The sequence below is a fragment of the Protomyctophum parallelum genome (genome assembly GCF_964188405.1).
Source record: "Protomyctophum parallelum genome assembly, chromosome: 5".
In the NCBI taxonomy this organism is placed as follows: domain Eukaryota; kingdom Metazoa; phylum Chordata; class Actinopteri; order Myctophiformes; family Myctophidae; genus Protomyctophum; species Protomyctophum parallelum.
The window spans coordinates 50,701,752-50,845,930 of record NC_139702.1 but is presented as its reverse complement, the minus strand read 5'-3'; the positions used below and the strand labels follow the sequence as shown (position 1 = coordinate 50,845,930).

The window sequence follows — 144,179 nt, the reverse complement described above, 5'->3', positions numbered from 1 at the left end:
AACATGGGTTATAGCCAATCGTTTTTTGAAATTTTGATTTTTTTTTTAACCTCGTTTTTCATCATTTTTGATCATGGGCTATAGCCCATACCGTACGGCATACTATAGCACGCCGTTTTTCATCATTTTTGAGTATTAAAAAAAAAAAAAAACATGGGTTATAGCCCACCGTTTTTTGAAATTTTGAAAAAAAAAAATTACCTCGTTTTTCATCATTTCTGAACATGGGCTATAGCCCATACCGTACGGCATACTATATAGCACGCCGTTTTTCATCATTTTTGAGGATTTGAAAAAAATGGAAAAAAAAATGAAAAACATGGGTTATAGCCAATCGTTTTTTGAAATTTTGATTTTTTTTTTAACCTCGTTTTTCATCATTTTTGATCATGGGCTATAGCCCATACCGTACGGCATACTATAGCACGCCGTTTTTCATCATTTTTGAGTATTTAAAAAAAAAAAAAAACATGGGTTATAGCCCATCGTTTTTTGAATTTTTTTATTGTATAGCAGTGGCTCACAGCCTCAGCCTGATGACCTCAAAAGTCTCATATCTCCCCTGAGCCATAGGCAGTTGCTTTGGCTTAGTGGTTAAGATGTTGGCCTTCAGTGCAGGTGACCTGTGTTCGATTCCTGCGTGTTACACTCTGATGAACGTGATTCTATGTTCAACTCTTGATTCTTTCAACTTTACTATCTGAAGGCTAACATACAAAAGATCGCTTCAACAGTACAAAGAGGCAGATGTTACTGAGTGATGGTGTAGTAGGGGTTATTCCGCACAGAGAGTTCATTTTCAAATCCCACTCTTCCTAAAGTTTAATGCTAGTTATTGAGCTTCATTTACTGCTATTCTAGCAGTGGCTCACAGCCTCAGCATGATTACCTCAAAACTCTAATTGTCGTAGTGGTTAAGATGTTGGCTTTCCACGTGGGAGACCAGGGTTCGATTCCCGGCTGTTACACTATCATATAAAAGAAGACCTCAACAGCGCTAAGAAACATCTGATTAATATGATTCTGTGTTATTTAAACTTTACTAACTGAAGGCTAACGAACAAAAGATCACTTCAAAATTACCAGGAGACTTTGCCTGAGAGTGTCTGACTGATGGTGCAATGGTCTAATCATCAGGCTTTCAGTACAGACATTCCATGTTCAAGTCCTGTTCCTCCTACAGCTCAATGCTGCAGTAATTTGAACTTTTCAAGGCTTGAATAAAAAATAAAAACTCAAAAGCACCAGGAGACATCTGCTGTATGCCCAAAGGTGCCTTGGCGTAATGGTGTGGAGCGCTTGACCCGTTGCCTCTGCTACAGGCAGTTGGCAGGTTCAAGTCCCATGTCATGACATCAAGGTGCTGGAGGACCATCGGGAGACGGTGCTCTCTCCCCCTGTTTCCTGAGATGTAACGGTTGGGGCTTATGTCTGAAAGAACCCTGTCCAGCTAACCTTTTACCATGAAAATGTCCAATTTAACATAAATGGTGAATGGTGCATGCACAATCTCTGTAAAGCGCCTTGGATAAAGGCGCTACGCGCCTTTATCCAAGGTGCTTTACAGAGATTGTGCATTACATTCACCCACCGATGGCAGCGGAAACCATGCAAGGCACCAACTAGCACATCGGGAGCAATTAGGGGTTCAGTGTCTTGCTCAAGGACACTTCGACAGTAACTCTGGGTGAGCCCGGGTTTGAACTGGCAACCTTACGGTTACCATCCAGGCACTCTACCCCTGAGCCACTGCCGCCCCACAAGGCACCTTGGGGCATTCAGCAGATGTCCCCTGGTGCTTTTGAGTTTTTATTTTCTATTCTAGCCTTGAAAAATTCAAATTACTGCAGCTTTGGTTGAGTATTAGTTTTGTTTGAGATTTGAACCAGTAACCTGTGGATTACAAACCTCAGATTTATCTTTTGAGCCACACTGGCATGTAAGGTACAATCGGGAACTTATATTTAACCAGCCGTTTAGAATTTAGATGGACAGTGAAAATGTTCTTCAGGAGAATTGAACCCGGAATGTTCTGCTTATAAACCCCAGGTTTATCTACCGTGCCACACTGGCATGTGAGGTACAATCGGGAACTCATATTTAACCATCCGTTTAGAATTTAGATGGACAGTGAAAATGTTCTAGAACCCTGAATGTTCTGTTTATAAACGTCTAAAACAACTCTAAAAATAGACGTGTTTTAGACGTCTATTTTTAGACGTTTTTTAGACGTCTATTTGTAGACGTTTTTTAGACGTCTATTTTTAGACGTTTTTTATCCCATTTTTAGACGCACGTCTAATAGCCGGCTATTGCTCAGTGGGATGGTCAAAAATGATGAAAAACGAGGATAATGTTTTTTCATCATTTTTGACCATGGGCTATAGCCCATACCGTACGGCATACTATACACGCCGTTTTTCATCATTTTTGAGGATTTGAAAAAAATGAAAAAAATAAAAACATGGGTTATAGCCCATCGTTTTTTGAAATTTTGATTTTTTTTTTAACCTCGTTTTTCATCATTTTTGATCATGGGCTATAGCCCATACCGTACGGCATACTATAGCACGCCGTTTTTCATCATTTTTGAGTATTTAAAAAAAAAAAAAAACATGGGTTTTTTGAAATTTTGAAAAAAACAATTACCTCGTTTTTCATCATTTTTGAACATGGGCTATAGCCCATACCGTACGGCATACTATAGCACGCCGTTTTTCATCATTTTTGAGGATTTGATTATTATTTTTTTTAAACAAAAAACATGGGTTATAGCCCATCGTTTTTTGAAATTTTGAAAAAAAAAGATGAACCTCGTTTTTCATCATTTTTGAACATGGGCTATAGCCCATACCGTACGGCATACTATAGCACGCCGTTTTTCATCATTTTTGAGTATTTGAAAAAAAAAAAAAACATGGGTTATAGCCCACCGTTTTTTGAAATTTTGAAAAAAAAAAAATTACCTCGTTTTTCATCATTTTTGAACATGGGCTATAGCCCATACCGTACGGCATACTATAGCACGCCGTTTTTCATCATTTTTGAGGATTTGAAAAAAAAAAAAAACATGGGTTATAGCCCACCGTTTTTTGAAATTTTGAAAAAAAAAATTACCTCGTTTTTCATCATTTTTGAACATGGGCTATAGCCCATACCGTACGGCATACTATAGCACGCCGTTTTTCATCATTTTTGAGGATTTGAAAAAAATGAAAAAAAAAACAAAAAACATGGGTTATAGCCCATCGTTTTTTGAAATTTTGATTTTTTTTTTAACCTCGTTTTTGATCATGGGCTATAGCCCATACCGTACGGCATACTATAGCACGCCGTTTTTCATCATTTTTGAGTATTTGAAAAAAAAAAAAAACATGGGTTATAGCCCATCGTTTTTTGAAATTTTGAAAAAAACAATTACCTCGTTTTTCATCATTTTTGAACATGGGCTATAGCCCATACCGTACGGCATACTATAGCACGCCGTTTTTCATCATTTTTGAGGATTTGATTATTATTTTTTTTTAAACAAAAAACATGGGTTATAGCCCATCGTTTTTTGAAATTTTGAAAAAAAAAGATGAACCTCGTTTTTCATCATTTTTGAACATGGGCTATAGCCCATACCGTACGGCATACTATAGCACGCCGTTTTTCATCATTTTTGAGTATTTGAAAAAAAAAAAAAAACATGGGTTATAGCCCACCGTTTTTTGAAATTTTGAAAAAAAAAAATTACCTCGTTTTTCATCATTTTTGAACATGGGCTATAGCCCATACCGTACGGCATACTATATAGCACGCCGTTTTTCATCATTTTTGAGGATTTGAAAAAAATGAAAAAAAAAAAAAAAAACATGGGTTATAGCCAATCGTTTTTTGAAATTTTGATTTTTTTTTTAACCTCGTTTTTCATCATTTTTGATCATGGGCTATAGCCCATACCGTACGGCATACTATAGCACGCCGTTTTTCATCATTTTTGAGTATTAAAAAAAAAAAAAAACATGGGTTATAGCCCACCGTTTTTTGAAATTTTGAAAAAAAAAACTTACCTCGTTTTTCATCATTTCTGAACATGGGCTATAGCCCATACCGTACGGCATACTATATAGCACGCCGTTTTTCATCATTTTTGAGGATTTGAAAAAAATGGAAAAAAAAATGAAAAACATGGGTTATAGCCAATCGTTTTTTGAAATTTTGATTTTTTTTTTAACCTCGTTTTTCATCATTTTTGATCATGGGCTATAGCCCATACCGTACGGCATACTATAGCACGCCGTTTTTCATCATTTTTGAGTATTTAAAAAAAAAAAAAACATGGGTTATAGCCCATCGTTTTTTTAATTTTTTTATTGTATAGCAGTGGCTCACAGCCTCAGCCTGATGACCTCAAAAGTCTCATATCTCCCCTGAGCCATAGGCAGTTGCTTTGGCTTAGTGGTTAAGATGTTGGCCTTCAGTGCAGGTGACCTGTGTTCGATTCCTGCGTGTTACACTCTGATGAACGTGATTCTATGTTCAACTCTTGATTCTTTCAACTTTACTATCTGAAGGCTAACATACAAAAGATCGCTTCAACAGTACAAAGAGGCAGATGTTACTGAGTGATGGTGTAGTAGGGGTTATTCCGCACAGAGAGTTCATTTTCAAATCCCACTCTTCCTAAAGTTTAATGCTAGTTATTGAGCTTCATTTACTGCTATTCTAGCAGTGGCTCACAGCCTCAGCCTGATTACCTCAAAACTCTAATTGTCGTAGTGGTTAAGATGTTGGCTTTCCACGTGGGAGACCAGGGTTCGATTCCCGGCTGTTACACTATCATATAAAAGAAGACCTCAACAGCGCTAAGAAACATCTGATTAATATGATTCTGTGTTATTTAAACTTTACTAACTGAAGGCTAACGAACAAAAGATCACTTCAAAATTACCAGGAGACTTTGCCTGAGAGTGTCTGACTGATGGTGCAATGGTCTAATCATCAGGCTTTCAGTACAGACATTCCATGTTCAAGTCCTGTTCCTCCTACAGCTCAATGCTGCAGTAATTTGAACTTTTCAAGGCTTGAATAAAAAATAAAAACTCAAAAGCACCAGGAGACATCTGCTGTATGCCCAAAGGTGCCTTGGCGTAATGGTGTGGAGCGCTTGACCCGTTGCCTCTGCTACAGGCAGTTGGCAGGTTCAAGTCCCATGTCATGACATCAAGGTGCTGGAGGACCATCGGGAGACGGTGCTCTCTCCCCCTGTTTCCTGAGATGTAACGGTTGGGGCTTATGTCTGAAAGAACCCTGTCCAGCTAACCTTTTACCATGAAAATGTCCAATTTAACATAAATGGTGAATGGTGCATGCACAATCTCTGTAAAGCGCCTTGGATAAAGGCGCTACGCGCCTTTATCCAAGGTGCTTTACAGAGATTGTGCATTACATTCACCCACCGATGGCAGCGGAAACCATGCAAGGCACCAACTAGCACATCGGGAGCAATTAGGGGTTCAGTGTCTTGCTCAAGGACACTTCGACAGTAACTCTGGGTGAGCCCGGGTTTGAACTGGCAACCTTACGGTTACCATCCAGGCACTCTACCCCTGAGCCACTGCCGCCCCACAAGGCACCTTGGGGCATTCAGCAGATGTCCCCTGGTGCTTTTGAGTTTTTATTTTCTATTCTAGCCTTGAAAAATTCAAATTACTGCAGCTTTGGTTGAGTATTAGTTTTGTTTGAGATTTGAACCAGTAACCTGTGGATTACAAACCTCAGATTTATCTTTTGAGCCACACTGGCATGTAACGTACAATCGGGAACTTATATTTAACCAGCCGTTTAGAATTTAGATGGACAGTGAAAATGTTCTTCAGGAGAATTGAACCCGGAATGTTCTGCTTATAAACCCCAGGTTTATCTACCGTGCCACACTGGCATGTGAGGTACAATCGGGAACTCATATTTAACCATCCGTTTAGAATTTAGATGGACAGTGAAAATGTTCTAGAACCCTGAATGTTCTGTTTATAAACGTCTAAAACAACTCTAAAAATAGACGTGTTTTAGACGTCTATTTTTAGACGTTTTTTAGACGTCTATTTGTAGACGTTTTTTAGACGTCTATTTTTAGACGTTTTTTATCCCATTTTTAGACGCACGTCTAATAGCCGGCTATTGCTCAGTGGGATGGTCAAAAATGATGAAAAACGAGGATAATGTTTTTTCATCATTTTTGACCATGGGCTATAGCCCATACCGTACGGCATACTATACACGCCGTTTTTCATCATTTTTGAGGATTTGAAAAAAATGAAAAAAATAAAAACATGGGTTATAGCCCATCGTTTTTTGAAATTTTGATTTTTTTTTTAACCTCGTTTTTCATCATTTTTGATCATGGGCTATAGCCCATACCGTACGGCATACTATAGCACGCCGTTTTTCATCATTTTTGAGTATTTAAAAAAAAAAAAAAACATGGGTTTTTTGAAATTTTGAAAAAAACAATTACCTCGTTTTTCATCATTTTTGAACATGGGCTATAGCCCATACCGTACGGCATACTATAGCACGCCGTTTTTCATCATTTTTGAGGATTTGATTTTTTTTTTTTTTAAACAAAAAACATGGGTTATAGCCCATCGTTTTTTGAAATTTTGAAAAAAAAAGATGAACCTCGTTTTTCATCATTTTTGAACATGGGCTATAGCCCATACCGTACGGCATACTATAGCACGCCGTTTTTCATCATTTTTGAGTATTTGAAAAAAAAAAAAAACATGGGTTATAGCCCACCGTTTTTTGAAATTTTGAAGAAAAAAAAAATTACCTCGTTTTTCATCATTTTTGAACATGGGCTATAGCCCATACCGTACGGCATACTATAGCACGCCGTTTTTCATCATTTTTGAGGATTTGAAAAAAAAAAAAAACATGGGTTATAGCCCACCGTTTTTTGAAATTTTGAAAAAAAAACAATTACCTCGTTTTTCATCATTTTTGAACATGGGCTATAGCCCATACCGTACGGCATACTATAGCACGCCGTTTTTCATCATTTTTGAGGATTTGAAAAAAATGAAAAAAATGAAAAAAAACATGGGTTATAGCCCATCGTTTTTTGAAATTTTGATTTTTTTTTAACCTCGTTTTTCATCATTTTTGATCATGGGCTATAGCCCATACCGTACGGCATACTATAGCACGCCGTTTTTCATCATTTTTGAGTATTAAAAAAAAAAAAAAACATGGGTTATAGCCCATCGTTTTTTGATTTTTTTTATTGTATAGCAGTGGCTCACAGTCTCAGCCTGATGACCTCAAAAGTCTCATATCTCCCCTGAGCCATAGGCAGTTGCTTTGGCTTAGTGGTTAAGATGTTGGCCTTCAGTGCAGGTGACCTGTGTTCGATTTCTGCGTGTTACACTCTGATGAACGTGATTCTATGTTCAACTCTTGATTCTTTCAACTTTACTATCTGAAGGCTAACATACAAAAGATCGCTTCAACAGTACAAAGAGGCAGATGTTACTGAGTGATGGTGTAGTAGGGGTTATTCCGCACAGAGAGTTCATTTTCAAATCCCACTCTTCCTAAAGTTTAATGCTAGTTATTGAGCTTCATTTACTGCTATTCTAGCAGTGGCTCACAGCCTCAGCCTGATTACCTCAAAACTCTAATTGTCGTAGTGGTTAAGATGTTGGCTTTCCACGTGGGAGACCAGGGTTCGATTCCCGGCTGTTACACTATCATATAAAAGAAGACCTCAACAGCGCTAAGAAACATCTGATTAATATGATTATGTGTTATTTAAACTTTACTAACTGAAGGCTAACGAACAAAAGATCACTTCAAAATGACCAGGAGACTTTGCCTGAGAGTGTCTGACTGATGGTGCAATGGTCTAATCATCAGGCTTTCAGTACAGACATTCCATGTTCAAGTCCTGTTCCTCCTACAGCTCAATGCTGCAGTAATTTGAACTTTTCAAGGCTTGAATAAAAAATAAAAACTCAAAAGCACCAGGAGACATCTGCTGTAAGCCCAAAGGTGCCTTGGCGTAATGGTGTGGAGCGCTTGACCCGTTGCCTCTGCTACAGGCAGTTGGCAGGTTCAAGTCCCATGTCATGACATCAAGGTGCTGGAGGACCATCGGGAGACGGTGCTCTCTCCCCCTGTTTCCTGAGATGTAACGGTTGGGGCGTATGTCTGAAAGAACCCTGTCCAGCTAACCTTTTACCATGAAAATGTCCAATTTAACATAAATGGTGAATGGTGCATGCACAATCTCTGTAAAGCTCCTTGGATAAAGGCGCTACGCGCCTTTATCCAAGGAGCTTTACAGAGATTGTGCATTACATTCACCCACCGATGGCAGCGGAAACCATGCAAGGCACCAACTAGCACATCGGGAGCAATTAGGGGTTCAGTGTCTTGCTCAAGGACACTTCGACAGTAACTCTGGGGGAGCCCGGGTTTGAACTGGCAACCTTACGGTTACCATCCAGGCACTCTACCCCTGAGCCACTGCCGCCCCACAAGGCACCTTGGGGCATTCAGCAGATGTCCCCTGGTGCTTTTGAGTTTTTATTTTCTATTCTAGCCTTGAAAAATTCAAATTACTGCAGCTTTGGTTGAGTATTAGTTTTGTTTGAGTTTTGAACCAGTAACCTGTGGATTACGAACCTCAGATTTATCTTTTGAGCCACACTGGCATGTAAGGTACAATCGGGAACATATATTTAACCAGCCGTTTAGAATTTAGATGGACAGTGAAAATGTTCTTCAGGAGAATTGAACCCGGAATGTTCTGCTTATAAACCCCAGGTTTATCTACCGTGGCACACTGGCATGTGAGGTACAATCGGGAACTCATATTTAACCATCCGTTTAGAATTTAGATGGACAGTGAAAATGTTCTAGAACCCTGAATGTTCTGTTTATAAACGTCTAAAACAACTCTAAAAATAGACGTGTTTTAGACGTCTATTTTTAGACGTTTTTTAGACGTCTATTTTTAGACGTTTTTGAGGATTTAAAAAAAAAATCAAAATTTCAAAAAACATGGGTTATAGCCCATCGTTTTTTGAAATTTTGAAAAAAAAATTAACCTCGTTTTTCATCATTTTTGAACATGGGCTATAGCCCCTACCGTAGGGCATACTATAGCACGCTGTTTTTCATCATTTTTGAGGATTTGAAAAAAATTCTAAATTTCAAAAAACATGGGTTATAGCCCATCGTTTTTTGAAATTTTGAATTTTTTTTTTAACCTCGTTTTTCATTATTTTTGAACATGGGCTATAGCCCCTACCGTTCGGCATACTATAGCACGCCGTTTTTCATCATTTTTGAGGATTTGAAAAATTTCAAAATTTCAAAAAACATGGGTTATAGCCCATAGTTTTTTTAAATTTTGATTTTTTTTTTAACCTCGTTTTTCATCATTTTTGAACATGGGCTATAGCCCCTACCGTTCGGCATACTATAGCACGCCGTTTTTCATCATTTTTGAGGATTTGAAAAAAATCAAAATTTCAAAAAACATGGGTTATAGCCCATAGTTTTTTGAAATTTTGATTTTTTTTTTAACCTCGTTTTTCATCATTTTTGAACATGGGCTATAGCCCCTACCGTTCGGCATACTATAGCACGCCGTTTTTCATCATTTTTGAGGATTTGAAAAAAAACCAAAATTTCAAAAAACATGGGTTATAGCCCATCGTTTTTTGAAATTTTGAAAAAAAAAAATTGCCTCGTTTTTCATCATTTTTGAACATGGGCTATAGCCCCTACCGTTCGGCATACTATAGCACGCCGTTTTTCATCATTTTTGAGGATTTGAAAAAATTCAAAATTTCAAAAAACATGGGTTATAGCCCATAGTTTTTTGAAATTTTGATTTTTTTCTTAACCTCGTTTTTCATCATTTTTGAACATGGGCTATAGCCCCTACCGTTCGGCATACTATAGCACGCCGTTTTTCATCATTTTTAAGGATTTGAAAAAAATAAAAAAATAAAAAAACGATGGGCTATAACCCACTGTTATATATATATATACTGTACGGCATACTATAGCAAGCCGTTTTTCATCATTTTTGAGGATTTGAAAAAAATAAAAAAATAAAAAAACGATGGGCTATAACCCATCGTTTTTTTCTTTTTTCATTTTTTTCAAATCCTCAAAAATGATGAAAAACGGCGTACAGTATGGGCTATTAGACGAGCGTATAAAAATGGGATAAAAATGTCTAAAAATAGACGTCTAAAACACATCTAAAAATAGACGTGTTTTAGACATCTATTTTTAGACGTTTTTTATCCCATTTTTGACCATGGGCTATAGCCCATACTGTACGGCATACTATAGCAAGCCGTTTTTCTTCATTTTTGAGGATTTGATAAAAATGAAAAAAAAAAAAAACGATGGGTTATAGCCCATCTTTATTTATTTATTTACTTTTTTTTCAAATCTTCAAAAATGATGAAAAACGGCGTGCTATAGTATGCCGTACAGTATGGGCTATTAGACGAGCGTCTAAAAATGGGATAAAAATGTCTAAAAATAGACGTCTAAAACACGTCTAAAAATAGACGTGTTTTAGACGTCTATTTTTAGACGTTTTTTATCCCATTATTGACCATGGGCCATAGCCCATACTGTACGGCATACTATAGCAAGCCGTTTTTCATCATTTTTGAGGATTTGAAAAAAAAAAAAAAAAAAAAGGATGGGCTATAACCCATCGTTTTTTTTTTTTTTTTCATTTTTTTCAAATCCTCAAAAATGATGAAAAACGGCGTGCTATAGTATGCCGTACAGTATGGGCTATTAGACGAGCGTCTAAAAATGGGATAAAAATGTCTAAAAATAGACGTCTAAAACACGTCTAAAAATAGACGTGTTTTAGACGTCTATTTTTAGACGTTTTTTATCCCATTTTTGACCATGGGCTATAGCCCATACTGTACAGCATACTATAGCAAGCCGTTTTTCATCATTTTTGAGGATTAAAAAAAAAACAAAAAAAAACAAAACGATGGGCTATAACCCATCGGTTTTTTTTTCTTCTTTTTTTTCAAATCCTCAAAAATGATGAAAAACGGCGTGCTATAGTATGCCGTACAGTATGGGCTATGGCCCATGGTCAATAATGGGATAAAAAACGTCTAAAAATAGACGTCTAAAACACGTCTATTTTTAGACGTGTTTTAGACGTCTATTTTTAGACATTTTTATCCCATTTTTAGACGCTCGTCTAATAGCCCATACTGTACGGCATACTATAGCACGCCGTTTTTCATCATTTTTGAAGATTTGAAAAAAAAGTAAATAAATAAATAAAGATGGGCTATAACCCATCGTTTTTTTTTTTTTTTCATTTTTATCAAATCCTCAAAAATGAAGAAAAACGGCTTGCTATAGTATGCCGTACAGTATGGGCTATAGCCCATGGTCAAAAATGGGATAAAAAACGTCTAAAAATAGATGTCTAAAACACGTCTATTTTTAGATGTGTTTTAGACGTCTATTTTTAGACATTTTTATCCCATTTTTATACGCTCGTCTAATAGCCCATACTGTACGGCATACTATAGCACGCCGTTTTTCATCATTTTTGAGGATTTGAAAAAAATGAAAAAAGAAAAAAACGATGGGTTATAGCCCATCGTTTTTTTATTTTTTTTATTTTTTTCAAATCCTCAAAAATGATGAAAAACGGCTTGCTATAGTATGCCGTACAGTATGGGCTATAGCCCATGGTCAAAAATGGGATAAAAAACGTCTAAAAATAGACGTCTATTTTTAGACATTTTTATCCCATTTTTAGACGCTCGTCTAATAGCCCATACTGTACGGCATACTATAGCACGCCGTTTTTCATCATTTTTGAGGATTTGAAAAAAATGAAAAAAGAAAAAAACGATGGGTTATAGCCCATCGTTTTTTTATTTTTTTATTTTTTTCAAATCCTTAAAAATGATGAAAAACGGCGTGCTATAGTATGCCGAACGGTAGGGGCTATAGCCCATGTTCAAAAATGATGAAAAACGAGGTTAAGAAAAAAATCAAAATTTCAAAAAACGATGGGCTATAACCCATGTTTTTTTTTTTTTTCATTTTTTTCAAATGCTCAAAAATGATGAAAAACGGCGTGCTATAGTAGGCTATGCCGTACGGTATGGGCTATATAGCCCATGTTCAAAAATGATGAAAAACGAGTTTTTAAAAAAAAACAAAATTTCAAAAAACGATGGGCTATAACCCATGTTTTTTTTTTTTTTCATTTTTGTCAAATCCTCAAAAATGATGAAAAACAGCGTGCTATAGTATGCCGTACGATATGGGCTATTAGACAAGTGTCTAAAAATGGGATAAAAAACGTCATTTCTAGACGCATGTCTAATAGCCGGCTTTTGCTCAGTGGGATGGTCAAAAATGATGAAAAATGAGGATTCAAAAAAATATAAAAAAATCAAACAACGATGGGCTATAACCCATCGTTTAAAGAAAAGAAAATTCAAATCCTCAAAAATGATGAAAAACGGCGTGCTACAGTATGCCGTATGATATGGGCTATTAGACAAGTGTCTAAAAATGGGATAAAAAACGTCTAAAAACAGAAGTCTAAAACACGTCTAAAATTTTTTAGACGTTTTTTATCCCATTTTTAGACGCACGTCTAATAGCCGGCTATTGCTCAGTGGGATGGTCAAAAAATCAAAAAACGAGGATTAAAAAAAAAGTCAAAAAATCAAAGAACGCCCTCATCAAGTCACCTTTCGCGCAATGTGGCCCTTGCCCCAAAATGAGTTTGACACCCCTGCTATAGACCCTCTACAACAGTGGTTCCCAACCCTTTTCTTGTCAAGGACCCCCGAATTTACACTTTATTAGCCCGTGGAACCTAACCCTAAACCGGCTATAATCCATGGTCAAAAACGATGAAAAACGAGGATTTGAAAATCACTTCCAGACCATGGGCTACAGTCCATGGTGTCGGAGTAATTTTCGTCCTCAAAAATGATGAAAAACAGCATGCTACAGTGCCCTAACCCTAACCCTTGATCGTAGGAGATAGTAATGTAGGACTCTACAGATCGAGTGCTATCCAGTCATAAAGTTTGAACACTTGAAGAAACTACTACAGAAAACTGGAAACACCGACAATGTGGCGCACTGCATCCTATCCGTAGGAATGAACAATCGACAGCAGGTGACAACAGAAACAGGACGGAAGACAATGAGGGCGGACACAAGTGTGGCCTACATGGGTCACATATAATTCGCCCAGCTGGTACCCACTTAAGGCCCAATCAGATCCCAGTTCAAACCCATATAGGCAAACACAGGTGGCGCACACACATGGTTCTGAAATAAAATGGCCCATTTGGATACCACCTAAGATCCAGTTAGAAACCCACGTAAGCCCATATGGGCTAATACGGGTGGGCCCTTTGTGAAAACTGGGTGCACGGCCCACTTGGAACCCATGCCCATAGCCCATGTCAAAACCCAATTGGGCCCAGATGGACATGTTAGCTGGGATATGGACATAAACATATGGACATAAACAAAACATAATGGACATTAACATATCAACAAATCAGACAACTTTAAAACCCATAGAATCACTTTACAAACAGACATTAAAAACACTGGATCAAAAGCCCAACCGTTACCACCATTGCCATATAGTTCAAAAGTACAACTTATTTAATTTTGACGGCTTTAAACACTTTGCCGATGCCTGCCTCATTTTTAAGATCTTAAATGGACTTGCACCTCCACCACTGAAACAGTTCATAGATCGAAGGGACAGTGGTGACAGAACAACAAGGGCAACTACCAGAGGAGACTGTAAAGTGCCAATCAGACGTAGTGTGTTTGGTAAAACAGTCTTCTCTGTTAGAGCCTCCCATCACTGGAACAGTCTCCCTACAGAATTAAGAGAGACCTCCAACTATCTGACCTTCAAATTCAACCTGAAAAGGTGGCTAAAAACAACTCAAATTTGTAATCACGAGTAACTAACTATCAGCACTATTTAGTATTTATCACCGGTGTCATTTCTCACTTCACTTGCCATTGTTCTGTCCCCTGTACCATGTCGATCTGTTCCCGTACTGTATTGTGTTTTTGTATGGACGTAGTGTTGGGTGCTTGCACATATGCACACATGGCATCAACGCATGGTGTTGTGTGCAGGCACACTACACTTAGTCTTTCTTTTATCTGTATTGTATTGTGTTTTTGTATGGACGTAGTGTTGGGTGCTTGCACATATGCACACATGGCATCAAAGCATGGTGTTGTGTGCAGGCACACTACACTTTGTCTTTCTTTTATCTGTATTGTATTGTGTTTTTGTATGGACGTAGTGTTGGGTGCTTGCACATATGCACACATGGCATCAACGCATGGTGTTGTGTGCAGGCACACTACACTTTGTCCTTCTTTTTATCATTCATTCATTTTTTAAGAGCCTGCCCAGGGACTACAGATGAAATTTAGCTTCGGCTAACTCTGGCCCATTTACATTGATGTGAAAACTGACATGTTGATTAATGAGCTTTGTCCCTGTCAAATAAATAAATAAATAAATATGGACATAAACCAAACATATGGACATATGGACATAAACATATGGACATAAACATATGGACATAAACATATGGACATAAACATCAAACCAAAACTCTTTGCTGTTGGTCGCTGCGTGAGCCCTGACTTCCTGATCTCCAATAGAAAGCTTGGGGACCAAGACCAACGCAGCCTGCCTTCTATCGTCCACAACCTATTGGTGACTTAGCTCAAAGCTCAAAGCAACTGTTGTCTATTTTGCTGTCGTTATCCTCCATCCATCCATTGCAGAAAACTTCAAAAATGCTTCAAATGCCAGTTTGTGCATGCCTGGGCTACACAGTTCCATCATTTCCCCTTCATAATGTTGCAGCTGTGTTCTTTCCAAACACACCACTTTCCTCCAGAATGCCCTACGCCTACAGCCATGAATTTGCAAGATGCTGACCAATAGAAGAAAGCCACCAAAGGGAATAACCATAATTGGCAAACTCTTGCTGGCGGTGCCACTGGAGCATCTTTGCTTTACATTTTGGCCCAATGTGGTCATTTTGATCTGGTCCTTTGATTCAGGACAGGTGTGACTGCACACAGAATCAGCCATACAGGTGTGACAATGAGTTGCTTTTGGTGGTTAAAGGATCCTAGGGAGCTTTCCCTAAAACTGGACCAAATTGTTTTGTTTACTGCCTGCGGCCTGCGGGCAGTAGTCTGAGCTCTTCAGAGAGAGAGCATTGCAGTCAGTCACTTTTCGGCTTTGTAGGGTCAGTATAGGTCATCACTGATGAGAGATAAAAACTGAATGTTGATGGTTTAGAAACTAATCCATCATCAAATCAAATCAAACTTTATTTGTATAGCACAGCCAAAGCTGACCAAAGTGCTGAACAGAGTAAAAACAAGACAGTAGAGCATAGCAATATAAAACAATGAAAAGAGACAATAAAATATAAAACAGAGCATAAATAGCACAGAGCAGGAAATCAAAATACAGGTAAATCAGGTGCAGTTAAAGACGAGGGAGAACAGATGAGTTTTGAGGAGGGATTTAAAAGCCCCGGTTGACTCGGCAGATCTAATATGGAGGGGCAGCATGTTCCAGAGTTTAATCCAGATCTAATATGGAGGGGCAGCATATTCCAGAGTTTAATCCAGATCTAATATGGAGGGGCAGCATGTTCCAGAGTTTAATCCAGATCTAATATGGAGGGGCAGCATGTTCCAGAGTTTAATCCAGATCTAATATGGAGGGGCAGCATGTTCCAGAGTTTAATCCAGATCTAATATGGAGGGGCAGCATGTTCCAGAGTTTAATCCAGATCTAATATGGAGGGGCAGCATGTTCCGGAGTTTAATCCAGATCTAATATGGAGGGGCAGCATGTTCCAGAGTTTAATCCAGATCTAATATGGAGGGGCAGCATGTTCCAGAGTTTAATCCAGATCTAATATGGAGGGGCAGCATGTTCCAGAGTTTAATCCAGATCTAATATGGAGGGGCAGCATGTTCCGGAGTTTAATCCAGATCTAATATGGAGGGGCAGCATGTTCCAGAGTTTAATCCAGATCTAATATGGAGGGGCAGCATGTTCCAGAGTTTAATCCAGATCTAATATGGAGGGGCAGCATGTTCCAGAGTTTAATCCAGATCTAATATGGAGGGGCAGCATGTTCCAGAGTTTAATCCAGATCTAATATGGAGCGGCAGCATGTTCCGGAGTTTAATCCAGATCTAATATGGAGGGGCAGCATGTTCCAGAGTTTAATCCAGATCTAATATGGAGCGGCAGCATGTTCCAGAGTTTGGGGCCCACAGCCGCAAAAGCACGATCATCCCTGCTCCTCTTACTGGCCTGGTGTTTCCTGTTTCCCGTCTTTGGCTGGGGACCCCCAGAAATGCTTTGGCCGTGTTAGTTAAAATAAAACCCCAAATTGATTTGGCGACGTCGCGACCCACGGGTTGAGAACGCCTGCATTAGAATATGGAACAATACTTCTGCTACAATGAATAAAACATGTTTGTAAGTATTTGCTCTTCATGTGTTGTCTTTAAAAATATATCTTTCTTTAATTTGGTATGTTGTATTTGGAATAAAAAAAAGATATATTGCTGAATCATTTTAATGTTGCTGTTCCTCTCTGCACCACATGGTGGCAACCTCACCCAAGAGGTTGTTACATAATAGACTATTAATAGTCATAGTTATCATACTTTGGAAATATTTCAATAGCAAGAATTGAATGCGTTCTGACACAGCTGTAGCATACATACATTTCTCATGGCAATTATATATTTACTGGTGAATCTCCCATTAACTATCTGTGCCAACCAGTCTGCCCAAGAACTGAGCTAACCTATGCCACCATTGACCACCCTTTCATTTCATTTCATTAAAAAAAAAAAAAATCTCTGTTGGACCTATATGAACACGAAATGTATCGAAAGAAACTTTAGAATGTCTGGATTCATGGAAAAAATTAACTGAATTGATAACATATTTTGTTATGTAGATATCAACAGATAAATAAATAAGCTTGTTCTCCATGTGTATTTTTTTGAGTGGTGCAACCACTCCTACAACCAGCTTGCAATGTCCTTGTACCTGTTTGTGTGTGTGTGTGTGTGTGTGTGTGTGTGTGTGTGTGTGTGTGTGTGTGTGTGTGTGTGTGTGTGTGTGTCTGTCTGTGAGAGCACGAGTATGTGACTTAATAATAGCAGTAGGGGGCGCCAGAAACAGTGAGAGGGGTAGTGTCTCTAATGAGAGAGAGTGAGAGAGAGAGAGAGAGAGAGAGAGAGAGAGGGGGGGGGGGGGGGGGTTCAAGGTTCTTTATTATTTGTCTCCCGAGGAAGAAATTTGTCTTAGACAAATGGCCCGCATAAGCGTAGCCCTTATGTCCATGTCGCCGCAGTGCAGCGCCAAATACATCTTTCTTGCATCATAGAAAAAGCGACCGCCCTCTTCAAGAGGCAAGCAGGGGAATTGCACCACTCAGTTCACACGTGTGTGATTTTTACAGTTGTGCAATACAAACTCAAGTTTATCTAACAATTGTATCACAACATTGGCTGAACTGGTACTGAGTCATAATTATTTTATGTTCCAGGATGCTTTCTTTGTACAATGCAAGGGTGTTGCCATGGGCTCCAATATGTCGTGCAATTTTGCAAGCCTATATGTTGGCTTTTTAGAGAAAATGAAAATCCTTAATGATGCAGTCAATCCTTTCTTTTCCAATTTATTGGTCTACAAACGATATGTCGATGATATTTTCTGCCTGTTTAGAGGTTCTGTTGACCTGTTAAATTCTTTTTGCCAATTTTTAAATTCCTCTTCCCAACATTTGAAGTTCACCATGCACTATGATCTCCATAGAGTCAGCTTTCTAGACACATGGATCATCCGTCAGGATGACTTCTTATACACAGATCTATACACAAAACCCACAGACCGCAACAGTCTGTTGAGAGCCGATAGCCACCATCCCCTTCCTCTTAAAAACAGTCTTCCTTACAGCCAGTTCTGCAGACTGAAACACATTTGCAAAAATTAGACTAATTTCAAGCAACATGTGAAAACTATGACCCACAAGTTCAAAGAGCGTGGGTATACTGAACGGCAATTGAATTGGGCTATTGACAAGATCAGTAATAGATCTATAGAGCTGACCTCTTCACAACTGCCCCTGAAAATAAAAATAATGCGATCCCCCTTTTTATTACAAAGTACTTCAGAACTGCCAAATCAATTAAGCCTATCCTTTACAGCATATATGTCAAACTCAAGGCCCGGGGGCCAAATCAGGCCCGTGAATGAATTATCTTTGGCCCGCGGGATGATATTTAATTAGTATTAGAACTGGCCCTCTGGTATATTGCACGGACCACCATAATACTACAAGTCCTGCTTTGTGAGGATCATAGAACAGGAAACTGAGCTTAATAATAATAATGCATTTTCAGTTTTAAATGCATTTACTTTTTTGCTATTTGCCTGGGACGTACGTCCTCCTGAGCGCGGTGCCCGTGTGTTGAAACACAGTCCGGCCCTTGACTTCTACCAATGTATTTATTTTGGCCCACCGTGTATTTGAGTTTGACATCCCTGCTTTACAGGCATTGGCACATCCTACAAACGGATCCACAGTTGTGTAATGTTTTCACTGACCCCCCTCGAGTGGTGTTCAAACGAGGCAAAAATCTGAGGGACTCACTTGTCCATGCAGATCTCCCTCCTCCTAAAGTAGTGTCTCAGCGCACTTTGATCCCCATCCCACAGGGAAACTACAAATGGTGCCTGTGCCCAGTGCATCCCACAGGGAAACTACAAATGGTGCCTGTGCCCAGTGCAGCCCACAGGGAAACTACAAATGGTGCCTGTGCCCAGTGCATCCCACAGGGAAACTACAAATGGTGCCTGTGCCCAGTGCATCCCACAGGGAAACTACAAATGGTGCCTGTGCCCAGTGCAACAGCACTGTAAAATGCACAAGTTTCAAGCACCCACATTCAGGTAAAAGCATTCCCGTTAAAAGTATTATCACATGTACTACACAAGGGGTGATATACATAATCTATTGTCCTTGTGGAAAATACTACTGTATGTGGGCAAAACCACACGTGCCCTTAAGACTCGTATTAGTGAGCACCGCAGTGCCATTAGATGTAAAAAACTCACTTCTCCTATTGCTACACACTTTTTAGAGGCTGGCCATCATATCTCTGCTCTCCGTTACATAGGCATGGAAAAGGTCCCTGCCAACAGAAGAGGGGGTGATCATGACAAAGCACTGCTGAAGAGAGAATCCTACTGGATATTGTTATGGCTGGCTCTGGGGCCATAACGAAAAAGGGGAAACGACACCGGAGGACAATCCAAAAATAAGTATTTTATTTGATACTTGTATAATAGAAATAGTAATTAAATAATTGAACTTAGAGCCAAACAAACAAATGAACTATCCTGCAGCTGCCCCTGCAGCCTGTGGAGAATAGCAGATCTGTAGTGCTGTGAGAGCAGGTGTCTTCAATAGTGTTTGGGGAGGACACTGGCCAGGTGTCTCCCCTTCCACTCATCATCTCTGGCTCCGCCCTCCAACACTGCAATTGAACACAGAACTCACACACAGAACTCCATATAGTAGACTAAAGGCCCAGGGGGCCGTCACAATATCAACCCTCAACACCCTTGCCCCTAACGGCCTTAACATTGATTTAGATTTAAGAGTTTTCCTGTGACAGCTGGTAGAGCTTAATATTTGCAAAAGAAATCAAACCCATTCCCCTACCTGTGTCCTCCAGTGTTTACTGCAAATGTAACCTTTGACTCTGTACAAAATATGGGTTCTATTTATGATATTGAAATGTATCTTTTTGCCACTTGAATTGTAATTAGTATGCCCTACCAATCCAGCCTTCTCTCTTTCATGAGTGTGACCTAAGAGCTGCCCTGTTCCATTTAATTTATTTACCTTTCATAGTGTTTTGAGTGTTTTCTCTGTATATCTAATATATTCTGTCTCCCTAGCCCTAGAACGGCTCTTGTTGTTACATACAGTATGTACAGTATTTCACATACAGAGCCATAGAACACAGCCATAGATTTGTGGTAGACCGTTACCATATGCGGCATGAATGTGATAAATGCTCCGTTTGTACTCACCCATTAAATTATTCCAAAGACGTGGAGTGAAAAATGGTCCTCTAGTTTTATATCCATGTGAAAGTTCTGGCACAAAACGCGTATTTAGTGAATTATCTCCACTTTTTCAAGAGATGCACACGGACGCCTTTCTCTCCGGCGAGGGGACGATTTTAGATATTTCCTGTTGTTTACCAAAGACGTCATCACAAATTGACCAAGGAAACACAAAAGTTTGGGTCACACAATTGGCAGGTGCTTTGCGATAGGTGCTGGGTAATTAATCACACCACCTGCCAATTGTGTGACCGCAAACTTTTGTGTTTCTCCGGTCAATTTGTGATGACAACAGGAAGTATCTAAAATCGGTTCATCGATATTCCAGTGCCCCCCCTCGCCGGAGAGAAAGGCGTCCGTGTGCATCTCTTGAAAAAGTGGAGATAATTCACTAAATACGCGTTTTGTGCCAGAACTTTCACATGGATATAAAACTAGAGGACCATTTTTCACTCCACGTCTTTGGAATAATTTAATGGGTGAGTACAAACGGAGCATTTATCACATTCATGCCGCATATGGTAACGGTCTACCACAAATCTATGGCTGTGTTCTATGGCTCTGTATGTGAAATACTGTACATACTGTATGTAACAACAAGAGCCGTTCTAGGGCTACTGTCTCCCCAGCTTTTTCTAGATGATTTATAATTTTCACTAAATGTATTTAAATTTCTTCAATAAATATAAAAATGCTATAGCAAATATTTAACCATTGACCTAAAATGTATTTATTATTGCACTTGACTAAATAGTAAACACTTCTTGTGCATTGAATGTCTATTCTGGTTGTATTTGGTATTTATGCATTGTTACTTGCCTCAAAATGGCTTCCCAAACACTTGATTGGTTTTTCCTGATGACGACCACACCCCCTATGGAGTCCACCTGTTGTTGCTCCCCTATAAGTGTGTGTTTGTCATTTGGCTTGTGTATTCCCTGAAGAAGGCCGAAACGTTGGTTTCTAATAAACATACAGCATCGTGGCTATGAGTGTGCAGCCTTTTCTCTTCTTTACTTGTTTATTGCCTTAGGCCAGCACCTCACCAACACTGGTGTGCGCCCTTTCCTGCTTTGTCTAACTGTTCTCCCTGTGTACCCTTGTCTGAAAACTAATTAGCGTGAGACACATTTGAATGTTTCAAACACCTCTAGTCTAGGTTCTACTATAGCGACATATTCATGCTATATAACAAATTAAACCTGAGGTTGTCGAGTGTAATTGTAAAGAAAAAGATTTAAAATAAAATTGCATTATCAAAATATGGGCCTCTACAATGCAGCATGCGTGTAAACATACTGCTGTACTTGGTGGCCTCAAACCGTCTTTAGCTGCTGAGAACTGCACATGGTAGAAGATTATTATGATGTTTGGCTGGAAGTGGACATTCTATGCTGTATTTGGATATACATTATGTTCACATAGCAATATCAGTACAATGTCTAGGGATGCACAAACCAATATTGTTGTTTTTGTTGTTGCATGTTTCTCAAAAATCTGTTTATGAGAGAAACAGATTTTTGAGAAACATGCAAAATCGTGGGATAAAAATTATAATATAAAGAAAATTAGTCACTTCACTCCTTTATTTTTCATCTTGAGCCTTAACAAAATGCATCTCAAAAGATCTGTCAGAGTTCGATAATAATGTACTGTAAAGTACTGTGTAAAGTACTGGGAAACTGTCCCCTAACCACATGCTTCAAAGACACGAAAAGAAGAACAAAAAAATGTATTCATTTCCAAACATAAAATATTCGCAATGTCACAGTTATCTGAATCACTGAATGTAGTACATGTTATTATATTTACTGGCTAATATATACTGTACTTTACATATTTACTGGTATCATATTTTTTTTAACATGAACTTGAGCTTGGAACGATGCAAGTTGGACATGTATGCCCCACCCAATTATTAGGCTATATGGGTCCCATGTATGCCCATATATGGAGTTCTTTGTCAGGCATGCCCATGCAGTCTATGCAGATGTGAGAACACAGAAAGCACAGGCCAGCTCCATATATGGAGTCTGGGTAGGGGCCCTGTCGCAGGGGCCCTACCCAGACTCCATATATGGAGTCTGGTCACTGTCCAGACTCCATATATGGGGTCTGGACAGGGGCGAACAAAGGCGCACGTATAAACGGACGTATGAACGGGTATTTCAGTTTTCTGAAATACAGTGTCAGTGGTTCTCAAACTATTTCACGTCAAGGACCCCCAAAAAATATATGTAATTGGCCGCCGACCCCCGTCTGAAAATATGTTGTTCCAGGGACCCCCCTGATATCTGGGAGTGCTTTTCTAAGTAGAACTCAAAGACGCTTTACATGTGTGGGGGCCGCGGGAGAGGACAAAAGAAAATACTATACTCTATTAGGAAAAAAACAGAAAAATAATAACAAAGATTAATTAATGGCAATAGCACAGTAAAAGTAACACGTTGAAATCAAAGTGAACTCAGGAAGGCTGTTCTGAACAGGTGGATTTTCAGGGCGCTGTTGAAGGTAGGGAGGGAGTGGCCGTCGCCTTTACCCCGTGAATCAAACCTATTCTGTTGAAGGTAGGGAGGGAGTGGCCGTCGGCTTTACCCCGAGAACAATATTATCGCTGCCTGACAACCTCTGGATACAGTGCTGGTCCCAATATGTATGACGCTGGAAGACAAATAATGTGTTAAGACACTTTTCAGTGCATTGTTGGCAGAATTAACACGTCTTAGGCCTAGTTCACAACACGTACCAAACACCAATCAAGCAAATGTTTGGTTGTTTTTTCAGACAGACAGACAGACAGTAGAAACGAGATATTTACCGCTTTCTGGTCTCTTATGCGAACACAGTCGATGAACGTTGGCTGTCTTCCAGCCCGCCCACACACACGACATGTAACCTCGAGCTGACAGACAGACAGACAGACAGACAGACAGACAGGACCGTATTAATGTAGAAGTGCTGACGTGAAAAGGAATACACAAGGACAATTCCACCCATTTTGTTGCATATAGTGAATGTAAAGTGACCAACCTGTTTGAATGTACATTCAGGGCGATGTTTGTGCTCGGTCTGTTTGTTGCATTTGGTGTTCTTTAAACGCACATCAATATTCACCCAGGACTTCGTCTGCAAGACAACAAGTCAACACAACTCCATTAAATGAAATTAATTGAAATTCAAGTAGATTCGTGCACATGTGTGCGTGCGTGCAGTCGTGCACATGTGTGCGTGCCGCGTGCGTGCACATGTGTTCAAATACATATAAGTGGAGTAACTAGAAATACAATATTTGCCTCTCGAAATTGGAAATACTCAAGTAAAGTACAAATACATCAAAGTTGTACAACTTTGATGTATTTGTTTTGTACTTGAGTAACTAAGTACTGTACATTGTACAGTACTTATAGTTACTTTAAATCACTGCCCTTCTATGGTCTGGCGTTTAGTTTTAGTTGACCTGCATGAGACTTTAGTCAAGGATTTAGTCGACTAAAATGTATCTTAGCAGGCGATGAAATATCTGATTTATTCTCAGCTGTGTGCCGAAAATAGCAGAGAGCAGTACACCAGCACACAGCCAGACATAACATTTGTCTTTTAGTTGTACTGGATCTCTACTAGTTTTAATTTTTTACCAAATTGTCATATTTATATTCATGATAGCGTTAGTTTTTAACCCATTTAGACCTGAGGACGATTCTACAAATGTCTTCTAAATCATGAGAGTTTAAAAAAAAAAAAAAAAAACTATGTTTATCTGACTCAGTGGTTCTCAAACTATTTCATGCCAAGGACCCCCAGAATTATATGTATTTATTTGGCCGCGGACCACAATCTCAAATGATGTTGTTCCAGGGACCGCCCAGAAGCAAAGATTTGAGTTGTCAAAATCGACACTCACCACTTTAGAACTAGAAGCATCACCCATCTTGTAGAAGTTAAGATGTCCTTTTGATGAGAGCTCTTGGTTAGCTCTAACCAGAGCAGCGTCCACGTAGATCTTCAGGCCAGCTGCTGACAGCTGATGGTAGCTGCTCTGTGCTGCCACCTGCAGGCAGGACGCCACGCTCAGGAATAACACCAGCATCATCTTCTACAGGAGAAGATAGTTATTATTATTATTATTATTCTGCAGCGTGGACGCTGAACAGGAGAAGATAACATCAAGGACCCCCAACTTGACACTTATCAGCCCCGCAGACCCCCGTTTGAAGAGATATGCCAAGGACCCCCTCCATTATCCATTAGAGAAGATTTTCACGGCTCTATAGCAGTGATTCTCGACCCGTTTAATTTCATGGACCCCCAGTTTGACATGCATTAATCTACGGATCCCCATTTAATGTAATTTCTATCTCTGGGACATATATTGTGAAATCAATATTAATTTAAGTCTGCATGAGCGTGTACAAATGGAACCCGTTAGGGTCCATTTGGAGTTACAGACGTAAGGGTCCACCTTATGGGTTACAGACCATAAGGGTCCATTTGGTTCCAAACTATCATTTAGCTGGGGACCCCCTGGAACTGCTGGACCCCTGGGGGTCCCATGGACCCCACTTTGGAAACCATTGGTTTAGGCGGTTAACTGAAATTACAAAACAAACAGAAATACTAAATACATTGTCCTTTAGTTTTGTCAGCAATGTATAATTTATTTCGTTTTTCTTTTAAAAATACAAACTAAATTAAAACTGGCAAACTCGCTGCAAAAACTGTCAAAACCAATGGAAAATAAAAAACAAATGAAAGATTACAAAAATTACCTTTAGCTTCAGAGGGAGGAGAAAGTGGTGCTGTCTGGTTGAGTTTGTAGAGAAAGTTCTGCTTCGCAAGACTGTCGGTCCTCGGTTATAACTGAACTGACCCTATAGACTGTCGGTCCTCGGTTATAACTGAACTGACGGGGAGTGGTCACAGCTACTGGGAGCTGTGACCACTCCCCGCACCCCCCCACACACCCACACACCCACCCACACACACACACACACACACACACACACACACACACACACACACACACACACACACACACACACACACACACACACACACACACACACGTCACGTGCTATGACTACATACAATGCAATTATAGTGCCGTCTATACATAACATGCTATAAGTCTGTATCAAATGCTCTAAGTCTACAGAAATGCTATCTAAGGGGGTATGGTAAGTGCTATGGGCCATGATGGAGTCTGAAAAGGTGGGTTTTCAGACTACGGCGGAAGATTGGGAGAGAGAGACAGATTGCAGACAAGAGAGATTCCTGGAATTTCTAAGATACAAGGCGTTTTTTAACTGTGTTTCGACTAGGTCTGGTCGTTAGACCTTTAACCCACGTCATCTCTCCTCTCCTGACCTCTCCAACGTCTCGGCCAAAGGTCACAGGTCACCCCTGTCTGAGAAGATCTTACTGGCATTTAGTGCCGCAATTATCCATTCCTTTAGATGTTAAATATCTACCATCGAGAAGTGTGTTTTTCTTTAAGTTTATTAAATGTAACTGCCGTTTTTATACTTTATTCGGGAAAACCTAAAGGAAAAAAGAAAACTAAAGCTCAAAAGTGTCACATCTTCAGCTTGTAGTTCTGCTATTTTCACTACCATCGTCTCCAACAGGCCCGAAGGTCTTTCAGATTTTTCAGACTCCATCCTGATTGGCTAAGATTGGCTTCCAATATTCACAGGAGTGCTCCGTTTTAAACAAAATGCTGCAAATCTTGAACACATCGCCCAGGCCGTAGCGTAACGGTCTGGGCACCGGACTGGTAATCCAGTCGCAGTGTGCCGCGGGTTCGACTCCCGGACCCGACACGGCCTTTACTGCATGTCATCCCCCCATCTCTCTCCCGTTTCCTGTCAGCCTACTGTCTGTCCCTTCAAAAATCAATAAAAGGCGTAAGCCGCAAAAAAATATCTTAAAAAAAAAAGAAAAAAAAAAAAAATCTTGAACACATTGTGTGATTTCCGTGAAATGTTGCACGGAATGCACGCACAATACCACTAGGTCGAGGAAGAAATGTCACTTGAAAATGTTCAACTCAGCCTCATGGTGGCGCTAAAACTGACCAATTAGTGTTTTTACCTATACTGTAACTTCACCGATCTGTGTAAAACCTTGTATGCACACTACCTTGAGGCCAAGGAAAACACTTTGCCTGGATCTTTCCCATCTGCTCTTTATAGCGCCACCAGGAGGCTGACATATAAACACATTTTCTTATATTACTCCCTTCAGATTTTATCAAAATTTCACGCAAATTGGTCCTAAAAAGTGATCTAAATAGTCATCAAGACGGGTTTGTTTGATTTCTCATATTCCATCCTGATTGGCTAACATTGGCTTCCAAAGTTTTCAGGAGTAGCCCGTTTTGTACAAAATGCCGCAACTCATCAACGCAGTGTCCGATTGCGGTGAGACCGTGTACACATATTCCCACTAGTCTGAGGGAGAAATGCCAATTTTGACAGTTTTCAAATCAGCCTCATGGTGGCGCTAGAACAGGCCAAGTCACATGTAGCCTATAACTGCACCGATCTGCACCCTCCCTACAGCCCAAGGAAAAATAATAATCAGGCCTGCATTTATAAAGTCTGCCTTTGAGCGCCCCCAGGAGGCCCATTTATGTGCAACACTTTTTTAATATTAGTCCTTCAGATTTGATCCAAATGTCAATCCTGGTCATTTTGATCAACGTTTGCCTGTTACCCCTTGACTTATGGTATCAACATCAATACAGCCTGTTACCCCTTGACTTATGGTATCAACATCAATACAGCCTGTTACCCCTTGACTTATGGTATCAACATCAATACAGCCTGTTACCCCTTGACTTATGGTATCAACATCAATACAGCCTGTTACCCCTTGACTTATGGTATCAACATCAATACAGCCTGTTACCCCTTGACTTATGGTATCAACATCAATACAGCCCGTTACCCCTTGACTTATGGTATCAACATCAATACAGCCTGTTACCCCTTGACTTATGGTATCAACATCAATACAGCCTGTTACCCCTTGACTTATGGTATCAACATCAATACAGCCTGTTACCCCTTGACTTATGGTATCAACATCAATACAGCCCGTTACCCCTTGACTTATGGTATCAACATCAATACAGCCTGTTACCCCTTGACTTATGGTATCAACATCAATACAGCCTGTTACCCCTTGACTTATGGTATCAACATCAATACAGCCTGTTACCCCTTGACTTATGGTATCAACATAAATACAGCCTGTTACCCCTTGACTTATGGTATCATCAATACAGCCTGTTACCCCTTGACTTATGGTATCAACATCAATACAGCCTGTTACCCCTTGACTTATGGTATCAACATCAATACAGCCTGTTACCCCTTGACTTATGGTATGTCTAGATAAGACAATATATCTGTCACGTGCAATGTGCTTTGACTAGAACGCTCACTTTGTCATTGACTTTATGCATGCGCATACTCTATTGAACATTTGTGTTGACGATTAATTGTCGCACAAATAATTGCGATTAACGATTTAATTGTGCTTTTGGCATTTTTATTTCCGTTCCGGTTTCTTTTGTAATCACGAATTGCGTAGGGCAGTTATGATAAATACCTTAAATATACAAATAATTGCTGACATTTAATAATTTATTAAAATAGTGTAAATGTTCATTAAAAAAAAAAACAACACAGCTCCCAACCAGAGTTAATGCTTGTGAATGTTATAATTTATTCATAACGGAAATCAATTTGGTCCCATCAACAACGTTTAGACTGTTACAGCGCCTTCTGTGTGGCAGAGGGGGGGGGGGGGGGAGTACATCAGTGAGAGAGAAAAACACATCTTGACTTTAGGTCAAAGGTCACTGAAAGAACTTCCATAAATACACACATTCTCCAGAACACAAACCACTCTAGAGCAGTTGAGACATGCAACTTAAACATCAAGGGACAAAAAGTAACCGCTGTGGAATTTTAACAATAGAAGAAGGGCAACGACGGAGAGTACCACTGTGAAATGTAACTATAAACGGATAAATGCAATTAAGATTTCACAGAACCATAATCCCCCCCCCCCGTTTTACAACCCAATTCACAGCAATTCTATTGAACCAAAACTATGCAAACGTGCATATTCTGAGCAGCGTGACCGACAGCTTTCTCACTGATGTAACCAAACGGAAAAGGAGAAAGCCGGATAGAGAAAAAATGAAAGAAAATACACGTTTTTAACCTTCTTGAGTTAGTCGTCACTGTAGCACTTTAGGGAGTTAGTTAGGGGGTTTTGCGCAAAATACAAAAAACACATTTGTTTTATTGCCAAAAATAAATCTCTTATGAGGTTTTCAGACAATTACTAAAAAGATTAAGGGGGGGGGGGGACCTATCAACACCCCCAATTAAAAGCATATCAAATGGCAATCTGGGCTAATGGGGGAGTGGCTATAGTGATCTGGGCTAATGGGGGAGTGGCTATAGTGATCTGGGCTAATGGGGGGAGTGGCTATAGTGATCTGAATAGGGCATGAGACTCGGCATGCTCTTCTCTTTCTCCTTCTTTAAAGGTCAAATCTAAATGTAGTCTTACAATGAGGAAAGTCATGATGAAAACGCCAACAAACTGGACAGAAAAAGGATAAAATGGGCACCTGCACCATTTCCACAAAACTCATTCTGTTTAACAAACAGTAGCTGCCCTCTTAACGTCAGCGGTGAATTCTTGGTCTTTTGCTGAACCCATTTGTGGGAAGCAGGCGGTTCTTTTTTGTGTGGGGGAATCAAAACAACCCGCACAACCCTCGTCAGCACTCAAGAGACAAGAAAACAAAAGGAAACGTACACTACGTAAAAGAACGACTCGGTGAGATTGAGATGGGAGTGGCAAGGCGTCCGTCCAAACAGCTTGTCCTTCAGCGCCGTGGCAGATACAAGCCATTGTAAGAGCCAGGCCGGTTCCAGAGAGCCGCAAGGGGGGTCCCTCTGTGTGTCACACTATATTATTTCAGGGGGATTTCCTGTTACGTACCCCGTAAAGCCTTCCACCGCCACACCTCACTAAAAACAAGACCCGTTCACCTTAAAGCAAAACTAAGGAGCGCTCGGCTCGCCTCCCAAGTCATCAACCTATAGCATGGACATCACCTCAGATGCAATGCTTTTTTTAGCAGCAACAGGGTTTACTCAAAACAACCTTGAGCATTTAAGTGACAAGTGCAAGGGTGATGTCAAGTCTATAATAAATGGCTAAAAACGTTGTGGAAATGATAAAGACTGAGTGGATCTTAAGGGCAAAAGGGTCTCCGTTCTCGCGCGCTCCCCTCGGTTTACACCATGCATAACGATTATTTATGCACACACACCATACATATTTCACGCCACCGTCTCGAGTGTAAACCACACACACACACACACACACACACCACTGCCCGAGTTACAGCTAAAACAACATAAATTTTGGCTGACACACACACACACACACACACACACACAGACACACACACACTGAACGTCTCTGCTAACGCCTTACCCTTACACAGACTAGTACAACCCTCAGTGTTCAATGTAACCAGGTCCATTTGGTTGGGTTTCACCGTTCCGGCTATATTCTCAACAACAACACAAAGACCTTCAGATCCCACGGCTGGAGCCGTCTGGAAGGCCATGAATGGGGGAAAAAAAACACAAAACAATAAATGGCATTTTAACAGTTCCCTGAATATTAATCTGTTCAGTCCCATCGCGGACCTTTCCACCAGATTACTCCATTAACTAACTTAGGCCCTACTTTTACAGACCACAAAATATTATACATAGTGTTAATACAAAAAAATGAACAATTCTGCTCCCATTTCATGACGGAAACAATTCACGTCCATTTCATGAAAGGGAGACAAGAGAATATCTGAAAGACAAATGACCTGGACCTCTCTCTACAAGAGGAGAAGCCTGAAACAATGAAGTGGGCAGTTCTATTATAGAATTCACTGGTTTCTGTGGCTGCCTGAAAAAGGTAAAAAACTGTGAAATGTGCTTCTGTACAAAGTCAGAAATGAAAGGTTTTCTGAGACACAGCCAGGCACCAACTAAACATCACGGTTCCTTACTTCAACAATACTTGTGAACATAAACAGTCTCAATAATTAAATTCTCTATAAACGGAGATTGTAGGTAGCTAAATATCTGGGATTTTAGCAAAGGGAACTTTGTTAATAGTCTTAGCAGCACTCCTAATGTTAATATTCAGCATACAGTGCCAACTAACTCATGTCTTTCCGGTCCTGTGTGAGCCACAAGGTGATCCATCACCCAGTATGGATCTCAACTTACCTGGACAGAAACGCCAACAGAAGTTGGAAAGTTCTGACCAATAAAACTAAAATGTTGCAGAAAATCTGCATGAGAACACGTTGTGACGAGAACAAGGCGAAGGAAAAGGAAGGGAAAATACAGACGTGATGAAGGCGGGACAGAAGAACGCAGCAGTCTGTTGGCACGTCACGGATACAAGAGGCAACATGTCCTTCAGGACCGTTTCTTACGTGGAACCAGATAACTCTTCTCTTTAAGAGTTGCATGTGTCACCTGCTATCTAGATGTGTTGCATCTCAGAGAGAGAGAGAGAGAGCGAGCGATCAGGGGCCGGCCGCAAACGAGAAATTAACAGCTAGCTTAATTTTGCTACGTGGGGCCTTTCTGCCGGGACTGCCAGTGGAGGCTGTGGCCTTGCTGGTTGGAAACTGTAGGGCGGCTGGGGCGACCGCGGGCTCTTCTGGGGCGACCGCGGGCTCTTCTGGGGCGACCGCGGGCTCTTCTGGGGCGCCAGGCTGCGTGTCCACTGGCACAGCGGAGGATTCTGGTGCATCGGACGTGGGATTGACCGTCGCGGGTTTCTCCAATTCTGAAAACGCAAGTACAAGATAAGCCGACAGCAAATAAAGAGTTCCCAGACAAAACGCCATGGCTTCCCTTTTCCATCTTTCTAAAGAGTTCCCAGACAAAACACCATGGCGTCCCTTTCCATCTTTCTAAAGAGTTCCCAGACAAAACACCATGGCTTCCCTTTCCATCTTTCTAAAGAGTTCCCAGACAAAACACCATGGCTTCCCTTTCCATCTTTCTTGGATCTCTCAGCCATGGGATAACAGAGTGGGTGGCATTTTGAATGCATGAATCCCATAAATGAACCAAAATGAACCAAATTGACCAATATATTGATGTATGGAGCTGACCTGTTCTGACATTCCATAGGTGTTCACACACACACACACACACACAATCAAAATTGTCCATAAAACACCAAAAGCTGGACATGGGCCACTAAAAAGAAAACGTTTGTATGTGGCTTACACACTAAAAAGCAAGCATGTGTGTGTGGCATAAAGCACCAACCTGTAGAGGGTGCTGCTGGTGTGTGTGTGTGTGTGTGGTGTGTGTGTGTGTGGTGTGTGTGTGTGTGTGTGGCATAGAGCACCAACCTGTAGAGGGTGCTGCTGGTGTGTGTGTGTGTGTGTGTGTGTGTGTGTGGTGTGTGTGTGTGGTGTGTGTGTGTGTGTGGCATAGAGCACCAACCTGTAGAGGGTGCTGCTGGTGTGTGTGTGTGTGTGTGTGTGTGTGTGTGGTGTGTGTGTGTGGTGTGTGTGTGTGTGTGGCATAGAGCACCAACCTGTAGAGGGTGCTATTGGGGTCCTCGGGGTCTTTCCCTCAAAGTGAATGAGGTCGTTGGGCGGGGGAACGGGGTCCGGGTGGAGCTCGGGGGAGGGCAGGCAGGAAGGAACAGGACCACACAGCAGATCTACTGGGGAATGTGTCCAAAATGAACATCCATTTGTATCTACTGGGGAATGTGTCCAAAATGAACATCCATTTGTATCTACTGGGGAATGTGTCCAAAATGAACATCCATTTGTATCTACTGGGGAATGTGTCCAAAATGAACATCCATTTGTATCTACTGGGGAATGTGTCCAAAATGAACATCCATTTGTATCTACTGGGGAATGTGTCCAAAATGAACATCCATTTGTATCTACTGGGGAATGTGTCCAAAATGAACATCCATTTGTATAATTAAATATTAACAATTAAACGGTTTGGGGGGGGGGGGGGGGGGGGGGATTTTATTTTTCTTTCTTTTTTTAAGATTCTTTATTTATTTTTTATGAACCCTACAAATTAAATATTCTCCCCCCCCCCAAGTGGTACCTAAGCCCCAAAAAAGGTTGTGAACCCCTGATGTAGATGATTACCGGTAACAATACTTTTAACCCTTCAGAGTTAACACAATCGATGCCAGTTCAAGGTTCAAGTTTATTTAGTGTCCCCGAAGGGCAAATTGGGTTGCAGCATAGACGGTACATTAAACATGAAACAGTACAAACAAACAGTTCACATAGCAGATACCAGAGTACAAAGGTGCACACAACCATTAAAGTGCAGGCGTTAAAGTGCTATGCGATAGGTCATAAAGGTGCGTGTGCATAGACATAGGCACGAGATAATACAGTAAAAAGTAAAAGTGCTCATCATGAGGTTATCTCCTAGACCTACCCACAGCAGCATTCAGTGTGCAAATAGAGACCGGGACAAAGGAATGTTTGTGCCTGTTTTTTGTGGCACAATAAGGGGCTCGCAAGCGAAGGCCGGATGGGAGAAGGATGTACTCTCCGTGTAGAGGCTGAGCAGCATCAGATCGGATACACAGGGCTTTGTTAAGCACCTGTTTCTTAAAGATCTGGTCTAGGCCGTTCATTTGTGAGCCAATCATTTTTGAGGGCACTTTTACAATTCTCCCTAGGGATTTTGGAGAAAGAAATGACGGACTCGATGTAGGCACTGTAAAACAGTTTCATCAGAGTCTTGTCGACATTGAACTTAGCCAATTTCCTTAGGCAGTACAGGCGTTTTTTATGCATCATATCAGTATTTAGGTCGAATTTCAGCTTGTCATCAATAATTATGCCTAGATACTTGTAGCTGGGTACAATATCTACAGTCTATCTATCCGTTGACAACACTCTTCTGGGGGGATTGTAGGGAACGTCTAAAATCTATGCATAGCTCTTTTGTTTTAGAGACATTAAGCTGCAAGAAGGCGTTGTCACACCAGGATAGAAAGTCGTCTACCACTTGCCCGTGACAGTTCTCATCATTGTCAAGCAGGCTGACGATGACCGAGTCGTCAGCGTATTTAATGATGAATCTGTTGTGGAAATGGCTAACACAATCGTTGGTATAAAGAATGTAAAGAAAGGCAGATAAAACACAACCCTGGGGCGAGCCAGTAGAAGATGTCAGGAAGCTAGACAGTATCTCATTAACCCTTACACAGAAGAACGCAGCAGTCTGTTGGCACGTCACGGATACAAGAGGCAACATGTCCTTCAGGACCGTTTCTTACGTGGAACCAGATAACTCTTCTCTTTAAGAGTTGCATGTGTCACCTGCTATCTAGATGTGTTGCATCTCAGAGAGAGAGAGAGAGCGAGCGATCAGGGGCCGGCCGCAAACGTTGAGATCTGTTGGTCAAGAATCCAGCCCACCAGACAAGGGTCTACACCAAAGGAGTTAACCAGTTTATCAACCAAGACATGGGGCTGTACACTACCACAGAAAAGCAGACCAGTTGCCAGCGTTTCTATTGTCATTTCTTTTACGCAAAATTCCGTCCTGGCACAGGGGGTTATAGTGCTTAAAACGTAACCTGTCGTTCCTTGGCTTGGATTGGGTTACTCATTCGCTTGCCAAGATCTAAACCCAGTTTCAGCTTTTTTAATTCATGAATACGTTTCAACAGAGAAACGATTATGACGATTATGACAACATAATTGAGATTATCTCAAATAATTGCGATTAGACAATTATGTAATAATTGTGACAGGCCTAAAAGATCTAAAGAATTAATACATATTATAGAACTTGACAATTGTTTCGTTTAAAACTTTCATTTGAAACTTTACAAATCCGTTTGCATTTCCTCAAGACTGAGTTCTGGAGGTGGTCTTATTTTACCTGGGCTGTGAGTTCTGGAGGTGGTCTTATTTTACCTGGGCTGTGAGTTCTGGAGGCGGTCTTATTTTACCTGGACTGTGAGTTCTGGAGGCGGTCTTATTTTACCTGGACTGTGAGTTCTGGAGGCGGTCTTATTTTACCTGGACTGTGAGTTCTGGAGGTGGTCTTATTTTACCTGGACTGTGAGTTCTGGAGGCGGTCTTATTTTACCTGGACTGTGAGTTCTGGAGGTGGTCTTATTTTACCTGGACTGTGAGTTCTGGAGGCGGTCTTATTTTACCTGGACTGTGAGTTCTGGAGGCGGTCTTATTTTACCTGGACTGTGAGTTCTGGAGGTGGTCTTATTTTACCTGGACTGTGAGTTCTGGAGGCGGTCTTATTTTACCTGGACTGTGAGTTCTGGAGGTGGTCTTATTTTACCTGGACTGTGAGTTCTGGAGGCGGTCTTATTTTACCTGGACTGTGAGTTCTGGAGGCGGTCTTATTTTACCTGGACTGTGAGTTCTGGAGGTGGCGCCGCTGGAGAGGCTGTCGTGGTTCCTCTCCTCCTCTGGCAGCGGGCTGTCTGACGCTGCAGAGCATGCCTTGGCTGGACACCAAAACAGTGCACGTAAACACAAGGCATTAAGCAACTAGAGGGGGCGGTTCCAGTGGCGTGCACTAGATAGACACTAGGGGGTGCTAGAGCCCTTTTCCCTCTGAACAAACGTGCCCTTTTGAAACCCCCAGTAATAAAATAATGGGTACTGAGGCTAAGGTCAGACTCACTAGGAGACAATAAAATAATGGGTACCGAGGCTAAGGTCAGACTCACTAGGAGACAATAAAATAATGGGTACCGTACCGAGGCTAAGGTCAGACTCACTAGGAGACAATAAAATTAAATAAATCACACCCATGTGAAGTGAGGGGCGCTCTTATCATTATACATCACCCTACATCATCTCATGAACAACTGAATGTATGTGATTGGTTGGTTAAATTTACGTCATATTTGACGGACACATGACCTAACTTCTCCTTTCATTGTCACTGGCAAATATTGAGACGTGTGGGGACAAAAGCTGTATATACGAGGGGCGAGCGCTCCTCAGAAATCACATCTCACTTGCCAGATGATAAGCGTAAGGCTCTACCTCCCACTAAGGCCCGGGAAGATGGGCCATAATTTAACCAATTGCATATCGATAATTAGAGTATGCGTGTGACATTATAATCAAACCCGGAAGTTTTGCAGGAACGGCAAAAAACTACTTTCTGACCTTGACAACCCATGCATATAAACAGAAAAGTCCTATCTGATTGCATTAAACAACGTCAAACAATGTTAAACTCACTTTGCCTGAAGCTTTGCCATTCACTGTATGCATGCACATAGTACCCTCTATAGGATTTAGCAGTGAACTTTTTGAAGTCCCCGAGTGCAAATTAAATGGTGTAAATGTGGATAATACTCAGGATTATGATTCTTATTTAAGTATAATATAAGTATAGAGCTTACCTTTCATATCGTTCTTCAAAACGATAATCCTCTTGTGGCTGTGCCCTTTGATCCAGACCACCTGATTGATGGGAATACACTAATCAATAATCAGAAACCTGATTGATGGGAACACACTAATCAATAATCAGAAACCTGATTGATGAGAATACACTAGTCAATAATCAGAAACCTGATTGATGGGAACACACTAATCAATAATCAGAAACCTGATTGATGGGAATACACTAGTCAATAATCAGAAACCTGATTGATGGGAATACACTAGTCAATAATCAGAAACCTGATTGATGAGAATACACTAGTCAATAATCAGAAACCTGATTGATGGGAATACACTAGTCAATAATCAGAAACCTGATTGATGGGAATACACTAGTCAATAATCAGAAACCTGATTGATGGGAACACACTCGTCAATAATCAGAAACCTGATTGATGGGAATACACTAGTCAATAATCAGAAACCTGATTGATGAGAATACACTAGTCAATAATCAGAAACCTGATTGATGAGAATACACTAGTCAATAATCAGAAACCTGATTGATGGGAATACAGACCACCTGATTGATGGGAATACACTAATCAATAATCAGAAACCTGATTGATGGGAACACACTAATCAATAATCAGAAACCTGATTGATGAGAATACACTAGTCAATAATCAGAAACCTGATTGATGGGAACACACTAATCAATAATCAGAAACCTGATTGATGGGAATACACTAGTCAATAATCAGAAACCTGATTGATGGGAATACACTAGTCAATAATCAGAAACCTGATTGATGGGAACACACTAGTCAATAATCAGAAACCTGATTGATGGGAATACACTAGTCAATAATCAGAAACCTGATTGATGGGAATACACTAGTCAATAATCAGAAACCTGATTGATGAGAATACACTAGTCAATAATCAGAAACCTGATTGATGAGAATACACTAGTCAATAATCAGAAACCTGATTGATGGGAATACACTAGTCAATAATCAGAAACCTGATTGATGGGAACACACTAGTCAATAATCAGAAACCTGATTGATGGGAATACACTAGTCAATAATCAGAAACCTGATTGATGAGAATACACTAGTCAATAATAAGAAACCTGATTGATGGGAACACACTAGTCAATAATCAGAAACCTGATTGATGGGAATACACTAGTCAATAATCAGAAACCTGATTGATGGGAATACACTAGTCAATAATCAGAAACCTGATTGATGAGAATACACTAGTCAATAATCAGAAACCTGATTGATGGGAATACACTAGTCAATAATCAGAAACCTGATTGATGGGAATACACTAGTCAATAATCAGAAACCTGATTGATGAGAATACACTAGTCAATAATCAGAAACCTGATTGATGGGAACACACTAGTCAATAATCAGGAAAATAATTTCAGCTAGAAATGCATGAATCACATCCACCTGATGGATTTAACCCATTCAGACCGGGAACCCCTTTGTGTTTTATGCATTATGTCATACTTAATTAAAAAAAAATGCAGATCTACAAGCTCATAGATTGTAGATCTGCAAATGCCAAGAAGGGACCCATTTTTACAGTCTTTGGTATGACCCGGCTGGGTCCAGTTTCAGGGCAGACACTCTTAACCACAAGGCCACACTGACTGGTAGATCATAACATGTCCATGCGGTGGATTCGTATGAAACAAAAACTAAACCAAAATAAACTAGCATAATACACTGATCCCTTTGTGTACGAGATCAAGCAGTCGTCATACACTCGTCGTACAACATTATTTCAATTAACCCAAATCCACGGGGACCACATACATTCATTTTGGACGGGAACCCCTGTTGGTGTTATGCTTTAGCTATTGAAAAATAGCAGATCTACAAGCTCATAGCGCGCCACCTAGTGGCGCACTACGAGCTTGTAGGTCTGCCATTTTGTTTTTGTTTTTTATATTTTTTTTATCCCACGATTTTGTAACCCATTTTTCACCCCTGTGTCAATCATCTAATGTGATCCTGGGCTCTACACACCCTCCGCCAACCTAGTCCCCATATATGGGGGACATGGGGAGACCAACCTAGTCCCCATATATGGGGGACATGGGGAGACCAACCTAGTCCCCATATATGGGGGACAAGGGGAGACCAACATAGTCCCCATATATGGGGGACAAGGGGAGACCAACCTAGTCCCCATATATGGGGGACAAGGGGAGAGCAACGGACTTGAACTCATGCTTCCTTCATGCCTGAGTGTCCAAGTTGCTCCTTTACACCTGACAGGGGGGAGTTTCCCTGGTTGGACGTAGCGCGTGGAAGGAACACGTTAATCCAACCAGTTCCTTTCCCCTCCATCAGGCGCCCCGGCTGGCCAGGGAGTGACCAGGATTACGGCATGTTTTTTGTGAGGGTACCTACCCTAGGGGACACAGGGAGAACATGCAAACTCCACACAGAAAGGCCCTTTCGCCAACCCAAGGTCTGCTATTAAAAAAGAAAAGAAAATGGCGTCTCAAACCTGTGGAATGGCGCTCAGCAGCTCATCGGTGCTGGCGTAGCCGAAGGCGCGCGGCTGGAGGCTGCAGCCGGTGAACTTGCCGTAGGCTCCGAGGAACTCCGTGAGGAAGATCTGGTTGTAGTGGTAGGTGTGGAGCAGGGAACGCACGTTGCGGGCAAACTGGTACAGCTTGGTGAGCCTCACCCACTCCTCACGGCCGCCGCTGGCACCGCGGCCGTACGGAGACGAGTCTGGACCGCTGTCCTCATGGTATAACTGAGGAGGGGGAACGGAAGGGTTAACCCATTCTGACCTGAGATCAGATTCATACGAGGTTTCCCACTGGACACACACACTGGTCTGATTAAACCCATTCTGACCTGAGATCAGATTCTGAAAATGTCAGTCGTTCTTCGATTTTTCAAAAATAGCAGACCTACAAGCTCGTAGCGCGCCACTCGGTGGCGCGCTATGAGCTTGTAGATCTGCTATTTTTCAATAGCTTTAAAGCATAACATGATGCTAACACCAAAATGGGTTTCCGTTCAGAATGGGTTAAATCCATGCACATGGGAAGCAGCGGGTATAGGGGGCAAGGTTATAATAGTTAACTAAAACTAATAAAAACTAAAACTAAATTAAAAAGAAAGCGAAACTATAACCTTGATTTTGGCAGAGAACAGGAGAAACATTTAGAACAAGCGAGCTAGTAAAACACAGTGTAGGTTTTGTACACAACGAACAGGTAACAATTTGACAGTTTTCTGAAAAACCTTATGTTTCTGTATCAGTGGTGCTCAATATTTCATGTCAAGGACCCCCAAAAATTATATGTAATATCATATATGCCTCCGCCCCGCATCTGAAAACATGTTGTTCCAGGGACCTCCTCCCAGAAGCAAAGATTTTAGTTAAAATGTTCACTCTGTATATATTCAAAGATTTGAGGCACATGATTTTTCAAAAATAGCCGACCTACAAGTTACAATTTAGGCATCTAGCAGACGCTCTTAATCCAGAGCGACTTACATTAAGCAAGAACAAAAAAAGCATGGGAATACATCACATAAAAAGCATTTATCAGGAAACATGCGTAAGCTAAGAACGCAACAGTGGAATATCTATATAATGAAAATATACATATAACTATACATATATACTATACTATACTATGCTATACATAGTATAGACCTACAAGCTCGTAGCGTGGCACTCCTATGAGCTTGTAGATCTGCTATCTTTCAATAGTTAAAAGTACTAGAATCATCTAATGTGATCCTGGGCTCTGCACACCCTCCACCAACCTAGTCCCCATATATGGGGGACATGGGGAGACCAACCTAGTCCCCATATATGGGGGACATGGGGAGACCAACCTAGTCCCCATATATGGGGGACAAGGGGAGAGGGGGGGGGGGAGTTTCCCTGGTTGGACGTAGCGCGTGGAAGGAACACGTTATTCCAACCGGTTCCTTTCCCCTCCATCAGGCGCCCCGGCTGGCCAGGGGGAGGCAGTTTAGTCGTTTTCGCTTTTTTAATTCACTAATAAATTCATTATTAATCATTAATGTGTCAAATCAAAAAAAGGCCCTCCATATTATTATGGTCAATGCCTGTGTGAAAAGTGGGAGTGATTGGTGCAGGCAGTGAGGAGTCACAGTGATAGACAGACACACTTGTACACACAGACATTGACTGAATTATCCCATTCTGAACGGGAACCCCTTTTGGTGTTAGCATCATGTTATGCTTTAGCTATTGAAAAATAGCAGATCTACAAGCTCATAGCGCGCCACTCACAGAATCTGATCTCAGGTCAGAATGGGTTAATCAGACCAGTGTGTGTCCAGTGGAAACCTCGTATGAATCTGATCTCAGGTCAGAATGGGTTATAGTATGATGATGATGACATAGTGCTTTACCTCTACCAGGTAGGGCAGGCTCTTCAGCAGCTCGCTGAGCGACAGGAAGCCGTATTCACAGGGATTCAGCGGCGTCCTGTGGACGGCCAGGTAGCGCTGGCTCAGCGCCGCCACCTTCAGGCCCACGGCCGACTGCCGCTCCTCCAGGGACATGAGCAGGGCCAGCAGCTGGCAGGTCAGCGAGCGCAGGGACTTCCTGTTGATCAACTGGACCTCTCTGCCCTCGGGACCATCCACCACCTGAGGGGAGAGAGAGAGAGAGAGAGAGAGATATGGAGATCTGTGTGGAGTTCGCATGTTCTCCCTGTGTCCCCTAGGGTATAGGTACCCTCACATGTTCTCCCTGTGTCCCCTAGGGTATAGGTACCCTCACATGTTCTCCCTGTGTCCCCTAGGGTATAGGTACCCTCACATGTTCTCCCCGTGTCCCCTAGGGTATAGGTACCCTCACATGTTCTCCCTGTGTCCCCTAGGGTAGGTATCCTCACATGTTCTCCCCGTGTCCCCTAGGGTAGGTACCCTCACATGTTCTCCCTGTGTCCCCTAGGGTATAGGTACCCTCACATGTTCTCCCCGTGTCCCCTAGGGTAGGTACCCTCACATGTTGTAGGTACCCTCACATGTCTGAGGGGAGAGAGAGAGAGAGATCTGTGTGTCCCGGAGAAACTCCACCCCATTGAGGGGAGAGAGAGAGAGAGAGAGAGAGATCTGTGTGTCCTGGAGAAACTCCACCCCATTGAGGGGAGAGAGAGAGAGAGAGAGAGAGAGAGAGAGAGAGAGAGAGATCTGTGTGTCCAGGAGAAACTCCACCCCATTGAGGGGAGAGAGAGAGAGAGAGAGAGAGAGAGAGAGAGAGAGAGAGATCTGTGTGTCCCGGAGAAACTCCACCCCATTGAGGGGAGAGAGAGAGATAGATCTGTGTGTCCCGGAGAAACTCCACCCCATTGAGGGGAGAGAGAGAGATAGATCTGTGTGTCCCGGAGAAACTCCACCCCATTGAGGGGAGAGAGAGAGATAGAGAGAGATCTGTGTGTCCCGGAGAAACTCCACCCCATTCCACCCGTATCCCTGTATCGAATCGGCGAAATAAAATGGTAAATGGTGCATTTATATAGCGCCTTTATCCAAGGCGCTTTACATAGATTGTGCATTACATTCACCCATTCACACACCTTTACATAGATTGTGCATTACATTCACCCATTCACACACCGATTGCGGCGGAAACCATACAAGGTACCAACCAGCACATCGGGAGCAATTTGGGGTTCAGTGTCTTTGCCCAAGGACACTTCGACATGTAGACAGGAGGAGGAGGAGCCGGGATTCGAACGGATCATTGGACGACCTGCTCTACCTCCTGAGCCACAGTGGAAATCATCCGTTATCATCACCTTTCAATAGGGCCGATATATGTCTCAGTATGTCATTATCACCTATATTGTAATGGGTGATGATGTCACTGATGTCCTGACGGAGGCGCGCCGTGTCTGGGAGGCCTTGAGCCACGTGAGGCGCTCGCAGAGCGAATCGCCGTGCCGAGCGAATCGCCGTGCCGAGCGTTGCGACGGCCACCAGCCCCGACTCAGCGCCGTCCGAGTTACGTCCCGATAGGCAGAGAATAGTTATATATTAATCAGACCAGTGTGTGTCCAGTGGAAACCTCGTATGAATCTGATCTCAGGTCAGAATGGGTTAGTAATAGTAGCCCCTAAAGTTTCCATGCCCCGACAATAGAGTTGGAAATGACACTTTCAGCCAAGGGTGAGTATGCCAGTATGGCCATATTGGCCCTATTCAGTATTTTAGCCGTGACGTGAGCGCCCCCTCCTGAGATACTTCAGTATTTTAGCCATGATGTGAGCACCCCCCTCCTGAGAAACTTCAGTATTTTAGCTGTGACGTGAGCGCCCCCTCCTGAGAAACTTCAGTATTTTAGTTGTAACGATCAGATATTTCTATCAGTTACTAAAATTCACAGGGTAGTAATGATCCTCCTTTATAGATAAAAAGTATTAAGTTTCAACCATGTAGCATGCAATGTAAAGTTGTAAACCACTGACTCCAACACAGAAATACGTCTAAGATAAATAGTTTATCTAAATGCAAAATTAACTCATTGACAATCAGTTACATAGAAGTCATGACAGGTTAAGTATTGTCTGTATATGTCCGAACCGCACGCACCGGGCCTCTCACGCATGCACGCTCCCTCTATTGTTATTGTTCGTATAGTTCCATGAAACATCCACGCGTCTCCCTGACGCTCCAACCCGAAATAATAAAGTAATCCAAACGTAGTGATCCCCGAACGTAAACAAATCCAACGGTAAATCCACGGTCCTCCAAACGGACAAGCAGCATTCCTCGCTGGGCACAAACAGTCAGACAAACGAAACTCTCACCGGAGCAGATGGCGGTTCCCGGCCGGGTTACTCCTGACAACGGTGAGTTGGTGGCCTTGGCTATATTCCACCGTATAGCATACAGACAGTTTACACTGCAAACACCGTCAGGTCTCACATGGACTCCCTGCTCGTTTGTGTCTCCGTCTCCACAAGTCTCCAGAGCCGGCGACTTCCGTGTGTTTAAATCACGGAAGCGTCACGGCCTGTCAATCAATCAAACTCCTCCCGACATTGACCCTCCAAAACATAAACAAACACAAAACAGATACCTCTCAAAGAAAATAGGACATTACACATAAGGATGGATATAGTGTTCAATGAATATTTTAAGCCATGCTCTTTTAAATGACACTTTAAAATAAATCCTTAATGAATATTATGTGGCAGTGCTACAACGTGAGCGCCCCCTCCTGAGATACTTCCGGGTCCTACTTTTGTGTCCCTTTTGTGTCCCCATAGAGTTGTAGTGTGACACTCCGTCGGATTAAATCGGAGACGAAAACAACCACGAAAGTCTCATTTTACCTCTTTCCTTTCCTCGCAACAACAAAGCTGCGCTGCTCTCCCAAATCTGGCTGTGACAGGCCGTCTGCCCCACATGGAATACTATCGCCATTTTATTTTATTCTGTCAACTAAATCCTCATTAATGCAAACTAGATTCAACATACTCAAGCCTGCACACATTCTAAATATGTCCCCGAAATATTTTACTGAGCAAATGAATGTTGCCACCTTCAATAATAATGATAATATAACTAGAAAAAGAGAAAAAGCTGTGCCCTTCTGGGCACAGGTCTCCACCAGGATAGGAATGTAGGACATTGCAGCTTGCCTTCGTCTGGTGGTTGGATAAAAGGGCAACAAAAGTAAAAAAGACCGGTTTCGTTGAATGGCTCTAGAGAGACTGTGTACCAATTTGCGTGATGTTTGGACAAAATCTGTAGGTGTACTGTGCAAAAACTTGTTTTGCACAAAGCGGCCTCCTGGTTGTGCTATAACAGGCCGTTCTGGAAAGTTTGGGGCAGAGGTTCATCGTTGGCATCCAGGGATTGTGTGTGCAAAATTTGGCATCGACCGGGTTAACGGTGGCCGAGATTAGCTGCTCACGGACACGGACACACACACACACACACACACACACACACGGACGGACGGACGGACGGACGGAGTGCAAAACATACTCTCCCCCCATGCCTTCGGCCTGGTGGAGACAATAATAAGTCTTTATTGTCTCCACATCATATATTTTTGTTGTCATGGACACTTGTACAAAACATTAATAATTCTACTCGAGTTGGAAGCATTAAGACCCATTTTAACCCTCAATGGCTTCCTTTCTGAAAAATAACGTCATCGTAAAAAGACTCACGCGTTTAGATATTCTATTTACAATGGGATGCGGACGGGAGCTGGCGCCACTTGGACCCGGACGTAACGTAGCACTACAAAATGACGTCGGACTTAAATACTGAATAGAAAGGTGCTGATAACGGATGATTTCGCCGATTCAATACAGAGATAACGGTCCAATCCGCTGTCGGGTGATAAGAAGCGGCCTGCTCTCTAGGGGCTCTCCCCAGGTTGGCAGAGGAACAGTAGCGCCCGGGATTACAGTTCATTAGGTGAAAAATGGTTTACAGAATCATGGGATGAAAAGCTAATGGGGAAGAAAGGATGTGTTCTTCTTTGATGTACCATTGATTCTTTCCTTGGCTTTTAATTGCACTTGATTGTCTTAATCAGACCAGTGTGTGTCCAGTGGAAACCTCGTATGAATCTGATCTCAGGTCAGAATGGGTTAATCAGACCAGTGTGTGTCCAGTGGAAACCTCGTATGAATCTGATCTCAGGTCAGAATGGGTTAATCAGACCAGTGTGTGTCCAGTGGAAACCTCGTATGAATCTGATCTCAGGTCAGAATGGGTTAAAACACGTGTTTATGTTGTCCTTTACTTGTTTGTGTGCTGATGGGCGCTGTTGATGTTCTGTTTTAACCTGTACAGCACTTTGGTCAGCTTCTGTTGTTTTAAATGTGCCATATAAATAAAGTTTGATTTGATTTGTCCCCCCCCCTCCCCATTATTTTCCCCGTGTGTTTATTACTTTAACTTAATCTCCTTTTATTGCTGCCGTCTCAATGTGAAATAATATAGTAAATAATGTAGTGTGAGGTTAGAGGTATGATGCTATACATACATTTAAATGTCTAGCCTGATAATAAGAATAAGAATAGTTGCAAGAAGATTTGGACATGGCATTATATATACGAGCATAGTTCCAGTTTTAAATGAAATACCTACTAAGGTTGTGCAATATTTCGGTTTCGTGGTTTAATACGGTTTAATGATTTCATTAAGGTTTAATCCGTCAAAACCGGCAAACCGTTTAACCTGACATGAGCGTTGGGTGGCCGTGATTATTGTTTACGGAAGCAGTGGAGAATGGCAGCATCGCATGATCCATCCGTCCATCTGTGTCTGACTAAACATGATCCATCCGTCCGTCTGTGTCTGACTAAACATGATCAATCCGTCTGTCTGTGTCTGACTAAATGATCCATCCGTCCGTCTGTGTCTGACTAAATGGTCCATCCGTCCGTCTGTGTCTGACTAAACATGATCAATCCGTCTGTCTGTGTCTGACTAAATGATCCATCCGTCTGTCTGTGTCTGACTAAACATGATCAATCCGTCTGTCTGTGTCTGACTAAATGATCCATCCGTCTGTCTGTGTCTGACTAAACATGATCAATCCGTCTGTCTGTGTCTGACTAAATGATCCATCCGTCCGTCTGCGTCTGACTAAATTCTTGTGCCAGTTACCGACTTGCCGTGCTCTCCCCCGCCCGCCTCCCCCTAACGTGCGTGCACCATGACAGGCAACGCTGAAGCCAAGTGACACACAAGCGCTAAATAATAAACTATGTGTGTGTGTGTGTGCGTGCGTGCGCTGTATGGTTTACGTCAAGTCACAAAATCACTTGTTGCTGTGGCACAGACACAGTCACACAGAGCTATGCTGGGACAGTCACAGAACAGATTCGTTGCAGCTCAGCATTGCAAAAATATTCCTATCAGCAACAGCAACTGGCCCACTCTCTGTGAGGCATGAACTAAACTCAGTTGATCATGCTGAAATAATCTGATGCGAGACAACGGCTGCGTCTCCACTTCCAATCTAGAATTAATTACACGTCGCCGTACTGCGGAGCACGTGCAGAAAATAGCCAATCTACAAGCTCACAGCGCGTCGTCGCGCATTGTTTATGGATGCGTTTCTGTCACATCATAGATACTAATGTAATGGGTAAAATAATCACTGAGATTAACTAGGAGCAGGCAGCCAGGCAAGAGGCAACGCCGTTTGCCTGTTCCTGGGGGCTACACTGCTACAGTATACACTACGGTAGGCAGAGAGGGACAAGACAGGCGAACATGACTGACGAGACATTACAATAGCGAAAGGGGCCATCTTGTGGCGATAGACTGTAATAGCAGTCTCTGATTAACAAAATGAAATAATGCGAACGCATGGCGCACTAGGGCTGGGGCGGTATGGGATTTTTATTACCGCGGTTATTGCCGGCCCCCATACCGCCGGTATGGCGGTTATTACCCCCCCCCCCCAAAAAAAATGTTGTGTGCGATATTAATTGTGAGATTACCATAATGACGGTAATCATTAAAGGACCACTTTTCAACCTATCTTCATATAATAGGTCCTCACTAATAATCATGATAAAATGGCACGTTTTTTTCTACTCGGTCTGTGTCACATAGGAGGCCTAATCTAATTGAATACCCCTGCCATAAAGCATTACACTTGTTTACAAGAGGGTCCACCATTTTCAATTCATCATATCATTTTGTACACTATGCACTTCTATAAAGCCAAAAACAGGAAATCATCATAAAGGAGGTAAAAAGGGGGAAAACGTATACAGTGAGGGGGAAAGGGGTGGGTGGAGTCAAGGGATTTACATCTTAATGACAGTTGGTAGGGCGTTCCACATTTTTGTGGCATAGGAGTGAAATGAATTTAGGTGGACCCTCTTGTAAACAAGTGTCCACTCACAGTTAACAGTCTTTGTATTGAGTGTTGCTTGAAATGTAGTGTAATTCTGCAAACTGTTAATAAATATTTCAATCAATCAACCAATCCATGTTTGTGCCGAATCTGGGTTGCACATGGTTTTTTGAACTCCCTCTGGTGTTGTTGTGTTGCTGGCATGATTAGTGTCACTGTTTATTATGATACACTTTTCATTTCATAAAAAAAAAAAAAAAAAAATCATATATATATATATATATATATATATATATATAAAAAATTAAACCGCTGTAATGAACCCGATACCGCGGTATGCGTTGCATACCGGCGGTATGGCGGTATTGCGGTTATTGCACCCAGCCCTAATGGCCACGTTAAAATTAATTAGACGGTAAAACCGAAACCGAAAAAACTGGGTATTTTGGCAATAGTAAACCGGGGTTTTAAAATGTCCCAAACCGTCCAACCTTAATACCTACCCATGATGTTGAGCTGTTGTTCAACAGAAGCTTTTTAAAAAGCAGTTAAAATAATATCTGAAATGGAAATGCAAACACATGTCCCCCTCAACTCTCCCAATCAGACAGGCCTCACCTTGACAACATGGCACAGTTTGCCCAGCAGAGCGGGCAGAGAGCTGGCGTCGTAGGTAGGTCTCACCTTGACAACGTGGCACAGTTTGGCCATCAGCGCGGGCAGAGAGCTGGCGTCGTAGGTAGGTCTCACCTTGACAACGTGGCACAGTTTGCCCATCAGAGCGGGCAGAGAGCTGGCGTCGTAGGTAGGTCTCACCTTGACAACGTGGCACAGTTTGCCCATCAGAGCGGGCAGAGAGCTGGCATCGTAGGTAGGTCTTACCTTGACAACGTGGCACAGTTTGGCCATCAGCGCGGGCAGAGAGCTGGCGTCGTAGGTAGGTCTCACCTTGACAACGTGGCACAGTTTGCCCATCAGAGCGGGCAGAGAGCTGGCGTCGTAGGTAGGTCTTACCTTGACAACGTGGCACAGTTTGCCCATCAGAGCGGGCAGAGAGCTGGCGTCGTAGGTAGGTCTTACCTTGACAACGTGGCACAGTTTGCCCATCAGAGCGGGCAGAGAGCTGGCGTCGTAGGTAGGTCTTACCTTGACAACGTGGCACAGTTTGCCCATCAGAGCGGGCAGAGAGCTGGCGTCGTAGGTAGGTCTTACCTTGACAACGTGGCACAGTTTGCCCATCAGAGCGGGCAGAGAGCTGGCGTCGTAGGTAGGTCTTACCTTGACAACGTGGCACAGTTTGGCCATCAGAGCGGGCAGAGAGCTGGCGTCGTAGTCCTGCAGGCGCAGGCCGTAGCCGAAGGTCTTGCTGTACTCGCTGAGCAGCTGAGTCACCGGGAGGCTGGAGTTCCGCTGGGATCGAAGCAGCTTCACCAGCTGGGCCGCCAGCGCCTTAATACGCTCCACTTCCGTCAGGGTCAGAACCTTCTCCTCACCGCACTCCAGAACCTGAGAGATATTAGGGACACATCAGTCTGAAATACACTCCAGAACCTGAGAGATATTAGGGACACATCAGTCTGAAATACACTCCAGAACCTGAGAGATATTAGGGACACATCAGTCTGAAATACAATTCAGGCAATCAGAAGCTCTTATCTACATCATTCAATCCGGGAAAGCACCTGTCATTGGTAAATGTACGTCAGTACAACACTAGCAGATATGTGCGTTCCCCTCAACAACAACAACTCACCATCAGTACAACACTAGCAGATATGTGCATTCCCCTCAACAACAACAACAACAACTCACCATCAGTACAACACTAGCAGATATGTGCATTCCCCTCAACAACAACAACAACTCACCATCAGTACAACACTAGCAGATATGTGCATTCCCCTCAACAACAACAACAACTCACCATCAGTACAACACTAGCAGATATGTGCATTCCCCTCAACAACAACAACTCACCATCAGTAAAACACTAGCAGATATGTGCGTTCCAACTCACCATCAGTACAACACTAGCAGATATGTGCGTTCCAACTCACCATCAGTACAACACTAGCAGATATGTGCGTTCCCCTCAACAACAACAACTCACCATCAGTACAACACTAGCAGATATGTGCGTTCCAACTCACCATCAGCACGTCGGGGATGGCCTCGAACAGCTCTATGAGCTTGTTGAAGCCGTAGTAGGAGAGCTTGCACTGCCGTCCAAAGTGGTGGTGGTAGGTGGGGATCAGCTTGCTGAAGGGCATGCGGCAGTGGGGCTGGTGGCGCAGCAGGTCCACCACCTCCTTGCCAAACTGCTTGGTGCGGTCCATCTCATCCACGGTACGCTCTGACGGGGAGGGAACAGACCTGATTTAGACCGGACCATTCCATACAAATGTCTTCTACATCCTGACAGTTTTCTGAAAAAGCCATATGTTTCTATGTCAGTGGTTCTTCGATTTTTCAAAAAATACCTCACCTCTGTGTCCTGGTGTGTTAACAGTGATTCTAACCTCTGTGTCCTGGTGTGTTAACAGTGATTCTCACCTGTGTGTCCTGGTGCGTTAACAGTGATTCTAACCTCTGTGTCCTGGTGCGTTAACAGTGATTCTAACCTCTGTGTCCTGGTGCGTTAACAGTGATTCTAACCTCTGTGTCCTGGTGCGTTAACAGTGATTCTCACCTCTCTGTGTTCTGGTGCGTTAACAGTGATTCTCACCTCTCTGTGTCCTGGTGTGTTAACAGTGATTCTAACCTCTGTGTTCTGGTGTGTTAACAGTGATTCTCACCTCTCTGTGTTCTGGTGCGTTAACAGTGATTCTCACCTCTCTGTGTCCTGGTGTGTTAACAGTGATTCTAACCTCTGTGTCCTGGTGTGTTAACAGTGATTCTAACCTCTGTGTTCTGGTGTGTTAACAGTGATTCTCACCTCTGTGTTCTGGTGTGTTAACAGTGATTCTCACCTCTGTGTCCTGGTGCGTTAACAGTGATTCTCACCTCTGTGTCCTAGTGTGTTAACAGTGATTCTCACCTCTGTGTCCTAGTGTGTTAACAGTGATTCTCACCTCTCTGTGTCCTGGTGCGTTAACAGTGATTCTCACCTCTGTGTCCTAGTGTGTTAACAGTGATTCTCACCTCTCTGTGTTCTAGTGTGTTAACAGTGATTCTCACCTCTCTGTGTCCTGGTGCGTTAACAGTGATTCTAACCTCTGTGTTCTGGTGTGTTAACAGTGATTCTCACCTCTCTTGGGCACAGAGATGACCGTGTCTGTGTCCTGGTGCGTTAACAGTGATTCTCACCTCTCTTGGGCACAGAGATGACCGTGTCTGTGTCCTGGTGCGTTATGGTGATGGTGGTGTCGGGGATCTCGGCCAGGAGGTCCAGCAGGTCACATATGCCATAGTCGATCACCCTCCAGTCCCTGGAGAAACACCTGGTAGAAAGGGGAGAAACCCCACCATGCTGAAGCGGTCCAATACAGTGTCAGGGTTGTTGTCACGCCTACCTAGTTGTGACGTCATCCCCTCCTTATATAAGGCACCTTGCCAGAACCATTCTCTGTCTGATCATACTGTAAGGGTCGGAGACTCCCAAGCCGGGGGCACTTCGCCTCCGGGAGGAGCTGATGATTCCTTGCTCTCGCCTTCCCAGGACAAGGTCAAAATCGAACCGGCCCGGCTCTCCGCCCACCCCCGGCTCTTTCCAGCCACCTACCCACCCCCGGCTCTTTCCAGCCATCTACCAACCCCCGGCTCTTTCCAGCCATCTACCAACCCCCGGCTCTTTCCAGCCATCTACCAACCCCCGGCTCTTTCCAGCCATCTACCAACCCCCGGCTCTTTCCAGCCATCTACCAACCCCCGGCTCTTTCCAGCCATCTACCAACCCCCGGCTCTTTCCAGCCATCTACCCACCCTGGGCAATTCCAGCCTTGCGGCTCTACAGACCTCTGGACTACAGACCTCTGGACTACACCCCTTACTCGACAAGTTCGACAACGCCAGGCGCACGATCACTTTGGTTACGCGTGGACGCGTTCCTCGAGGGGGGGGGGGGTACTGTCAGGGTTGACGTCAAGCCTACCTAGTTGTAACGTCATCCCCTCCTTATATAAGGCACCTTGCCAGAACCATTCTCTGTCTGATCATAAATCTTCCAATCTTCAATCAAGACTGTATGATAATCTAAACCTAAGCATGACAACTAAGCTTTCTTAACTTGTCCATAAAGATGAAGATATCGCCAAGACATCTTCCCGCTCTTGTGACCAAGAACATTCTCACCCTTACATACAGAGCTCTTAACGGGTCCAAAGAAATGGTCCCAAACCAGACATTGACATGTGAACGGTGGTGAGCTGGTGGTAGGGCCATTGGGAGGTGAATCTTTACAATGGTTCATTAATTCATACATTGGGGGGGGTGAATCTTTACAATGGTTAATTCATTCATACATTGGGGGGGTGAATCTTTACAATGGTTCATTCATTCATACATTGGGGGGGGGTGAATCTTTACAATGGTTCATTCATTCATACATTGGGAGGTGAATCTTTACAATGGTTCATTCATTCATACATTGGGGGGTGAATCTTTACAATGGTTCATTCATTCATACATTGGGGGGGGGGTGAATCTTTACAATGGTTCATTCATTCATACATTGGGGGGTGAATCTTTACAATGGTTCATTCATTCATACATTGGGGGGGGTGAATCTTTACAATGGTTAATTCATTCATACATTGGGGGGGTTAATCTTTACAATGGTTCATTCATTCATACATTGGGGGGGTTAATCTTTACAATGGTTCATTCATTCATACATTGGGGGGGGGGGGGGGGTTAATCTTTACAATGGTTCATTCATTCATACATTGGGGGGGTTAATCTTTACAATGGTTCATTCATTCATACATTGGGGGGGGGGGGGGTTAATCTTTACAATGGTTCATTCATTCATACATTGGGGGGGTTATTCTTTACAATGGTTCATTCATTCATACATTGGGGGGGGGGTTAATCTTTACAATGGTTCATTCATTCATACATTGGGGGGGGTTAATCTTTACAATGGTTCATTCATTCATACATTGGGGGGGGGTTAATCTTTACAATGGTTCATTCATTCATACATTGGGGGGGTTAATCTTTACAATGGTTCATTCATTCATACATTGGGGGGGTTAATCTTTACAATGGTTCATTCATTCATACATTGGGGGGGGGGGGGGGGGGGTTAATCTTTACAATGGTTCATTCATTCATACATTGGGGGGGGTTAATCTTTACAATGGTTCATTCATTCATACATTGGGGGGTTAATCTTTACAATGGTTCATTCATTCATACATTGGGGGGGGGTTAATCTTTACAATGGTTCATTCATTCATACATTGGGGGGTGAATCTTTACAATGGTTCATTCATTCATACATTGGGGGGGGGTGAATCTTTACAATGGTTCATTCATTCATACATTGGGGGGGGGGTTAATCTTTACAATGGTTCATTCATTCATACATTGGGGGGGTTAATCTTTACAATGGTTCATTCATTCATACATTGGGGGGGGGGTTAATCTTTACAATGGTTCATTCATTCATACATTGGGGGGGTTAATCTTTACAATGGTTCATTCATTCATACATTGGGGGGGGTTAATCTTTACAATGGTTCATTCATTCATACATTGGGGGGGTTAATCTTTACAATGGTTCATTCATTAATACATTGGGGGGGGTTAATCTTTACAATGGTTCATTCATTCATACATTGGGGGGGGGGTTAATCTTTACAATGGTTCATTCATTCATACATTGGGGGGGGTTAATCTATACAATGGTTCATTCATTCATACATTGGGGGGGTGAATCTTTACAATGGTTCATTCATTCATACATTGGGGGGGTTAATCTTTACAATGGTTCATTCATTCATACATTGGGGGGGTGAATCTTTACAGTGGTTCATTCATTCATACATTGGGGGGGGAATCTTTACAATGGTTCATTCATTCATACATTGGGGGGGGTTAATCTATACAATGGTTCATTCATTCATACATTGGGGGGTGAATCTTTACAATGGTTCATTCATTCATACATTGGGGGGGGTTAATCTTTACAATGGTTCATTCATTCATACATTGGGGGGTTAATCTTTACAATGGTTCATTCATTCATACATTGGGGGGTTAATCTTTACAATGGTTCATTCATTCATACATTGGGGGGGGGTTAATCTATACAATGGTTCATTCATTCATACATTGGGGGGTGAATCTTTACAATGGTTCATTCATTCATACATTGGGGGGGGGTTAATCTTTACAATGGTTCATTCATTCATACATTGGGGGGTGAATCTTTACAATGGTTCATTCATTCATACATTGGGGGGGGTTAATCTATACAATGGTTCATTCATTCATACATTGGGGGGGTTAATCTTTACAATGGTTCATTCATTCATACATTGGGGGGTGAATCTTTACAATGGTTCATTCATTCATACATTGGGGGGGGTTAATCTATACAATGGTTCATTCATTCATACATTGGGGGGGGTTAATCTTTACAATGGTTCATTCATTCATACATTGGGAGGTGAATCTTTACAATGGTTCATTCATTCATACATTGGGGGGGGTTAATCTTTACAATGGTTAATTCATTCATACATTGGGGGGGTTAATCTTTACAATGGTTCATTCATTCATACATTGGGGGGGTTAATCTTTACAATGGTTCATTCATTCATACATTGGGGGGGGTTAATCTTTACAATGGTTCATTCATTCATACATTGGGGGGTGAATCTTTACAATGGTTCATTCATTCATACATTGGGGGGGTTAATCTATACAATGGTTCATTCATTCATACATTGGGGGGGTTAATCTTTACAATGGTTCATTCATTCATACATTGGGGGGGGTTAATCTTTACAATGGTTCATTCATTCATACATTGGGGGGGGTGAATCTTTACAATGGTTCATTCATTCATACATTGGGGGGGGTTAATCTTTACAATGGTTCATTCATTCATACATTGGGGGGGGTGAATCTTTACAATGGTTCATTCATTCATACATTGGGGGGGGTTAATCTTTACAATGGTTCATTCATTCATACATTGGGGGGGGGGGTTAATCTTTACAATTGTTCATTCATTCATACATTGGGGGGTGAACAGTCGACAGTTAATAAAAAAAGAGTTAACAATCGGAGCTTTAAAAAACAAAATGGACGAAGAAAGACATCCATTTAAAAATAAAGCACACGGAGGGGAATGCTAAACTACAGCACGAGCCGCTGTGTACTGACCAATGGTACGCCTGCATGAAGTCCTTAATGGCCACTTGCTTGCTGGCTTGGAACTTGAGCAGTTTGAGCAGATCCTGCGTGAAGCGCTTGACCTGAGCGCGGTGCGTGAGGGTCAACAGGCGCTTGGTGCCCATGCCCAGGATCTGGAGGACACAAAGTTGGGTCAGTGTCAGTGTTGTTTTCGTCGACTAAAACTAAGACGAAAAATGTTCGTCGACTACCTTTTTTCACTGACTAAAACTAAATAAAAAACTAAATAAAAACGAATCTATGGTGACTAAAACTAAGACTAAATATACTGACAATTTCGTCAACAAATAAAAACTAGACTAAAATGTTAGGAAGGGACTAGTGGACAACAGATCCAGTTTTATGCTGGGTTGCATGCTGAAAATAGCAGATATACAATCTCACAACGCGTCGCATTGTGAGATTGTATATCTGCTATTTTCAGCATGCAACCAAAGTGTAAAATATGTCATTACAACGACATCAAGGCCTGTCAAAACACATTTTAGTCGACTAAATCAACTGTAGATTTAGTCGACTGAAATCATGACATTTAGTCGACTAAAATTAGACTAAACACTAGAACATTCCAGGTGACTAAAATGTGACTAAAACTAAGTGAAAACTATTCAAGAGACTATGACTAAAACTAAAAGAGAAATTTGCTGCCAAAAACAACACTGGTTAGAGTTGAATAGAAGCAGAACGTCAAACTTGTTTTACAGGTGTGTAAACGACCCCACCCTTCTCCCAGTGTTTATATTTGCGTTTAGTTTCCAAGATGGCCGCGGCACCAGGAGGGGGGTGGGGCGGAGGTGAGCGGGTGGGGGGTCGACATATGCCCTTACTGGGCTGCGTTCACACATTCAAGACACCTGTCTTGCGTTTGTCTTGTGTCTGTGTTTAATGGCCGCTCCAATGCATTTCCAATGGAAACGCATTATATAGTTGTTGACCAAACATTTCGTTTGATGGGGAGGAGGGGGGGCAGAACACATCCATCAAAGCTGTGTTCAGACACAAGGCATATGTCTTGAATGCAGCTCAGTAAAGGCATATGTCTTGAATGTAGCTCAGTAAAGGCATATGTCTTGAACGCAGCTCAGTAAAGGCATATGTCTTGAATGCAGCTCAGTAAAGGCATACGTCTTGAACGCAGCTCAGTAAAGGCATATGTCTTGAATGCAGCTCAGTAAAGGCATATGTCTTGAATGCAGCTCAGTAAAGGCATACGTCTTGAATGCAGCTCAGTAAAGGCATACGTCTTGAATGCAGCTCAGTAAAGGCATACGTCTTGAATGCAGCTCAGTAAAGGCATATGTCTTGAATGCAGCTCAGTAAAGGCATACGTCTTGAATGCAGCTCAGTAAAGGCATATGTCTTGAATGCAGCTCAGTAAAGGCATATGTCTTGAATGCAGCTCAGTAAAGGCATATGTGGGTTTCATCAATGGACAGATAGACGTACTGATGGACAGATAGACGTACAGATGGACAGACAGACGTACAGATGGACAGACAGACGTACAGATGGACAGATAGATAAACGTACAGACGGACAGACAGACGTAGAGATGGACGTACCTGCAGGACGTGTGGCACGGCCTCCAGCAGCTCGATGAGCTTGGAGTAGCCGTAGTCGGAGACGCGGCACTGCTTGGCGAAGTGGTGGTGGTAGGACGGGATGAACTTCTGGATGGGCATCGTGCAGGACGGGCGGCTCTTCAGCAGGTCGATGATCTCCCTGCTGAACTGGATCAGCTGAGGGTTCCCCACCGGGCTCTTACAGCGCTGGATCCACGGTTCTGGAGGACAAGAGATACAGAACTGGATCAGCTGAGGGTTTCCTACTGGATCCACGGTTCTGGAGGACAAGAGATACAGAACTGGATCAGCTGAGGGTTTCCTACTGGATCCATGGTTCTGGAGGACAGAGATACAGAACTGGATCAGCTGAGGGTTTCCTACTGGATCCATGGTTCTGAGGACAGAGATACAGAACTGGATCAGCTGAGGGTTTCCTACTGGATCCATGGTTCTGAGGACAGAGATACAGAACTGGATCAGCTGAGGGTTTCCTACTGGATCCACGGTTCTGGAGGACAGAGATACAGAACTGGATCAGCTGAGGGTTTCCTACTGGATCCATGGTTCTGGAGGACAGAGATACAGAACTGGATCAGCTGAGGGTTTCCTACTGGATCCACGGTTCTGGAGGATAAAAGATACAGAACTGAATGAGGGTTTCCTACTGGATCCACGGTTCTGGAGGACAGAGATACAGAACTGGATCAGCTGAGGGTTTCCTACTGGATCCACGGTTCTGGAGGACAGAGATACAATTTAGGCATTTATCAGACGCTCTTAATCCAGAGCGATTTACGTAAGCCATGAACAAAAAGCATGGAAATACATCACATACATAAAACGTGGTTATCGTGAAACATGCGTAAGCTAAGAACGTAACAGTGGAATAACTATACACTATAGTGTATAGTTTCATTATATAGATATTCCACTGTTACGTTTTTAGCTTACGCAAGTTTCACGATAACCACATTTTATGACTATACATAATTATATACTATACATTTTTCGTCTTAGTTTCAGACGACAAAACCAACGCTGTGAGCTGACCTGGGTTCAGCGCGGGCGGCTTGCTGTGGACAAAACCAACACTGTGAGCTGACCTGGGTTCAGCGCGGGCGGCTTGCTGTGCATCCACTTGATGACCTTGAAGCCGTTCTGGGCCGTGACCACGGTGATGCTGGGGAGGCAGGTGATCAGGTGCTCCAGGGGAACGCCGCCGTCCAGCGTCTCGTCTCCCAGCTGCAGGGGGGGGAACTTGGCCGCGTAGCACTCAGGAAAGCTGAGGGGAAGGAAAGTCAACGCAACACGGTGTTATTATTCACTTTGAGGGGAAGGAAAGTCAATAACATAGGTCCATAACATAATTGGCCAATTATGTTATGGACCTTCGTCTAGGGTGAAGGGACATGACACAATTCGAGAGGAGACAGGGTGAAAAGAACTTCAATTTATTTGTAGCTTGTTCTTTTCTTTCAATAGCAGAGAGTTTACATTTTCTAGTTCACAACTTCTCACATTTTTGACCTATCTCTTGATGTGGACGTGGGTGTGAATTCTGCTTTTGGATGATGTGTTTTTATGGCATTTTGTTTAAAAGTGACTAATTTCTTTGTTAGAAAGTGATCTGGTCGCCTTGTCTGCTGGTGCCAGAATCTAATGTGAGTGTTTGCACAGGTTTCGAAGATGTGATAATGTCACTAAGCCTGTATCTTGTGATTTGCCTCTTAGGGAGGATGGTGTAACGTGTTGCTGCAAAAATGTGGTTTGTTGAAATTTGTTAAACTTTGTCTGCTCTAGATTGATAACTGGTATTGGCAGGTCCCTTTATCACGTGTGTCGGAGATTTCTGCTTTTGTGATTTTTGTTTCTGTTTTCCTGTGATTTTTGTTTCTGTTTCTTGGTGACTTTTGTGATTCGTACCATACATAATGATACTGGGTTTTGTTTTGTTTGTAGTCCTGTGAAGTTCTCCTGTGTAGCTTGCCTGTCCCAAGTGTCCAGACGCCAGACTAGTTCGAGGCGGATGTCAGTGGCGGTTGGGCCACAGCTGTACTATTACCGAGAATAATGTGGAAACTTGGACCCAGAATGTATGTAGTGGTATACTGTGGGATTTCAGCTCGGAAATTTGTCACAAGAAAGGAGTTGATTATGTCTGGGCAGTTGCCCTTTCTCATGTTTGTCCCCCTGACAGACTGAACTTCTTCATTTGGGGGAGGAAGTTCTCTTTAAAAGGGGGGGTGTTACGGACCATGGTCCTTCTGAGTATTTGTTATTGATGTTGTGATGGTTAATTGTTATGATGATAATTAGTTGAGCTGTGAATAATATGTATAGTATGGAAATGTTGGTCTTCTGTGGATGGCTTGTATTATAATTTGTTTCTTTCTGTGTTTCATGTAAGGTATTGAATGGAGTATGTTGGAGAGTGAGAAAGGCTGATGGCTGGCAGGGAATGATTGAATGCAGACTTGCCTGTGAGATTGACAGGTCCATGTTCGGACCTGCCCCTCCTTCCTGATTGGGTGTCTTCGCCCACACCCTAATCCCAGTTGGCTGTGCCTAGTTGGCTGTTGCCTATAAAGTCTCAGTTTGACTTCTGCTCTGGAGAGGACGACAGCATGTTTGCAGCAGAGACTCGATCCCTCTAGTCCTCCACCCGTTTGCCTGCCTTATTGTTTAGTTTGTTCTTTTGTTAGTTGTCTTGTTCATTATGCCGTAAGTTCTGTTTTGTTTTGGTTAGCCCAGTCCTAGTTTATTTAGTCATTATTATTTGCTCATAAGTTTGTAATCAATTATGTATTATTGCTTAAAATAAGAAGCCCGGTTCCTACTTCTCCATGTAGGGGTGCCAGGTCTTTTCTTTTGTTAAACTTATTGTAATTTTGGTTAGTTAGGGTAGTTAGGGATTTAGAATTGTCATTTTGTTTAATATTCTGTTAGGGCCTTTAGTTAGGGGTAAACTTTTGATTTCCAGTTAGATTCGTTTTGTTAGATAGCACCAGCACCTTGAAGCCAAAATGTGAGAAGTTGTGAACTAGAAAATGTAAACTCTCTGCTATTGAAAGAAAAGAACAAGCTACAAATAAATTGAAGTTCTTTTCACCCTGTCTCCTCTCGAATTGTGTCATGTCCCTTCACCCTAGACGAAGGTCCATAACAGCAACACAGTATTATTATTCACTTGGCAAGGTTAACCCATTCTGACCCGAGATCAGATTCTATAAATGTCTTCTACATCCTGACAGTTTTCTGAAAAAGCTATGTTTCTATGTCAGTCGTTCTTCGATTTTTCAAAAATAGCAGAAAAATGGCTTAAAAATGATCCAATACATTTTCTTTCATGTTTCCACGTTTTTGTGCGACTGTATTGCGTATCTACAGTACTTATGTACACGCTCACAGTCAGTCACATGTCAATGCAATGTGAGCTTTTAGATTGGCCATTTTCAGAAAACATTTAAAGTGAAGGGGGTTGAGTATTAACAGAAAACATTTAAAGTGAAGGGGGTTGAGTATTAACAGAAAACATTTAAAGTGAAGGGGGTTGAGTATTAACAGAAAACATTTAAAGTGAAGGGGGTTGAGTATTAACAGAAAACATTTAAAGTGAAGGGGGTTGAGTATTAACAGAAAACATTTAAAGTGAAGGGGGTTGAGTATTAACAGAAAACATTTAAAGTGAAGGGGGTTGAGTATTAACAGAAAACATTTAAAGTGAAGGGGGTTGAGTATTAACAGAAAACATTTAAAGTGAAGGGGGTTGAGTATTAACAGAAAACATTTAAAGTGAAGGGGGTTGAGTATTAACAGAAAACATTTAAAGTGAAGGGGGTTGAGTATTAACAGAAAACATTTAAAGTGAAGGGGGTTGAGTATTAACAGAAAACATTTAAAGTGAAGGGGGTTGAATGTCTTGAATGCAGCTCAGTAAAGGGCATATGTGGGTTTCATCAATGGACAGACAGATGGACAGATGGACAGATAAGACTATTTCGAGCCCTGTCAGGATGTAGAAGACATTTTTAGAATCTGATCTCAGGTCAGAACGGGTTAACATCCAGCTCTTACCAACAGTCACTATATTATGTAAACTCAGGCTGTGTGTTAATGAACTCTTAACTGAGCAGAGGCAGGGTGCCGTCTGATCTCAGGTCAGAATGGGTTAATGAACTCTTACGTGAGCAGAGGCAGGGTGCCGTCTGATCTCAGGTCAGTTAATTAACTCTTACCTGAGCAGAGGCAGGGTGCCGTCTGATCTCAGGTCAGAATGGGTTAATGAACTCTTACCTGAGCAGAGGCAGGGTGCCGTCTGATCTCAGGTCAGTTAATGAACTCTTACCTGAGCAGAGGCAGGGTGCCGTCTGATCTCAGGTCAGAACGGGTTAATGAACTCTTACCTGAGCAGAGGCAGGGTGCCGTCTGATCTCAGGTCAGAACGGGTTAATGAACTCATACCTGAGCAGAGGCAGGGTGCCGTCTGATCTCAGGTCAGTTAATGAACTCTTACCTGAGCAGAGGCAGGGTGCCGTCTGATCTCAGGTCAGTTAATGAACTCTTACCTGAGCAGAGGCAGGGTGCCGTCTGATCTCAGGTCAGTTAATGAACTCTTACCTGAGCAGAGGCAGGGTGCCGTCGTGGGCCTGAAGCAGACTGTGGACCTGAGACGCCAAGGCACTCAGAGACATCACCACCAATGGGATCTTATAGGAGTCTGGGTCAAAGTCAGCCTCACTGCAGGAAGACAAACAGAGACATCACCACCAATGGGATCTTATAGGAGTCTGGGTCAAAGTCAGCCTCACTGCAGGAAGACAAACAGAGACATCACCACCAATGGGATCTTATAGGAGTCTGGGTCAAAGTCAGCCTCACTGCAGGAAGACAAACAGAGACATCACCACCAATGGGATCTTATAGGAGTCTGGGTCAAAGTCAGCCTCACTGCAGGAAGACAAACAGAGACATCACCACCAATGGGATCTTATAGGAGTCTGGGTCAAAGTCAGCCTCACTGCAGGAAGACAAACAGAGACATCACCACCAATGGGATCTTATAGGAGTCTGGGTCAAAGTCAGCCTCACTGCAGGAAGACAAACAAAGAATCGGCTCAACTGTCGTCCTAAATATTTTATTACTTTTAACCGACTCCGTACATAGGACGTTGCCACACGTCATAGGGGTCACAACAGACGCGTACATAGGACGTCCTAGCGCATCCTCAATGATACCGGGCGAGATAAGAATATTCAGACTTTTCTCCCTTTTCTTTTGTCAGTTCGCCTTTCGGCTACCGTATGCTACGCTCTGCACTAAAATTAGCTTACCGTTGACTTAGCCGTTAGCGCGGCGGAAAGAATGACTCGTATCTCCTAATCCAGGGCGCTCTCCGTGGTTCTGAACAAATCGATATACTGGCGCTTCATTTCTGCTCCTCATCCGTCTCTCCCGCAAAATATGAACGTTTTTTTGGATCATATATATCGTATAAATTAAAAAGATCGCAAAGTAAGCTAGCAATGTAAAGTCAAAGTTTTTTTAGTAGATTGTTTCCGGGTCGTGGATTTCAGTGTAAAAGCAACCAGAGCAACTCTGGCACCCAGAGCTCCTATTTTGAAGAACTTCCGGCACCGATTGTGTTTTAACATGTTCCGGTTAATCAGACCAGTGTGTCTCCAGTGGAAACCTCGTATGAATCTGATCTCAGGTCAGAATGGGTTAAACGTACCTGAAGTCCTGCTGGGTGTAGTGGTGACGGCAGATGGGTTCGTGGTACTCCAGCTCCTCAAAGACCACCGGGCTGCCGCTGGCCGAAGAGGAGCCATCCTGGGACTGGGAGGACCCCCCCAGGGGGCTCTGCCTCATGTGGCTGTTGGGGAGCAGACACAGCAGCCTGGAGCCCCCCTGGTCCCGCAGCGCAACCACCTCCGGCAGCCTGTAGAGGTCGCCCACTACCAGTTTGCGGGAACACCTTGGAGTAAAACGGTAAATGGTGCATTTATATAGCGCCGTTATCCAAGGCGCTTTACAGAGATTGTGCATTATTCACCCATCCACACACACATTCACACACACACCTTTACATAGATTGTGCATTGCATTCACCCATCACCCATTCACACACACATTCACACACCTTTACAGAGATTGTGCATTACATTCACCCATTCACACACACACACATTCACACACCTTTACAGATTGTGCATTACATTCACCCATTCACACATCTTTACATAGATTGTGCATTACATTCACCCATTCACACACCGTTGCATAGATTGTGCATTTCATTCACCCATTCACACACATTCACACCTTTACATAGATTGTGCATTACATTCACCCATTCACACACACATTCACACACCTTTACATAGATTGTGCATTACATTCACCCATTCACACACACACACATTCACACACCTTTACATAGATTGTGCATTACATTCACCCATTCATAAACACATTCACACACCTTTACATAGATTGTGCATTACATTCACCCACACACATTCACACACACATTCATACACCGATGGCGGCGGAAACCATGCAAGGCACCAACCAGCACATCAGGAGCAATCAGGGGTTCAGAGTCTTGCTCAAGGACACTTCCACACCGACTCTGGGGGAGCCCACAGGGATCGAACTGGCGACCTTGCGGTTACCATGCGGCCACTCTACCCCTGAGCCACCGCCACGAGGGGGTGGAGTGTGACGAGGGGGACGGTGGACGTGAAAATGAATTCCGAGTGTACGGTTCTTTTTAGACTACACATTTCAAAAACAATATAGGATAAAACATAATTGCTTACTTCTTCTCGTAGATCTCGGTGAATTTGAAAAGAGGAAGGCAGTGGGCAGGTGCGTCTTGAAGGATGCTGATGATCTCAGTGCTGTAGAAACAAAGCATGTCCTTTCAAGATGGGAAGCCCTTTTGGGTTACAGTCGTCATCATGTACAGTATATAGTAACAGCAGTTTGTCTTTTTTTTTAAACTTTTTCAGAAAACCTAGTTCAGGATTTAGAAGGCACTTATTGTCCTCGGGTCTAAAATGGGTTAACCCATTCAGGACGGGAAACCCCTGTTGGTGTTGTAAGCATTATGTTATACTTTAGCTATTATATTGAAAAATGGCAGATCTACAAGCTCATAGCATATATATATATTCTTTCAGAGCAGAACGTTTTTAACTGTACACTGTACCTGAGCAGAGCCAGGGACTATTCTTATACACTGTACCTGAGCAGAGCCAGGGACTTGTTGTTGCTGCCCCCGGTGACCAGAGACACCTGCATGCGCTTCCCTCCTATCTTGTAGCGGTGGAGACCGCTGACCGCACTGATGGCCTGCTGCAGGGAGAACATCTGGACCGTGGCCTTCAGCTGGTAGTCGGTGTGAGGGCTGAGCTCCACGGCCTTCACCTGGAGAAACACCACACCACATGTCAACATGCTGAGCTCCACGGCCTTCACCTGGAGAAACACCACACCACATGTCAACACGCTGAGCTCCACGGCCTTCACCTGGAGAAACACCACATGTCAACATGCTGAGCTCCACGGCCTTCACCTGGAGAAACACCACATGTCAACATGCTGAGCTCCACAGCCTTCACCTGGAGAAACACCACATGTCAACATGATGAGCTCCACGGCCTTCACCTGGAGAAACACCACATGTCAACATGCTGAGCTCCACAGCCTTCACCTGGAGAAACACCACATGTCAACATGCTGAGCTCCACAGCCTTCACCTGGACAAACACCACATGTCAACATGATGAGCTCCACGGCCTTCACCTGGAGAAACACCACATGTCAACATGCTGAGCTCCACGGCCTTCACCTGGACAAACACCACATGTCAACATGCTGAGCTCCACAGCCTTCACCTGGAGAAACACCACATGTCAACATGCTGAGCTCCACGGCCTTCACCTGGAGAAACACCACATGTCAACATGCTGAGCTCCACAGCCTTCACCTGGACAAACACCACATTTCAACATGCTGAGCTCCACAGCCTTCACCTGGACAAACACCACATGTCAACATGCTGAGCTCCACAGCCTTCACCTGGACAAACACCACATGTCAACATGCTGAGCTCCACGGCCTTCACCTGGACAAACACCACATGTCAACATGCTGAGCTCCACGGCCTTCACCTGGACAAACACCACATGTCAACATGCTGAGCTCCACAGCCTTCACCTGGACAAACACCACATGTCAACATGCTGAGCTCCACGGCCTTCACCTGGACAAACACCACATGTCAACATGCTGAGCTCCACGGCCTTCACCTGGAGAAACACCACATGTCAACATGCTGAGCTCCACAGCCTTCACCTGGACAAACACCACATGTCAACATGCTGAGCTCCACGGCCTTCACCTGGAGAAACACCACATGTCAACATGCTGAGCTCCACGGCCTTCACCTGGACAAACACCACATGTCAACATGATGAGCTCCACGGCCTTCATCTGGACAAACACCACATGTCAACATGATGAGCTCCACGGCCTTCATCTGGACAAACACCACATGTCAACATGATGAGCTCCACGGCCTTCATCTGGACAAACACCACATGTCAACATGATGAGCTCCACGGCCTTCATCTGGACAAACACCACATGTCAACATGCTGAGCTCCACGGCCTTCACCTGGACAAACACCACACCACATGTCAACATGCTGAGCTCCACGGCCTTCACCTGGACAAACACCACATGTCAACATGCTGAGCTCCACGGCCTTCACCTGGACAAACACCACATGTCAACATGCTGAGCTCCACGGCCTTCACCTGGACAAACACCACATGTCAACATGCTGAGCTCCACGGCCTTCACCTGGACAAACACCACATGTCAACATGCTGAGCTCCACGGCCTTCACCTGGACAAACACCACATGTCAACATTAGGGGTGCAACGGTTTTCGGTTTAAACCGAAACCGTTCGGTACAGCATACACGGTTCAATACGCTCTAATGAACCGCGCTTTTTCGGTTTGCATTAATTAATTTCTTACAGCTGGAGCGGAGCGCACACAGACTCACAGGCAGAGACAGCAGGCTGCTGTACTGCAGAAAGAAACCCCCGCCCCACGAGTAAACTAATATCCAATCACTGTCGAGCTCCCCCCCCCCCCCCCCCCCACCCCACTGCCCGTGTGTAACCTGAGCCGAAACTCAGAGAGCTGAGCTGAGCTGGGGGAAAAAAAGAGAAGCCATGGCGAGCGGAGGAGTGGAGCCGCGAGACCGAGTTAAGTTTGAAGAAGTACCCGCTTCGTTCAAATCTGCGGTCTGGGAGCATTTTGGTTTTGCTGTTGAGTACAGCGACGAGGGAGACAAAATAGTTGACCGAACTAACACTGTATGCAAGCTTTGTTTTAAGCATATCCCGTACGCAAATGGAAACACTTCCAACATGGGGGCGCATCTCCAGCGTCACCACCCAGAGGTAAAGCTCTCTCGGAGCAAACCAGCAGCGAGAAAACAACAGTCTATCGGGGATAGTTTCCAAAAGCCATACAGCACTGATTCAGAGAGATACAAGAAAATAACCCATGCAATAGGGATGTGGATTGCTAAAGATATGCAGCCATTTTCCGTGGTTGAAGATGTTGGCTTTCGCCACTTAATGAAAACGGTCGACCCACGTTACATTGTACCCTCCCGTACTCATTTCACCACCAAAATAATTCCTGGCATTTATAATAAGGTGCGCGAAGGCATTGAAGAAGATTTGGCTAACACACAAAGCCTCGCGCTGACCACAGATGGTTGGACCTCCCGGGCTACAGAGAGTTACCTCACCGTGACGGTCCACTACATGTCGGATTGGGAAATGAAGAGCGCAGTCCTGCAAACTCGCCCCATATATGAAAGCCACACAAGCGCCAACTTGGCCAAAGAAATGGGAAAAACAGTGACCGAATGGAAGTTGGAACGGCCAAACATAACCATCCCAGTTACCACAGATAATGCATCAAATATAGTGAACGCGGTTAATGAAGCCGAGCAACTGGGGCCACATATCGGCTGCTTTGCTCACACCATTAATCTGGCAGCCAAGAAGGCAGTGGCAGGCAACACGGTGTCACGACTCCTTGGGAAGGTAAGGAGAGTTGTATCTTTCTTCCACAAAAGCACCACAGCTGCCGCTGTTCTGGCCGAGAAACAACGATCGCTAAATTTGGATAAAAAAAACAAGTTAATCCATGACGTCAGCACTCGTTGGAATTCAACACATGACATGTTGGAACGTTATCTTGAACAGCAGCCTGCCATCTACTCTACATTAATGGACCCGGCTGTAAAGAAGAATGTCACAAAGGACATGGCCATGTTGAATGATGATGAGCAGCTAATTGGAGAACAATTTGTTGAACTACTCAAACCACTCAAGACTATGACAATTCTCATGAGCAGTGAAACACACGCCACAGTATCAATGATCTTCCCTCTGAAAGAAAAGATTATCAAAGACATGGCTCCAGACCGTGAGCACACACTAGACCCACAGAAGCCTAAGGACACCCCAACAATCAGAGATGCCAAAGCAGGGATTCAAAAAGACATGCAAAAAAGGTACAATGACCCTGATCTCCAAAAGTACCTCCAGACGGCCACAGTCCTGGACCCCAGGTTTAAATCCCTGCCATCCTTAGATGACCCATCCCGTGACAGACTCTACAGGGACCTCATCACAGAAATCCAGGAGAATGAACAGCAGGTATTATTTTTGTTTTTGTGATTTTATGATTGCATATAATTGTATTGTTTTATTATTATTATTATTATTATTATTATATTTTGTATTGATGCAAATGCAGAATACATGTCTGTCTTGTATTCATGAGATGATAGCTTATTTCAATTGTGGTCCTTTAAATTGAGTCCACAGAAACGGAATGTACATTTATTTAGATTAGTTATTAGTTATTAATTTATTTAAAGTGTTTTGAGACAACTTGTGATTCGACACTTTAATAAAAAATTAATTGAATATATATTAAAACACTTGTTATTCTTGCAGAGTCAAGCAGAGCCAGAGGCGAGGCCAACAGAGGGATCCAGATCCACAGAGGGACGGAATCCATCCTCCCCTCCTCCCCAGAAGAAGACAGCCATGGCAGAGCTATTTGGAGACGTCTTCAAAACACAGAACCAGGTCAAGCCCCATTCCCAGTTAATTGAGGAGGAAGTCACATCATACAGGTTAGCGGACTGCATCAATGTTGATAGTGATCCTTTAGCCTGGTGGAAGAGCAACGAGAGCAGGTTCCCCTATGTAGCAAAAGCTGCACGTCGTCACCTCTGTGTCCCTGGAACCTCTGTTCCAAGTGAGAGAGTGTTCTCCACCGCAGGGGACATTGTTAGTGCATGTCGCTCTCGCCTTCAACCTGAGAATGTTGACAAGCTTGTCTTCTTACAGAAGAACCTTACAATTGAATGAATAGAGAACAAACAGCTGAGAGATTATTTTGTAATTTTATTTATTTAAATGTTTAAGAATACGTTAGCCATTATACAAGTACTGAAGTACTGAACTACTAAAATAGGCTATTTTGTTTGCTGGTGCCCATTTTTATTTGAATGCTTTCCCTACATCTTGAATGTATATATATACACTTATACAGTAGCCTAATGAGCCTACTAATGAGTACTACTGAAGCACTTTTATTTTTATTTTATTGCCATTTGCCAAAGCTAATGTGCACCTTTCGTACCTACCTCCTTTTATGTGTGTGTGTGTGTGTGTGTGTGTGTGTGTGTGTGTGTGTGTGTGTGAGAGACTGTGTGTGTGTGTGTGTGTGTGTGTGTGTGTGAGAGACTGTGTGTGTGTGTGTGTGTGTGTGAGACTGTGTGTGTGTGTGTGTGTGTGTGAGACTGTGTGTGTGTGTGTGTGTGTGTGAGACTGTGGGTGTGTGTGAGACTGGGTGTGTGAGAGACTGTGGGTGTGTGTGCTCATTTTGTTAGTCTGATTGTCTGTACTTGTATGCCTGCCCTGTGTGTATATTTGGCTTGCCAATGTCCACCACAAGCCAGCATGGCAATGAGCCCTGCTACTGTCACTGTAGTGTATCCAGAGGCACTTTAACAGTTTAAAATGTTAAATGTTTTTGTCATACTTGAATTTGCTTATAAGGAAAATAAAAGAATTTTGGAAATAGTAAAATTTCTTGTTCTTTTTATGCAAAACATGTACCGAAATCGAACCGAAACCGTGGCCCCCATACCGAGGTACGAACCGAACCGAGGTGTAACTGAACCGTTGCACCCCTAGTCAACATGCTGAGCTCCACGGCCTTCACCTGGACAAACACCACATGTCAACATGCTGAGCTCCACGGCCTTCACCTGGACAAACACCACATGTCAACATGCTGAGCTCCACGGCCTTCACCTGGACAAACACCACATGTCAACATGCTGAGCTCCACGGCCTTCACCTGGAGAAACACCACACCACATGTCAACATGATGAGCTCCACAGCCTTCACCTGGACAAACACCACATGTCAACATGCTGAGCTCCACGGCCTTCACCTGGACAAACACCACATGTCAACATGCTGAGCTCCACGGCCTTCACCTGGACAAACACCACATGTCAACATGCTGAGCTCCACAGCCTTCACCTGGACAAACACCACATGTCAACATGCTGAGCTCCACGGCCTTCACCTGGACAAACACCACATGTCAACATGCTGAGCTCCACAGCCTTCACCTGGACAAACACCACATGTCAACATGCTGAGCTCCACGGCCTTCACCTGGACAAACACCACATGTCAACATGCTGAGCTCCACGGCCTTCACCTGGACAAACACCACATGTCAACATGCTGAGCTCCACGGCCTTCACCTGGAGAAACACCACATGTCAACATGCTGAGCTCCACAGCCTTCACCTGGAGAAACACCACATGTCAACATGCTGAGCTCCACGGCCTTCACCTGGAGAAACACCACATGTCAACATGCTGAGCTCCACGGCCTTCACCTGGACAAACACCACATGTCAACATGCTGAGCTCCACGGCCTTCACCTGGACAAACACCACATGTCAACATGCTGAGCTCCACGGCCTTCACCTGGAGAAACACCACATGTCAACATGCTGAGCTCCACAGCCTTCACCTGGAGAAACACCACATGTCAACATGCTGAGCTCCACGGCCTTCACCTGGAGAAACACCACATGTCAACATGCTGAGCTCCACAGCCTTCACCTGGAGAAACAACACATGTCAACATGCTGAGCTCCACGGCCTTCACCTACACAAACAACACATGTCAAGTACAACCCCAACATGGTTACAAAAGAATAAATCTATTCAGGTCAAAAACACTACACTGCGGCCTGGGCCGTGGCCCAGCGGTCCAGTCTGGCAGACAGTGTGCCGCGGGTTCCACTCCCGATCCCCCCCCCCCCCATCTCTCTCCCCATTTCCCGTCAGCCTACTCCATAAAAAAATATATATAAAATTTAAGGTGAAAAATAAGGCGAAAGCCAAAAAAAAAAAAAAAAAAAAAAAAAACACCGCACTGCATTACAACAGCCCACCTTGCCGTAGCGGGAGAAGGTGTCCAGCAGCGCCTGCTGCAGGTCCTTGCGGGACATGCGGTAGTCCAGGTTGGTCACCTGCACGTCGGCGCCCTCGGAGAAGGGCTCGTCGGAGCGACAGGGGCTGCGGGGGGGCGCCAGGAGGGGGGAGGAGCGGCTGGACAGGCAGGGAGACGCGCTCCTGGAGGCGGGAACGCACGGAGAGAGAGAGAGAGGAATGGATGACTTGTTAATAATAACCCATTTAGACCCCATGATGACAATTCTATAAATGCCTTCTAAGAGGTCAGTGATGCTCAGCCTCTTTCATGTCAAGGACCCCCAGAATTATCTGTGTTTGGCCACGGACCCCCCCCCCCCCCCCACCACCCCACCCTAGAAGCAAAGATTTGAGTTATAAATTCTTTTTTTTCTTAGTTTTAGTCACATTTTAGTCACCTGGAATGTCTTAGTGTTAGTCTAGTTTTAGTCGACTAAATGTCATGAGATTTTAGTCGACTAAATCTACCGTTGATTTAGTCGACTAAAATGTATTTTGATGGGTCTTGATGCCGTCGTAAGGACTGTTTTTACACTTGCTGAAAATAGCCGATCTACAAGCGCACAACGCGTCGCAACCACGTGTAAAATGACTTATACTGGATCTCTTGTCCACTAGTCCCTTCCTAACATTTTAGTCTAGTTTTTATTTGTTGACGAAATTGTCAGTATATTTAGTCATAGTTTTAGACATCATAGCTTAGTTTTCATTTAGTTTCCATTTAGATTTATTCAGTTTCGTCTTCGTTTTAGTCGACGAAAACAACACTGACTGAAACTCACCTAGGGGACCAGGAGGAGGTCTGGGTGTGGACCAGGGGACTGAAGCTCACCTAGGGGACCAGGAGGAGGTCTGGGTGTGGACCAGGGGACTGAAGCTCACCTAGGGGACCAGGAGGAGGTCTGGGTGTGGATGGACCAGGGAACTGAAACTCACCTAGGGGACCAGGAGGAGGTCTGGGTGTGGACCAGGGGACTGAAGCTCACCTAGGGGACCAGGAGGAGGTCTGGGTGTGGACCAGGGGACTGAAGCTCACCTAGGGGACCAGGAGGAGGTCTGGGTGTGGACCAGGGGACTGAAGCTCACCTAGGGGACCAGGAGGAGGTCTGGGTGTGGATGGACCAGGGAACTGAAACTCACCTAGGGGACCAGGAGGAGGTCTGGGTGTGGATGGACCAGGGGACTGAAACTCACCTAGGGGACCAGGAGGAGGTCTGGGTGTGGACCAGGGGACTGAAGCTCACCTAGGGGACCAGGAGGAGGTCTGGGTGTGGACCAGGGGACTGAAACTCACCTAGGGGACCAGGAGGAGGTCTGGGTGTGGACCAGGGGACTGAAGCTCACCTAGGGGACCAGGAGGAGGTCTGGGTGTGGACCAGGGGACTGAAACTCACCTAGGGGACCAGGAGGAGGTCTGGGTGTGGATGGACCAGGGGACTGAAACTCACCTAGGGGACCAGGAGGAGGTCTGGGTGTGGACCAGGGGACTGAAACTCCTGTGGAGGTTCAGCTTGCTGAAGGCCGAGGGCGTGCTGACATGGAAGTCTCCTCGCTCCGCCGACGAGTCTGTCGCACTGCGAGGACTGGAGCACTCTCTCCTATACGTTAAGAGGACAGGAAGAGTTAAGAGTCTGTCGCACTGCGAGGACTAGAGCACTCTCTCCTATACGTTAAGAGGACAGGAAGAGTTAAGAGTTAAGAGTCTGTCGCACTGCGAGGACTAGAGCACTCTCTCCTATACGTTAAGAGGACAGGAAGAGTTAATCTGTCGCACTGCGAGGACTAGAGCACTCTCTCCTATACGTTAAGAGGACAGGAAGAGTTAATCCACAATTATGCCATTTACCCACTTTGTTGAATGCAGTGGTGGAAAAAGTACTCAATTGTTTTACTTAGGTAAAAGTACCAATACTGGGCCCAGGCCGTAGCGTAACGGTCTGGGCACCGGACTGGTGATCCAGTCGCGGTGTGCCGCGGGTTCGACTCCCGAACCCGACACGGCCTTTACCGCATGTCATCCCCCCATCTCTCTCCCGTTTCCTGTCAGCCTACTATCTGTCCCTTAAAAAATCAATAAAAGGCGTAAGCCGCAAAAACATATCTTAAAAAAAAAAAAAAAAAGTGACCAATACTGCAATTTAGAACTACTTCGCTACAAGTAACAGTACAGAATGGGAAAAAAGTACTGAAAAAGTTAAAAAAGAATCGACATCAAAATGCACTTAAGTACTAAAAGTAAAAGTACTCATTGTGCAGAATGTGCCATTTCACAAGTTCAAAATGTGTACAAAATCTATTGAAAATAGCAGATCTACAAGCGTTGCGACACATTGTGAGCTTGTAGATCGTCTATTTTCAAATGGCCGAAATGTATAGGGTTGAAGTGATTAATGTATGTTTTCTAAATCTCCAAAGTAACTAAAGTATAATTAAAGGCATTTGAAATTACATAAAATGTAAATTTTCAGGATTCCAATTCGAATATAGCAAAAATATTTTGCTACGACAGTAATATATGGCCCTAGGGAGTGAGTGTGGAAATATAGTGGCCCTCTCCATCGTCAAAGTTTGCCAGCCCTGATGAACGTCATCACTGATCATTCCAACTAGTACCTTCTCCTGTACATGGACTCCCCGATGAGGCCAGCCTTGGGCAGCTGTTCCGAGGTCACTGTCTCCCCGTGTGCTGTGGGGGGAGGAGGAGGAGGAGCCGGGGCGCTCTTTGTCCAGGTGGTGGAAGCCCGGCTTGGGCTTGTTCTCCACACACCAGAACCAGAACCAGAACCACCACCAGAAGCAGAACCACCTAGCTCCTGGACCACAGAGACACAGAGGCAGACGGGAGGGTTAGGACACAACCAGGGGGGAAAGGAACACATCAGTTTGGACCACAGAGACACAGAGGCAGACGGGAGGTTAGGACACAACCAGGGGGGAAAGGAACACATCAGTTTGGACCACAGAGACACAGAGGCAGACGGGAGGTTAGGACACAACCAGGGGGGAAAGGAACACATCAGTTTGGACCACAGAGACACACGGGAGGTTAGGACACAACCAGGGGGGAAAGGAACACATCAGTTTGTTAGCTCAAAACAAGCTAAAACAAGGCAAGGGAGAGAATGAAAACAAGGCAAGGGAGAGAACGAAAACAAGGCAAGGTGGAGCGAATACAGGAATTGGCATGAGAATGGCAAATATTCAGTCATGCATGGCACTCCACCAGAGTTGTTTGATTAGGTGAAAAAAATAAAATAAATAAGAAAGTAAGCAATGGTCAGGTCAGCATTCTTTACAGAACTACATGGCTAAGATGAGCATCTTAGCCATGTAGGCAATCACAACGAGGCACTGCAGGCGGAGAACTAAATTATTTAATCAGACAAAGCTATATTAGATGAACAGATATTTGACACAACAGACGACAAATGGAACATAAAACCAGACAGACAGAAAGGGGCCTATCACGCAATGACGGCAACAGAAAGAGCTCTCGTTTAAGACCTAGAAGCTGCTTTGCGAGCACAGAGAAGGGGTTAGGCAGATGAATCACACATACTGTAGCAAGCGATACGACGACGGCACATGGGTTAAGAAGCGTCATGCACAAAGAAGAGCTCAGGCAGGGATGTATAGGCGATCGGGGGGGGGGGGGGGGGGGGGTTTAGGGGTGGGTGGTGGTGGGGGTGGGTCACGGCTGCTGACCTGATGGGGCTTGGCTGGGACGCCGCCGGGAGGCCCACTGCAGCCCCTCCTCGGGCTGTAGGGCCTTTCGGGCATGAGGCTGGGGGTCTGGCAGGCTCGCCGCCGCCTCCGGGGCGACCTGGGCAGCTTCTCCAGGGGCAGAAAGGAGAAGGGTAGGGACGGTAGGGGACGGAGGACACAGGGCAGAGGAGGAGGGTCCCGGAGGAACAACGGACAGGACTGGGGCGTGGTGGGTGACTCTGGGCGGGCGGCGGCATCGTCTTTGGGCCGGGGGGAAAACGAGAGGCCGATGCTGTGGCCGAACACGTCCTCGTTGTCCATGCGGCGCCGGGCGCGCTCGGCCGCCTCTCGGCTGCCGAAGCGCAGCACGGCCGTGCCCCCCCGGGACACGCCCAGCACCTTGCCGCCGCAGTTGTCCGACAGGCGGCGGAGGCGCACCTTCACGGCGTTCCGGAAGCTCTTGTCACAGTTGACGGGAAGGTTGTGCACATAGAGCAGGTTGAAACTGGGCTGGAGGGAGGGGAGGGAGAAACAGCGCCGCACTCTGGTTGGGTTTGGATTCTTTTCTCTTTTGTTTGTGTAAGACAGGGGGGGGGGGGCAACTGGCGGCCCGCGGGGGCCAACATGCGGCCCTCCCACCTTCACTTAATGTGGCCCTCAGGTTAATATCAGAATGCTGATATAATATAGTATTGGTTCCGGCCGTTTACAATTCCACAACATGCATTGCAAACATGACCAGCTTTATTTACTTACGGTCTAAATTAGTAGCTCGGTGCTCAACACACGTATAATTAAAGGCATTTGAAATTACATAAAAATTTAAATTTTCAGGATTCCAATTCGAAAATAGCAAAAAATAGCCGATCTACGAGCTCAAAACTCGCCGCAGCGCGGCGCGTTTTGAGCTTGTAGATCTCGGCTATTTTTGCTACGACAGTAATATATGGCCCTAGGGAGTGAGTGTGGAAATATAGTGGCCCTCTCCATCGTCAAAGTTGCCCAGCCCTGTATTAATATAAGACATGAATGCAGTATCCCCCTTTTCACAACACAAGCAGCAGATCATATGAACATCTGACCATGTGGTTTTGCTGCCAGAACTCGCTGACAAAAGATCACATATTTCAACATTCCAATTGCGTTACTCAGCCCCCCCCCCCCCCTCCCCCCCCCCCTCTTGTTAAACTCAAACTGAAATGATGACGAGATGATCGCTGCACTAAAACAAATCGTTTAACTCCAAGAGTGACCAAAATGGAACCAAATAGACCTTTATTAAGGCTCTGTAACTCAAAAGGCCCCTTTTCCACCAGTTGGTTCCGGTTGGAACCGGTTCAGTTCTTTTTGGTTCTTATAGTCCATGAGCCAGAGCTCCAAAATTGGAACGTATAAAACCATAAAAACCATACCTATGTTAGATTGTTATCGCCATGAAACTTCACAAATTGAGTACTTACACGAAGACAATGATTTATTGTATTACAAATTTTACTTTTTTAAATATGCAAATGAGGCCTTATGTAGGAAAATATGCAAAATAATCAAAAATATGAAAAAGCTACTACTGTGGAAGGGTTATGTATTAATTTACTTGTATTGATCCTATAAACTATTTAATATAGGTCTAGTTTTTCCCACCAATTTTGGAGCTCTGGCTCATGGACTAAGAACCAAAAAGAACTGAACCACTGGGAACCAACCGGTGGAAAAGGGGCCAAAGAGTGGAATGGATCGGTTCCAACGAATACTGAGGATTAGAATAGTGGTCATTTATACTAATCCACTGAAAAAAGACCAAGATCAAATAATCCATTTAGATAAAAATAAAAGCCTAGCAGTTTTCATGCCAAGGACGCCCAGAATTATCTGTTGCTGCAACACATTTTAGTTTTCTCTGCTATCTTAAGTACAATAAGGGTTTGTTGTGCGATAACGGCTGAAATGACATGTTTGTGCATTAGTGCTGCTGGGGTTGTGCAATAACAAGAAGTCATGTGTGTTTTGTTTTAGCTTGTACAGTATGTCGTTTTGTGATATGATGCACTGATTGGTTGGCACTTTTAATTCCGTTGTACACGTTGCAATGACAAATAAAGATCTATCTATCTATCTATCTATCTACTGTATCTATCTGTATTTGGCCGCCGACCCCCATCTGAAAATATGTTGTTCCAGGGGACCCCCCCCCCCCAGAAGCAAAGATTTGAGTTAAAAACGTTCGCTCTGAAAGAATATTTACTCAAAGATGTGCGCCACATTTTCATGATTAAAAAGAAATAGCAGATCTACAAGCTACGAGCTTGTATAGCTTCAATAGCTAAAATATAACATGACCAAAAAGGCGTTCGTTCCCGTCCTGAATGGGATAAGCGGGCGTTGGGGGAGCAGAGCGTGTGTCCTACCTGAATGGGATAAGCGGGCGTTGGGGGAGGAGAGTGTGTAGCAGAGCGTGTGTCCTACCTGAGCATCGATGGCTATGTCCTGAATGGGATAAGCGGGCGTTGGGGGAGCAGAGCGTGTGTCCTGGGGGAGCAGAGTGTGTGTCCTACCAGGCGTTGGGGGAGCAGAGCGTGTGTCCTAGGGGGAGCAGAGCGTGTGTCCTGGGGGAGCAGAGTGTGTGTCCTACCAGGCGTTGGGGGAGCAGAGCGTGTGTCCTACCTGAGCATCGATGGCTATGTCCTGAATGGGATAACCGGGCGTTGGGGGAGCAGAGCGTGTGTCCTAGGGGGAGCAGAGCGTGTGTCCTAGGGGGAGCAGAGCGTGTGTCCTACCTGAGCATCGATGGCTATGTCCTGAATGGGATAACCGGGCGTTGGGGAGCAGAGCGTGTGTCCTAGGGGGAGCAGAGCGTGTGTCCTAGGGGGAGCAGAGCGTGTGTCCTACCTGAGCATCGATGGCTATGTCCTGAATGGGATAACCGGGCGTTGGGGGAGCAGAGCGTGTGTCCTAGGGGGAGCAGAGCGTGTGTCCTAGGGGGAGCAGAGCGTGTGTCCTACCTGAGCATCGATGGCTATGTCCTGAATGGGATAACCGGGCGTTGGGGGAGCAGAGCGTGTGTCCTAGGGGGAGCAGAGCGTGTGTCCTGGGGGAGCAGAGCGTGTGTCCTACCTGAGCATCGATGGCTATGCGCGGCGGCAGGTCGGCGGTGATCTCGGCGAAGGCGACGTGGCGATGGGCGTGCTGCAGCAGGGCGGGGGAGGTGTGGCTGCCGTGGACCAGGATCACCTGGAAACCGTGGCGATGGCGAAGGTCGCTCAGCTCACTGGCAAAGTTCACGTCCGCTGCAAGTCATGACCGGGGAAAAAGTGTAAGGATTACTACAAAATAACAGGAGATTGTGGGGTTTTTTAAAGGTTTTATGACATTAATTTTCATTTATTTTTTCTTTTTCTTTAGGTTTTATGACCTCAATTACACCCAAAAAACCCTGAACTTTGAACATTCAGTGGATTTTCTGTGGTCTGAAGTTTTCTTTGGGGTTTTTTTGGCCTTTTGAGCTACAATGAAAACAGGCAACACAGTGAAACAGTGACATCTGCTGGCAAATCCCATTGACATATATGGGATTTGCAGTAAGTGATGTCACTTACTGCCGGCAAATCAGAGCACCTGTTGAGCCAGAAAACCCCAGATCACAGAAAATCTACTGAATGTTAAAAATTCATGTTTTTGGGTGCAAACCTAAAAAAAAACAAGAACAATTCCAAAACCTTTTTTTAATGTCACAATCCCTTTAAGATATTTTTTTGCGGCTTACGCTTGTATTGGTTTTATGAAGGGACAGACAGTAAGTAGGCTGACAGGAAACGGGAGAGAGATGGGGGGGGGGGGGGGGGGGGGGGGGGGGGGGGGATTGTGTCTTAACCCATTCTGAGCGGGGAACCCCTTTTGTTATGCCTTTAGCTATTGAGAAATAGCAGATCTACAAGCTCGTAGTAGCGCGGCACAGGAGCTTGTAGGTCTGCTATTTTTGAAAAATCGTTTAAAATGTGCCTCAAATCGTTGCCTATATATTCTTTCAGAGTTTCAGTTTTTAACTAAAATCTTTGCTTCTGGGGGGGGGGGGGGGGGGACATTTTCAGAAAAATGTCATGATTTAGAAGACTTTTTTTTTATTTCAACGTCCGGCTTAATCAGACCAGTGTGTGTCCAGTGGAAACCTCGTATGAATCTGATCTCAGGTCAGAATGGGTTAAGCAATGGCTCCCAGGTACAACTGAAAAGACGTTTTTTGGCTAACTGGCTTCAAACTCCCCCTAGTCACGAAATGTCTGTTGAATTATCTTTAGGCAATCTTTGCTTCTGGGGGCGTCCCTGGAACAAGATATTTTCAGATGGGGGTCGGCAGCCAATTACAGATAATTTAGGGGGTCCTTGACATGAAAATGTTTGAGAACCACTGACATATAGAAACATAGGGTTTTAACCCTGTGAGAACCACTGACATATAGAAACATAGGGTTTTAACCCTGTGAGAACCACTGACATATAGAAACAAAGGGTTTTAACCCTGTGAGAACCACTGACATATAGAAACATAGGGTTTTAACCCTGTGAGAACCACTGACATAGAAACATAGGGTTTTAACCCTGTGAGAACCACTGACATATAGAAACATAGGGTTTTAACCCTGTGAGAACCACTGACATAATAGAAACATAGGGTTTTAACCCTGTGAGAACCACTGACATAATAGAAACATAGGGGTTTTTTCAGAAAACTGTCAGGATTAAAAGACATTTGTAGAATCGTCCTCGGATATAAATGGGTTAAGCGACGATTGGCATAGCGTCAGTTCAGCTTGTGGTTTTCAACCAGTGGTCCCGGGGACCACCAGTGGTCTTTGAGGGGGTTCCAGGTGGTCTGGGGACCACCAGTGGTCTTTGAGGGGGTTCCAGGTGGTCTGGGGACCACCAGTGGTCTTTGAGGGGGTTCCAGGTGGTCTGGGGACCACCAGTGGTCTTTGAGGGGGTTCCAGGTGGTCTGGGGACCACCAGTGGTCTTTGAGGGGGTTCCAGGTGGTCTGGGGACCACCAGTGGTCTTTGAGGGGGTTCCAGGTGGCCCCCAGCTAAAACGAAGGGACCCTTCTAGAGCTTTAACTCTTGTGTAAAAATTAAACCAAAGGGACCCTTACGGGTCCATTTGGTTTCATTTTGTTAAACATCTGCATTAGTCATAGAGAATGTATTGGAATTGTTATATTCAACATTTGTTATCTCTCCTAATGGTACCAACATCAATACAGCATGGAATTGTGGACGAAATCTGAGTCAGAGAGGCTAAAGTCTCATCAAACGGTGGTCCATGTGAGTCAGAGAGGCTAAAGTCTGATCAGACGGTGGTCCATGTGAGTCAGAGGCTAAAGTCTGATCAGACGGTGGTCCATGTGAGTCAGAGGCTAAAGTCTGATCAGACGGTGGTCCATGTGAGTCAGAGAGGCTAAAGTCTGATCAGACGGTGGTCCATGTGAGTCAGAGGCTAAAGTCTGATCAGACGGTGGTCCATGTGAGTCAGAGAGGCTAAAGTCTAGTCAAACGGTGGTCCATGTGAGTCAGAGAGGCTAAAGTCTCATCAAACGGTGGTCCATGTGAGTCAGAGAGGCTAAAGTCTCATCAAACGGTGGTCCATGTGAGTCAGAGAGGCTAAAGTCTCATCAGACGGTGGTCCATGTGAGTCAGAGAGGCTAAAGTCTGATCAGACGGTGGTCCATGTGAGTCAGAGAGGCTAAAGTCTCATCAAAAGGTGGTCCATGTGGCTCAAATGCAGAATGAATAATGGACCTGGATATGAAAAGGGTTGAAAACCCACTGCTGTATGCGATTGCATCTCTGTGTGCCTCTCCATGGAGACAGAGATCATCTCTGTGTGCCTCTCCATGGAGACAGAGATCATCTCTGTGTGCCTCTCCATGGAGACAGAGATCATCTCTGTGTGCCTCTCCATGGAGACAGAGATCATCTCTGTGTGCCTCTCCATGGAGACAGAGATCATCTCTGTGTGCCTCTCCATGGAGACAGAGATCATCTCTGTGTGCCTCTCCATGGAGACAGAGATCATCTCTGTGTGCCTCTCCATGGAGACAGAGATCATCTCTGTGTGCCTCTCTATGGAGACAGAGATCATCTCTGTGTGCCTCTCTATGGAGACAGAGATCATCTCTGTGTGCATCTCTATGGAGACAGAGATCATCTCTGTGTGCCTCTCTATGGAGACAGAGATCATCTCTGTGTGCCTCTCTATGGAGACAGAGATCATCTCTGTGTGCATCTCTATGGAGACAGAGATCATCTCTGTGTGCATCTCTATGGAGACAGAGATCATCTCTGTGTGCCTCTATGGAGACAGAGATCATCTCTGTGTGCCTCTTCATGGAGACAGAGATCATCTCTGTGTGCCTCTCTATGGAGACGGAGATCATCTCTGTGTGCCTCTCCATGGAGACAGAGATCATCTCTGTGTGCCTCTCTATGGAGACGGAGATCATCTCTGTGTGCCTCTCCATGGAGACGGAGATCATCTCTGTGTGCCTCTCTATGGAGACAGAGATCATCTCTGTGTGCCTCTCTATGGAGACAGAGATCATCTCTGTGTGCATCTCTATGGAGACAGAGATCATCTCTGTGTGCCTCTCTATGGAGACAGAGATCATCTCTGTGTGCCTCTCCATGGAGACAGAGATCATCTCTGTGTGCCTCTATGGAGACAGAGATCATCTCTGTGTGCCTCTCCTCTCCATGGGGACAGAGATCAATCTGAGATACAGACAAAAAAGCCCCGTTCCGTGTGGGTTTCTGTAACATGTTTCTGTGCTGCCGAGAGGGGGAACTCACAGGACACTAGGACCACGGTGGCGGGCGCGGTGTGGGTTTCTGCAAAGCGCCGCAGGCTCTGCCGAAGTTTATCATCGGCGGCGTTCTTGGCGGTGGCGTTGATGTGCGCGACGGTCACCTGAGGAAGGAAAACGTTCACGTGAGATCGGCCTCCTGTTTGGAGTCACCTTTATTTCCCCCATGCACAAATCATGTAACAGTTTGAGAACAACCGATAAAAACATACGTTTCTTTGTGAAAACTATCATGATTTAGAAGACATTTGTAGAATCTGGCATCAGGTCGAGAAATGGGTTAAATAAGAGATGATTTCTGGGCGTTATACCTGGCAGTTTAATGGGTTAAATACGAGATGATTTATGGGCATTATACCTGGCAGTCAGGGCTCCAGACTAACTTTTTCACAGGTAGCACTGGTGCCACCTACATTTTCAGTTGGTAGCGCCACCACAAATTAGGTAGCACCAACTTTTTCTTTGTATAGCGCCGCAGTGCGGTATTAATACATGACCTTATCACCAAGGCTAGCAAAGGTTTTCTTGGCTGAAGCATAAATGCCTTAAATTAAGCACATAACATGGAATATTTCTCACTCACACACATTCTATAGGAAATTATTATAATTAATTAACCTATAGTGCATCGTTATTATCATTTGGCTATATGAAACAGAAATGAGACACACCCCTTACCTTCTGCATGGGCATGTTCAACCTAATGGCCAATAAGGATATTTAACACTGAGGTGCCCACTCTTCCTGCACCCTTTTGCAATGTGAAATTGCACCGAATTCATAATCCTTGCCCACTTTCCTCCTGTCTTTTCTTTATATGGAATGAACATGTGAAAGCTGATGTGCTTTTATTGTGAAGGGGAAAGTTTCTAAACGGCAGCCTGCATATTTCCATGTGCTGAAACTAAATGATCTACAAGCTCACAACGTGTGGTGGACGCGACGCGTTGTGAGCTTGTAAATCTGCTATTTTCAGCATGCAACACCACGTCGTACGACGAAGAATATACCAGGTTTCACGTGGGTGATGTATTTTGTTCGAGGCGATCATGTATGTACCTGGCCTGCACACAGCGCTACTCGACGCAAAATAACAAGCTATAGGAAGCTATTTTTCAACAACTAGTTTACCGTGTTTGGGGTCGGGGACGAGGCGCAGTCCCCCATATGTTCTGTGTCTGCTGTCTCCGTGGATTCAGCGACAGCATCATCATCGCAGTTAAAAAAGTGTGCGCTCCAGGGAAACTTATGTACACTTGTACAGCTGATGCTGAGTTTTTTTTCGAGTTTTGCGTGTCGTGTGCAGACCGGTGCATATATACTCTAAGGTGCAGACAGACAGGCAGAGAGAGAGAGGGAGCGAGAAAGAGAGAGAGGAGGCGAGACTCGACGGAATGAGCGAGAATAAAGTAATATTTTGTTATCGCGCTAATGCCCGTGCTTCATGGTTGAGGCTGGGAGTGAAAGCAATAAGTAGCACCGGTGCGACCTCGTTCAAATTTAACTCGCACATTATGAAATTAAGTCGCATATGCGACCTAATAGGTCGCACGCTGGAGCCCTGCTGGCAGTTTAATGGGTTAAATACGAGATGATTTATGGGCGTTAAACCTGGCAGTTTAATGGGTTAAATACGAGATGATTTCTGGGCGTTATACCTGGCAGTTTAATGGGTTAAATATGAGATGATTTATGGGCGTTATACCTGGCAGTTTAATGGGTTAAATACGAGATGATTTCTGGGCGTTATACCTGGCAGTTTAATGGGTTAAATACGAGATGATTTCTGGGCGTTATACCTGGCAGTTGTTGAGCTCCTGGATGACGGGCCTGCTCTCCTTGCTGATGTCACACACGCAGATGAACTCCGCCTCGCGGTGTCCCTGGAAGAAGCGACTGCGGATGCGCTGGACCACGGCGCCCGCCGAGCGCCCGCTGGGCACGTGGCAGTTCTCTATGTCCCAGAACACGCCCACCGGCGGGATGTTCTCTGGACCGCCGCTGTCTGGAGAGCCTTGGAAAGGAAAGGAAAGGTACTATGTTTACCCAGGGTAACTGGACTAAGGAAAGGTACCATGTTTACCCAGGGTAACTGGACTAAGGAAAGGAAAGGTACTATGTTTACCCAGGGTAACTGGACTAAGGAAAGGTACTATGTTTACCCAGAGTAACTGGACTAAGGAAAGGAAAGGTACTATGTTTACCCAGGGTAACTGGACTAAGGAAAGGTACTATGTTTACCCAGAGTAACTGGACTAAGGAAAGGAAAGGTACTATGTTTACCCAGGGTAACTGGACTAAGGAAAGGAAAGTTACTATGTTTACCCAGGGTAACTGGACTAAGGAAAGGAAAGGTACTATGTTTACCCAGGGTAACTGGACTAAGGAAAGGTACCATGTTTACCCAGGGTAACTGGACTAAGGAAAGGAAAGGTACTATGTTTACCCAGGGTAACTGGACTAAGGAAAGGAAAGGTACTATGTTTACCCAGGGTAACTGGACTAAGGAAAGGAAAGGTACTATGTTTACCCAGAGTAACTGGACTAAGGAAAGGAAAGGTACTATGTTTACCCAGGGTAACTGGACTAAGGAAAGGAAAGGTACTATGTTTACCCAGGGTAACTGGACTAAGGAAAGGAAAGGTACCATGTTTACCCAGGGTAACTGGACTAAGGAAAGGTACTATGTTTACCCAGGGTAACTGGACTAAGGAAAGGTACTATGTTTACCCAGGGTAACTGGACTAAGGAAAGGAAAGGTACTATGTTTACCCAGGGTAACTGGACTAAGGAAAGGAAAGGTACTATGTTTACCCAGGGTAACTGGACTAAGCTCAAGAACTTGTTTACAGCCAGGCCCTGCTCATAGAACATTTCATGGTAGGGGTTCAATGCCTTGCTCAAGGGCACTTCAGCGGTGGTAATTTTAACGTGCCGGTCCGGGGATACGAACTATAGCGACCTTACGATATCAAGACCGCTCCGCAAACCGTTCAGCCACCGCTGCCTCAAAACACAGACAGAACGTCATGGGTTTCTGTGTGGAGTTTGCATGTTCTCCCCGTGTCCCCTAGGGTAGGTACCCTCACAAAAAACATGCAGTAATCCTGGTCTCTAAACTGCCTCCCCCTGGCCAGCCGGGGCGCCTGATGGAGGGGAAAGGAACTGGTCTCTAAGCTGCCTCCCCCTGGCCAGCCGGGGCGCCTGATGGAGGGGAAAGGAACTGGTCTCTAAACTACCTCCCCCTGGCCAGCCGGGGCGCCTGATGGAGGGGAAAGGAACTGGTTGGAATAACGTGTTCCTTCCACGCGCTACGTCCAACCAGGGGAACTCCCCCTGTCAGGTGTAAAGGAGCAACTTGGACACTCAGGCGTGAAGGAAGCATGAGTTCAAGTCCGTTGCTCTCCCCTTGTCCCCCATATATGGGGACTAGGTTGGTCTCCCCTTGTCCCCCATATATGGGGACTAGGTTGGTCTCCCCTTGTCCCCCATATATGGGGACTAGGTTGGTCTCCCCTTGTCCCCCATATATGTGTAGAGCCCAGGATCACATTAGATGATTGACACAGGGGTAAAAAATGGGTTACAAAATTGTGGGATAAAAAATAAATATATTTAAATAAAAAGAACGTCATGGGTCACTATGGGATGTTCTCTGTCCGGAGAGCCTTGGAGAACACAGACAGAACTTCACGGGCATTTTCTCCCTTTTATAGATGTTTCCTCCCCAATAGCGATGTGCTTGTATTTGTAATAATATTGTAATAATAAATCCACCTAAAAAAAAAACCCCACATCAAATCACCAGCGCTGAAAAAGACCAATGTGTCTTGGCTCGCTGACAAGGCCCCCAATCTGAAGCACTTAACCCATTACTTAACCCATTTTGGGCAGGAACCCATTTTGGTGTTATTATGGCATTATGCTATGCTTTAGCTATTGAAAAATAGCAGATCTACAAGCTTGTAGGTCTGCTATTTTTGAACGACTGACATAGAAACATAGCTTTTTCAGAAAAAAGGATGTAGAAGACATTTTTAGAATCTGATCTCAGGTCAGAATGGGTTAAAGATACCCAAATTCAAGACAGTTGGAACTGAACTGCATAGCGATCCGACGACCATCTGAAGACCATTGGAAAGTGGTGCATAGTGTGTAGGGGGCATAAAACATGTTGGCAGTTTGGCCGTTTTCATTTAATAAAAGGGCTTTTCTCTCTTTTTAACTTTTGAATGTCCGGATCGTCTGTCTTTTTTCAGATCCATGTACATGAATTGTGTTAATCCATTCTGAACGGAAACCCCTTTTGGTGTTAGCATTACTTTATGCTTTAGCTATTGAAAAATAGCAGATCTACAAGCTCATAGCGCGCCACCGAGTGGCGCGCTACGAGCTTGTAGGTCTGCTATTTTTGAAAAATCGAAGAACGACTGACATAGAAACATAGCTTTTTTCAGAAAACTGTCATTTTCAAACAGACATCTCAGGTCAGAATGGGTTAATAATTAAACTGTCAGGATGTAATAGACATTTTTAGAATCTGATCTCAGGTCAGAATTGTGTTAATGCAAAGTCAAAACGAGCGACTCCACTGACCGTACTTCTGGCCCCCTTTGCCCAGGCTGGAGGGTGGCATCAGCAGCATGCCGTCGGAGGACGACGTGCCACAGCCGTTGCACATGGGCACGGGGATGGGCGCGCTCTGGCGAGAGGGCAGAGGCACGGTGGGCCACCCCATGTCCGCCTCGGCCAGCAGGCCGTTCACCGGCTGGAGGAAGGGACCGTTCACGGGCTGGAGGAACGGACCGCACACAGGATGAACACAAAGCAACATGAATAATACATATTATAATATACCAACAGATAAACAAACAACAATTTACAGTCGTACGAAGGCTGCAAGATACATTTATAAAAGATTTACCTTCATCGAGGTATCGTCGTGCAAGGTAAATAAATGGCATATCGTTGCCGTCAGGAGGAAACCGAATAACTCCATTTTTGAAGGGCTTTTTTTTTTTGCATAAATCAGTGCTATTGAACGCCCTTTACGTCTGTGAGCTGTTTGGAACATAAAAAGTGCCTTGGACAAAACCTCCTAACTCCATTGGACCCTCAAACTGTCTGCTAAAGCAGCTAACTCCACCACCTCTCCCCCTCTCATGGAAGAAATTGTACAATATATATAGTCACAACACCAACTGTGATGAGGCAGTATTGCTTTGTTTTAAAAAATATAAGGTTATGAGGCTTCCTCCTGACAGCAGAGATTATTACTGTTGTAGTATGATATGATCTGAGTGCACATTGTACAAGTACACAGCATAGGCACTCAGATCATATCATGCTACAACAATTACTATGAGGACTAAAACCAAGACTAAATATACTGACTATTTTGTCAAATAAAAACTAGACTAGGAAGAGACTAGTGGACAAGAGATCCAGAATAAGCCCACCAGCTGAAACGCGTTGTGGGCTTGTAGATCGGCTATTTTCAGCAAGTGGAAAAATAAATGTCATTGTGACAGCAACAAGGCCCGCCAAAATACATTTTGTTCGACTAAATCAACTGTAGATTTACACTAAAACATTCCAGGTGACTAAAATGTGACTAAAACTAAATGAAATCCAAAATGATCATTTTATTTTACATCTGAATATTCTTGCATTTAGGCTAGGTGCAATAATGCAACTGAAAGGCAAAGTTCAGAGGAATTATATTGCATTTTGTTAGGCTAGATTTATGAAATATTTTTTTTACATATTTGAACTAATGTTTGCTAAACTTAACCTGACACAAAAAGAAAATACATTAAAAACCATATACTGCAATTTTAGTTTTTTTTTAACTTATCGTAGTTTTATTCATATCGTTAGAGGTATTCAACGTTATCGAATATCGCATGATTTTCTAATATCTTGCAGCCTTAATTTGTACACATCCATTTCCACAGTCAAGTCACCACCAGTGCACACACACACACACACACACACACACACACACACACACGAATAAAAAAAACTAGGTAATTCCACCAACCTTCATCAACATGCATTCCCGGCAGTAGTGTGCCCCCTTCAGACAAAGCGTGCGTTCTACATTTAGGTGCATGGGGGCGGGGCTAGAGTAGAAGTGTGCCAAGGAGGAGGAGGAGGAGGAGGTGGTGGTGATGGCGGTGGCGTTGTGGTGCTGGTGGTGGTGGTGGTGGTCACCGTGGTGTGGCAGAGAGGTGGTCATTCTCTGATGGCCGCTGTGGCCCAGCGTGGAGCCGCCACAGGGCGGGCAGCAGGCGACAGCCGACACCAGACAAGAGCCGTGCACAGAGGTGGGAAGGACAGAGGGGAGGAGAGAAGGCAGAGAGGAGGAGGAGGAGGAGGAGGGGAGGGCCAGGGGGGCCGAAGGAGGGCCGGGGAAGAGGCCGACAGACGGATAGGCGTGGAGGAGCCCCGCGGCGCAGCAGCCGGGGAGGTAGCAGCGGGCAGCGGAGGACGAGGGCAGCTGCGGCTTGTTGTAACCGCCGAAGGCGTCGCCGCCTCCACTCGCGTGGCAAGCGTGGTGCGGATATGATGCACCGAGAGTCGAGGCGGCGGTATGATGATTATTATTGTGATTAATAGACGGTTCCATATAGAGCGAGAGAACGCCGCCGCTACGGGCTAGGTTATCGCCGACTCCGACGCCACCCGAAACCCCGTAGTCGCCCGTGCCGCCCGCGCCGCAGTGCTCGCAATGAGTGCAAATGCTTACTTTGGGGCTAAGCCCTTGTTGCTGCTGGTAGGGGTCTGGAGGAAGCCTTACTTTGGGGCTAAGCCCTTGTTGCTGCTGGTAGGAGTCTTTGGGGCTAAGCCCTTGTTGCTGCTGGTAGGAGTCTTTGGGGCTAAGCCCTTGTTGCTGCTGGTAGGAGTCTTGTCTTACTTTGGGGCTAAGCCCTTGCTGCTGCTGGTAGGAGTCTGGAGGAAGCTGAGGAGCTGGCAAGCAAGGAGGGGGCAGGGGGGGCAGAGAGGCCAGAGGGAAGGGGTGGGATGAAGAGGGGTGGTATGGAGGAGGGGGGACGTCTTTGAGCTCCAGCATGGGCATTCTGGTGTCCATGTAGTCGTTCTGGGGGAAGAGACCAGATACCACAGTGATATTAATGCATTTAGGCCTGACGTCGAAAAAAGAAGAAAAAAAAACGTGCCGCATTTTTACGATTTTTAAAAAATAGCAGAACTACAAGTTCATAGCGCGCCACTCGGTGGCGCGCTATGAACTTGTAGATCTGCTATTTTTAAATAGCTAAATTATAACATAATATTTAAAACACCAAAAGGGGTTCCCGCCCCAAAATGGGTTAATACCAGCTTGTGGCGAGCTAAAACTAAGACCCTTGAAAAGTATAGCGTCATAACTTAGGGGCGTAAGGATACATTGTGACAGCAATACGATACATGGTTGACAATACATGGACGATATTGGTTCATTATGGCCATCCGATACAATGTTTTGAAATCGATACAGAAACTATTTAAAATACATACAGACATTATTTTAAACCAAGTAATAATTAAACCGCTCTTTTTATTTTTTCTTCTAAAAATAGATAAATTCCACGCACAAAAATGTAGTATTGATACACTCGATTATGTGCATTAGCAAAACGATTCGATACCGATTATGTGGGTGGCAAAACGATTCGATACATAGTCAACGTTGCCGTTTTCATTTCGGTATGTTTCGATTCTTGAAATTAAAAATAGATTTTTCGATGCAGTTACTATATCGTTACGCCACTCGAGTCATAACCCTTCACTCATTCGCTTCATATCCATACGAGTCAAACTACCGCGCTAATTGGTTACTTTTGGAACGGTCTTAAACGACACGATATTAAACACGTAGGTCCGGGCGTAATAACGGCGGCATACCGCGATAGTGAATATTACTTCATATTTCTTTGTACCACTCACTTCAGATGCGTCTGATTTTTGATCCCACGTTTTGTAACCCATTTTTCACCCAGTGCCCAACTGCCTAATAAACTGTAATCCCGGGTCCTAATCTCCCTCTGGCTTTCAAAGTTTGCAGGATTAGCCCGTTTTGAACAAAAAGCCTCAAATCGTGAACGCAGCGTGCAATTTACGTGTAATCTTTCACACACACTTCCCTACTAGGCTGAGGAACAGATCGCACCCTTTTCACATTGGCCTGTTATAGCGCCACCAACAGGCCACAACCTGACCAGCGCTCCGAGGGGGCACTGGGGCTAAGGGGCTAAGTGTTAATATCCATATAGCATTACCTTTGTCTGCACTTCTGTACCGTTCATAATTGTGTTATTGAAGTATTCAAACGATCTTCAATGCCTTGAATGTGATTTAGTTAGTTCAACCTTTGAAAAAGAAAAACATCACATTGTCTGATCTCAGTGTGTTTTAACAGCGAGAGAGCAACGGCGAGCGATCATGAATTTCATTGGCTATCGCCTGATTGCCCGCTATCGCCCCCGCCCCAAATCGCCTGTTTGGGGCGGCGTTCCTCCACCCATTGGCTGTTGGCCTGCTGTCGCCAGTAGTCGCCGGGACAGAGCAATATTAATAATAATATGCACTTCCAGAAGATTTGTCCGTCTTGTCGCACGCCGTTAAAACACAGCGCATCAAAATGACACGTCGTATGTACGGCATACCACAAGATATCCCAAATCCCCAACAAGCACTTTCCACCTTGTAAACAACGCATCACTAACTGTCCTACTAGAGAGAGCTGTCCAAGGGGCGACTGTGGCTCAAGGAGGTAGAGCAGGTCGTCCAATGATCCATGGGTCGGCGGTTCGAATCCCGGCTCCTCCTCCTCCTGTCTACACGTCGAAGTGTCCTTGGGCAAAGATACTGAACCCCAAATTGCTCCCGATGTGCTGGTCGGTGCCTTGCATGGCTTCCGCCGCAATCGGTGTGTCAATGTGTGTGTGAATGGGTGAATGTAATGCACAATCTATGTAAAGGTGTGTGAATGTGTGTGTGAATGGGCGAATGTAATGCACAATCTATGTAAAGGTGTGTGAATGTGTGTGTGAATGGGTGAATGTAATGCACAATCTATGTAAAGGTGTGTGAATGTGTGTGTGAATGGGTGAATGTAATGCACAATCTATGTAAAGGTGTGTGAATGTGTGTGTGAATGGGTGAATGTAATGCACAATCTATTATCTATGTAAAGGTGTGTGAATGTGTGTGTGAATGGGTGAATGTAATGCACAATCTATGTAAAGCGCCTTGGATAAAGGCGCTATATAAATGCACCATTTACCATTTAACAATCTGTATTTTCCCCTGTGGATAATGTTAAGGTTACGGGCCTCAGCTGCCTGACTCAGACGACACATCGCTGCATAAGCATATTGATAACCATGACATGATGACTGTCTACTACTGTATCAGAGGGCCTGACTGTACGTACAGTATGATATGAGATGCAAAGCGTGTTCCTGCTCATTCTGTTCTTATCATAGGTTCCATAATCTACTAGAGGACGTCATAGATCTGTCCTACTACTGTATGTATATATTACTCTGTGTGTGTAATACACTTCAGAATCAATGCATGGTAACACACATCACTGTTGTGTTAGCATGTGTTTTCCGCGCCTGCCTTAGCCCATTCTGAACGGGAACCCATTTTGGTGTTAGCATCATGTTATGCTTTAGCTATTGAAAAATAGCAGATCTACAAGCTCATATCGCGCCACAGAGTGGCTCGATACGAGCTTGTAGGTCTGCTATTTTTTTTTAAATCGAAGAACGACTGACATTTTTAGAATCTGATTCTCAGGTCAGAATGGGTTAATCAGACCAGTGTGTGTCCAGTGGAAACCTCGTATGAATCTGATCTCAGGTCAGAATGGGTTAGAGATGGCCGCCCTTAAATATCATTACAGATAATAACAGGTAGCATTACTATTTTAACTGTGCCAGAGACCGGCGACCGCATTGTTCCTTTCTCCACAGAAACATGGCTCCATTTAACCTGCTGGCCTGCTTTCCCTGGAATGTCTTTTGTTATAATGAAAGGGCCATCATTTGGGTGGCAAAACAAAAGTTACCTTATGGCCCCCATTTCTAAAATCCACTAGCAAACCCCCCCCCCCCCCCCCCCCCCCCCGATATTTTCACTATTGTTTTGGGGCCGATAAGAGTCAGTCAGTGAAAATGTTCAGCCCAAAATGTTCAGCCCACAATGACATTCAAAAATAGGGATGCCACGTTGAAAGTAGCCTGGGGTCCACCTCTGCTTTCTATGTCAGTAGCCTGGGGTCCACCTCTGCTTTCTATGTCAGTAGCCTGGGGTCCACCTCTGCTTTCTATGTCAGTAGCCTGGGGTCCACCTCTGCTTTCTATGTCAGTAGCCTGGGGTCCACCTCTGCTTTCTATGTCAGTAGCCTGGGGTCCACCTCTGCTTTCTATGTCAGTAGCCTGGGGTCCACCTCTGCTTTCTATGTCAGTAGCCAGGGGTCCACCTATTCTTTCTATGTCAGTAGCCTGGGGTCCACCTCTGCTTTCTATGTCAGTAGCCAGGGGTCCACCTATTCTTTATGTCAGTAGCCAGGGGCCCACCTATTCTTTCTATGTCAGTAGCCTGGTAAATGGCGCCTTTATCCAAGGCGCTATACATAGATTGTGCATTACATTCACCTATTCACACGCACCTTTACATAGATTGTGCATTACATTCACCCATTCACACACCTTTACATAGATTGTGCATTACATTCACCCAACCCATTCACACACACCTTTACATAGATTGTGCATTACATTCACCCATTCACACACACATTCACATAGATTGTGCATTACATTCACCCATTCACACACACATTCACATATATTGTGCATTACATTCACACACACATTCAGACACCAATGGCAGCGGAAACCATGCAAGGCACCAAACAGCACATCAGGAGCAATCAGGGGTTCAGTGTCTTGCTCAAGGACACTTCCGACACCAACTCTGGGGGAGCCCGGGTTCGAACTTCGAACTGGCAACCTTGCGGTTACCATCTGGCCACTCTACCGCTGAGCCACCGCTGCCCAATCCGTCCATGTGCGTGCATGCACTCTTTGTGCGTGCACAGAGAGTGATGCTATCATGGGGTGATGCTATCGTGCTATCGTGCTATCCTGCGTTCGCTCTGTCTGCTGCCTGCCAGGGAAGCACAGCGACACACAGCACAGCGTGCTAAAAGGGGGAAGGGCTGGGCAGTGCGGTGGAAGCAAGGGGGAATAGATCTTCAAGCCAACGACGCATCGAGCCTCGACATGTTGTTAGCTTGTAGATCTGCTCTTTTTGGTGAACGACACCGCCGTACTACAGAAATATATAAATTAAAGGTGTTGAACTGACTTATAGAATGTGCACTTGCTGTATCAGAGGCTTCAGAGCTCGTCTTTATCACGACGATTGAACTGTCTAATTCTGTAGAGGCACGGGTGCTAAAAAAATGCATTTCACAATTTCGCACGGTACTATTTTTACTAGCAAATGAGAGTACCTGCTCGCACTGCCGAGCCCTGGTCACACCGCCGTCCAGTCATGTATAAAAGATATACAATATGATTCATGATGTTATTGCATTATATAATTAAATGTATTTACGGCTTGGTTGAATCAGAATGCTCGATTACGTTTGTGTTTGGAATCAGACACAATGTGATTTTCAACTAAACGTTCAAGAATAATTTTGAAAACATGTGAAGCAAGAAATGGACGATGCAGTAATTGAAAATTGATTCATTTTTATAGCTCAGCTCAAGACCCACCTCTACAACATTGCTTTTAAGTGATCTTTTATTTTTTGTTATTCACGTCCTCACTGTATTGTATTACTGCTTGTTTTTTAATGTCGTTGCCTTATTTTATCTGTTCTTATCTTTGTACCACTGCCTTCTCCTGATTTGACACTGCGTTATTGTCCTATTGTTTTAACTGCATGCCTGTTTTAATGCCGTTTTGTTTTGCTTTTGTTTTTATTATTTTTTCTGCTCTGTAAAGCACTTTGAGCTACATTTATGTATGAAAGGTGCTATATAAATAAAGTTTATTATTATTATTAATAATGCGCTGGGCAGTGCGCTGGGCAGACAGCCAGCACAATACACTGATACAATACTGCCGCCAAGAGTTTTGTATGGAGTTTTGTATGGAGAGTATAGGTTGCCGCCTTCAGGAAGGAGATATGGTGTTCCAGGATACAATAAGGGTCAGACTGAAGGTCTTTTGTCCATCAGTCGACTCTGAGGCTTAATCAGGTTTTTGTCCAGGACTAGACTGAGCTGTGGACACATGTCTCCATGTATGCAACTGTATTTTTATTTCTGTTTTTGTGTCATGTCAAATGTGTGTGGGGGCTCAGAGTGCTTCCACTAAGGAAAGTAGTCTTTCTAATGACACAACCCGTGTTTGTATTGGTGAGTAGGTCAAACGTTCGTGAGATTTCCACTAAAGAGGAGAGGCTGGTCTGATTTCGATTTGAGATTTAACCCCGTTTGCCCCATAGCCTTACTGGAGGGCAGAAATTCGCAGAATCGTATCAGGAAGGGTGTGAATCAGAGCTAGGCCACAGGGTACCGAGTAGTACATACTGGTTTGTTTGTAAAGGTGGAGGTGGTGGTGGTGGTGGTGTTCTCGAAGGTGGAGAGGCAGTCTGGGAGTTTCCAAAGCAGAGTTGAGCCTTCTGGGTCGTCCGGGTGACTGAGCCATGGTCTGGAAGAAGTGCACGCAGCGTGCTCCTGTCCCAACGCTTCCATCCTATAACCATGCAGGGTCTTTCACCATCTTCTCTCGCTCATGCTTTCCTGGGTGTGACAAAATACACCGACTTGCTTAGTGCTTTTATTGATTGAATACTTGTATTAACAATCACAACTTGCAGGAGAAAAAAAAAGCTCAGGAAAGTACAGTTCAACACAAGGTCTGCTGCTTAAAGAGGATTTATAACTAAGCCAAGAAAGCACTACGGCTTGTTTCCTTTGGGGTCCTTCATATTCAATTAATCTGAACATGTATCTAATGACATACAAATATACAGTCCTATGCAAATATCGACTGTTCACATTTCTCAGCACAACTGGTGACCCGTTCTTCTTATTTTTCAAACTGACGTTTTGCGTCGACATTTATAACTTGAACAGCCTTGCTCCAGTGTTGTTTTCGTCGACTAAAACGAAGACGAAAAATGTTCGTCGACTACCTTTTTTCACTGACGAAAACTAAATGGAAACTAAATGAAAACTAAGCTACGATGACTAAAACTAAGACTAATGTATTGACAATTTCGTCAACAGCTAAAAACTAAACTAAAATGCTAGGAAGGGGACTAGTGGACAAGAGATCCAGTATAAGTCATTTTACACTTGGTTGCATGCTGAAAATAGCCGATCTACAAGCTCACTTGTGAGCTTATTGATCGGCTATTTTCAGCAAGTGTAAAATCAGTCATTACGACGACATCAAGGCCCACCAAAATTAATTTTAGTCGACTAAATAAACTGTAGATTTAGTCGACTAAAATCAAGATTTAGTCGACTAAAATCTTATGACATTTAGTCGACTAAAACTAGACTAACACTAAGACATTCCAGGTGACTAAAATGTGACTAAAACAAAATGAAAACTATTCAAGAGACTGTGACTAAAACTAAAATCAAAATGTGCTGCCAAAAACACTGCCTTGCTCTTATCTATCCAAAGCAAACAGAGTGTGAACCCTCACTGCCGTGGACCATATGCATCGATTAGCCACAAAGTTAGCACAAAGTTCGTCAAAGAAACAAACGACGAAATATAATAACGTCGGTCGATTTTACACACCGTCGGCGGTAAATGGCTATCAGTGTATTAATTGGTGTACGACGACGACAAGTCGCCTTATTGTTTGCGTTTCATCTCAGAAGAAAAGCACCAAAATACGAGGAGGAGCTTTTATAGCTATGCTGTTTTAAGCTAGCTTGTTTACAAACAGCCAGCTCGAGAGATTCTGGTTTTTGTTGTTCGTATAGCCGAGCTGACGAGTAATAATAATGTGTCCATATTTATGTAGGTGTTTTAAATGTCTTACTTTTAAAACTCTCACTGCATTCACATCTTCTTCCTCCTCTCCTCCAAAGGCCTGTCTGTCTGACTGTCTGTCTGTCTGACTGTCTGTCCACTGTTTCTGTTTCAGGCTCCCTGTGGAAAGAAAACACAGCCGCAAACTGCACGCAGCTGTCGTAAATGATGACTGGTGCGCGTGCGCTCATGATGACCGTAAGGCCGCGTTGCCATGTCTGCTTATTATTATGGGGTTTTTCCGTAAAGTTGCTTGTAAATATTATTGGTAGTTAATATTGTGCTCTTATTATTATAATGCCGGTTGCTGGTTTTGGGGCTTGCTTCTAAAGTGTAGTTGTTTGATTGATTGATTTATTGATTGATTGATTGATTGATTGATTGATTGATTGATTGATTGATTGATTGATTGATTGAAGTATTTACAGTACATTTCAAGTAGGCTACTACAACTCAATACAAAGACTGTCAACTGTGAGTGGAGGACGACAACATAAAGTATTACACTTGTTTACAAGAGGGTCCACCATTTTCAATTCATCATAACATTTAGAGACGTACGAATATACACTTATATTTATATATTAAATATCCAAATACAGGAAATCATCATTTATTTGGGCGTGTTTCTAAAGTGTCGTTGCTTATTTAGGCGTATTTCTAAAGTGTAGTTTGTTATATTTGTGCTTGTTTTTAAAGTGTTGTTGCTTATTTAGGCGTGTTTCTAAAGTGTAGTTTGTTTTATTTGTGCTCATTTTTAAAGTGTCGTTGCTTATTTAGGCGTGTTTCTAAAGTGTATAATTTGTTTTATTTGTGCTTGTTTTTAAAGTGTCGTTGCTTATTTAGGTGTGTTTCCTGAATCCTAATTAATGATGTTCAAACCTTAGAGTACTAGCTACACATTTCCATGTGAAGGACGAAGGACCCCCACATTCATTGTAATGTTGTCCAACATGTTTTGAACAAGGAGGGACCCTCATACCAGATTTAAATTGTTAAAATGTTTTAATTTTTTTAAATCTACATTTGTCACTTTTTTACGAGATATAGGCTATTTTTTTATATAGCCTATGTGGTTTAATCGATTATATTATATACCGGTATAAGTCTATGGTAGGCTATAATCTAGCCATATAGTCGCTTCTTTTGGGCTTGTTTTCATAGACTTGGTTGCTTATTTCTCTCACACAATCTGGCAACACTGTCTACTGTTCACATTTAGCACATTATGACTGCTGTAATTGACATAGACTGAACTGAATCTTATTATTATTATTATTATTATTATTATTATTATTATGTGCTTAACCCTGTTTCTGATTGACAAGAGCGACCTCTTCCGGATCGGGACAAGACTGCCCCCAGTTGATGCCAGTCAGTGGACCATCAATCTGGGACCACAGGCTGTATTAACAATAAAACACGGACCAGCGGCTCAATCAGTCATTACACGAGACCACATGAGAGACAATAGCCTACATACCAGACAGAAGGTTGGTTGAAACCAAAAAGGAATAGTTTTTTTTTGTAAAACAATATTGAAAAAAAAAAAAAAAAAACCTTTCCCCTCACCATGGCGATTGCCCACGCAGCCACAGAATATGTTTTCTCTGACTTCTTGATGAAAGACCCGGCGGCCGAATCCAAGTACAAAGGCATGCGTCTGGAGCTGGCCGCTGACAAGATTGTGACCATCCTAGCGGTCGGTCTGCCTTTGTTCCTCATCTCTCTGGCGTTCGCCCAAGAAGTATCAGTGGGTGAGTAATAGTATAGATGTTAAAGCCTATGATTGTGTAGTATCAGTGGGTGAGTATAGATGTTAAGCCTATGATGCAAATGGCATTAAGTGTATTTCATTTCCCACCGCATGCAGTCTCTAAAACACATGGCTAATTATTTCATCATCATGCAGCAAAAACTCTCGTCAATAAATGGAGAACCTTTTTAGTGTATTACCTTGTACACGTAGGCCTACAGTACGCCTACACGTGACGTGTGACTGACAATGCATGGTTTTCGTATTAAAAACAAGAGCATTTGTTATTGAAGGCGTGGGTTTGCTCAGACTGTATGTTGAATGGGTTAAAGAGATGATGTTATTTATGCTGAGAGACTCCACCCTGAAATATTGTCCATCCATGGTTTTCAACCAGTGGTCCGGGGACCACCAGTGGTCCTTGAGGGGGTTAATTGCCAGGTGGTCCCCATGCAGCTAAATGATGGAGATAGTTGGTAACCAATTGGATCCTTATTAGATCTTTAACTCTAAGGGTCCATTTGGTTTCATTAACTCTTTCTGCCAAAACTCCACAGGCCTCTCAAACATATGAGCCTTGTTTATCATCAAAACTTTGGTTTCATATATACTCGCAAGCAAGAGTTAAATGAATGTTAAACATCTGCATTATACTTCATTTACAAGAAGTCTATATAGGCCTGGCCTATACAGAGAACGTAGAATTGTTATTTTGATCAACGTTTGTTGGAACAAAATATTCTAGGTTTAGGGTCTGAGAGGCTAAATCTCATCAAATGGTGGTCCGTGGCTTACAGTAAATGCAGAATAAATAATGGGCCTTATTTATTGAAAGCGGTTGAAAACCACTGTGCTATGCCCATACAGAAAGGATAAAACCACTAGATGCTATGCCCATACAGAAAGGACTGAGGGATGCTATGCCCATACAGAAAGGACTGAGGGATGCTATGCCCATACAGAAAGGACTGAGGGATGCTATGCCCATACAGAAAGGACTGAGGGATGCTATGCCCATACAGAAAGGACTGAGGGATAAACCACTGTGCTATGCCCATACAGAAAGGACTGAGGGATAAACCACTGTGCTATGCCCATACAGAAAGGACTGAGGGATAAACCACTGTGCTATGCCCATACAGAAAGGACTGAGGGATACTATGCCCATACAGAAAGGACTGAGGGATGCTATATGCCCATACAGAAAGGACTGAGGGATAAACCACTGTGCTATGCCCATACAGAAAGGACTGAGGGATAAACCACTGTGCTATGCCCATACAGAAAGGACTGAGGGATACTATGCCCATACAGAAAGGACTGAGGGATAAACCACTGTGCTATGCCCATACAGAAAGGACTGAGGGATAAACCACTGTGCTATGCCCATACAGAAAGGACTGAGGGATGCTATGCCCATACAGAAAGGACTGAGGGATAAACCACTGTGCTATGCCCATACAGAAAGGACTGAGGGATGCTATGCCCATACAGAAAGGACTGAGGGATAAACCACTGTGCTATGCCCATACAGAAAGGACTGAGGGATACTATGCCCATACAGAAAGGACTGAGGGATGCAAAGGAAGCATGTAGGCCAGAGTATGTCCACCCAAATATTATTTATTTCACTTCTCAACTCAGAAGACTGAGCCAGAATCACCCAAAACAGGGCATAAGGATGTAATGTAGTGTATCTTTACATTAGTCAATAAAATAGTCAATCAATCGAAGACAAAGGAGGAAAAAAAAGGATTTCAATTATCTAAATCTCTAAAACATACGGTATATATTCTCTTCACTGTTAGTATTTAATTTAAAGGAGTATTCCTCAGTAAAGAAAATCATTTGACAACAACACGACATTAGAAGAGATCAACACAGAACACACTGCCTTAGTTTAAATCCTCTTTAGTCTCTGTGACAGTCTGCCGTATTGACCCAGTAAGCCGCTATATTGACACGTCAGCCTGTTACCAGCTATTATTGGAGCACATGGTGCCATGGATGGAAAAATATCTTATAGGCCTATGTGGTCAGTGATAGATAGACAGATCAATAATTAGGATATTCTCAGCTCCGTTAAAACCTTTTCATGTGTAACAGCGGTATGGATGAACTCAAATTTACAGCAGTATTTCATCTTTGTGTTGGACCAAAGTATGCCACCATACGGCTATTTGTGCACTGTGCCCATGACTACCCACAATACCCGGGGGAGGGTAGACAGACAACAACACATCATAACTGACAATGATGTTAGCAGTATACCGACAGAACTGGGTCAGAACACACAGTACTGTCTGTCTGGCAGACAGTTGATGGTGTCTCTTTGAATCACCATAATAAGGCATCACAGATTGTTCCTCATTATTTTGAGTTATTTCTCTTCTTCTCACCCCCAGGTACCCAAATCAGCTGTTTCCCTCCGACCAAATTCTCCATGCGACAAGCAGTCTATGTGGAATCATTTTGCTGGGCAGCAGTGCAGCAGCAGTCTGAGAGCTCCCCTCTATGGCTGCACAAGGTACTACAGGCTTGTCTGTCTCTGTGTGTGTGTGTGTGTGTGTGTGTGTGTGTGTGTGTGTGTGTGTGTGTGTGTGTGTGTGTGTGTGTGTGTGTGTGTGTGTGTGTGTGTGTGTGTGTGTGTGTGTGTGTGTGTGTGTGTGTGTGTGTGTGTGTGTGTGTGTGTGTGTGTGTGTGTGTGTGTGTGTGTGTGTGTGTGTGTGCATGCGTGTGTGTGTGAAACTGTGCATGTGCATTTTGATGATACACAATGTACTGGCAGAACTATATGGAGAATGAACATTAGTGAAAAAATATATACTGTCTGGAGAAAGAAAAATGTGCATTGTTCAGCCTAGAGGTGCCATTTAGAAAAGTGTCTGTAATGTAGCCTAGTGTACAGAATATATGCTGTAGCCTAGTGTACAGAATATATGCTGTATGTCTCAGTCTCCAACGTTTCTGTGTCCATCCATCCTACATTTTGTTCTTAGTTTTTTGGTAGCTCAAATCTATGTTAAATCAGTTTAGTCATTTCAAGTCGGTTCTTAACCTGTGCTGCTGATTTCTAGTATATATATTTTTTTTATTGCATGAGTCATGTTACGTGTTAAAAAAAACACCCAGTGTGCACTGTGATTGATCAATATTGATTTCTGATTAATTGAGTACCGTATATGAAGGACCCCAATAGAAACAAGCCATATATAGTGCTGCTTTCTCGGGTTATAAATCATCTTAGCAATCAATGGATCAATCATTTAATTGGAGGGTTTCTCCAATGAAACTAATATTTCAAAAATGACTAATAAATAATGTGCTTTTTTTTAAATAGATTTTTTTATCCCACGATTTTGTAACCCATTTTTCACCCCAATCATCTGTCAATCATAAATGTGATCCTGCATGGGCTCTGCACACCCTCCACCAACCTAGTCCCCATATATGGGGGACAAGGGGAGACCAACCTAGTCCCCATATATGGGGGACAAGGGGAGACCAACCTAGTCCCCATATATGGGGGACAAGGGGAGAGCAACGGACTTGAACTTCCTTCATGCCTGAGTGTCCAAGTTGCTCCTTTACACCTGACAGGGGGGAGTTTCCCTGGTTGGACGTAGCGCGTGGAAGGAACACGTTATTCCAACCAGTTCCTTTCCCCTCCATCAGGCGCCCCGGCTGGCCAGGGGGAGGCAGTTTAGTGACCAGGATTACTGCATGTTTTTTTGTAAGGGTACCTACCCTAGGGGACACGGGGAGAACATGTGAGGGTACCTACCCTAGGGGACACGGGGAGAACATGTGAGGGTACCTACCCTAGGGGACACGGGGAGAACATGTGAGGGTACCTACCCTAGGGGACACGGGGAGAACATGTGAGGGTACCTACCATAGGGGACACGGGTGCCCAACCCCGCCGTCAGGTATTGGTCACTGATGACGCGGAGGAGGAAACACGCCGCCAGCGCCCACAGCGTCCCGAGCGGGAATCGAACCCAGGACCTTCTAGCTGTGAGGCGACAGCACTACCGACTGTGCCACCGTGCCCCTAATATAATAATGTGCATTTTAACATTCCTATATCATTGTTTCTCTGTTCAGTTCTTCCCGTACATCCTGCTGTCGCTGGCCATCGTCATGTACATCCCTGCCCTGTTCTGGCGCTACACGGCGGCTCCTCACCTTTCCTCTGACCTCCACTTCATCATGGAGGAGTTGGACCGCTTCTACAACCGTTCCATCAGACTGGCCAAGAACCTGGCATCCTTCGACAGCAAAGACACGCCAGACGATACTCCAAAGTATAAGCACCATTCTTCTATGCCACATGATTAGCAACCCCTCCTGGTGTTTTTTAAAGATGGAGTGCCACCATTTTTTTCAACCCTAAAACATGATCATCAGGTATTATTACAATATAAGGGGGAAGAACTTTTTCCAAAAAGTGTACAGTATTTGTTAAAATCTTGCTTTTATGTGGACACGCCCACCAGTTCATTAAGTATGCCTGGTTTGCCTGGTGGGTGGTGATGGGTGGTGATCCACCTGAACTGAACTGTGATGTCACTATATCACTGTTTATTTCATTGGCCCGTTTGACTGTCAAGGGTTCAGCCTCCAGGAAGAAACCCTAAATACAAAGTTAATACACCATTGCACATAAAAACAACTCCAGGGTGTCTAATGAAGTACTGTCACCTCATAGACACATACAAAACTGGAAAAATACAAAAATTGTGGCACTCCATCTTTAACATCATGTTATACTTTAGCTGTTGAGAAATAGCAGATCTACAAGCTCATAGCGTGGCACCGAGTGCCGCGCTACGAGCTTGTAAATCTGCTATTTTTGAAAATCAATGAAATTGTGTGCAAATCTTTGAATATATATTCTTTCCCAGTGAACAATTTTAACTCAAATATTTGCTTCTGGGGGGGGGGGGGGGGGGGTCCCTGGAACAACATATTTTCAGATGAGTGTCGTCAATTTCAGATAATTTTGGGGGTCCTAGACATGAAATAGTTTGAGAACCACTGATATAGAAACATAGGTTCTTCAAGAAAACTTTAGAAGACATTTGTAGAATCGTCCTCATGTCTAAATGGATTAAACAAAGTTATCAGGATTATAGTTTTACATTTCTAGTCAATCAAGTCACTTGAATTTGGATTTGGAGTCCTGTTGCTTGATACTGAGTCCCATTGTAAAATACTCAATAATAAACACACATGTAACTCCCTCCCAGCACAGACTGATTTATTTGTAGGCTTGTGGATCCTCCAAATTCACCGTGAAAACTAAACATAAACAATAAAACAAGGACGTTACAATCAACACAAAGTGACATGCACAGCATGTAGATGCAAACATTTCACGTAGTAAAATACAGACACAAACAAACAAATACCTCGTTGGCTGCGTGCATAAATCAAAGAAGGGAATCTCTTCAGTCTTAGGTCCTTATAACCTTTGCTTAATGACAGTTAGACAGTCTGCTGCTTCTGTTGCTTGTGGCTTGATTGCATATCCTACAAAACGTCTTTGTACCAAATTGACATGAGATGATGAGAGCAGACCAAACGAGACACAGAATGTGGCATTGACCCTTCAAAATAAAAGCATTACAACTTTGACAGGAAAAATACATGAAATAAGGTTTTAACATGAATATGACTTAAACTATGAGCTCCTTGGCTATGCTCTACTTTTATCATACTATAAACGAGCAAATGTCTGTCTGTCTGTCTGAATGAATGTCTGTCTGTCTGTCAGAAACAAACACTTATCTCCTCATTGCCTGCACCAATCGCTCCCACTTTTCACACAGGCATTGACCATAATAATATGGAGGTCTTAACGAAGCCATTTTTCCAATAAGATTAATAATGAATTTATTAGTGAATAAAAACCCGTTTATTTGTCCGTGGTCTATCTCCGACCGAGCCACACTATTAGCACACATCTCTCCATGCCAAAATAAATCTGCACGCTCCCACAATCCAGCTAGGCTACTTTTTACCGACGCAACTGTCGTATTTACTGTACAGATATTGTTTTTACATCACCCATTTATATGAAATTATAATCCAACCCAGGGCGCAGTACCCCCCGCGGCCACCAGGGGGGGTACTGAACAACTCATCTCCCCATAAATGCAATTACTACACTACTAACATGACAATGACTGTTTGAGACTTTCAGTTCTATGTATGACTATGATGTACTGTTTTTCCATTTCCAGTGAACAAGTCTATATTAAAGCAATTCTTCCTCAAAAATACATATATCAATAATATGATATATTACATCACATTACCCACACTGTACATTTGGGAATACCTGTGCGACAGCCCATACTTTCTGTGCTGCATGTCAAACTGGGGTCTTTCATACTTTTCAAATGGGGGTCTGTGGGCTAATAAGTGTACATTTTACAGTCCTTGCCATGAAAACATTTCCCTACCATGCATTTATACAAATAATTTCATGTTATAGTGCTGTTTCTATTCACACAAAAAAGACACAAATATATTATACAAGTTAAAATGAAGAGCAATTAAATATATTTATGGGGGGCAATAGTCCATACAATGGGTAAGGACTATGTATATTAATACAATAAACAAGCAAAAGGGCATTGCCTGACCATGGATCACACCAAAGGACCTGCAACATGACTGAGGAACACGTTCCACTTCAAATCATATTTATCCAACTGATTATTCATCTTAAAGGATAACCTCTCCAAAGCAGCCACAATACCAAGCTATCAATGGTATACTTATGATTGTACTGCAGCATTTTCTTGCAAAAGAAACTACAGTAGCCTACTAATTAGCCTACTTTTGTGCCCAACCTAACTTCCCAAGACCATCTGTAAACAATTCCCCGTTCCCCCCTATCAGTAATGTGATCTATTACAACACATTACCCACACTGAACATCATTTGCTGTTCATATATTCAGAACGGGTAAGGACTAGTAAATATAATAAACAATCATGAACTTATTTTAGCCTTCTTATGAACTTTGTCTTGAGAGAAATGAACTAATTATATTACTCATAGTGGCAACAGTTAAAACACACCTGTACTCATGTATCAGTAGAATCACTGTGCCAACATCTTGTTTACAACATTCACCATAGCCAACCATGCATGGATGTATTACACTCCTGGTATCCAGGAGTTATTGTATTTCTATACACGATGTGTGTTTAGAGGTCCAATTCTCTTTGCCGCTCTAAAACATAAAACAGCGATATTTCACATGCCCTGTTACACTTGTTACAGACACAGGCTGAAAAGAAGTTAGTGTGTAGGGCTTACATAATTGTTTTGTTTTATTTGTAGATTCATTCCCTTTCATTCATCATCACTGGTCGAGCACAAGGAAGATGATGTTTTGGGAAAGTGATAAAGACACATATATAAATATACAGTATCTGTTGTGTTTCCCTGTGTGTGCCTTTCTTCTTAACCTTCTGACACCACGCCGATCTGACATTCTCCAGGTCTGCTCTGGACCTGACCGAAGGCTGCTTCAACAAATACCCTCTGGTGGAGCAATATCTGAAGACCAAGCGCTTCTCCCGCTGCCTGGCGTTCAAGTACCTGGCGTGCCGGGGCCTGACGCTGGTCACGCTGCTGCTGGCGTGCCTCTACCTGGCCTACTACATCCGGCTGGCCTCGCTCACCGACGAGTTCCCCTGCGACATGAGGACCGGCGTGCTGAGGAACGACAGCGCCCTGCCGGCGGCCGTGCAGTGCAAGCTGGTGGCGGTGGGCGTCTTCCGGCTGCTCAGCTACATCAACCTGGCGGTGTACGCGCTGCTCGCGCCCCTGGTGGTGTACGGCGCGCTGGGCCCGGCGCGGCAGACCTCGGCCTTCCTGCGGCCCTACGAGATGCTGCCGGGCTTCGGCACGCTGGGCCTGGTCCGGCCCTTCTACAACGACCTCAGCGTCTACCTGCTGTTCCTGGAGGAGAACCTGAGTGAACTCAAGTCCTTTAAATGTCTACAGGTGAGTTTCAACGTGAATGGTGAAATGGTGCATTTATATACTGTAGCGGCGCTTTGCATAGATCGTGCATTACATTCACCCATTCACACACCTTTACATAGACTGTGCATTACATTCACCCATTCACACACCTTTACATAGACTGTGCATTACATTCACCCATTCACACACCTTTACATAGATTGTGCATTACATTCACCCATTCACACACACATTCACACACCTTTACATAGATTGTGCATTACATTCACCCATTCACACACCTTTACATAGATTGTGCATTACATTCACCCATTCACACACCTTTACATAGATTGTGCATTACATTCACCCATTCACACACCTTTACATAGATTGTGCATTACATTCACCCATTCACACACCGATGGAGGCGGAAACCATGCAAGGCACAAACCTTTACATCAGGAGCAATTAGGGGTTCAGTGTCTTGCTCAAGGACACTTCGACACTGACTCTGGGGGAGCCCGGGTTCGAACTGGCAACCTTGTGGTTGCCATCCAGCCACTCTACCCCCCCAACATAATAAGCTGATATTTATTATGGCTTTTGTTTTTTCAGTAGTGTAAAGTAACTATGTGGCCTATACATTTACTTAACTGTACCTAAGTACAATTTTGAGGTATTGGTAATTTACTTTTCCAATACTTTTACTTCTACTCCACTACATTCTACATTTATGTGAAAACTTTAGTTAGTTACTACTAGTTAATTTGTAGATTTTGATTAGTATTAATCAGACCAGTGTGTGTCCAGTGGAAACCTCATATGAATCTGATCTCAGGTCAGAATGGGTTAAGTAAAACATAGGCTACAGCAGCCTACACTATATCCACTTCAGCCCTATATACGGTACAGTACATTTCTGCCATTTGAAAATAGCGCCTCTACGGTGTTGCATGCCCGATCTACAAGCTGCTCTTTTCAATAGAAATTGTTATACATGATAACTTGAAATGGGACATGCATGCTGCATAATTTACTTTTGGTACTTTAAGTACATTTTGATGCCAATACATTTGTACTTTCACTCAAAGTAATTTCTTTACTAGACGTAATAATCCTAAGAATAGTCATCATGACGTCATTTGGCTTGCTGGGATGTAACAGAGTCGCATTATTGATACTTTTACTTAAAGTAAAGCATGAGAATACTTTTTTCCACCACTGGCTTTGAATGACGATCTAACGGTGTCATTCACGATGGTAAAAGTAATAATAATAATAATAATAAAATAAAATAAATAATGATGTATTGTGATTTAGGTGCTAGAGCTGCTCCAAGAAGCCGGTGTTGACGAGGCCTTCGACACCATGTGCGTGCTCCGCACCCTGGGCCAAGTGAAGACTGACGTTGTGGACAGTAAAAAACTGCGGCCTAACAAGAACTGCAATGAAGCCTGTAAACCTGAAGGGTGATGTCTCTGTGAGGTAAAGACAACGGGCTGCATTTCCGTCACCGCTATGAACTTCTTTGCCCTGTTTTTACTATTTTGGAAAACATTTTTGAAATAGTTCAACTAGCCAATCTACATTGACACGTTGTGAGCTTGTAGACTGGCCATTTTAGCCCATTCTGACCTGAGATCAGATTCAAGATGACAGTTTTCTGAAAAAGCGTTTCGTTTCCATGTCAGTCGTTCTTCGGTTTTTCAAAGAATAGCAGACCTACAAGCTTGTAGCACGCCACTCGATGGCGCGCTATGAGCTTGTAGGTCTGCTATTTTCCAATAGCTAAAGCATGACATGATGCCAAAAGGGGTTCCCGCCCCAAAATGGGTTTCAAAAATGTTTTTCAAAATAGTAAAACTAAAGTTTAGGGATAAGGGGTTTAGCGGTGACGAAAATGGAGCCCATGAGTGTCTTACTGATGAGGCTGTTTGGTCTCAAAGTAATGAAATGATGGATGTTGCGTGGCATTTAACCTTGGAATTTGTATTTGTCTCACCTCCGGTAAGTCTTGCCCTTGCTGCTTATGATTGGGCAGAAAAATGGAAATTGCACATGGTGCTGTACTTGAAAATACATTTATATGCAGTGCAACTCCAAGGGAAAATGTCTTAGACCCAAAAGTGATCTAAATTAGTGCTGATCAATAGTATTCTTTCTAAACGGGAATGAGCCATTGTAGTGGATACAGTAAACTGCCAGTGCCTATCCTATCCTATAAGTTACACTGTGAAATATTAGTTTGTGGCTAACTTTTAAACTAACCTTTTACTAACAATAATAACCTTCAGCATGTCTGTAAACATGAATAATGGACATATATATATATATATATATATATATATATATATATATATATATATATATATATATATATTATCCGTATTGTATAGCTACAAGTATTTGAAGGTTAGACTTGGAGCGTGATTCAACTCGGCCATCAGCAATAATACAATTCTCAAAGCTGCTTTTTCTAGAGCCAGCGATATTGATCTATAAAGCATGTGAATATTGTGTTATGTAAATGTTATACCAAAGTAACCCATGGCCTAGGATTTACAACCCAAAATCAAATTTCACCAGCTTGATGCTAGGTCTGATTATTATTATGATTATTATGATTATTAAAGGTTTTATGACATTCATTTTCATTTCTTTTTCTTTTTCTTTTTTCTTTTAGGTTTTATGACCTCAATTACACCCGAAAAACCTGAACTTTGAACATTCAGTGGATTTTCTGTGGTCTGAAGTTTTCTTTGGGGTTTTTTGGGCCTTTTGAGCTACAATGAAAACAGGCAACACAGTGAAACAGTGACATCTGCTGGCAAATCCCATTGACATATATGGGATTTGCAGTAAGTGATGTCACTTACTGCCGGCAAATCAGAGCACCTGTTTGAGCCAGAAAACCCCAGATCACAGAAAATCTACTGAATGTTAAAAGTTCATGTTTTTTGGGTGCAATTGAGATTAGAAAACCTAAAAAAAACAAGAACAATTCCAAAACCTTTTTTTTAATGTCACAATCCCTTTAATATTATTATTATTATTATTATTATTATTATTATTATTATTATTATTATTATTATTATTATTATTATTATTGCCATTATTATTAGTAGTAGTAGTAGTATTATTATCATTATTAGTATTAATTAGTATTATTTATTTTCTTATAAATATTATCACACTGGTTACTGAATAATATAATGATGCTTGTTGACAACAGGAATGAGAATACACTCGTGATAAAATATCACGTTTGAGCCATACATTAATAGTTTTAATATCCTGTGACACCTTATACTGTATGTATAGCCTAATGTAATACTGAATTATCGTTCTATTTTATAAAATGCTTGAAATGTCAATAAAAAGCCTGGGTAGCTCGTATCTGGGTAGTGAGTCAGACCAATATTGTGATATTTACCAAAAGCCTGATTCCTATAGTTTGACGTATAAGACAGAGTCACGTTCACTAAAAATATAGCTGACCTACAAGCTCACGATGCGTTGCATCAGAACATGTTGTGAGCTTATAGATGTGTTATGTTTGGTGCATGACTCCATTGGGCAATGGAGCAAAGCAGAGAACAAAAAAAACACTGCATGGATGCACCTGGGACGTATCCTCAGTGGAAGGACTATAGGCTCTGGGTTGACTCCTAGCTGTCCGGGCCCCTCCTATACGTCTCACCACGACTAGGCTCTGGGTTGACTCCTGTCCGGGGCCCCGGGCCCCTCCTACGTCTCACCACGACTAGGCTCTGGGTTGACTCCTGTCCGGGGCCCCGGGCCCCTCCTACGTCTCACCACGACTAGGCTCTGGGTTGACTCCTGTCCGGGGCCCCTCCTACGTCTCACCACGACTAGGCTCTGGGTTGACTCCTGTCCGGGGCCCCGGGCCCCTCCTACGTCTCACCACGACTAGGCTCTGGGTTGACTCCTGTCCGGGGCCCCGGGCCCCTCCTACGTCTCACCACGACTAGGCTCTGGGTTGACTCCTGTCCGGGGCCCCGGGCCCCTCCTACGTCTCACCACGACTAGGCTCTGGGTTGACTCCTGTCCGGGGCCCCTCCTACGTCTCACCACAACTAGGCTCTGGGTTGACTCCTGTCCGGGGCCCCGGGCCCCTCCTACGTCTCACCACGACTAGGCTCTGGGTTGACTCCTGTCCGGGCCCCTCCTACGTCTCACCACGACTAGGCTCTGGGTTGACTCCTGTCCGGGCCCCTCCTACGTCTCACCACGACTAGGCTCTGGGTTGACTCCTGTCCGGGCCCCTCCTACGTCTCACCAGGTCCACTCCTGCTCTCACCAGGAGCAAAGTTAGAGTTAACCCATTCTGACCTGAGATCAGATTCCATAAAATGTCAGTCGCTCTTCGATTTTTCAAAAATAGCAGACCTACAAGCTCGTAGCGCGCCACTCGGTGGCGCGCTATGAGCTTGTAGATCTGCTATTTTTCAATAACATGATGCTAACACTAAAATGGGTGCCCGTTCAGAATGGGTTAAGCGAAACAGTGTTGTGAAACTATTCCCATCCCACACCTGGGTGGTGATACAAGTCTCCACAGTGTGTGTTGTAAATTGCACTATGCTATGCAACCTGTTCAAATAAATGTTGATTTTGGTTTTACACTCAAGCAATAAATGCCTATTTCTTGTCGTAGATACCATTAAGTAGTTTTGATTGCTGCATTTTACTTTAATAAAGTCATACTGGCTAATTATATCTGTAATTACACTATGCTATAAGCAGATTACTTTGCATTTGCACTGGACCTATATAACATTCTAGTATTTATGTATACTAGAGTATTTATGAGTTCTTATAAACCCTTATTATACAGTGTTATAAACGGATTATAATGCATTATATGGGATGCATATAAAAGCAAGTGTTGTCAGTTATTGTTCATCGTTTATTTGATATTTAGTCTATACAATAAAGAAAACATGATTGACAGGATCTGATCAAGACATTTCCTGCAGATCTTAATATTTAATAATAATAATAATAATAATAATAATAATAATAATAATAATAATAATAATAATGATGTACGGAAACACATCATTCCATTTCCGTATCCGCTCTAGACCGGATCAGAGCTTTTTTTGTTGTTGTGAGGACCGGATCTGCAATCGGATTGATGTGATTGGACGATGCTGCTACGTCACATCTGTTTCAGCCAATAGCGTTCGGTAGACGAACAGCCGTTTACATTCAGTTCGGAGAGAGAGAGAGGGAGAGGACCGAGGGAGAGAGACATTAAAGAGTATGGGTGGATTCGAACAAGTTAGTTGAAAAGAAGAAAAAAACTATTTTAATGTAACGAAACGTCAGTTTGTTTTATTGCAGTGTTTGGTGTTCATTTAGTGTTTCGTTTCGTTCGTCAGAAAAAGCTGTCTCTAAAAGAAGAAGCTTGTTTTTAGTTTACCTCAAAGCTAAAGGCTTAACTTAACCCGTTCGGTTTGCTCACATAGCCGTTAGCTTAGCAGCGTACAGTATATACAGTATGCAACACAGTCCTACTAGTGTCATATTAAAATAATGTTAACTAAGTTAATTTGCGCCAGGTAGCGCATCATGAGGAAAGGAAACGCATAGTTCATTTGTTTTCTTTCAACAACAACCGATCGCTGTTGTTAAATTAACGGTAGCTTCGTGAGGAGGAGGAGGAGGAGGCTGATATCATGGCGATCTGCTACCATATCAGACGTTATAGCCACACATACTAAACAAACAGGCAGCTACATTGTTGTTACAACATTGTAACATTGTTACAACAGGCTAAACAGCTACATTGTTGTATTAGTCTTATTATTGTATTATTATATAGATCATAATAGAGATGGGAGAGCAGCAGCAGACTACCTTCGCCTCTTTGGGGGAAGAAGTGGATTTCTGGAAGGAGCAGGCGGAGAGACACCAGCAGAGGTAACTTAATAATAATAATATAATATAATAATAATAATAATAGGAGCAGGCGGAGAGACACTAGCAGAGGTAATATAATAATAATAATAATAATAATAATAATGTAATATAATAATAATAATAATAATAATAGGAGCAGGCGGAGAGACACTAGCAGAGGTAATATTATAATAATAATATAATATAATAATAATAATAGGAGCAGGCGGAGAGACACCAGCAGAGGTAATTTAAGTGGATTACTTTACTGGGGCTCGTTGTTGTCTCAATTAAACGAGAGGCCTTCCTTCAGTCCGTCTGGAATGAATGTTAGTTTGTTTAGTTAATTAGTTCACATGATTTCCACTTTCTTAACCCCTTAATTACCTCCTTTATTATGATGAATTCCTGTGTCTATTTGTGCGTCTCTAAATGTTTTGATGAGTTGAACAAGGTGGACCCTCTTGTAAACAGTAAACAAGTGTATAAATGCTTTATTATTGGGTCGTCCACTCACAGCTAACAGTCTTTGTATTGAGTTTGTGCTTGAAATGTACTGTAATTCTGCAAACTGTTAATACATATTTCAATAGTAGTTTGGCGCATCATGCCTGCCTATGTAGGATGTTGTACAGTAAACAACCATACAGGCACAAACAAGGGACTAAATTCTTTTCGCTCCTATGCCACCAAAATGTGGAACGCCCTACCAACAGTCATTAAGACATGTGAATCCCTTGACTCCTTCAAAACCGCTCTCAAAGGGCACCTACGGACGGCTGCAATTCGAAACTGGCCTCTGTAAAATCTGAATCCCCCACACCCCCCAATTTCCCCTCACTGTATATGTATCTTTTCCCTTTTTGCTTCCTTTATGATGAATTCCTGTTCTGTTCTTTAGCTACATAGAAGTGTCTATTTGTATGTCTCTAAATGTTTTGATGAATTGAACAATGTGGACCCTGTTGTAAACAAGTGTAATGCTTAATTGGGTCGTCCACTCACAGTTAACAGTCTTTGTATTGAGTTTGTGCTTGAAATGTACTGTAATTCTGCAAACTGTTAATACATATTTCAATCAATCAATCAGTTGGTTGATGATCTGTGTGTGTGTGTGTGTGTGTATGCAGCAGTGGTGATGGAAAAAGTACTCGCATGTTTTACTTAAAAAGTATCAATACTGCAGTATAGAAATACATACTCTGTTACAAGTAAAAGGCTGGACTATTAATAAGTAATAACACGTACAAGAGTATTGGCATCAAAATGTACTTAAAAGTACCAAAAATAAAAGTACTCAAGTGACTATGGAGAATGTCCCATTGAAAATGTTCACATGTACTGTATGTATGTACCTATGCCGTGCATTGAGAGCTTGTAGATCTGCTATTTTCAAATGGGGCAAAATGTAGGTAGTGTTGTAGTAACACATCAAAATCTACCTAAGTAGCTTAAAGCTGTCAAGTAAACGTAGTGGAGTTAAAGTACAATATAGTACTGTACAGTACTACAGTACAATATACTGAGTAGAAGTAAAAGTATTGACAATTGGAAATACCCAAGTAAAGTACAAAATTCCTCAATTGTGTACAGTACTTAAGTAAATGTACTTACTGTGTGTGTGTGTGTGTGTGACTGTGTGTGTGTGTGTGTGTGTGTGTGTGTGTGTGTGTGTGTGTGTGTGTGTGTGTGTGTGCGTGTGTGTGTGTCTCTGTGTGTGCGTGTGTGTGTCTCTGTGTGTGTGTGTGTGTGTGTGTGTGTGTGTGTGTGTGTGTGTGTGTCTGTGTGTGTGTGTCTGTGTGTGTGTGTGTGTGTGTGTGTGTGTGTGTGTGTGTCTCTCTGCTCTCTGTGTGTGTGTGTGTGTGTGTGTGTGTGTGTGTGTGTGTGTGTGTGTGTGTGTGTGCGTGCGTACCAGGGCTGACGAGGCCCAGGAGGAGCTGCAGGAGTTCCAGCAGATGAGTCGTGACTACGAGGCTGAGCTGGAGACGGAGCTGAAGCAGACGGAGACCCGCAGCAAGGAGCTGCTCGCAGACAACAACCGTCTGCGCATGGAGCTGGACAGCATCAAGGTAACAACCGTCTGCGCACGGAGCTGGACAGCATCAAGGTAACAACCGTCTGCGCACGGAGCTGGACAGCATCAAGGTAGGAACCGTCTGCGCACGGAGCTGGACAGCATCAAGGTAACAACCGTCTGCGCACGGAGCTGGACAGCATCAAGGTAACAACCGTCTGCGCACGGAGCTGGACAGCATCAAGGTAGGAACCGTCTGCGCACGGAGCTGGACAGCATCAAGGTAACAACCGTCTGCGCACGGAGCTGGACAGCATCAAGGTAACAACCGTCTGCGCATGGAGCTGGACAGCATCAAGGTAACACCCGTCTGCGCACGGAGCTGGACAGCATCAAGGTAACAACCGTCTGTGCACGGAGCTGGACAGCATCAAGGTAACACCCGTCTGCGCACGGAGCTGGACAGCATCAAGGTAACAACCGTCTGCGCATGGAGCTGGAGAGCATCAAGGTAACAACCGTCTGCGCATGGAGCTGGACAGCATCAAGGTAACACCCGTCTGCGCACGGAGCTGGACAGCATCAAGGTAACAACCGTCTGCGCACGGAGCTGGACAGCATCAAGGTAACAACCGTCTGCGCACGGAGCTGGACAGCATCAAGGTAACAACCGTCTGCGCATGGAGCTGGACAGCATCAAGGTAACAACCGTCTGCGCACGGAGCTGGACAGCATCAAGGTAACAACCGTCTGCGCACGGAGCTGGACAGCATCAAGGTAACACCCGTCTGCGCATGGAGCTGGAGAGCATCAAGGTAACACCCGTCTGCGCATGGAGCTGCAGAGCATCAAGGTAGGGTAGCTCTATAGGCCTACTAAATTAAAGTATTTATTTAAAGACGGTTACGCCGCGGACAAAGCCAACTCGGATCGTGACAAATCATGACAATGAACACAATGTTTTGGGCCGATCAAATAATTTATAAGAAGAAAAACAAAACAAATAGTGTTGTCTCCTGCCTTTATTTTCTTCTTTCTAATGATTTGATCGGCCCAAAACATTGTGTTCATTGTCATGATTTGTCACGATGCGAGTTGGCTTTGTCCGCGGCGTAACAGTCTTTAAATAAATACTTTAAATAAATGCCTATGAGGAAAATGAACGGCGATTTCTTTTCCGGGTCTCTCGAGGGGGCGGGACTGCGACGATCTATAGGCCTACTAAATGTAATGGTACTATTATAGCATATAATACTACTACTTTAACCCTTTTAGGCCTGAGATCAGATTAAAAAAAATGTCTTCTACATCCTGACAGTTTTCTGAAAGATCTTATGTTTCTATGTCAGTCGTTCTTCGATTTTTCAAAAATAGCAGACCTACAAGCTCATCTGCTATTTTCCAATAGCTAAATTATAACGTAATGTTTAAAACACCAAAAGTGGTTCCCGCCCAAAATGGGTTAAATACTACTTTACTAATAGTAAAGTACCTAGCATATGACAGAAAACCGTGATTAACCCATTTAGACCTGAGGCCAATTCTACAAATGTCTTCTAAATCGTGACAGTTTTCTGAAAAACCTCATATTTCGATGTCAGTGGTTCTCAAACTATTTCATGTCAAGGACCCCCAGAATTATATTTAATTGGCCGCGAACCCCAATCTCAAAATATGTTGTTCGAGGGACCCCCTAGAAGCAAAGATTTGAGTTAAAAGCGTGCACTGGGATTTGCACACATTCTCGCTATTTTTCAACGGCTAAAGTTTACAATAATGGTTCAAAGTTAAAATAATATTCCGATTCTATTAGCCGTATGCCTTAAAAAAAAAAAAAAAAAATCTGTAAACATGATTGATTTGACTGGCCCTTTCGAGGAACGAATCCATAGATCACTAGTTAGTTAGTCAATTTACAATTTAGGCATTTAGCAGACACTCTTAATCCAGAGCGATTTACATTAAGCAAGAACAAGAAAGCATGGGAATATAATAATAATATAATAATAATAATAATAATATAATAATATAATAGCATGGGATAGTGCGCATGCTTCGTCAAAACGTTTGGTACGCGGTATATCAAAGGCATGGAGGCGCATCTGCGCACCGGCTGAGAGACAGGGATTTAGAGAACGCTGACAGGCATTCAAAAGGAACTCAAATGAGACGTTAACGTCCTGTAAGAAGACTTATAGAAATAAAACTAGCGTTGACTAATCATTACAAGTGGCTCTTATTTTGCCAGTTTCTGCACAGAAAGTCCGTTTCACTTGTAAACAAGGTACGGTGGATGTCATTAGTCATTAGTTGGCATTAGTTAGGTTCTTCAAAGTGTAAAAAAACCCTCCATTATGAGATTTCCGTAGGCACAGTGTGTGAATGAGGAGGTCACAAGATATCCTCTCCAGTCTGTCCCATTTCTCAGTTTACACATTAGACTATAATCTTATAGGCATTTGACAGTGACGCATAAGAGTGATACAGCATCTTCTGAAAGAGTGTCTTTGATGTTGTTAGGGCTGTCACGATTACAAATTTAACTTGATTGTCACAATTTAATTATCACACATAATTGTGATTAACAATTTAATTGTGCTTAGGCCCAAGTGATGTGTTGTAAGCTTGTAGATCTACTATCTTTGAAAAAAGTTTGAAGATGTATACTATGGACATTTTTCAACATGAAAACAATTGACGATTATGCAAAAAAAATATTGCGATTTACCTCAAATAATTGGCGATGGTGTAATAATGGTGAGCGGCCCAGACAGTAGATGTGGTTTAACCCATTCTGACCGGGCACCCATTTTGGTGTCAGCATCATGTTATGCTTTAGCTATTTAAAAATAGCAGATCTACAAGCTCATATCGCGCCACCGAGTGGCGCGATACGAGCTTGTAGGTCTGCTATTTTTGAAAAATCGAAGAGCGACTGACATTTTTAGAATCTGATCTCAGGTCAGAATGGGTTCATCAGACCAGTGTGTGTGTCCGGCGGAAACCTCGTATGAATCTGATCTCAGGTCAGAATGGGTTATGGTGGTCTGTCTGTGTCTGCAGGACAAGTATGAGGTCCAGCACTCTGAGGCCTTCAGGCAGATCTCCACCCTGGAAGGAGACCTGGCCGAGACCACCGCGGTGCGAGACCACCTGCAGAAATACATCAGGGAGTTGGAGCAGGCCAACGACGACCTGGAGAGGACCAAGAGGTTAGTTAGTCTCTCACAGTTTAACTAACTAACCGAGAGGTTAGTTAGTCTCTCACAGTTTAACTAACTAACAGAGAGGTTAGTTAGTCTCTCACAGTTTAACTAACTAACCCAGAGGTTAGTTAGTCTCTCACAGTTTAACTAACTAACCCAGAGGTTATTTAGTCTCTCACAGCTTAACTAACTAACCAAGAGGTTAGTTAGTCTCTCACAGTTTAACTAACTAACCCAGAGGTTAGTTAGTCTCTCACAGTTTAACTAACTAACCAAGAGGTTAGTTAGTCTCTCACAGTTTAACTAACTAACCGAGAGGTTAGTTAGTCTCTCACAGTTTAACCCATTCTGACCTGAGATCAGATGACAGATTCATACGAGGTTTCCACTGGACACACACTGGTCTGATTAACCCATTCTGACCTGAGATCAGATTCTAAAAATGTCAGTCGTTCTTCGATTTCTCAAAAATAGCAGACCTACAAGCTCGTAGCGCGCCACTCGGTGGCGCGCTATGAGCTTGTAGATCTGCTATTTTTCAATAGCTAAAGCATAACATGATGCCAACACCAAAATGGGTTCCCGACCGTTCAGAATGGGTTAACTAACTAACAGAGAGGTTAGTTAGTCTCTCACAGTTTAACTAACTAACAGAGAGGTTAGTTAGTCTCTCACAGTTTAACTAACTAACAGAGAGGTTAGTTAGTCTCTCACAGTTTAACTAACCAAGAGGTTAGTTAGTCTCTCACAGTTTAACTAACTAACCAAGAGGTTAGTTAGTCTCTCACAGTTTAACTAACTAACAGAGAGGTTAGTTAGTCTCTCACAGTTTAACTAACCAAGAGGTTAGTTAGTCTCTCACAGTTTAACTAACTAACAGAGAGGTTAGTTAGTCTCTCACAGTAACTAACCAAGAGGTTAGTTAGTCTCTCACAGTTTAACTAACCAAGAGGTTAGTTAGTCTCTCACAGTTTAACTAACTAACAGAGAGGTTAGTTAGTCTCTCACAGTAACTAACCAAGAGGTTAGTTAGTCTCTCACAGTTTCATTCTCAAACTATTTGGACCCCCACAACATACAGTATATGTAATTAATTGCCCGCCGAGCACCATCTGAAAATATCTTGTTCCAGGGACCCCCCCCCCCAAAGAAGCAAAGATTTTAGTTAAAAACTGTTCGCTCTGAAAGAATATAGATTTCAAAGATTGCACCACATTTTCATGATTTTTCAAAAATAGCAGATCTACAAGCTCAAGCTCTGTGCCGCGCTACGAGCTTGTAGATCTGCTATTTTTCAATAGCTAAAGTATATAACATAATCCTTAAAACACCAAAAGGGGTTCCCGCCCAGAATGGGTTACTGGTTGCCAACAGCCAGGATTGAGAGTTATGTGTCCGTTCAGTTGAAGAAGTATATTTATTAGCTGCCCTATACTTTTACATACATACTAATAAATAAACAACGTCAAAATAATATACCGGTAGAGGTAAACAATGAGCCCTCCTAACACAGTCTAAAAACGGTTTGCCTCTCTGCATGTCAGCAACACCTGCACCTGATTAGGTTAAATACCCCTCCCTGTAACCATGGCAACCAAGGCCTTGATTGACAGCACAAGATGGATGCATGGCTCTTACAGGTACAAAGATTTCTCGCTTTGTACCTGTGTTGCTCAGCGCGGTCGTTGACGTCACCTAAAACTAAGACTAAAAATGTTCGTCGACTACCTATTTTCACTGACAAAAACAAATGGAAACTAAATGAAAATTAAGCTACGATGACTAAAACTAAGACTAAATATACTGACAATTTCGTCGACAAATAAAACTAGACTAAAATGTTAGGAAGGGACTAGTGGACAAGAGATCCAGTATAAAATGAAATGAAAATAGCTGATCTACAAGCTTGTAGATCGGCTATTTTCAGCAAGTGTAAAAACACTCATTACGACGGCATCAAGACCCGCCAAAATACATTTTAGTCGACTAAATCAACTGTAGATTTTAGTCGACTAAAATCTCATGACATTTAGTCGACTAAAACTAGACTAACACTAAGACATTTCCAGGTGACTAACATGTGACTAAAACTAAATGAAGTTTCAGTCCAAAGACTATGACTAAAGTAAAATAGAAATTTGCTGCCAAAAACAACACTTAGGAGCTGCTACGCCAGCTAGCTGCTACGCCATTTACCAAAATAAATATTGTGCGTTTAACCCAATCTAGACCTGAGGACGATTCTACAAAAATGTCTTCTAAATCCTGGCGGTTATATATATATTATGTATATGTATATGTTTCTATGTCGTTCTCAAACATTTTCATGTCAAGGACCACCAAAGATATATGTATTTGGCCGCCGACCTGTGTTGTTCCAGGGACCCCCCTCTCCCCCCCAGAAGCAAAGATTTGAGTGCGTCATGTAGTTTATGTAGTTTATTCGTATTTATTTTTCAGCGCTTCCGCTTCTATCTTCTCTATAGTACTAATTTGAGTGATTAGCGCTAACTTTGGACCGGTTGGCAGAAATGACATGGTTACAGGTACTCATAGTATTAGCTGACATGTACTCATAGTTACAGCTGACATGTATTCATAGTGCTAGTAAGTACACAAACGCACAGATGCACAGCAGCTATCCCAACCAACCATCCCCGTCCCTCCTCTGCCAGGGCGACCATCATGTCCCTGGAAGACTTTGAGCAGAGAATGAACCAAGTCATCGAGAGGAACGCCTTCCTGGAGAGCGAGCTGGACGAGAAGGAGAACCTTCTGGAATCTGTCCAGAGGCTGAAGGACGAAGCCAGAGGTAGGTACCCCACAAATACACACACCCACCCACCCAGATGCACGCACACACACACACACACACACACACACACACACACACACACACACACACACATACCCAGTCCCAAATACACACACACATGCACGCACGCATGCACAGAAGTAGACGAGCACTGCTGTCCTTGTGACAATCTAGACTCAGCACAAGTGGATGTGGCTGAGTCTGTGAATTTTGATAGCCGACGTAATTCTACAAATACTGTTCCCATCCATTTAATATGTAGTTATTACTACTACTGTTCCCATCCATTTAATGTGTAGTTGGATTACAAATACTGTTCCCATCCATTTAATGTGTAGTTGAATTCCATCTCAGGGTTTAAAGGTTCTGTGTTACCATGGCGAATTTCCATAATGTTGGGCAGAGTGTTACTGCAAAATTTAGGCAATTAAGCATATTTCCCTCTTGTCACTTTATGTGGGAAATTTAAAGGGTGGCGGTGCTGGCCTGGGCCGTGGCTCAGTGGTCCAGACACCTCAGGGCCTCTAGGCCGTGGCTCAGTGGTCCAGACACCTCAGGGCCTCTAGGCCGTGGCTCAGTGGTCCAGACACCTCAGGGCCTCTAGGCCGTGGCTCAGTGGTCCAGACACCTCAGGGCCTCTAGGCCGTGGCTCAGTGGTCCAGACCCTGGGCCGTGGCTCAGTGGTCCAGACACCTCAGGGCCTCTAGGCCGTGGCTCAGCGGTCCAGACACCTCGGCCTGGGCCGTGGCTCAGCGGTCCAGACACCTCGGCCTGGGCCGTGGCTCAGCGGTCCAGACACCTCGGCCTGGGCCGTGGCTCAGCGGTCCAGACACCTCGGCCTGGGCCGTGGCTCAGCGGTCCAGACACCTTGGGGCCTGGGCCGTGGCTCAGCGGTCCAGACGCCTGGGCCGTGGCTCAGCGGTCCAGACACCTCGGCCTGGGCCGTGGCTCAGCGGTCCAGACACCTCGGCCTGGGCCGTGGCTCAGCGGTCCAGACACCTCGGCCTGGGCCGTGGCTCAGTGGTCCAGACACCTTGGGGCCTCTAGGCCGTGGCTCAGCGGTCCAGACACCTTGGGGCCTCTAGGCCGTGGCTCAGTGGTCCAGACACCTTGGGGCCTCTAGGCCGTGGCTCAGCGGTCCAAAGGGGTGTTTGCCCCCCTAAATCAACCTCTTTGCCCCCTTAGATCAAATAGTTACAGACAAAACAATGGTACATTTCCAGGCATTCCATTGCTTGAAAGGAAGGAAGCCAACGAAATCGTGCGCCTCTGCATATAGATATGCAAATGTGGCGCATTGTCTTCATGTCCAATACCTGCCCCCCCGATTGCCCCCTCTGTCATTTCATCCTGGCGCCGGGCCTGGTGACGGTGCTTGTGTTACTGCAAGATTTAGGCAATGAAGCATATTTCCCTCTTGCCAATTTCTGTGGGAAATTGAGAAGGAAAACTTGACAGGAGTTTTTTTTTTCCCTCTCTATGCACTTCTGCTGAATGCTGACCAGTGACCAGTGGACGGACAATATGAGCTGTTGAGTCAGTACAATCTGCCCTTAACCCATTCTGACCTGAGATCAGATTTAAAAAAATGTCTTCCACATCCTGACAGTTTTCTGAAAAAGCTATGTTTCTATGTCAGTCGTTCGATTTTTCAGTCGATTTTTCAAAAAATAGCAGACCTACAAGCTTGTAGATCTGCTATTTTTCAATAGCTAAAGCATGACATGATGCTAACACCAAGAGGGGTTCCCGCCTAAAATGGGTTAATATCAGTTCAGCAATGAGGGGGGGGGGGGGCACTTTTACTGGTTTCTTTCTTTTACTGTAACTAATATACTGTATAAAGACAGTACATACACTGTGTGTGTGTGTGTGTGTGTGTGTGTGTGTGTGTACTTCGCAACGCTTGACAACTCGCTCGATGGTGTCTCTCGTGGCTGAGATTATTTTGAGACGGCACTGCTCCGTCTCGGTCTAAAACTGTAGGGTGAAAGTCACACCCTAACCCACCTCTGACACTAAACCATCTGAAACTATAGGGTGAAAGTCACACCACCTCTGGAGGGAAAGCCTCTAGTCTCTGACACTAAAGCATAAAGTCACACCACCTCTGGAGGGAAAGCCTCTAGTCTCTGACACTAAAGCATAAAGTCACACCACCTCTGGAGGGAAAGCCTCTAGTCTCTGACACTAAAGCATAAAGTCACACCACCTCTGGAGGGAAAGCCTCTAGTCTCTGACACTAAAGCATAAAGTCACACCACCTCTGGAGGGAAAGCCTCTAGTCTCTGACACTAAAGCATAAAGTCACACCACCTCTGGAGGGAAAGCCTCTAGTCTCTGACACTAAAGCATAAAGTCACACCACCTCTGGAGGGAAAGCCTCTAGTCTCTGACACTAAAGCATAAAGTCACACCACCTCTGGAGGGAAAGCCTCTAGTCTCTGACACTAAAGCATAAAGTCACACCACCTCTGGAGGGAAAGCCTCTAGTCTCTGACACTAAAGCATAAAGTCACACCACCTCTGGAGGGAAAGCCTCTAGTCTCTGACACTAAAGCATAAAGTCACACCACCTCTGGAGGGAAAGCCTCTAGTCTCTGACACTAAAGCATAAAGTCACACCACCTCTGGAGGGAAAGCCTCTAGTCTCTGACACTAAAGCATAAAGTCACACCACCTCTGGAGGGAAAGCCTCTAGTCTCTGACACTAAAGCATAAAGTCACACCACCTCTGGAGGGAAAGCCTCTAGTCTCTGACACTAAAGCATAAAGTCACACCACCTCTGGAGGGAAAGCCTCTAGTCTCTGACACTAAAGCATAAAGTCACACCACCTCTGGAGGGAAAGCCTCTAGTCTCTGACACTAAAGCATAAAGTCACACCACCTCTGGAGGGAAAGCCTCTAGTCTCTGACACTAAAGCATAAAGTCACACCACCTCTGGAGGGAAAGCCTCTAGTCTCTGACACTAAAGCATAAAGTCACACCACCTCTGGAGGGAAAGCCTCTAGTCTCTGACACTAAAGCATAAAGTCACACCGCCTCTGGAGGGAAAGCTAGTTCTCCTCTCTGACACTAAACCATCCATTTGGTTTTAAATCTCTTGACACCTTGACCGCAGCTTGCCCGGAAATTAGAGTCTGGAAAAAGTATGGAATTTTAAAAATTCTGAATGTGTAGGAACCCTGCGCGCGTACACACACACTCACTCACTCACTCACTCACGGAAATGTATTATTACCTTTTATAGCCTAAACATGTACAGATTTAAATGAACTGACAATGTTGTGTACTTCTGAGAATGACCATAATTATAGACATGTCTGGCGGCGGTGCTAAACGTTTTCCTCTTTTCCCGGTCAGACCTTCGGCAGGAGCTGGCGGTGCGACACAAGGAGCGCCGGCCGTCCAGCGCTCTGGGAAAAGACACGGAGAGGACGGAGGCGTTCCCACAACGTCCCGCAACGCCGTCCAAACCCGCCGTCTCCTTCTCGACGCCCTCCACCGCCAACATCAGACGTGAGTGGTGGAAAGCCTTCGGGGGAATTTAACCCATTCTGGGGCGGGAACCCATTTTGGTGTCAGCACTATGTTATGCTTTAGCTATTGAAAAACAGCAGATCGACAAGCTCATAGCGCGCCACCGAGTGGCGCGATACAAGCTTGTAGGTCTGCTATCTTTGAAAAATCGAAGAGCGACTGACATTTATTTGAATCTGATCTCAGGTCAGAATGGAAAACTGTCAGGATGTAGAAGACATTTTTAGAATCTGATCTCAGGTCAGAATGAAAACTGTCAGGATGTAGAAGACATTTTTAGAATCTGATCTCAGGTCAGAATGGAAAACTGTCAGGATGTAGAAGACATTTTTAGAATCTGATCTCAGGTCAGAATGGGTTAAGCAATACTAATCTAGGTTTCACTAAAATATAAAATCAAGTCTAACAACTGTGTGACCACTAGAGGGCAGAAATCTCCAGGTTTGGATTTGATACTGATTCAGAGGGCTACGATTGCATTGTGAATCGATTACCGATGCATCTAATGATCCATAATAATAAAACATTACTTTACTTCCATTATCTTAGGTTATCTTTCCATTATCTTCCGTTATCTTTCTAATGATCCATAATAATGAAACATTACTTTACTTCCATTATCTTGTATTGATAATAAAAACGAATGGAAGAGATGCGTTATATATTTGCAATTGACAATTGCCGAAAACTCAAAACAAGTCATTTTTTTTTGTAAAATAATAACAAATAATGTTTTTTAAAATAATCATTTTCTTTTACATTTGTTAATCGATTAATAATCGTCCATGTACGTCCAATCGCGATTTAAGAATCAATTTTATTTTCCACCCCTAAGGCCACTTGCTATCAGGTTCAAACCTAGTGCAAGGTGCGCACATTGCCAACAAAGCCACACAAATCACAATGCAGTCTACAGTATATGTCTCTGTTTAGCACATTTCATAATACAGTATATCTGTCTGTTTAGCACATTTCATAATACAGTATATCTGTCTGTTTAGCACATTTCATAATACAGTATATCTGTCTGTTTAGCACATTTCATAATACAGTATATCTGTCTGTTTAGCACATTTCATAATACAGTATATCTGTCTGTTTAGCACATTTCATAATACAAAGGCAATTATGGGCCAGTAGTGTCTCAGGAGGCTTCCTTCCTCCTGGCTTCTGGTCAACGTATCCCGGAGCAACTAACTGCTCCCTCAGAGCAGCACACTGCTCCCTCAGAGCAGCACACTGCAGCCAATAAGATAACTAACTGCTCCCTCAGAGCAGCACACTGCAGCCAATAAGATGGCTCAACTGCAGAGAGAGAGAGAGAGAAGTCATTTCAATACGGCATGTTGCGGCGGTTTTACATGAGAGTAAAGAGACGCTTGTATGACGCGCACGCAATGAATTCAGGTCCATTCCAGCTGTAAGTTTCACCGTTTATTCTTGTCACCACACGTATTGAGTCACAACAGTTCCCAGGCTTTTAGCTAGAACTAAACGTGGTTGTTAAGGTGCATTTGATACGGTCAACAGATATGTCTTCTCCCACGCTCGCCTCCTCTCTGTAAACGATAGGCAGGGGGTGGTAGGACCCACATGCAGGACAGCAAGGCAGGCATGGTTCAAAATCCAATATTGGGGGATTTATTACAAAAACGGAGAAAACGTCATAATCACAAACTAACACTGAACATGAAGTGACACCAAACAATGACTGGACAATTAAGGACTGACTGGGGAACAAGACTGATACACCAGAGGGCTGATTAGTGATTAAACCATGAGAAACACCTGGGGAAGACAACATAGAACCAAAACAACTAGAACATAACATAGAAATACAAGAGCTAGACAGGCAATGTCTGTGACTGTGACACTCTCTCTGTCCAACTTCCCTCACCCAAGTAAACGCCTGTGCAGTGCCCATTAAAGTGACATACCTTACGTCAATCATAATAGCACGTTAGAATGCAAACACATTACGGCTCCTACATGCATTTTAATGATGCAGGACTGTGTAGAGTAGACTTGTTGATGTTCTAATGTTGGTGTCTGTACAGGTGATGTACAGTAATGTAATGTTCTAATGTTGGTGTCCGTATACAGGTGACGGCTTAACGGGGACGCCCCTGACCACGTCGGCCAGGATATCTGCGCTCAACATCGTAGGGGAGCTACTGAGGAAAGTCGGGGTAAGAGAAACCAACTGTCCTCTTGTCTCCTTCATCCACAGGACAGGAATATGTGATCGCCAAATTACCATTGAGTTGATTATAATTCAAATATGTTTATTAAGTTGTTGCACAAGTTCAACACCACATACAGTACCCACACACAGACCCAGTGCCCAAGGGAAGAAAGCCACTGGCAGAGAGGAAACGTAAAATAAATATCTAGTAATTGATGTGATAATTGTCTCATTATCGTCAGAATCTGGAGTCCAAATTGGCGTCGTGTCGAGACTTTGTTTACGAGCCGTCCAGCAACAGACCGGCTCTCCCATCTGGCCCTGGGAGTCCCACTGGGTTGGAGACGGGCCTGGAGAACCAGGCCAGCAGAATGAGTCCTCCTCCACAGTACGACAGGTGAGCAGAACCATCAATGGGAACCGGCCTAGTCTCGCGTTCAATGGGAACCGGCCTAGTCTCGTGTTCAATGGGAACCGGCCTAGTCTTGCGTTACCAGACTGTTGCCTCTCGCAACTTTCAAATGCTTCCGTCATACAGTCTGGAGCAACGGAAGCTCTGATCATGAGTAAAATATAAATGCTTCCGTCATACAGTCTGGAGCAACGGAAGCTCTGATCATGAGTAAAATATAAATGCTTCCGTCGTACAGTCTGGAGCAACGGAAGCTCTGATCACGAGTAAAATATAAATGCTTCCGTCGTACAGTCTGGAGCAACGGAAGCTCTGATCACGAGTAAAATATAAATGCTTCCGTCGTACAGTCTGGAGCAACGGAAGCTCTGATCATGAGTAAAATATAAATGCTTCCGTCGTACAGTCTGGTGCAACGGAAGCTCTGATCACGAGTAAAATATAAATGCTTCCGTCGTACAGTCTGGAGCAACGGAAGCTCTGATCACAAGTAAAATATAAATGCTTCCGTCATACAGTCTGGAGCAACGGAAGCTCTGATCATGAGTAAAATATAAATGCTTCCGTCGTACAGTCTGGAGCAACGGAAGCTCTGATCACGAGTAAAATATAAATGCTTCCGTCGTACAGTCTGGAGCAACGGAAGCTCTGATCATGAGTAAAATATAAATGCTTCCGTCGTACAGTCTGGAGCAACGGAAGCGCAGGACTATAATTAATTAACGGAAGAAAAAAATATATATTATGGCAATTTTAATGGAAATAAACAAAGTTATGAAGAGTTGTCAACGAAACATTTAGACACTAGATCTATTTTTCCGTAACATTTCTAAGCGTTTACATAATAGAGCGTCGCAGTCCCGCCCCCTCGAGAGACCCGGAAAATAATTCCCCGTATTTATTTAAAGACGTTTACGCCGCAGACAAAGCCAACTCTTGTTGGGCCGAACAAATAATTAGGAAGAAGAAGAACACTTTTTTTGTTGTTTTTAGATAAATACTTTTTGAAATGTCTGAGGAAAATGCAATTGGGTTGATTCATTTCCTGGGCCTGGCGTCGTCATGAAAGGGACTGTGACGCTCTATAGCACATTTTGTTACCCTAACCCTTTTAAGAACATGATCACTGCATATACAGTATTTAACAATTTCACTTCTGACATACTGTATGTTGGCTGAATATAAATGTTTCTTCTTGCCGTTTAAAGCGCGGTGCATACTCCTCCCGACCCCCAGAGGGCGGTGACGTAACTACAAATTGACTTCATTCCAAACTTCGGATGGACTTTCTGTCGGAACTCGATGTCCTCCTGACCTCCTGACCTGTAGTTCTGAAAGCCTGTCCGAAAAGCCGTTGTCGGAAGGAGTATGTGTTGCGTTTTAGGCTTCATAAAATGAGAAGGAGTATGTGTTGCGTTTTAGGCTTCATAAAATGATGTTCAGGGTTTCCACGGGCATGACATTCCTGAAAAAAAACTAAAAAGATTTCCCAATCCTAGAACAGGTTTGGAATTAATGAAAAGGTCCACGAAAAAATATTTCGATGTCAGCATTGTTTTTGGTTATTGATTTAATTTAAAAAAACATTTTCCAAAACATGTATAAAATATGTAACCTAAGTAGTTTTTCGCCTAACGGGCTGCGTGATTGCAGCCTGAACATGTATGTGACAAAAATAACAGATCTACAAGCTCTACGACGTGCTGCAGTGTGATCCTATGCCCAAGGATAGTTGATGAAGCAAAGAATTTGGCACGGATCCTATATAATATACTATGCGTTAATTTAGCTACCTGTCTTTGGGCATTGGAACATTACTGTTGCGCTGAATGATTGTTATATAGGCCTGGATTAAATGTGTGTGAACCCTGACTGTCGCACCCTGACTGTTGAACCCTGACTGTTGAACTGTTGCATGAACAAACCACACTTTGTCTTCCAGCTTAGTGAAGCGCTTAGAGTTCGGTCCAGCGCCCCCCAGAGGGCTGTCACAGGGTGCGCAGTCTCCACAGGCCGGTGTGAAGATCTTGTTATGAGAGAGAGAGAGAGAGAGCAAGAGTTTACCCCCCCCCCCCCCCCACTCACTCTCCTTACTAGAATACAGCACTGGGACTTTTGGAAGTGAACTGTTTCTTGCCTTTCGTCCTCTACACTGTACTGTAGAGTCTACAGTACAGTAACATACCCCGATGAACTATGTGTGCGACAGAGAAATGCTTCCTCCTTCCTCAATGTAATCATCATAGAACCTGTTGTGTTGCTTCTGGTTAGCTTGGTACCATTATTATTATTATCATGATGCTATTCTACCGCCTATTCTCAAGGCTCATACATAGTCTGGATTTACGGTGGTGAGGTGACCACCGAACTACAACATGACGTCACTGAGGTGACCACCGAGAACTACAACATGACGTCACTGAGGTGACCACCGAACTACAACATGACGTCACTGAGGTGACCACCGAACTACAACGTGACGTCACTGAGGTGACCACCGAACTACAACATGACGTCACTGAGGTGACCACCGAACTACAACATGACGTCACTGAGGTGACCACCGAACTACAACATGACGTCACTGAGCCGCGGTGAAGAGCAAACCACCGCCACCGCTACAGCCCTTCTCTCTGTTTTTACTCACCACCGCTCAACGTTATTTCAGCTCCGGTGGTCAGCTCACCACCGGAGCGGTGGTCACCTCGCCACCGGAGCGGTGGTCACCTCACCACCGGAGCGGTGGTCAGCTCGCCACCGGAGCGGTGGTCACCTCACCACCGGAGCGGTGGTCACCTCACCACCGGAGAGGTGGTCACCTCACCACCGAAAATCCAGACTATGAATAGGCCTTCACTGTAATGGAAGAAGAGACTCGGGGCGCTGTCTGTTTGAACGACAACGGTCTTCTAGAGAAAACGGCAAAAAATTAAATATCGGATGTGCCCGACTGCTTTCTCCGGGGGGTTTGAACCCGCAAGAAACTGAAACGCCGGAAAAGGGCAAAGTGTGTGTGTGTGTGTGTGTGTGTGTGTTTGTGTGTGTGTGTGTGTGTGTGTGTGTGTGTGTGTGTGTGTGTGTGTGTGTGTGTGTGTGTGTGTGTGTGTGTGTGTGTGTGTGTGTGTGTGTGTGTGTGTGTTCAATCACTTGGGCATCTCGGTGTAGGGAAATAAAAAGTGAGAACGCAGCGGCACTTTGTCCTTTTCTCTTCTGACCGTTGGCGTGTAAAACGTGGCATCGGACACTTTTTTTTACTTCCACGCTGCTTTGATTCTAACCCAGGCCAGTGGAGTAGCATTCCATGTCCATGTGTTACCCCTAACCCTGAGCGGGCGTTTGTTTAACTTGTACTAATTCTGTAACGCATCAAGATGGAAACACAAACAGCACTTACAGTGTAACCCATTACAGTTAAATTTAATAACACTTATATCAAATATGTTGTTATAGTGAGCTGCTAAATATGGAATTAAGTCAATCAATTCTCCTGGAAAAAAACAACAGAACACATTCAGCCAATACCACGACTACAGGTGATGTAATTATACAGAGTACGGGGCTAAACATAATGTAGAAATATACACAACACATTTTAGAATATTTAGAAAGCAAAAACTGCATGAATGCAGAAATAGCCACTCGAATACCGGTAATATTTGAGTTCAATTGAAGAATAAAGTTCCTCTATGTGGTGAGGTCTACCACAGCATAGTCAATTACATAAAATAATGTATTTATTTTTTGAATAATACTGCTGGACTACAGACTCATTCATCCAACCTCACTGCTAGAAAACGCTCTTTTATTCTGTGCTAGATTTGAGCTGTTGCTGCCTTTTCAATGTTAATACCTCGACCTCGCTTGTTTCTGCCAGGCTAACCGCTACCATGTGTTTGTTTGTTTTACTGCCAGACATACAGTTTTCATCATGGCAACATAGACCCTTGTTTCCATTCCATTTGATCCCATTCTGACCTGAGATCAGATTCATACGAGGTTTCCACTGGACACACACTGGTCTGATTCTCTGTAATATCCTCTGCATTTTAGTCAGTGGAATAAGTGGGAAAGATGCCAAACTATGGCTCTGTTCGTGCTGCAGATCTGTTTCCATCTTTCTTTATACGTTATGTTGTATAATATGTTACTTTGGCAGTTTTTATTTGTGTGCCGATGGGGAGACGTTCTCCAGACAGAAGCATTGCATTGTGGTTGATGTAGTGCTTGTGGTCTGGTGTCAATGCATGGGCATGATGCCCCCTAATGGCCTGTGATTTAGTTACTGTTGTTTAGCAGCTTCTGCACCACTGAATGTATATACTGTATATAGTAATGTGAGAGTCTTTCCTCTACCAAGGCCTTAGCATCAGGGACATATTCAAGATTATGAACTCATAATATTAGCAATAATGATGAGCACAGTTTATATTATATTTCTTAAATTGGGCATATGATATACACCCTGCCTTTTGAGTATGAGGTGGCATATGCCAAATCCCTCTTAAGGGCCTTTCGAGCGGGATTGTGAACTTGTCGCACTGCGATTTCTCCGCGCAAAAACGCAGGTCTGGTTGAAAATGAACCATAGGCGTGTTTTATCGCTTCGCGTTTTGAAGGGCCCTTTAGAAATGGAATGATTCATACAGTGGACTTGAGCACTACATTTCTGCTTAAGTATAAGTACGTGGAAGTGGCTTATTGTTACCACTTCCAGCCGAGCAATGAGGCTGTCTCATCCCTACCAGCTGAGCAATGAGGCTGTCTCATCCCTACCAGCTGAGCAATGAGGCTGTCTCATCCCTACCAGCTGAGCAATGAGGCTGTCTCATCCCTACCAGCTGAGCAATGAGGCTGTCTCATCCCTACCAGCCGAGCAATGAGGCTGTCTCATCCCTACCAGCTGAGTAATGAGGGTGTCTCATCCCTACCAGCCGAGCAATGAGGCTGTCTCATCCCTACCAGCTGAGCAATGAGGCTGTCTCATCCCTACCAGCTGAGCAATGAGGCTGTCTCATCCCTAGAAACCACAGAGATGTCTGGACATGGACAGTACAAGAGTTACCCAAGCCGTAGTCCCTTGAGCCACATTATTGACTCAACACAATGCTTCTGAGAGTGCAGCAGATGTATGTATAAAAAAATATATTCTAAAGATATTTTAAAATATATTTTTGTGAACAGATTACAGCTTCCTTTCTCAGCTTTCAGGAGGTGTAGTCCCTGACTATAGCATTTCCCAGATTGTTTGTAATAGCTGTCCGGCTGTACGCTGGACCAGACGAGACTACCCAAGCCGTGGTGTCACTCATATATATACAGTATGTGAGTAAACACTCGCTATAAGCATGCGATGGACCAGACTACCCAAGCCGTGTTACTCGTACAGTATGTGAGTAAACACTTGCTATAAGCATGCGATGGACCAGACTACCCAAGCCGTGTTACACGTACAGTATGAGAGTAAACACTCGCTATAAGCATGTCATGCTAGTATGGAGACCCAGAACCATGAGATTCACACGCCAGAGTTCTAATACCAGCGTCGCTAAACGGGCCGCCGAGCGTCAGAGGCGGCCCAACAGAGCTTAAATGAGTATTATACTGAAAGTGGTCGTTTTGCATTATAGAATCCCGTAATGTTCTACTAAAGGAGATTCTCATTTCTATATGTAGGATTTGTTTTGTGGGTTTTAAACGTTTTATCTAGAGCAGTGGTTTTTAACCCCCTTTTTCATATCAAGGTCCCATTCATTTATTCTGCATTTGAGCCACACGGACCACCATTTGATGACATTTATAGCCTCTCAAGACTAAAGAATATGTCGTCGTCGTTGGATAATATTTCGTCCACGATTCCATGCATGTATTGGCTGTGTTGGTACCATAGGAGAGATAACAGTATTGGCTGTGTTGGTACCATAGGAGATAGATTGGTACCATGTATTGGCTGTGTTGGTACCATAGGAGATAGATTGGTACCATGTATTGGCTGTGTTGGTACCATAGGAGATAGATTGGTACCATGTATTGGCTGTGTTGGTACCATAGGAGATAGATTGGTACCATGTATTGGCTGTGTTGGTACCATAGGAGAGATAACAGGAAAACAATTCTACTTTCTCTGGAGTAAAACAAAAAAAGGTACTTTAACTCTTGAGAGAGTGTTACACTCAAGAGCTTAAAGGACCACTTCACCACTTTTCAACCCATCTTCATAGAATAGGTCCTCACTAATAATCATGATAAAACGGCACGATTTCTTTCTACTCAGTCTGTGTCTCATAGGAGGGCTGTGGGCAGTTTAGAAACCGTCTTCCAGTGACATCATCATTAGGCAGATTTTTTTTTTAAACAAGATTTCTTTACAAAAATGTTTAGATTTTCATTATCGTGAGAACGATGGCTTCCATTTTCGCATTGCAACTTTTCAGGACTAGAAAGCCTGCCGTTTCTATTAGCTTTTATTCCCCATCGATGATGTCACTGGAAGACGGTTTCTGAACTGCCCACAGCCCTCCTATGAGAGACAGAAAAATTGCGCTTTTTTTTTTCTTGATTATTAGTGAGGACCAATGATATGAAGATAGGTTGAAAAGTGGTGAAGTGGTCCTTTAAGGTCCATTTTGGACCCACCTGGAACCCCCTCAAGGGCCACTGGTTGAAACCCACTGATCTAGACTAGAGTACTCCTTCTCAGTGGTGGAAAGTAACGAAGTACTTTTACTTGAGTACAATTTTGAGGTATTTATACTTTACTTGAGTATTTCCAATTTCCAACACTTTTACTTCTACTCCACTACATCTCGGAGCCAAAATTCGTACTTCACTACAATTATTTGAAAACTTTAGTTACTAGTTACTTTACTTTAGTTACTATAGTTACTTTACTTTAGTTACTATAGTTACTTTGGCGATTTAAATTACATTAACCACTTCAACCCTATACATTTCGGCCATTTGAAAATAGCAGATCTACAAGCTCACAATGCGTCGCATTGTGAGCTTGTAGATCTGCTATTTTCAAATGATTTTGTACACATTTTGAACTTGTGAAATGGCACATTCTGCACAACGAGTACTTTTACTAATATAAGTACATTTTGATGCCGATACTTTTGTACTTTTACTCAAGTACATTTTAAATTCCGTACTTTTACAAAGTAGTTCTAAATGGCAGTATTGGTACTTTTACTTAAGTAAAACAATTGAGTACTTTTTCCACCACTGCTCGTTCGTTCTTGTGCAGATCCTCATGAGTTCTGCCGCCACCTGTTGGTAGGGTGTGGTATTACATGTCTTCCACTGCTTTTGAACTGAAACTGTATGTGCCTAGAGGTGCAGTACCTCTTTTATCCTGTTGGGTTTGCAGTTTTTGTACTGAAATTAAAACTGACAAAAACACTTATGTTCTGTTTATGCAATGTTGTGTCGTCATGGAAGTTCATGACATTGACTGAGACGGAAACATAAAAAAAAAAAAAAACCTTACATATATTTTTTTTCTGTCTTTATTTTCTTGTGCAGGTGGTTCCACAATGAATACAAAAGGTGTCATGTAAACATCAACGTAGAGAATTACATTTAAATTGTGTTGTGACCCAGGTGATTAAAATACATACATCTGAACAAGGGTAGGAATTGGAACGGGCTCTATGTCGTTTGGAAAGAACCCTACTCCCTTCAACAGGTGTTCCCGATGATGCCAACGACCCATTTAGACAAAATGTCAGTGGACGACCCCAGCTTCAGGGTTAGGGTCGCTCAGTGGACGACCCCAGCTTCAGGGTTAGGGTCGCTCAGTGGACGACCCCAGCTTCAGGGTAGGGTCTCTCAGTGGACGACCCCAGCTTCAGGGTAGGGTCTCTCAGTGCGTGCACTCGGCACACCCGGTGTGCAACGCACTGGATTTTCGAACGACAACGCACTGAGTGCACTGAATAAACGAACGACAAGAGAGCACACCAGTGCGTTCAGTGCGTTCAGGGTTAGAGAACACCAGTGCGTTCAGAGCGCATTTCCAAACGCGCCCAAAGTGTCCTCAAATGGCCCTGTACGGGTGTGTAACTCTGAGGGAGTACTACTCTCAGAGTTATGGGGGTCCTTGAAATATTAAAAAAAAAAAAACGTTTGAGAACCACTGTACACGAAATGGAACAGAGCCTTAATTAGTATAATCGGTAACACCTGTAAAGGAAGTATGGATGGTTCCCGGAAGTATGCGTTATTCTTTGTGCATATTTGCATAGAGCCCATTGGCGTTTAGTCAACTATACTGAAATGTAGGTTGTGTACATCAGTGTTGTTTTTGTCGACTAAAACTAAGACGAAAAATGCTCGTCGACTACCTTTTTTCACTGACAAAAACTAAATGGAAACTAAATAAAAACTAAGCTACGATGACTAAAACTAAGACTAAATATTCAATTCCGTCAACAAATAAAAACTACACTAAAATGTTAGGAAGGGACGGAGATCCAGTACAAGTCATTTTACACTTGGTTGCATGCTCAAAATAGCCGATCCACAAGCTCACAACGTGTTGCAGCGCGACGCGTTGTGAGCTTGTAGATCGTCAAAACAGTCATTACGACGGCATCAAGGCCCGCCAAAATACATTTTAGTCGACTGAATCAACTGTAGATTTTGTCGACTAAAATCGTATGATATTTAGTCGACTAAAACTAGACTGACACTAAAACATTCCAGGTGACTAAAATGTGACTAAAACTAAATGAAAACTATTCAAGAGACTATGACTAAAACTAAAAACAACAGTGGTGTACATACAAAAAGTGGTTTGTTGTCTAAACATAATTTCTGTCATATGTGGATTAGAGTATACTTTGACCACAATAAAGGTGCAAAAATATATAAATTTGTGAATTGCAAAACAAATTAGAAATAGCTAACTTTATTTCATAATTGCCGTCTTTTATTTGACGGTTTTATATAAATATTTAATTATAAGCATTTATGGTTGTTTTTTTCCGTCCAAACACCGGAAACAAAACATATGGCAGTTGCTACAGTTCAACTCACAGTCGTTCATGGATATTAATATTCTGTAAAGCCATACAATTGGATTACATACAAAGTTAACAGCTGGTAATACTATCGAGACTATAGTATAAAAGTCAGCATTGATTGGCGCCAGTTTGGCCATTTTAGAAATATATCATTCTAGAAATCCAATCTGAAGAACTGCTTCAATGCTGTTCTAAGAACAAACACGACAAAAAGAAGCTCACAGCAGTCACACAGGCGAACAGGACCGGTCCATACAGTAACTTAGACAATAACTATCTATCTTTACAGCATGGCTCTGTTTTGTTTGAAAGTTCCAAAATGACTCATATAGGCATACCTGGTTCAAATGGCAGGTATATACAGAGTGGAGGAATTAAGGCATAATAATTAGACCTACCTATTAGTGGGTACAAAAATGTCACATGAAAGGAAGAAATACATTCATTCAGTGTAGTACAAAACTGTAGAAAAGCAAATCACACGTCACCAAAAACAAACCAGCACCAAATACAAACCCCGCCTCGCCTCGATAACTCTGTGAGACCAAAGGGAAAAAGGTGCTCTTTGACGCGGAAAAGACAGATCAGTCACTGCCGGAAATTGGGGGGTTAAAAAATAAATGCTATCATTTTATTAAGTGATACGGAAAGGAAACCTCATGAAGCTTTAAGAAGTTAACTATTTGTTGCTGAAAGCGGTGGATGTGCCCTGGTAGGTATTTAGGTAATACTGAAATGTCATTTATTTTGACGGCTGATGTCCCCCTCCCCCCCTACTCCCCCCCCTTGGTTCCGTTGAAGTCTCCCTGGGAGTCTGCATCGTCGTCGTCTTCGTCCATTTGCCCTCGTCTGGCCGAGCCTCCGCCCGCACGGCGACTTGTGCTGCCAAAGGACGGCTCGTTTCCACGCCTGGAATCACGCACACACACACACACAAACGGAGGCATACACACACACACACACACGGAGGCAGGCGTACACACACACACACACACACACACACACACACACACACACACGGAGGCAGGCGTACAGAAGCAGAAATGCATAAACATTATTGAGTCTTTATGCTATAGTGTTCATATTATTATATAGGGCTGCCACGATTACAAGTTCAAGCTGACGATTAATTGTCAAATAATTGCGATTGTTTTTTGACATTGGACAACATGTTTGAAAAAAAAATCTGATTATAATAATACTAATAATTTCAGGCCTTTTAAGGCCTCGTAATCAGAAAAATTGCACAGGGAAGATATTACAAATAACTTAAATATACTAAGAAATTACTGACATATTTAAAAATATACTCAAAAAAATGTAAGAATAAATAATAGCAGTAATAGACTTGTAGATCAGCTATTTCATTTTTCTTATCTTTTTTTTTGCGACTATGCAAAAAATAATTGCGATTGCGAATAACTGTGACAGCCCATTGCAGTGTTCAATGTGGTTAGAATAACCACATTGTTCAATAACCACAGTTATTGAATAACTGACAGCCCATTGCAGTGTTCAATGTGGTTAGATTTAGCCATGAAAGCCACTGGGGGTGATCTTATCGGATGGATATGGCATTTACAGTTACAGGTTGTGGATATGGATATGGCATTTACAGTTACAGGTTGTGCTGCTATTATTGTTACAGTAGATGAAGCACGCTGTTATTTCTTAAACTCATTTGACCCTCCTGTCCTGGCCAAGACAAATGAGTCTGGTTTATGGCAATTAAACCAAGCACGGAGGAAAGATATGGTCACCACCAGTAAGGAATTACTTAAATGTTTAAAAAAAAAAGTAAATTCTCCTAAGCAAAAACAAAAAAAAAGGGGAATAAAATGGGAGGTACTTATATTATGCAGTATGGCGGGATTGGCCGCATTGCGTTGGGAAGCAGCTAGGGTACGTTACAAGCTTTAAATCCATTTTATTCCCACGTTGCCCGAGACATTATTTTAATTCTAAGGAATTCACTAGTAGCTGATGACCAATATTTCGCTCTATTTCGCTCAAGAAATGACAGAATCAAGACAGTAAGTGCAATGGAGGGGGAGGTTGAAGCTATATATGTGGTGCTCTCGCCTTGGCCAGACCATCCAAGATCTCCACTGCTGATGATGTCTGGTGACGTCTAAAATTCAATTCCATTCTGACCTGAGATCAGATTCATGCGAGGTTTCCACTGGACACACACTGGTCTGATTAACCCATTCTGACCTGAGATCAGATTCTGAAAAATGTCAGTCGTTCTTGGATTTTTCAAAAATAGCAGACCTACAAGCTCATAGCGCGCCACTCGGTGGCGCGCTATGAGCTTGTAGATCTGCTATTTTTCAATAGCTAAAGCATAACATGATGCTAACACCAAAATGGGTTCCCGTTCAGAATGGGTTAGGCTACAACTGTGGAAATGCAATGACTTATGATATGATTTAGTTGTTCTTCAAATAAGTAGACGTATATACTGTATAGGTTCATTAGCAGCTGTCCATACTATTGGAAATTAGATTTCTCCAGACTCATCGGTGTATAGGTGGAGATCTGTGGGTTGTCATGGCTACACGAGACTTTCCGGCTATGGGGGGGTAACGTTGAGGCTCAAAGTGTGTACCTACTGCGTCACTCCTTGGGTTCAGGGTTGCCTCTGGAATAGAGATGATGAACATGATTGTGCTCAGAGTGCTCAGAAAGGCTTGGTCACTCATTTAGACCCGAGTACCATTCTACAAATGCCTTCTAAATCATGATAGTTTTCTATGTCAGGACCGTTGTCAAACACTTTCATGTCAAGGACGCCCAAGAATATATGTATTTGACCTCCATCTGAAAATATGTAGTTCCAGGGACCCCCCCAGAAGCAAAGATTTGAGTTAAAAATGTTCGCTCTGAAAGAATATATATTCAAAAGGTTTGTGCCACATTTTCACGATTCTTCAAAAATAGCAGATCTACAAGCTTGTAGCGCGGCACTTGGTGCCGTGCTATGAGCTTGTAGATCTGCTATTTTTCAATAGCTAAAGCTTAAAACACCAAATGGGGTTCCCGCCCAGATTAAACTGCACTACAAGACAACAATCCTGCTGCTTTGGTTATAGCTCTAAAAAAAAAGGAACAGTACTGCGAGTACTTTTGCACTGCTAATTGAAATTGATAGAATACAAATAATAAAACACTTTGTTTTGCAAAAGACCAACATGAGACAAAAGAGAAGGACTTCTAATCGTTTATGTCACACATTTAACTATTAGAAAGCCTTATTTCTGTATCACCAGTGTGAAAAAACAACACTCAACAGCAGTTCTTTGTGAAATACAGTAATTATTTATCCCTCTAATCGTTTATTGTGAACTGTTATGTATGCGGCCTTTTTTTTTCATGATTATTTTTTCACCCGGTGTCAATTATCTAACGTAACCCTGGGCTCTACACTCCCTCTGCCAACCTGGGGGGGCAGCGGACTGGCCTCATGCTTCCTTCTATGCATGAGGAGTCCAAGCCACTTCTTTTCACCTGACAGGGGGGGGGGGAGTTTCCCTGGTTGGACGTAGCACGTGGAAAGGAACATGTTATTCCGACCAGTTCCTTTTCCCCTCCATCAGGCGCCCCGGCTGGCCAGGGGGAGGCAGTATAGAGACCAGGATTACTGCATGTCCGACGCAGAGGAGAGAACACACCCACAGCGCCCCCCAGTGGGAATCGAACGCAGTGCCTTCTAGCTGCGGAGGCGACAGCACTACCGACCGTGCCCCCCCCGAGTCTGTGTCCTCTGACAGAGACTCTTTCTGTGCATTTGACAGCGTGTCTCTGCCCAATAGAATACTGGGCAGAGACTGTGTGTGTGTGTGTGTGTGTGTGTGTGTGTGTGTGTGTGTGTGTGTGTGTGTGTGTCTCTGTGTGTGTGTGTGTGTGTGTGTGTGCGTGCGTGCGTGTGTCATTACCTGAGTTTGCTCTTTAGAGAGTTGACCTCGCGGCCCATGGCGTCGCTCTGCTCCGTGGCCTCGTCCAGTTCGCGCTGCAGCTTCCTGCGGGCGGCCGTGGCTCTCTGGGACTCCTCCTCCGACTCCTCCAGCTGCCTCTTCAGCTGCTTCATGCGGACGTTGGCCTTGTCGGCCTGTAGGGGGAGACAGAGGGACGTTATGATAAGAGGACGACGTTGGCCTTGTCGGCCTGTAGGGGGAGACAGAGGGACGTTATCATAAGATGAGAACGTTGGCCTTGTCGGCCTGTAGGGGGAGACAGAGGGACGTTATAATAAGAGGACGACGTTGGCCTTGTCGGCCTGTAGGGGGAGACAGAGGGACGTTATCATAAGATGAGAACGTTGGCCTTGTCGGCCTGTAGGGGGAGACAGAGGGACGTTATAATAGACCTGAGGCCGATTTAAAAAAAAGGCTTCTAGTTTTCTGAAAAACCCACGTTTCTATGTCAGTGGTGCTCAACCTATTTCATGTCGAGGACCACCAGAAGTATATGTAATTGGCCGCCGACCCCCATCTGAAAACATGCTGTTCCAGGGTCCTCACCAGAAGCAAAGATTTGAGTTGAAAACGATCAACTCTGAAAGAATTGACTCCTACCTGGTCCTTGTACTGGGAACAAGGTGAACTCCTACCTGGTCCTTGGCATTGGAACAAGGTGAACTCCTACCTGGTCCTTGTACTGCTCAGCCTGTTTCCGCTCATCCTCCACTTGGATGATGAGATCCTTCAACTTCTTGTCCTTCTGACGCAGACCCTTGGCAGCCGACTGCTTGTCCCTGATTACATCATAAAGGATGAGAAATGGATTATTATCCCATTCTGACCTGAGATTCTAAAAATGTCTTCTACATCCTGACAGTTTTCCATTCTGACCTGAGATCAGATTCTAAAAATGTCTTCTACATCCTGACAGTTTTCATTCTGACCTGAGATCAGATTCTAAAAATGTCTTCTACATCCTGACAGTTTTCCATTCTGACCTGAGATCAGATTCTAAAAATGTCTTCTACATCCTGACAGTTTTCATTCTGACCTGAGATCAGATTCTAAAAATGTCTTCTACATCCTGACAGTTTTCATTCTGACCTGAGATTCTAAAAATGTCTTCTACATCCTGACAGTTTTCATTCTGACCTGAGATTCTAAAAATGTCTTCTACATCCTGACAGTTTTCCATTCTGACCTGAGGTCAGATTCTAAAAGGATTCTCATTGTACATTTATTTGTAGGTGAGCGTTGGGAAGCCAAGCTAGTACGTTACAGGAGTCAGTCGGGAGATGATGTAATGAATATTAACGTGTTCTATTTGATGAGTTTGCATTGGTATAAAAAGCTTTAAACATAATTATTATCTTGACGTTGTCTATTTACAAATGAACCACGTAAGCTCTAAAAACAAGAAGTATACGTGATACAAGAAATAATTAAAATAACTGATCAAGCTCACGGCGCTTGAGTTTATTGATCTGCTATTTTCACTATTTCAGAAGATATATCATTTCACTAAAACAGGGATACCAGGGTTAACGTTATTAATATTTATTTAGTTTTTGTACTTTTGTCCAATACTATTCCCACTTTATACTTTGCATGTTTATCCTTTTTACCAGAAAAACACGGTCTGTGTGTAATCTCCTATTAGACCTGATGTTAAAAACACGGTCTGTGTGTAATCTCCTATTAGACCTGATGTTAAAAACACGGTCTGTGTGTAATCTCCTATTAGACCTGATGTTAAAAACACGGTCTGTGTGTAATCTCCTATTAGACCTGATGTTAAAAACACGGTCTGTGTGTAATCTCCTATTAGACCTGATGTTAAAAACACGGTCTGTGTGTAATCTCCTATTAGACCTGATGTTGAAATTAAGAAAATGTCTTCTAAATCATGACAGTTTTCAGTGGTGCTCAAACTATTTCATGTCAACGACCCCCAAAATTATATGAAATTGGCCACTGACCCCCATCTGAAAACACGTTGTTCCAGGAACCCCCCCCCCCCCCCCCCCCCAGAAGCAAAGATTTGAGTTAAAAACGTTCGCCCTGAAAGAATATATATTCAAAGATTTGCGCCACATTTTCACGATTCTTAAAAAAATAGCAGACCTACAAGCTCGCTACGAGCTTGTAGATAACATAATGCTTAAAACACCAAGGGCTGTATTTTGCGTGTCTTAAGTACCAGGTCTTATTCCCTAACTTGAGTAAACTAAAGACCTGGAGGCGTGACCAATGCCATTTGGCTATTCTGAGTGGCCAAAGAGCATTGACCACGCCTCCAGGTCTTTAGTTTACTAAAGTTAGGGAATAAGACCTGGTACTTAAGACCAAATGTGTGCTCAGAGTGCCGGACCTGCTCTCCTGCTCCAGCTGCTCCTCCAGCTGAGCCACCTTGGCCTCCAGGGCGGAGATGGAGGACTTGAACTTGGACTTGACCTGGTTCTCCATCTCCTGCAGCTTGGACTTCAGCTCCTTGTTCTGCCTCTCCGTCTGCTGCCGGGCGCTCTCGTTCTTCTGGGAGGAGCCGCGCTCCGTCTGCAGCTCCGCGTTCAGCTGCTCCACCTGTGGAGACGGAGATAAGACTCTGATTCATCTATTTATCTATAGCTCCACCTGGGGAGGGACGGATAAGACTCTGATCTATCTATCTATCCATCTATCCATCCATCCATCCATCCATCCATCCATCCATCCATCCATCCATCTATCTATCCATCCATCCATCTATCTATCTGCAGCTCCGCCTGGGGAGGGTCCGGACAGATAAGACTCTGATTCCTCTAGTCCTGGTGGTGGGAGGGACAGATAAGACTGATTCCTCTAGTCCTGGTGGTGGGAGGGACAGATAGTCTAGACTAACTCTAGTTAGAGTTAGTCTAGGTTAACTCTAGTCAGAGTTAGTCTAGACTAACTCTAGTCAGAGGTTAGAGGTTAGAGGTCAGAGGTCAGAGTTAGTCTACCTGCTGCTGGCTCTTCCTCAGCCTGTCGTTGATGATCTCCAGGTTACTGCCCTCCTCCTCCAGCTCCTCCTCCAGCTGGGAGATCTTAGCCTCCAGGCGACGCTTCTCGTCTGCCAAGGCCGACCTGCATCCCAGGAGGAGAGGAGAGAAGCCATTATATACATATATATACATATATATATATATATATATATATATATATATATATATAGAGAGAGAGAGAGAGAGAGAGAGGATATGCACATGCCTAAAGTGAATGGGAAATCGAGTAAGCAAAGTGAGTGGAAAAGTAAGTTTAACAAAATGGTCTAATGCAATCCGATAGTACCGTTCTGTTTGGATGTAGGCGTTCCCGCTTAACTTCCGGGTATGATGATGATGTCACGTGCATACCCTCTAGTGTGTGTGTGTGTGTGTGTGTGTGTGTGTGTGTGTGTGTGTGTGTGCGTGCGAGAGAGAGCCTCTACCACTTATCAACGCTGATTCAACATGTGAATATCGGCACATAGGGATATCGGCAAGAAAGTGATATGGACATCCCACTCCACAGACCCCATAGATCACTATATGGCATCAGCATGCTGACATAATAGTGGGGAACCCCCATAGACCCCCATAGACCATAACCCCATAGACCCCATATATCATAACCCCATAGACCCCATAGAATAGACCATAACCCCATAGACCCGCCACACGACAGAAGTTACTGGAAACATGGAAGAAAGTGACGATAACAGTGGTGTGGTTGCCCTGTGGCCAACCACACTAATACAAACGAACGAAGACCAACCTTGAACGCCTGCGTGTACACAGTGCACGGTGGTGGTGGTAAAGGTGACACAACAAAAGCAAACAGAATGTCAAATGATTAACCCATTCTGACCTGAGATCAGATTCTAAAAATGTCAGTCGCTCTTCGATTTGTCAAAAATAGCAGACCTACAAGCTCGTAGCGCGCCACTCGGTGGCGCGCTACGAGCTTGTAGATCTGCTATTTTTCAATAGCTAAAGCACGACATGATGCCAACACCAAAATGGGTTCCCGTTCAGAATGGGTTAACAAAAGCATGTATCAATGTATTGGTGTGTGTGTGCTACAGTGTGCTACAGTATGCTACAGTATGCTACAGTATAGCTGCTCTATCAGTGACGGTCAGTCCTTCGTTACCTGCAGCTTGGCAACATTTGAATTTGGCCAACCGTCCTCATGACTACCACTTACCGGTGACGGCCGTGTAAACACTGTATACATTCACAGCCAATCTTCGTCCACAGGCGCTAATGGATGTCCTGACGTACGTTGGCTTGGGAATTAATGTACCTTTACACCGGATGTACTTTATTATATGTATGCAACCGGAACTACAACAAAACATATAAGCAAACTGAAGCAGTTTAAAACGGTATTAGTATTAGTCCGACATGCAGACATGCGCTGCTCCCGTGCTTGCGGTTATGGTTGGGTTAGGCCCTAACAACCCACCTCAAGCCCTAACCGTTAGGGCTTGAGGTGGGTTGTCGTTTGTCGGACCAATGACTTAGTCTGAACTAAGTACTGCATCCGTTTAAAATGGCTAAACAGTTTAGCCAAATGATGAAAGGACAAAAGACCTAAATGTAGCTCAGAGTGGCTCAGAGCCTCTGCCTGATGGCTTCAAAAGTCTAATATATCTCACCCCGGTCCATATAGGGATATCCCTTTGATCTAGTGGTTAAGATGTTGGACTTTCACACGGGAGACCCGAGTTCGAATCCCGGGCGTTGCATAAGGAACACGGTGACTTCACAGAGATCACTAACCAGCAGTAAATGCCTAGTAGGTACTAGTAGGTACTAGGTAGGCCATGTAAACTCATTACTCACTTTCCAGATGAATTGCTCGCTAGTTCATCAGCCAGCTCGTCTCTCTCCGCCTCGGCCTGTTTGCGTGCTCTCTCAGCCGCGGCCATGTCCTTTAAGTAAACATATTAAATATATACACACATTAAATATACTGTATATGTCAGCCTGCAGCCATGTCCTACACAGTAAACATATTAAATATATATACACATTAAATATACTGTATATGTCAGCCTGCAGCCATGTCCTACACAGTAAACATATTCAATATATATACACATTAAATATACTGTATATGTCAGCCTGCAGCCATGTCCTACACAGTAAACATATTAAATATATAAACACATTAAATATACTGTATATGTCAGCCTGCAGCCATGTCCTACACAGTAAACATATTAAATATATAAACACATTAAATATACTGTATATGTCAGCCTGCAGCCATGTCCTACACAGTAAACATATTAAATATATAAACACATTAAATATACTGTATATGTCAGCCTACAGCCATGTCCTACACAGTAAACATATTAAATATATAAACACATTAAATATACTGTATATGTCAGCCTGCAGCCATGTCCTACACAGTAAACATATTAAATATATAAACACATTAAATATACTGTATATGTCAGCCTGCAGCCATGTCCCACACAGTAAACATATGAAATATATAAACACATTAAATATACTGTATATGTCAGCCTGCAGCCATGTCCTACACAGTAAACATAATGGCAACACATTAAATACTAATACTAGCAAACCAAAATATTTACGATACAAATGCTTTTTTTAGCAGCTTTTTAAATGTATCGACTGACTCGTAAATCGTTCCAAAGAGTAGGTGGGCTATGAATGAGAATAACCTTTGGTTCTCAGCTTGGTAGCAGGGATGATAAGAAGGTCTTAATCAGAAGACCAGGGATGATAAGAAGGTCTTAATCAGAAGACCAGGGATGATAAGAAGGTCTTAATCAGAAGACCAGGGATGATAAGAAGGTCTTAATCAGAAGACCAGGGATGATAAGAAGGTCTTAATCAGAAGACCAGGGATGATAAGAAGGTCTTAATCTGAAGACCTGAGTTGCCTCGTATTTACCTCGGCGTGGAGTAACTCAGTTAAATATATTGGGCCCATGCAGCCCATAGAGGGATTTATAAGTAATCAATACACTTTTAATACACATGTCAGCATGGGGTATGTGTTTATCACTGTAAATCCCTGGAACATGTGACACGTTTAACCTAAACACCATGTGTGTAATAATAAAATGCCAAGTGTTTATTAATGGTCATAAAATACAGTAGAACACGAGTTCACTCAAACACCTCACGAGAACACCTAGGTCCTGATTCTTCAAAAACGAAATGCGCCAGAGTGTAACGGTGGCGGAAACAGATATCGTATTTATCCTCCGATCAAGCTACGTTGAGATGACGTGTTATTCAGAGAGTGGTGTGTACCACAGGTGCGCAGGTGTATCGCAGGTGTATGTCATACTGAATGCAGCGGGTGCAAAGTGATCGGAAAAGCACCCGACAACCTCATCTGCATTGATCCACGCCCAATTTCATACCATAAAAGGCTTCAAGCATGACTCAGCAGACAGCAGTTTGTCTGAGATCACAGCCGCGGTCACTGCTATCGAAGCTTGCAACGGTGCGTGCTCCGCTGAAGCAATATAATTATAATTTATTTAATTAAGTTCGGGACCAAGGCGGGTGCTCTCTCACACCTATGCAGAGGTAAAACATATCCGATATTTAAAATATCGGATATGTCAATGCAAAAGTCGTCTTTTCAGAGAGAGCGAGAGAGAGAGAGAGACGAGAGAGGAAGGGGGGCTGCATGGGCCCTCAACACTGTTGCGCGATAAAGAACAGTAGCCCATAGCCCCATACATTCATAAGTAAATATATTATAGGCCTACCTCGTAGGCCTGGGATCCTCTTGTCTGAAGAAATTATAATCCAGTGAGTTTATCCAGTGAGTTAAACTATTCTGTGTGTGGCATCCATGTGATCAATATCAATCTACATTATTATAAATTCTGTCTGTCTGTCCGTCATGTTCACGAGTGGAGGTGAGCTGGTTTAAAACTGATATGACTGGCCGACTTTCAAACACGCTGCATTCATTAGGCTATAAATGTGGTCTTCTATTTTTTATATAGGGCTTTTATTAGCCCTATTCATTTTCCAATGTGAATCGGATCGGCAGCACGCTGCTGTCTGCCCCCCCCCCCCCCCACACACACACACACACACACACACACACACACACACACCGAAACAACGTTAGATTCGTACAGTGCAAAATGCAGATAAGTGACAGGCCTATGTTCTTATTATAATTGTGAGTTTGTTTTTTAACATGCAGTCCGCGAGAGCCGATCTACAAGCTCACAACGCGTTGCACTGCGAGTAGCCTAGAGAAGGCTGTCCAGTGAGCAGCGCAATCGCGCATGGCATGCTATAGAAATATCCTAATAAATAAATAAAAAGGTGTCGGGGCTTGCAGGGGCAGTTTCCTTATGGGACTCTATAGGCTAACTTGCCTCTAGAATGCATGCATTTAGGCATACAAGTGCACTCGGCTTTTATATATATATATATATATATATATATATATATCGTTTTTTTATGTGC

At 43.5% G+C, this 144,179-nt stretch overlaps 4 protein-coding genes across 12 annotated transcripts in view; 2 read left to right on the top strand and 2 right to left on the bottom strand.

Annotated features, from left to right (window-relative positions):
• Nucleotides 1–28,104: 28,104 nt before the first annotated feature.
• marf1 (meiosis regulator and mRNA stability factor 1) lies at nt 28,105–93,963 on the bottom strand. 3 transcript variants are annotated; one of them, XM_083765875.1, is made up of 27 exons: nt 93,865–93,963; nt 92,390–92,602; nt 85,810–86,868; nt 84,363–84,558; nt 81,566–81,780; nt 79,753–79,870; nt 76,029–76,201; nt 72,918–73,427; nt 71,826–72,025; nt 70,661–70,810; nt 69,173–69,353; nt 62,821–63,002; nt 62,393–62,473; nt 61,303–61,545; nt 60,188–60,307; nt 56,674–56,852; nt 55,568–55,788; nt 53,976–54,118; nt 49,947–50,080; nt 48,791–48,993; nt 47,919–48,146; nt 40,205–40,444; nt 38,304–38,558; nt 35,783–35,843; nt 34,772–34,870; nt 31,937–32,068; nt 28,105–31,171 (listed from the first exon to the last, which is right to left on the bottom strand). In XM_083765875.1, the coding sequence occupies exons 2-27, from the start codon at nt 92,552–92,554 to the stop codon at nt 30,906–30,908; spliced, it is 5,754 nt and encodes a 1,917-aa protein (XP_083622001.1). In that variant the 5' UTR covers nt 92,555–92,602; nt 93,865–93,963; the 3' UTR covers nt 28,105–30,905. The 3 variants fall into 3 exon arrangements, with proteins under 3 accessions (XP_083622001.1, XP_083622002.1, XP_083622003.1); XM_083765876.1 differs by having other exon boundaries at nt 31,937–32,065; XM_083765877.1 differs by lacking the exon at nt 72,918–73,427.
• Nucleotides 93,964–95,427: 1,464 nt separating this feature from the next.
• Nucleotides 95,428–105,075, top strand: LOC310858411 (pannexin-1-like; the record flags this gene model as incomplete). The annotated part of the gene is made up of 5 exons (XM_083764519.1): nt 95,428–95,611; nt 98,016–98,137; nt 99,718–99,917; nt 103,131–103,638; nt 104,923–105,075. 5 exons carry the CDS (start codon nt 95,428–95,430, stop codon nt 105,073–105,075), a joined length of 1,167 nt encoding a protein of 388 aa, XP_083620645.1.
• Nucleotides 105,076–108,888: 3,813 nt separating this feature from the next.
• Nucleotides 108,889–126,060, top strand: LOC310858832 (nuclear distribution protein nudE homolog 1-A-like). Its single transcript, XM_083765119.1, has 9 exons — nt 108,889–108,909; nt 109,454–109,551; nt 111,446–111,599; nt 114,608–114,756; nt 117,426–117,562; nt 120,931–121,086; nt 123,211–123,296; nt 123,535–123,689; nt 125,647–126,060. Exons 1-9 carry the CDS (start codon nt 108,892–108,894, stop codon nt 125,738–125,740), a joined length of 1,047 nt encoding a protein of 348 aa, XP_083621245.1. The 5' UTR covers nt 108,889–108,891; the 3' UTR covers nt 125,741–126,060.
• Nucleotides 126,061–131,216: 5,156 nt separating this feature from the next.
• Nucleotides 131,217–144,179, bottom strand: part of LOC310859340 (myosin-11-like) — a 114,557-nt gene continuing 101,594 nt past the window's right edge. For 5 of the 7 annotated variants that reach the window (XM_083765814.1, XM_083765815.1, XM_083765818.1 and 2 more), the window contains 6 exons: nt 141,537–141,625; nt 139,671–139,794; nt 139,064–139,272; nt 137,378–137,486; nt 136,669–136,841; nt 131,217–133,639 (listed from right to left, as the gene is read on the bottom strand). In XM_083765814.1, the coding sequence (XP_083621940.1) occupies nt 133,504–133,639; nt 136,669–136,841; nt 137,378–137,486; nt 139,064–139,272; nt 139,671–139,794; nt 141,537–141,625 (840 nt within the window). In that variant the 3' untranslated portion in view covers nt 131,217–133,503. Of the gene's footprint in view, nt 133,640–135,341; nt 135,375–136,668; nt 136,842–137,377; nt 137,487–139,063; nt 139,273–139,670; nt 139,795–141,536; nt 141,626–144,179 lie in introns of all 7 variants that reach the window. The other 2 variants (XM_083765817.1, XM_083765816.1) reach the window with 2 other exon arrangements.

Coding starts and splice junctions, on each gene's coding strand:
- marf1 (XM_083765875.1), bottom strand. CDS start 92,554: ATGGAAGCGTTGGGACAGGAGCACGCTGCGTGCACTTCTTCCAGACCA. Junction 69,354..70,660: donor ACCTCCTCCTGGTCCCCTAG/GTGAGTTTCAGT, acceptor TCCCGCCTCCAG/GAGCGCGTCTCCCTGCCTGT. Junction 34,871..35,782: donor TTTGAAGAACGATATGAAAG/GTAAGCTCTATA, acceptor TTTGGTGTCCAG/CCAAGGCATGCTCTGCAGCG.
- LOC310858832 (XM_083765119.1), top strand. Junction 109,552..111,445: donor GCGGAGAGACACCAGCAGAG/GTAACTTAATAA, acceptor CGTGCGTACCAG/GGCTGACGAGGCCCAGGAGG. Junction 117,563..120,930: donor GCTGAAGGACGAAGCCAGAG/GTAGGTACCCCA, acceptor TTTCCCGGTCAG/ACCTTCGGCAGGAGCTGGCG.